This window comes from Accipiter gentilis, chromosome 2, assembly GCF_929443795.1.
Source record: "Accipiter gentilis chromosome 2, bAccGen1.1, whole genome shotgun sequence".
Classification (NCBI taxonomy): domain Eukaryota; kingdom Metazoa; phylum Chordata; class Aves; order Accipitriformes; family Accipitridae; genus Astur; species Astur gentilis.
The window spans coordinates 12,529,017-12,651,359 of NC_064881.1; the positions used below are offsets into that span (position 1 = coordinate 12,529,017).

A 122,343-nucleotide genomic window follows, 5' to 3' on the forward strand; every position below is an offset into this window, starting at 1 on the left:
TCTTCAAATGGAGCACAGAAACATTGCTCTGGCAGGCAAGGTTAAACCTATGCTATGCAATTTTTCATAGACTTTGCCTTAGTGATATACTTGGATGAAAACAAATGTGTCTTAACACCTTTGTTATGGTTTTATGCTTTTTTCATCAGGATTTTACTATTCTTGCCATTATACTAAATCGGATGTTAAGAGCCATATTTCTAAATCTGGCTTTTAATTATCAAGCCGTGAAATAGCTGCACGCAGTGTAAGACAGTGCTGCCCTATGCAAACGCTGGATACAGCATCTGGATGCAATCTGGATGGGTGGGCTCAATCTTGTACGCAACAAGCCGGGTGTGACTGTCTCAGCAGTTTTCTTATTGTTCAATAGATTTCTCCTAGCTGCTACCTGCAGAGCAGCTGAGAGCTAAAGTAACTTCTTCTAGTTCAAAGACAACTGGTGATGGGAGAGCATGATGAAAAATTGCAGAGGGGAAGCTGTACACATGAATCAAAAGCACGGTCTCACTTTGGGGCCAGTGCTGCTGATGGCTGACTAGGTAGTGCAGAACACTTGAGTGGGGTGGGTTAAAGGGAAACTTATTTGAGAAGAAGGATTTAAGAAAACAGAGATTAGCAGACCAAAGAGACTTGAAGACAGAATCACAGAATAATTTGTGTTGGAGTTCAACTTCCCACTCAAATCAGGGCTAGCTTCAAAGTTAGATCAGGTTGCTGAGGGTCCTGTCTAGAAGTTTTTAATATCTCCATGGAGAGCCTACAGGCTCTCTAGGCACCTGTTGCTGGTTTAACCGGTCTTGTGGAGAAAGTATTTTCCTTTAGATCCATCTGGAATTTTTATTGCTGTAACTTTGGCCATAGCCTCTTGTCATTTCACTCTGCACCTCCAAGAACCTGGCGCCTTCTTCTCTATAACACATCTTCAAGTAGCTGAAGACTATGATTAGACCCTCACCAAGCCATTTCTTCTCCATGATGAACACAGGTCTCAGCTTCTCCTCACATGTCATGCAATCCAGTTCTCTAATCATCTTTGTGGCCCTCTGCTGAACTTGCTCCAATTTGCAAATTGATCCCTGGTGAGGAAAGGGTAAAAGTTACTAGGAGAAAGGGTAGGAGACAAAAGAGAATGAGGAGAAAAACCTTCAAAAAAGCAAAGCCCAGAGTAATTAGGATACTGCATGCAAAAGAAAATGGAAGGTAGGAAGGCAAAAAAATAGCATGAGGGAAGTGGCCACCTAGTTCCGGCCGTGCCCTGTAGTAGCTCTGTTACTAGAGCATCTCAAGAACTCAGCCCCAAGAGTTTATATCTGAAAGCTGTTATTTCACTGATTCATTTTAAAGGTTAGTGTTAACGTGGATTTCTTTCAAGAATGGCTCTAATTAATTTTTGCAGTAGTGTGTATAAATTGTGGAGAGTATGAAATGGGAGGTTATTCACATAAAACTGTTACCCAGAAAAGTGAGTGATACTGGTTTTCGCATTAGTCTTATTCTCTCACGAACACGGATATCTAAGACAGACAACTCTAGGCACAGATGATGCGGGGGTTGCAGATAGTGATGCCCAGACTCTGATTCCTTGATTTTCTTTATTACAGCAGGCATGGTCATGAGCCTGTTGTGCAGCCACATTCCCATTTGTTTTGAAGCATACTCATCTGGAAGCCACTCTCTAGCTTAGTGGCATAAGAGTCACTTGGCAGTTTTTTTGCTCAAAATGGTCGTCCAGGCTGTAGCTGTCACTAATAGAAAATTCTTCTACTGCTTTGGGACTGCTGTGAACCATTCCTCTGATCATGAGCTTGACAGATCAACTGGCTGTTGCTCAATGACCCCATCACCATAGCTGGCAGACATTGATTTGACACATCAGGGCAGGCAGCTACTTTGGAGGCCGGGTAATGTCAGCCCCTGACAACGCACTACATTTGTGCAGAGGTGGTGGTAAAGCAGAGCAGCATTTTGAGTAACGTCAACGAGCAATGGGACAACAGCTACCATGTTGTAAAACGTGTGCACTTCTGCCTTTTTAGAGAAAACGTTTGTGTAATTATCTACAAATCTAATCCTATATCTGGTTTTAGGGATTGTCTGACAGTTTTTTCTCATTTAGTGGATTAATCGGTCAAGTAGATATTTTATATTTTCAGCTATACCTGCAAATGATGAAGCATATACCTCTCTCTGCTGTGGGTGGGCTTTTTCAACTTTTAAAATCTTTTTATGAGTAAACAATCTGCTGAATCATCTAAATAAATGTCAACAGTTATCCAAAACTGTGATCTATATTGAAATAGTAATAACGTTATCAATAAAAAGCATTAGAAATTTTACAGAAACAGCTAAAATCTTCATAGCTCTATATACTCTTATTAAGTCTAAATGCCAAATTGAAGAGGAAATCAGAAGTCAGAGAAGTAGGAGAACATGCAGAGTTATATATGGTCAGCTGTGTCCTATGTGAGCCCATTTAAGAGCCTGAAAGAGATGGAAATCAGCTGAGCTCTTTTGGTGACAATATCCAAGGTGCTGGGGGTCCCTTAGCAGCCACACTTCTGGATGGTTCTGATACCCTCCATTCTCCTTGTAGCTCCCTATTTGGTGGCCATCCTGGGAGGTGGAAGACTTGGAAAAGACGTATGATCTTTTTGATTTCTCAGGCCCCAAATAATGTTTTTTTCTATCTACTTTCACCAGCTTTATTTAGCACAAATCATGAGGTTGGAAAAACTGTTGATACAGTAATTTAGGTAGTAGATTAGAATTAGATTAGAATCCACTGTGTATCACATATTTTAGTTAAGAATGTTAAAGATTGGGCTCATTCAGTTTATGTCTGAGCTTGCACATTTCACAAGTACCCTCACAGCTGCACCTGAAGAAATGCTGATATATATACACACAAATAGCAAATTAGCCACACTTATCATTAGGCAATTTGCATTCCTAATGTAATGTATGCATTTCTACGCATTGGGAACTACACAGTGCATCTCCATGTTTCTTTTTGTGGGCAAACTGGATTTACTTCTGAGTACCAGCTCACTTACATTTAACCTTTTATGAGCAAGAGGGCTGCCTTAGCGACAGCAGTGTGTGCACATGTGTGGAACCTAGTTGCAGGTTGCACTAATAACCTCGTGTTAGTAGTGTGAACTGTTTGACTTGTTCATGGAAGCTGTTTGATGAAATTTTATGTTACAGTATGGACCACAGGAAAAAAAATGTCCATATGCTTGCCGTTTTACTTTGTATGGATGAAAATTAACTAGGTAAGAGGCATCTCTTAACATGCATGCCATCTACAAGATTAGCCTAATCCCCCAAGAGCTCAGTCTTAAATTGCTTTTGACATTTGAGTTGTATTTATAGTGCCACCCTTGCCTCTAAGGTCCAATACAACAGTAAACCACATTTTAAATACTACTGGACAAAAATTGCAGTGGCCGTCTAATACAAAGCACTGCCCTGATACATATAGTAGAAAGTTTTGATGGATTAAATTCATATCAATGAATTATAAGCTGGCTTTGCTGTAGCAAAAATTCAGTGGCTCTCTCACAGCTAGCACCATGCCAAGAGTCTGACCCAATGCCCTTTTGCCTCTGCCCTGCTCATTCTATTCAAAGATAACGATCCTTGGATGTCACCTGCAAGCTTGCAATCCTACATGTGTTGGCCATCTCTAATGGGAGTCAGGCTTCTTTGTCATAGATCTTATCCCAGATTCCTGCCTTGCATCGGATCTCTCCATCAGATCTTTTCCTTAACCATTGCCTTTGCCTCAGCGTTCGCACAACCAGTCTGCCAATACAGCACTGTCACTGACTTACTGCCAAGCTAACTAAAGTCAAGCCATAAATCTATGCAAGCCATAAATATAGCTGGTGTTCCTCAGAAACAAGCCCTTATGCTGCACCGTGCTGCAGACCTTTCTGGGTGACACCTATCCAGGTACAGTTCACCATTTCCCGCAGATGCTTCAGTGGGGACATCAAAGGGACTTGGGAAAGTTAAGGGCAAAAGACATGTCTCTGAAAAGTTCTGCAAGGTGGTTAGGGACAAGAGTGGAAAGGAAAGGATGGGTGAGATGGGTGCTGACAGGTTTACTGTCATTACGGTGGTGGACCATACCCTAAGCAGGCACATACCCATGCTTTCAGAGAAGAAAGGGGACTCCATGGCAAAGAATCTATGGTACTCCTTTGTTATACTTGAGGTCACTCACTTTAAGGTAGAGGACAAATTTGAGCACAAAAACCTGCTCACATGGAAAAGACAGCCAAGGAGAAATGAAATACTTTTGGTAGCCACAAGCCCCATCTATTCCCAAATGCTCTGAGAAGGCGCTTTTTTTTTTTTTTTTTTTTCTTTTCCTGGGTTACCTTAGCATTTTTTAGGCATTCATTCTCGTCCCAAGCAGGTTACTAATAAACTAACTAGCACGTGAGGAATGTTGCTCCGTAACTCTTGCATGCCCTTAAGTCTGTGGCAGAGGCTTCCGCCTTGGTTTGTCCCAGGACTGTGCCTCTCCATTACTACCCGGAGTGTCCCTCCAACCCCTGCACCACCATACTTTGTGTCAGGTTAAATTGCATGTCATACTCCTGCAAGCCTTCCAGGTCTGTGATCCCAGTATGTCCCAGTACTGCTCTCTTATCCCCAGCAGTCCCCTCCCTTGGAAAGAGCCACTTGCCACATTATCAAGAATTAGGCTTGTCTGTAAAGTAGCAGAGGTTTCACCAGTGGAGCAATCTGCCTTCCCTGCCCTCCACCTTGTTGCAAGTCCACTTATTTTCTGTCTCAAAGGCAGTAGATCATGCCATGCATCCTTCGGAAATGCATATGCTTCCACCTATCCTAGAGGGTCTCCTTATCCCCAAGTCTAACACCAACATAGGTTTGCCATCCATCACTGACTCCAATCCACAGCCCTTCATTGCTTAGGAGCAACCTATTGAAAGAATATGCACATGGAGGCTGCCAACAGTTGAGCTGATCCAGGAAGGGCAGAAGCTGCTGGTGTCGACCTTCAAATAACCTTTGGAAAGGTTGATGACCTGTCTAGCTAAGGAAAGAACAAGGATTACTTTTATTCACTTATTAAACTAATTCTGCTGACTGTGGAAGAAAAAGGAACAGCAAGCGCAGGGTGTGCACCATAGCCAGTAAGCTTGGCGGTTCTGTGGCAGCAAACATGTGGAGGAGGTGCTTGTGATGATGAGAAAGAACAGACCCTGTCCTGGACTAAGTAAAGTATCCTAGGACACCCAAAGAGTGGAGCCAGGTGACAAATGCAGCTGCTGTTGAGAACACAAGTGCTAGCATAGACTCGGAGTAGGTTGGTAGTGACCACAATGATCATCAGTAATTCCTACACCCTCAGAATCTCCTGCTACCTCAGACTTAGCCTTCCTGACCCCTTCATAGCCTATCCTAAGCACCTCCACACCAGATAACTTACCCAAGGCTCAGCAGCTGCTAAGGAACAACTCCGAATGTAGCAGGCATTGCCTGCGGGAGGCATTGTATGAGATTCCTTCTACAACCTGATCCCAGGCAAGAACTTGGGCAGTGCCCGTTTTCCATACTACAGTTCAAGTATGTCTGGAAATAGTTGCTGTGTCCAGTTTCGTTCAAGTTTTTATTTTCTTTTTGCCTTTGTTTTTCAGTTACTTCCTACTTTTCATTTGTTTCCAGCTGAGAGCATTATTTGGGTGCTTTCAGAGCAGGGCTGGATGGCATCGGAGATGTTAAGGGTTGAAATTTCAAACATTTCAAAGCCTGGGGCAAAGAGCTGCAGAGCTGCAATGGATGGGATGGCACAGCTGGGATTTCAAAGCCAGTAGGGCCTGGCTCCAAGACTGGGATACTAAAGGGCTTCAGGGGGAAACAGCAACTGGGAACAGGAAAGTCAGAGAAAAGTTGATTTACTGCTCATATCCGACATACGCATGATTTCAAGTTACAGCAAGCAGCTGTCAACCACTCGGCAGAAAACAATTAGTCAGGTTGTCCCTGACAATGTGACCCTCCCAGTTTTCACAGGAAACGAGCGCTGCAGCTGGTGGAGGGACTGGCTGTAGTTCCACTTGTTACACTCCTACCCCATCACCATCTGCTCTTTTGGCTCTCCAAGTTTTTGTGAAGAATACAGCACGCAAACGTGGAGCCTGGTTCAGAAGGGCAGTTCAGTAGCCCTCCCGCATCCTTTTAGAAGTATTGCACAGCCATTTTGAAGCCCTACCCTGAAGCGGTAATGCAAGAGGTTCTAGCAACAGCTAAGTCGCTGCTAAACGCAAGAGGAGGTAAGCAGGCTCATCCAGTGCGAGGGTAATTCAGCAACTCTATTGCTCCAAATGGGCTCAGCAGCAGGTTTGTACTTGGCACGGTTGCACAGCATCAGACGGGCAGGTGATAGGGAAGATGTGAGTGCCATATGCCTTGCCAGAGCAGCCAGCCAGCAGCGGACAGCAGATCCACAATGGCTCCTCTTGGCATTCCTGCTCATGGAAAATTTTGCCAGGTCAGGAGACAGGGAATAAAGAGATCACCCTACCACGTTGCCATTACAGGTAGCACAGCCTTCCAACAGGTCCTCCGTGTCCACAGAGGGCACAGGCTGAGAACTATATGGGTGGCAGTGGCAGGTGTCACCTCCCAACTCACACAGGTAGCTGTCACCTTCCCAAACCCAGGCTGACGGGTAATGCACCAGCAAAACTCAGGCGTTTCCAGGTTTCGTATAACCAAGGCAACCCTCTTCTTGAAGCTCAGTGGTACTCCGCTGACAGCTATCTTCTGTCCCAGAGAAGAGCTACTTCTCACAAACCCTGTGCAACAAGGGGAGGGGGATGATAACTTTAATTGGTACCAAATGTTTTCGTCAGTGCTACCAGCTCTGACTTCATTAACTCAACACCCACATATGTTGCCTGATGCTCCGTGCTGTCCCAGAGGAAAATGAAAGCTGCGCTTGGTACAGGGATGCCTCGAACTGCTGTATGGCTGTGACCGGGAATGGGACTGCCTTCCTACTGCTACTGCAGCTGTTCAAGAGCAACTTGAACGCTGCGCTGCTCTTGCACAGCGGCAATGCTAATGACAGTCCAGTGCCTCTCCATGCAGAAATTTTCTGTAGCAACTGGCTTATCTTGGAAAAGGAAAGCTATACTTTGACAGCAGCCCACTCTGGAAGTTGCCTCCAGAAAAACCATGTTGCTTCTGAACTAGCATGTGGCGCAGGACAGGCGAGATGCAGGCTGGACGCCCATCCCGGCTGGTGATATTAGGCATAATACCTGGAGTATGCGGCAGCAAACAAACAAAAATATCAGCACTCTGTAATGTTGCTAATTTGCAATGATCATACACCTGCTCCTGAATTAGCTTAAATCTGTTCTTCCAGGAATAAAGTATTAGTGATCACGGAACTGTGTACTACATTAAGCATAAATTAAACACATTCTTTAATAATGTGGGCAGCCTCTTCAGACCAATAAGAATATCTGCAAATGACCACAAATCTTTGAAAGCAGAGGTGTCCTGGAACCACTTGCTGTCAGCTCACCCTTATCATTGCCTACTCGAAGGAGCTGTGAAGAACCCGTCATTCCAGCTGCTTTTTTTGGCCCTGTGAGTAAGATGATATTCATGAGAACCAAGACCACCCTTAATTTGAGCTGTCACTTCTACAGAAAGGCAATTGGGATATTCTGTAGAGCGCATGTAGGTCATTTTTGGTCTCCATCAGGATACTCACCAGTGCCGTGCCACCAACACAGCCCAGCTCATTGCAACCAGTTCTCAAATTGGCTTCCAGTGTTGGACACATTTTGATTTGCTAACTAGCAGTTTTTCTGCTCACGACCATGAAAAAAGTGGAAACAAAATGGGAAAGATTCCTGTGTATAAAAAGCGGTAATGGCAGGTGAACAAAATACGTAAAATCAGCAAAGACACAGAAGAAGCAGCTTTTATTACTTTTAGAATTAGAATACCTAAAGGCAAGCACTTTTTCTACGTGCTGTATTATTATGGGTCATCCATGGGAATTAGAAGTAACAAGATGAAATAAAAAAGGGGGAATTTAGGATTTATGGCCAGAAAATATCAGTGTAATAAAATGTAAGCAGCTGTGCGTTAGGCAGACCGCTGTCTACGGGAAAGATGCCAGCTTTCCCTAATTTAACTTACTGAGTATGTGTACTGTTAGTCTGAATGACAAGTCAAATGCAGGTTGAGTCACTACAGGGATCTGTGCATTATTCCCTGAAGTGTTTTTAAATAATTTTAGCCATAAAATTGGTCAATATTGTAAATTAATGTGTGATACATTTCAAATAATCACAATGGAACTACCACTAAAAATTAAGTTGTTTGGTTTTTTTGGTTTTTTTTTTACTCTTTAGAGTTGCAAAACTTACTTTCCCAGGCTCCAGATTGGAAACAAGAACAGGAACTGATGAATATCCACATATAAGAGTGCACTAACTTGTTGCTTCATACTTGAAAGTAACGTTTATTTCCTATATTATTTTTCTTTGAACAAACAAACAAAAGCAAACCATCTTTATCACATGAAGAGCACATTCCTTAGAATAAAATTTGTAAATATTCTTCTTACGTAGGTCAATATGGATTTCTCTAAAATCATAGGTTACAATAAGAAAAGAGACAATGCAAAATGAATACCAAAACATACTGCTTTTATTTTCTGGGGTTTTGTTTTGGTTTGGCTTTTTTTTCTCCAACAACATTGTGTGAAGAACGACTGTGTGACTTGGATCTCATTTTTTACCATCCACTCTTCACTACTTGTTTAAAAATTGCTACATTATTGCAAAGCAGGTTAACAATTTGGACTTTAACTACTTAGTGATAATCCCTTGAGGAAGAAATAAAATACAGAAAACCAATGCAAGCAGTGACCATGTAAATGCTGGAGTTTCTGGAGAAAAGACATTTTACTGTGTCAACAAATTGAGAACAAGTTTCCAAAACCCTGACTCATTCAAAAAAGCCACGTTTCTTTGCTCTCTCCTTCCCTGTTCTTCTATGAAGAATTTAAATCCTTGTAAACCTATTTTTGTACAAAATGATTTTTCTCTACTTCTTTTTTTTTTTTTTTAATTGAATGAACCCAGGTGTTCCTTGGGATCTCTCTCAAATTACTGCTCTGGCTGTGCCACTTATGCTTTCATGACTAACCAGTAGTCTTCTATTTCTGCTCTGCTTTGGGGTTCAAGCATACTGTAGAAAGTGCTCAGCAACGATAAGATTAAGGAATATATAAAGACATAGAGTGAAGTTTGCTGTCTGTTTTCAGTGGCCGTGACAAAGTTTGATTTACTGCCCAGAGCCACTGTCCTCTACAGTTTGTGCCACTTCATGCTCCGGGATGCAATCGAAGCAATGGTCAGCAGCTACCTACAGGGGTGCGTAGCTGGGTTGGTTTGGAGTCTGCAGGGCTACATATAGGTCAGTAATCAATGGTGCCCAAGGAAATATTGCTGGACATTCCTCTGAGTCTACTGGCAAATTGCTGGATTGATCCCTGGCCCAGGCCACTTGCTGCTTTTAAAAAATTTCCAGAGCTGATCTGGAAGTCAGCCTGGGCCAAGGGACTATTCAACCAGCAGTTTGGTGTAGTTCCTGCGTTCTGGATGCCAAGAGCACGGACATGGGCTCTTACAGCCCTGGCTGGCTTCAGTACTGGAGCACTGTCTTGCAGCCACACTTCGTTCAGCAGTAGAGACACGGTCTGGGAGTCAAGCCGGCCCAAAGCGGAAAATCAGTCGCTGAGCGGAACACTAGCAGGCTAACGTGACTCACAGTCCTTCATACAAGGACTTCCACTTCAGTGACAGGCTTGAAGTTTTTTTCTTGCCCCATTTTACACCACCCCCAACTTTCTTGATCCATATGCAAAGACATTTCAAACATGTGACTAACAGCACATCTACAGACGTAGGGAGGCTGGAACCAGCTTTCTTTCCCTTTTGGTAAATACATAGTGAGCGAGAGAGTTCCTTTCCTGCTTACACATTCTAAGGCAGATTTTTTACATATTCTTCTTATCAGTGGGAACAAGGATGCATAAACCCATGACTTATTTCAAATGATACTAACAACCTTTCTTCGTTTTTTTCTTCTTATAAAGCACAGTGTATTTATTCTACTCCAACCCTTCTTCATATTAGTTCTTCCAGGGCAGAACTGATGAGTTTGTGCTATGCCTCCTCAATCTACTCTTGCACAGCAGCCTATTAAGGGTAATTCAGCACGTTTTAAGTTTTTCCAAATTATTCACGTTATAGGTAAGATTGTCTTTTACTATACCCCTAGACTCTATCGTGCATTTATAAAACTAAATTTTGTTTTATTTTCACTAACACTTTGATAGGAGAAGGTGGATTTTAAACCCAGTGGAACGCTTGATAATGAAAAGAAGAAATAGGGAGGAAAGGAGGGAGGCCAAGACAGATGTGGGATCTGTGCACCATTTCTCCCCTCCAAGAAGAAAGATACAAGATCAAGGTACTTAGCCTATAGAGGAAAATGGAAACATGAGGCACTAACAGTACATTCTCTTGAGCCTCCATGATAGCACTTCCAAACAGAAATAACCCATTTTACATAAACTTTTGGAATCCAAATTTCCAACCAAAAAAATTCACCAAACCCAAGACAATGTAAATTAAATCAGATCTTTCCCTCTTGTATAAACTTTTCATAGGGAAAAAGGGTGTTTTGTGGTTTGGTTTTTTGGTGGTGGTGGTGGTGGTGTTTTTTTTTTTTTTCTTTTTAAACACCTTTAAATAAGTTGGGGGAAGGGAAAAAACATTTACCAACTTTTTATTAATAGAACTTGAAGGAATTCCTTGCTGTTTCACTCTACAATATTTTGAGAGGCTGGTCTTAGACAGAGTATCTACATGTCATTATTTTAATCATTGATTATATAATTCAAAGAAGAGAAGCAACTATTGCCCGCTGCTTTTCAGAGCTCTGGAGATGTCTGGGGACATCTGGGACCAATCTAGAAACGTGACAGATTATGGTCTGACTGCTTCTACGGACCGAGTCTCCTATGGGATCAAGGTAGCGGCCAGTGTGCTGGAGTCACAGCCTCGAGACGGGACTGCAGAACACATACTTGAGTGAAGCGATGGTGTCAGTTGCACATCACGATGAGTGGCGGGCCTCCACATCAGTGCCAAAGATCTGTAAGGCCTACTGACATGATTCAGGTTCTTCTCTTAAGCCCACAGGGTGTGAGCTGCATCGAGCCATTTTCAGCTATTTGGATGCCCAGCAGGAAGTCCTCGCCAGCCCCCCAGTCTGCTCCAATTCGCAGTTAGGCCTTATCGGTGGACTTCAAGAAAGGGTACAGAGATACCTTTCAGCATTTGTGGCACCACTTTGTTCGCCAAACTTGTTCCGCTGTCTTCAACAGTTTATACGGAAAACTCAAATGCTTTTCTTTTGAAGTCCTGCCTTTGAAATCTCCATGCCCCGAACTCGTCCAGGTGGTCTGGCAGTACACATGTGACACCCTGACTCCGGTTCTTGTAGCACTGTTCAGCTGCGTCCTCTGGCCGTTACGTCCACCCGTTCGTATTTCCTGTTTTGCTGACTTATCAGATTTTATTTCACTTTTCAACAGGCTCGTAAATGATTCTTAAAAGAAAAAAAGATAAAAATTAAAAGGTAGCCTTACTTGTTCTTTGTTTTCTTCCAACCCAGCCTCCAATGGACCCTGGAAGTTGCTCGAGTTGAGCTTTGGAGAAGTTTGTGACATGTTTTTAGGCTGTTGGTGGAACAAGACGGCCTTTTCTGGCTTGCCTCTCAGGCTAGCACGGTTTTATTTGGTTCTAACTCCCAACGGAGGCGAACTCGCTCGCCTCAGGAGGTTTGCTCGGGCTCACGGCGGCGGGTGGGGGACGACGACGACGACGACACTCACTCCTTGCCTGCGGCAGCTGTGCCGGCCCCGAGGCAGCCCGGCAGCGGCATCACCCCCCACAGCCCTTCCTCGGCTCCTGCCCCACCTGGCCCCCGCCACAGCCCCGCCGCCGCTCCGCGTTCCGCGCTGCCGCCGCAGGAGCCGCGCCTCCCCGCCGGGCGCCGCCGCCGGCGGGGGCCGCCCGCCCGCTGCCCGCCCGCTGCCCGCCCGCTGCCAGCCTTTCCCTCCTCTGCTCCGCTCCGCTCTGCTCTGGCCCCTGGCAGCCCCGCATGCAAATCGAAGCCGGCACCAGGAAGTGAGCCGCAGGCTGCGAGCCAACCGCCGCCGGCCCTGCGCGGTTCCTCCGCCGGCTGCCCCCCTCTCCCGGCCGGCGGGGCACCAGCGCCGCGCCGCGCCCCGCACGCACGACCGAGGCCGGCCCGGCCCAGCCCAGCGCAGCCCAGCCCCGCCGCCCCCGGGACACCCCTCTCGGCGCCCCGGCGGTAACCGTGGAGTTCGCTCGCCGCCGCTCAACTTTCGCACCCGGGAAAGTAAGTGCCTTCGCCCGGCACCCCCCGCCCCCGCCGGGCGGCAGCGACGGGAGCGGCCGGCGGCGGCGGCGGCGGGGACGGGGGGGGGAGGCAGCCCCAGCTCTGCCGGCTTCTCCAGCTCTGCCGGCTTCTCCCGCGGGAGCGCACCGGGAGGGAGCGGGGCGGGGGGGGTGCCCGGCCGGGCTGCCTCCGCGCCCACGGCACGGCCCGGCCCGGCACGCCGCGGCTCGGCGGGTACCAGGTGCTTTCCCGGGCGGCTTGCCCTCGCCTCTGCCTCCCGGAGGAGGTGCCGCCGCTGTCGCCTGACCTTCCCGGTAGGACTGGATGGGGTCTTCAAGGAAATGCGGCGTTTGGGGGGGGGGGGCGGGGAGGGGGGAGGGAGAAAAAAAGATTCTCCAAAGCGTGATTTACCTCTTGCCGCTTTGCCCGGCTCCGGCTATGATCTCGAGGGCTCGGGTGCCGTCCGGCTGGTTTCGTGCCAGAGAGCGTGTAAAATTTGCCGATCAAAGTCTGCAGTCGGCGTTTCAAGCCAAGGCGGCAGCCTTGACTTAGGAGAGACAATGTGGCCTCTGGGTATTCCTTCTTACACTGCTTTTTTTCTAGGAGAGTAATTCCTGGGGCGTCTTCCCAGTTCAAGCTGCTTCCTCTTAACTGTATGTTCGAATGCGCTTTAGCTTAAAAGAAAGACGAGAAAATGGTACTGGGAGGTCTGGTGCGTGGTGTTTCTCACCGACCGCTGTTGTAGCGGTTCTGTGTGCCTAGGGAATGGTCTTGAGGGGTCTTCTCCTTCCAGTTTTACTTTAGGATCTGAAAGTCAAGCTAGGTCTCCCCAGTTGATGCCATACCTTCGGCTGTTGAAATCGCATCTTTTATGTGTTTGCAAAGAATGGGTTTGCAGGAACTTATCTTGCTGCTTCGCTCTCCTCTGTTGGCACTAAGGACCAAAGAGATTATCGCTTAAAACTTGTTTAGCCAGATCATATTACTGTGGACATACGCAGGGAGTACAAGGGTTGAGTTCTTATAATGTTGTTTCATCCGAAACCCCAAATCAATACCCCATCTCTTGCCTTTCATTCCCACCTTCGGAAAAAAAGAAACTGTCTGACCAATCTTAATGTATTTGAGCACATCATAATAGAAATTGGAAATTACATTTTTTAGCTTGATCCCATAAAGTCCCTGGAAGACTTTTGTAATTTAGAAATCTTAATGTTAGTAGCAAGTATCTGTAAAGAATGAGTGCCAAGTAGATAACCCTGCACTCGGCATAGTATCACTGAAGAGCTAGTAAAAAAAAAAGGGGGGAGGGGGGCAGATTTTTGTTGGGAAATTGCAAAGCTATGTTGGGAAAATGTAGCTCAGTTTTACTGAAGGGATAGTCAAACTGTGTTTGTGTGAATGTGTTGGGACTTTGTATCTTTGTAGTAGGTACCATCAACAGCCTGAAAGTATGATTGAAAAAAAAAATCAAATAGTTTTCTCTGAAAAAGTGGCAACAGCCTAGAAATCAGTTACATACTGTTAATAGGATGTTATGGAATCTTGGGTAAGGATTAAAATTAATGAACTCTCAGATGAACAGATGTCTCATTCTGTGGATCTCTTTTGAGATTTATAGCTTTTTTTCTTTCTCCATTTCAACTTTGTGAGCTACAGACTAGTTAGAAAAGAATTCTTTATTTAATAACCTAAAGATCTATTTTAATTGTGTACTGTTGAGATATTTTTCTTTTTAACCGTAATGGTGTAGAATGATCATCTTTTTTTTGTACAGTAACTGGCTGACTTGAAGTTATTCTGCTTTTCTCCTGTAGGTTTTTTGACTAAATAAGGGGGTTTTTATCCCTATAAAAATGTACAGAGGACAAGGTAAGGTAAAGAACAAGGCCTTTCCTTATAAGTTCCTTGACCGGCAGAGTTGCACGATGACTTTTTCTGACAATGCAATAAATTACGAAAGTTTCCCGTACAAAGTTAAACCCCATTGCCTTTTAACGTGTTTAAGATTCCGGTTTTTAATGTCACCTTCTCAAGAGAGTTTCCATAAATGTGAAATTCTTTCTTGCATGTATTTATAAGTATATAAGTATTTATGAATGTATAAGTAACTCTTTCATGATACCTTTCCCCCCATTTTATCTATGTAATTGAAGTGAGCTACCTTCCTATAGCCTTGTTGGCTCTTGTAAGATAAATGGCATCACAGAACAGCAAGCGTTGTGGGAAGCAATTCCTAACGCGGGCAGTGAAAAAGGTCCACGGTCCTCCTGGCTCAGCTTAGCAGCTGGTCTTCAGTGGGATGGCTCACAAGACCAGAGATGCTACATCTGGCCCTTCTTGTGCTGCACATCAGAGAGCAGCATTTGACCTCTATGTAGCTGTTCAGGAAAGTTTAAGAACTGCAGTATTTAATCTCAGATGTGATTCCATTTCTGCCACAAAAAGGAGATGTTTTCCTTTCGGTACTTTGCATGTTATTTGGAATCATCATGGGCATCTTTGAGGCTTTCGGACGGAAACATGTTGACTATGAACCAAATTTTATTTTTCTCAAAGGGCTAGGTGATCTGGGGAGGGGGTGAGATCTTTCTTCCTTTCCCTATGTGTATATTCTGAGTGACTGGGTGACTTTATTTCTTGTGTCCAGGGAACTGTAGAGCCAGTTTTACTCTTGGGGTTCAGGGAGCCCTTTGCAGAACTGCATGAATGCAGAAAACAAGCAGATGAGGAATAAATAAATAAATAAATAAATAAAGGCATGGGGTGGGCATGGGAATCCTAGCTGTAGACTAGGATTCCTAGACTAGCACTCTGCTCTAGCAGCGTGGCTGTGCAGAGGTGTATTTCTGCAGCACCAGTGATCCCTGAAGGATGTGAGCTGTCACGTGCTAATGTGAGGGATGGGAGGAGAATCCATTGGCTTGGGATCCTGAGGGTTGTATGAGCTTTGTGTGCAGGAGGTGATACTTCCTTCTCAAGCTATGGAGCTCAGTGTGTAAATAATCACACCAAACCACGTGACTCTTAAGTAGTATTAATTGTTATTTTTCCCCTATAGGATTTGTTTCTCTAGAAGAACAGCTTCATTCTGTAGAAGAACCCGTTGCCCAGCTGAGAATTATGATTTTTCTCCCGTTGATCATATTCCTACTTCCTATTTCTCCCATTTATTTGTGTCCCCTCTTTCAAGACTGTAGGAGTGCTAGAGATGGTATAGAGGGAAAGGCTTCCAGACTTGCCAGGCCATGCCACAGTAGACTATGTAGATAAGAAATGTAAAATTACGTTCATATGAAAACAGTCTTTAGTGAAGCATACAAGGAGAAGGAGACTGCCATACTGTAAACAATAACGGTACCTTCTCAAAGAAATCAGCTTCTACTAATAAAAGGCAAATACAATGTAACTGCCCTTAGTGTGACTGTTCCTAGTTTAAACTTAATTGTCTTTCAGGGAAGGATGGAAAGGTCTGTGCTTTCATATTTATTTTTGCCTGATTCAGATACATTTCCTGTTGACATTGCCATTAAATGCTGTAATTTCCGAGGCTGAATCATTCACAGTCGTGTTCGGCATCTTTCCTGAAAATGTGGATTCATGGAACAAAATGCAAAGGCAGAATTCATCTTGTGTTGGAAGCATTTCCTCCAAATATTTATGAGTTACTTGTATTTGCTGTGTGCCCTAAAGAGCTACTCATAGAGGTAAACAGATTAGTTATTTTTGTCAGCCCAATGTCAGAAGAGGGACAGTATTTTGACGGTAACACTTTGCTGGGGAGAGAAGGAGGAGGAGAACAGGGAAAGGTGAAGGGGGGAATGTGTAGATCTCATTTCTTCAGGGGAAAAAGGGGAGACTAGCACCAGTCAGGCCAGTATGCGCTACCCCTTAGGTCAGCATTGTCTATCTTTTTCAAACTGCTGGCATCTTAAGTATCTACAATTGGTTCCTGTGTTTGCGCAGCGTACTATCTTACTTCTTCAGTTCAAAGGACTCAAACGATAAACAGTCTGAACAATGTGTCCTTCTTCCTCTATGGTCTCTGCTGCGTGTAGCATGAGGCTACTTCTTCCTGTCTAAATTGTGGTTGACACGTTGTAGAATTTGCTACTTTAATCTGCAAAGGCCTGCTTTTTACTGGGCAGGGTCTTGTGGCCAAGCCATTTCTGAAAGGCAATTTTCTCTATTTTAGAGGGCTACTGGAAGTCTAGACATGATAACAGTTTGGAGGGTATGGACTCCCTCTGGGATGTGTTCTTAACTACTCTGTTGGTTTAACAGAAAGCCATCTCAAGAAGTTCGTCAACAAAAACATAGTCTGTGAAGCGGCCTTTCTGATGTAGCCTCTATAATACCTTGCTTAGCTTTTCATGTTTCCTTCATTAGTTTGTGCAGATAGCTGTATACAAACCTGTTTGATCAATTTTTTGATTAAATCTTACTCAAGCTTATTCTTGGGCATAAACGGAAACAATATGGTATTACAGGAGTTAGTGCGGAGGTATATTTGGCTGCTGAGCAGGTTTGTGCTTTCCACGTATGACTGTACCAGGGGCTTAGAACAAAGTTGATACTAAAAGGTAAAGAGTATGTTTGAATTCCTACATAATGGTAACCTTTATAAATCGGTAGGTGTGACCTATGACTAAGTTTTACTCTATTCAGACAAAGAAAGTATCTCCCAGTACTATCAACTGAATAGGAAAAGATCTGGGTGGTAGTGCATCTATTGCATTTACTGAACTTGCCTGGTTGAGTATCCCTTGCCAGCATCGTGAGACTTACATTCATTAGATCCACTGGACAGAAAATGGTTTTCTCCAGGGCAATCCCGCCCTTACCGTGAGTCTTGATGGGCTTTCTAAAACCCTTCAGTAAGTGCTGAATGCCCTGGAGTAGCTGTGATTCAGGTGTGAGCGGACGAGAGCTGGAGAACAGGGTTAAGCAGTGGCCAGAGCTGGTGTCAGTGCCATGGAGGAAGTGAAAATTTTTAGTAAACACACAGGAAGGGGATGGGCAGGAGAAAGAGGAAATCCTATGTTGGATGTTCTGGGTTCAACTTGTTCGAAGTACACTGCAAGAGTCATTTGAATGTGCCGTTACGGCATAGCAGGGCGTGCAAGTGAGATTCATAGTACATTTTTGTAACTACAGACCCACCATTGCAGAAGATCTGCTAAACTATGCAAAGTCTAGAGAGAAGCATCGCAGCCCGTGAGGGGTGTAGAAAAACTTGCCTTTTAAGCAACTCTCCTGCTGTATTGCTGGCATGGCACTTTGTCTTCCTTTTTCTGTCTTGCAAGGTCTTTGCTCTGTCACTGATTTCCAGCTGAATTGCACTGGCTGCGAGACAGATTGCAGCAGCTGTCCTGGCTCCAGTGGAGAAGCACCGGGCCATGGCCATATTGAGGTGAACACTAAGCCAGTTTCTCTTGGGATGTAGATGGCCTGGTTGACGGTTTCTGCTAGGCAGGCAGCGGACAGCAGTACTGCCGCTAGGCCTGACCAGGAGAACTTGCCTCTTCTGAAAATCTCCCACTAAATTTCCTTGGTAGGAGTTCCCATCCTGCTGCCATAACCCCTGCCAATGTGTCTGAAAAAGTCTTAGAGCTGCACTGCTTCAAACACGTTCATTAGTAATAATGTGCTGTTTGTTTGGGGCTTTTTCTCCCCAGTTTCCTGGAAAAAAGGCCACGTTTCAATCTTTATTCTGCTGTAGCAGTACTCCCTTCCTACCCCTGTTTCCTTTTTTTTTTCCCCATCGTTCTTTCATTTGCCCAACATCATTCTGTTGATTCTTTCTCTCCAGCTTTGTCTTCAGGACTGTCAGTGGTATAAGCTGTTTATTTGACCTCTTGATTTAGATCTCTGTGCAGCAACTTTTCTTTTTCCCCTTCCAGAAAATAAGTCTTGGCACCTTTCGTAATCTAATTATCATTTGTAATCTACTTTTGCTACTTTATCAGGGAATATGCATCCAGAAATACGTATCCCCCAGCCTCTTGAAGAGGTGTGAAGTCCAAAGGAGTACAAACCTGGCAGTACTGACATGGTCTTCACAGTGTTTTAAGGAGCCTGTGCCTCCTTAAAGGGCAGCTTTGTACTTCTACAGATGGCCAGCAAGACTCTTCTATCTAGAGCATGTATTAAGTGTAGGTATGATCCATCTTCAGCTGGCTTTTTAGAGCCAGCTACCACTGTTTACCACGTCGGAGTTAAAATGGTCACCTCAACCTGACTTGAAACAGATTAGCTTCTATCTTGAAGATGGTCACTGTACATCGTCTGTGACCCCTTCGTCTGCTGTTCTGTGATGTTGCTTTGACCTTCTCTGGTCAAGTTTCATTTCTGTTGTATGCAGGAGGTTTTTCTGTGCTGTGTAGTGGCACATGTAAAAGGTTTTTGAGCCAGCATTGACCCTTCTTGTAAATACACCTGGTTCAGTGAAGCGGAGCGTGGATTTATCGGCATGTGGGCTGGCCTGTGAAGAAGAAACAGAGGCTTGCTATTGTGGGCGTGTGGGGCTAAGGCAACAGCTCTTGTTCCAGGATTTCTATGCTGTGCTCCTCGGTGTCAACATGCCCTGTACGCTCTGTCCCCACAGAAAGTGAAACTTAAGAAATTTAGCTTTGGGAAGGCAGTGCAAGTTTTGAAGAACCAACTTCAGCAGAGCCGGCACCAGCAGAAAAGAGGTTTGGTTGGTGGAGTGAACAAGTGGAGAAAAAGGTGCTTCAGGTGAGATGTTTCTGCTCTGGATGGAGCATTTGAGCAAGTCTGAGGGCATTGGATACAAGTGTCAGAAAATGCAAACTTCAGCATTTGGATAGCTTATTTGAATCAGAGATCAGAACAGTATTCTCTGCTGTAATGTATTTGCCTATGTACAATGGCAGACTTCTGCTAGGTTTAAATGGGTGAAAAGTCCTTTTCCTTGCTTCTGCAATAAAAACAAAAATATCAAGATGCTTGGTATGGTGTGACACAAGAAATTAATTTCTTCTGTGGACACAGAATATAGTTTCAGTGATGTGAGTATATTATGTTTATTACATGTTCTGTATCTTGTCATACTGATTGAGATTATGTGTTTTCCTAGGGACTGTAATTGTCTCTACCCCATTAGTTATCATCCTTTGCATTCTTATTTGATGTTTTTTCTCCTTTTATCTCTCTGCTTCTGCAATCTTCCCTCTTCATTTATTTCTCAGCATCAACCCCAATTCTGACTTCTCAGGGATTTCAGCTCCTTTCCTACACCTTTTATCATATGGTTTGTGTTGTCCTGACAACGTCCCATGCATGCCTATCAATGAAGCAGTCTTACTGGTTTTTAAAGCATCTTCTTTGCACAATGATTAATTCTATGGAATTCAAGTGTAAGTTCATTGTGGACTCATTACAGTTCTCCTGAAACAAACTTGGGTAACCATCATGAACACTGATTTATTTCTACTTCTTGCTAGGAAAGTTAGCTGCATGTGCCGTGAGTGCTAAAGTCACATATAAACAATGGGGCTTGTGCACAGCCCTAAGATGTTTTTGTTAGGTACAGTGTAATCACATGGCCTGCCTATGAGCTATATATTTGATATTTGCAGTTACAAAGGTTATAAACTTGAATAAGCAGCCAGTGTGGTCGTAATAAGAGTGCTGTGAAATTCTTGCAGTCTGCAGTATGAATGTGAAAATAATTCTTGTCATGGACCTCCAGTTTACCGTGAGTCTAAATCTGCCAAAATCATCATGCATGCTGTCCTACTGATTAAGATGCGTGTACTGCACTCAGTTTAGAAAGTCCTGGCCTGAATGTCTCAAAGTCTGTAGAGCTCCTGCAAGTTGTGTGCAGTCACTTACAGGATCAGAGCCTGGTTCAGTGGAACTGGCTGTGGTTGTAACTGCTAGGTCTTCATCTGCTATCAATTGCAAGGCTCTTGACCATTAAGCAGGACTAGAAACAACAGAAACTACTAAATGCTGTGCAATCCAGTAACGACACAGTGTGAATACAGCAATGTCAGCTGGTTTTAGAGAGAAGACAAGAAATACCAAGGCAAAGTCAAAATTGTAGCAGCGAAGTATTAATCAGTTTCTGAAAATGAATTAAATTAACATATTAAGCAAATGCAGCACACTGCTTCAAGTCAGTTCTCCACTCAGAACTTCTATTTAGTGTAGAATAACTTCACTCAAATATAAAAGAACTTCAGTCAAGTTAATATTCTTGCATAGTTGCTGTCCTGGTGATTTGGGAAACTGTGTTCGTTTTTGGCCTTGAGAAAGATCATCTGTAAAGACATACATGTGTTTAAAATCCAAGGTCTCCAGTTTTTCCTTAGAATGTTTGAAGCAGGAACAATCAAGTGAACTGTCACACCAGTGATTCACAACCCTCCCTCAAGAGAGTTTCCAGATTCCCACTCTCACTCCTCTCTGAAAATGGAAAGAATGTAAAATATTTTTAATTTTGGTTAACTTTAGGGAAACTTCTTATTCATGTTCATGTGTGCAACAAATGTGAAAAGCATGCTTAGAAACTTGGATGTGAATTCTTACTCCATGTCCATTCAGTGACGTATTTCCTTTTACACTCTGTCACCCCAGTTTCACAAGACTTTCACACTTTCACAGTGTGCTTCTGCCTTTACACGCCAGGCTTTCAGACCTGAATCAGTGGCAATTTCCTGTCTGTCAGGATATGTTTGGTAGGCTTATGCAGAGTGTACTCGTATCTATTAAAAAAACCCCCCTGATCTCAAGGACTTCATCCAAAAACCTCCAAAACTGGTTCATGATATAGCTCTTTTAGTTCTATTTATCATATTTTCATCAAACTGTTGGTTCAGACAATAGCCTTTGGTGGCCCTGCATGTTTCCCAAATTGCAAGAGTTGCTTAGAACAGTTTACTAAACTGGGCAAGAAATCAACTAGAACATTCCTGGTTTAGATTCACACCCTCAAAAGAATATAATTAACACAGTTTAAAATTAAGTAAAATAAATGAGTTATAAATAGACATCTGTGAAGTGCCGGAACCTGGAGTACAGTCTTACATCCTTGAAGTTAAGGGAGGTTCTGCTGCTTACATCAAGTAAGAACAAGATGAGGTGGTGCCTCACAGGAATACTTACACAGTTAGTGCTGAATGTTCTTCTGGTATCTCTGTAAAGATTAAACAACACAAAACTTCATTTCTGCTAGTGTAACTTACTGGCACTGGATTTGACACTGTCCGACCTTTTTTTTTTTTTGAGAACTCTTGCAACTTCCTCTTGTGACTTAAGAAAACTCGTCCGAGGTTTGCAACTTCCAGGAGGAACTGGACTCTGAGTAAGAGTCCACATCAGCATGAATGATTTAACCCCAAATTTTCATCTGAGCTTCGAGTTCATTCTTAAATCTGTATTACATACCCCAGTACAATGGCCTGTGTTTCAGGAGGGTTCCTCTGTGTATATCTAATGCTGTACAGCTCATGAAACACAAAACAGTCTGCTGGAGAAGTAACTCTTTTTTTTTGCAACTGAACTATATGCTGGCGTTTGAAGAGGGTGAAAAAAACCCCAGTTTTTCTTTTACGAGTTATTTGTGAAATTCAGTGCTTTAAACAGGTGCTCAAGGCATAATAAGATGCTATTATGACAAGAATGCTACGTTTAAGTTGGTCATGAGTACGTGTCGGCATTTAAGTGTGGAGGTGACAGCAGATGAAGAAGCCCTCTGGCCAATGGAGCAGGATGGGAAATGTGGTGTGGTGCAAAGAAATATGAATTAGAGAATGACCAGGCTAATACAGAGTTAAGATCCATTGACACAGAAGTCATTCTGCACTAATTTAGTCACAACTATCTTAATCCATGTTAGAAGTGGATTGTAGAATGCATAAAGCCATGTAAGGTTTATAATAGTTGATTTATTCCATTGGGATATGGTTACCTGAATTTGAGAGAACAAAAGCTAATATGCACGAATGATCTGCTCTCCCTTTCACCCTTTTTTAAACACACTGAAAACAAAAGAAAAACCCGAAGGAGAAGTTGTATGCTTTCTATGAGGCCACGCTCAAAACCTTCCTCAGGGCTTGTTGGCTGTGAATATGCTGTCCTCCATCAAGTTTTCATTGGCATGTTGTGATAATTTCATGATCTTTGAGTTTCGTTTACAGTACAGCAATGGGTTTGGATTGCAGGCAGATCTCAAAGCAAGTGATCACATCTGCAAAAGACTCTTTATTGCCAACAACATCTTTAACTAGTTGAAGGCCGCATTCATAAATAACTATCTTCTCCCCTTAGTCATAGTAGCTATTAATGATTCTCCCTAACAAATGTCTTGTTAATACATTCGTCCGGGCATGTGGAGGTTGAACATTAGGCTGCCTTTCTTGAATGAGATGAAGGTTTCAAGCATTAGCTGGTAACCTGCAAATGTATCTTCGAGGGGCAGAAAGAGTGACAAATTTCAGTTGAAGAGCTAGTTGGGTTGCAGCCTCGTGATGTTAGAGACACCTTAATTTTCTCCAAACTCACTAAATGTTAGCAAGCTGCTCGCTCCATCCCATATTGTCTTCTGAGCCTCAATGAAACAGGGGGAAGCTAATTCTGATTTCTCTTTCACGTATCGCCTAGTAAATGCAGACATTGGGTTACTGCAAAGTAGCTCATGCAGGGCCACTTGTTGCTCATCGTAATTTGTGTGGCAGTGCCTTTGGTTTCAGGTACATTGATGGGCATGTTGAAATCAATACCTGAGTAAATCCACCGTGTGTATAAAGTAGGCATTTTGGACTGTTCTGCTAACGTAGAAACCCCTGTTGCGTGCCTCTGAAGTGCACCTTGTTTTGTGAGGCTAACTGTGTGCGAGAAGGAGAAGGGGAGAGTGAGAAGCTAGGTAAATACTGTTGGGACTGAAGAAGGATAGGTCCCGGATCTGCGTTCGCCAGAGAAACTGTGTGAAGCTTGTCCTTCTGACCTTCTGTTGCGTCACTTGTTATGAGGATGACGTCATCTGGGCTACTTGTGGACCTCACTCCAAAACCTTGTTGTTTTTATGGGTAGTTTCTCATTTTCCTATGCCACAGTGATTGCTCTAGTCCTTAAAAAGGAGGGAGAAGAATTCTTATACTACTGGTAGACATGGATGTCTATAAAGCTCAGGGCAAATATTAGACTACTGAAACTTTAGCACACTGCCATTATTGGCCAAAGTCATCAATTTAAAGCTGAAAAAATTGTGTGTGAATCATAGATACAATCAGCTTGGAATATAGACGTAGTCCTTGGGGTTTACTAGCTGGAGTGGGACACCCGATAATACTTAGGAAAAATGTCGATCCTCTTCAATGTAGTGGTTTGGCCAAATTTTCGTCTGGAAATGGAGATTGGTTATACGGAGCTGCTGTTTGTCTTTGTTGAGGTTTTTTACTAGTAAAGAAAACGACATTTTTACTTATAGTTTGCATGATGCTTCTAAGTCTGTAAAGTATTTTGGGAACTTTCCTTTTAAGTTGGTTAACATGATGGTACAGTTTTTCTCTGTTCCATTTCCTATGATCCTGTTAATGAATTTGATAGAAATATTTATTCTGCTATGACAAATTAAGATGTTATTTGACCTTTTCCCCTATCTTCAAAAGATATAGTACAGTGGAAAAAAAAATGAGGAAATGGAAGATGTGGTTGCCTGAGGGCTGGCAAAGTGAATTAATTCATTGTTGATATTGATTCAAAATTCTGGAGGATGCAGTTGAGGCAAATGATTGTAATAAAATGAAGCGAGTGTTGTAAGGTCAGAAAACAGATGTTAGCTTAATGTAAGACTCGGTTTAAAATTGGTGCCAAAAATACTGACTACAGGAATTTGGAACATTTTCATAATATATAAATTCTATTAGGCAGTGTTAACAAACTTACAATCTTGTGTGGATTAACTTTCTTGTGTTTTGGTATTTTTCTTCAATTGAATAAACAGGGGAAAGGATCAGTAGTTTGTATAAATCGTATTCTGCTTCATTGCAATGTAATGTTTTGTTTCAGAATTTTATTTTCATCCTTTTACAAGCATTATAACATTATTATACTACCACAATGACATTAGTTATTTTCAGTCTTTCTTCTTGAAATTTTTTTATTATTATTTATTTTTTTTTACCACTGCCAAAATCCCTGCATGAAACCAAGCTTTTAATAAATCTAGGCAAAACCTCTGGTGGATTTATAGAAAAACAGAAAATGCTTATTTCTTGGTCAAGACCCCCTACCCGTATTAGAGCTACTTTTCATGTCATCAACTATGATGATATTTATTATATATGTTATGCTGTCATTTATGACTTCCAACAAAGATCATGTATGATTTAGCTGAGCACTGAATAAACTTATCCTCTCCCCACAGGCTTAAAGGCAAGACAGGCAAAGGTTGGACTGTGGATTAGTATCTTTTGAATATAGAGAACTGTTTACCTGAACAGATACAGTTAGTTTTAGCAAAGCACGCCTATTTCAAAGGCTGCAGAGGGAAGTATATAATCCTCAAATCTCGGCTGACCACACCTGATTTCTATATAACTGTATTGGATCACTTCATACTTGGAAGTTTGAGTTGTGATAACTTAAGTCACATATTTTCCATGTAGTATAGCAATGTGTCAATTAATGTTGGTTATTACATAGCTAAAATGCCTGGTCTAGTAAGTAAAAAAATAAAAAATAAAAAAAAACGGAGGGGAGGTATAGGAGAAAAGGTTTTTCCTTGTACGATGTGGTTGTGCTGCTCCGAATGGGTCTGCCTTTCCCAGAAACGCATCGGTACAGCAACTCCAGGTATTTTCTCTCACCAGACGTTTCCTGTTCTTATGTCAGCTATTGGGGAATTTTTGCTGTATGATGTAATACAGTCCACTGCCACTGTAGTCGGGTGGCAGCACACCTTTTTTTCCCCTATTCTAATTTGAATTTTTATTTTAAAAATGTTTACACTGGGAGGTGGACTTGAGTTATGAATGTTGCAGAGTCCTACTCCTGATTTCAATGTGCAAGCCGATGTGGGAAAAGAAAACAGGACACCAAAGGGTGGAAGAATGGATGTTGAGAATGATAATGAGAACAGTAGTCAGTTTGGTAATGAGTTCAAGAAAGGTTTCTGCCAGCCCACATTGGTTTAGTTGGACTGAGATATTGGTGCACTAATGTCAGGAATCTGGGCTCTGAAGAGCAGAAGTACTGGTGCAGGGCTTAAAATGGAATGTTGCAGAGGAAGTAGAAACGTGAGGGATTTGTAACTGTAGTAGGAATGCAAGTGTTGGAGAGCATGAAGGTGGTAGGGTGTACTTTCTGTAACTGATATAGGAAAATCATAAAAAATAATCTGAGATGGCATGGACAAAGTAGAAGTTGTCTTGGTCACAATTGCCAAGGAAGAGATTGTGAAAGAAGCTGAACAGGGTAGTGGTGCCTGCCTGCTGCACTTCCCCAGGCTCTTGGCAAGACCACTCTGTGTTGCCTAATGTTACATTAGCATTAGATTGAAACTTTTTTGTTTAATACTTTAATTTGCAGTGAAAAAATAGGAGTCCCCTTGTGATATTAGGAGGCATTAGAAACACACAGGCAGCTGAGAATATCGTGCAGAAAGAATGGTCTGGCAAAATAATGGGGAGAAACTTAATAGCAGGGTGTTAGGTCATACCACTGGAGATATGAAAGTCTGCTGTGACAGCAGTTTGTCGTTATGAAAGATGAGACAAGGTTGGATGTCTTAACGGATCGCTAGATGATTATAAAAGGCTAGTGTGACAAAAGTGTGAAAATAATAAATTAATTTCTGGAATTTACTGGGAGACGTATTTCTGTAGGTGAAAGAAATATTAATACTGTTTGCTGCAAGGCATTGCTGAAAGTCATCTTGGAGCATCTGACCAACTCCAGCCTCCTGTCCTTAAGAAGGATGAGTTCAAACTGAAACAGATGTGGAGAAGGGCTCCTAGGATAACCAGTGGAAATGGAAAAGACTGAGAGGGCTTGGTCTTTAAAGCCTAGAAAAGAGGCTGAAAGAGATGTGACTTCTTCCTGATTGCCCGAGAGGATGAAGGGCTAAATGCCATTATTGTCCCCCAAACATGCTTAAGCGTGGGAATTATGAGACAACTTCTAAGCCAAGTGGAGTGAGGTTCTGAAACCTTTCAGCAATAATATTTTGTTCTTCCCCACCAACGCCCATTAACCTCTTTAAAAATGGAGCACGGCAAACTCATATCTGAGCTTGTACGATGTGATTGTGCTGCTCGGAATGGGTCTGCCTTTCCCAGAAAGTAATTTTTAGTCCTGTGCTCTAATCATGGGTGATAAACTAGATAGCTCTGTTATCTTGCTCTGATAGAAGCGCACCCCTGGAAAATTTCAGGGTTTGACTTAAATCAAAATAAGTTTGGGGAAATCTCACAGTGATGTGCTTGTTGCATACTTTTCCACTACAGTAATATTTGGGGTTTGATGGTTACACTGGGGCTTAACTTCTCTTCTTTTCCTGTTTAAATAACTATGTATGTCAAAATATTATTTTAACTTTGCCTCGCCTTTCCCCCAAAAAAGATTGAAACAGCTAAAGAATTCCCCAAATTTTCTCCTTTTTGAAAAAGCTGTCAGCTGGACTACTGCTTCTCACATCACAGGAACAATTGGAGTCTACACTGGGCAAGTCTGTCATAGCTGAATGCTGAGTAGATTTAGGCTATCCATGCTCCTGTTAGATGCATTGCAGGGAGCGCATAGTGTTTTGTGCCTCTCTGCGTGTGTGTATTTATATATATATATGTCCATGTATATGTGTATCGTGTAAGGGATAAATTCAGTTTGGGAGGCATAGAGTTGATGTAATCCAGACCTACTGAAATAAGCTAAATTTAAAAAGAGATTAAAATACATGAGATGGCGAGGGACTGAGATGCATGTAACCATTTCGGCAGAAAGGCAAGGGAAGAACAAACTACTTGAGTTCCCCTAGCTGGTCTCCAGTGCAAAAACAAGATGTAGGAAGTGAAACAAGCCCAAGATAAAAGCTGACCCAGGACTTCTGTGTTTGCAAGAGTCTAGTTTGATTAAAGTTACCAGGCAGTCAGGACTTACAGTAAAATTTAAATGCATGTATGTTTATAATATTATATTATATTATTAAATATATATATATATACACATATTTTATATATTTAGGGGATCAATTGCAGATTTAAGAACAAGGCTGAGCAAAACCAGAATTGATCATTTGTGAGATAGGCAAGGAATAGGAATCCACTTCTGTTCAGTTGCTCTCTAGTTTAATTCTTTCACATTACTTGCAACCACTGATAATTTATTCTTGTCACTCATTCTCACACTGGCCTGGTAGCACATCTTCACTGGCACAAATATGTGTAGAGCAGTACTGATGAGGCTTTGCTGAGCTCTACTACATCAAATTAAACTCCCCCTCTGGGTTCCTTGGAGGTTGCTTTGCCATTCTGCACCATGTGATGATGGGTCAGAAATGAACGCAGGTTTCCCAGGCCCCTCACAGATGGTCCTCCTCATAGTCCCGAGAACAGAAGATCGTTGCAACACTCAGGTACCACAGATAATGTGGAAGTAGATCAACATGAAGTGGAAGTCAGCAATAAAGGTTAAGATAAATGAATTCCTTAAATTTAAGATTTCTCCCATTTTTTTTTCATGGAATGGGAAACTTAAGCAGTTGATTGAAGTGATGTAGAAAGTTGGATGAGGTACTGAGAAAGCAGGTGTTTGTGTCCTTGGGCAGCATGGGCTTATGATTCTTCCTCCCCAGCAGTTTTATATCTAAGTTGATCACTCTGAGTTTGTTTTTTGAGACACTTCTGCCTTGACCTTGAGGGTAATGCAAGGAAATCACACACTCTCCATTATTCTGGAGATCTGATGCCTTCATTGCTGTGTCACCTCTGGCTTTATAACTTGCGAAGTAGCAGCAAACCGGCTGGCATTAAATGTCAGAAGGAAGTGTCTAAAACAGAGGAGGGAAAAGATATTATTTTCAATTTTTGAAAGAGGTGTTAAGAAAGAAAATTATTTATCCCTCTGCTCTCTAAGCTATTTTAAAGCTCCAGGTTTAAAACCAGTTGGGGTTTTTTTATATGCAGGTGTAAACAATTTCTTCCCATTCTTTGATTTAGAAGCTTAAATATAGAGCAATGTTCAAGACTCAGAATAATTTGGGCATCTTGATTTTTTTTTTCTTTATACTTCTTAATGCACTGTCTCTCTCTTATTTGTACTGCTAAGGAACATCTTTTATATATATATATGCATAAGCAATTTTGTGGTTTAAATGAAGAGTTTACTGCTTATAAACCTTGTAATTGAATAAAAATTTATTTTATTTATGTACTTGTTAAAATACATATGTATATATCTGTTAAAAGCCTAAGCCTCCCACAGAATTGGTGTTTATATACATTATTACTGAACTTTTGAACAACAGATATTTACTTGATGAAATGGAGTTGTTTGTAGCTGTAGTTCTAATTATTTTTAAAAGTTACTTTATTACTAGAAAAGCCAAAGTATAATCCATTTTAGTTGTTTTTTAAATATTAGCATTTTCCGCAAAGATTAAAATAAAGCTGCTCTAAGCCATTGAAAATTCTGTGAGGATTTGAGAATCATTTTCATGAAGATGTGACTTTGCTCAAGAAAAGCCCAGACATGCCAGATGGGTTTTTAGGAAATTGGTTCTAATGTGCACTGTAAATAGTGTATACCAGAATCACAAGGAGGGCAATAGTTGTGGCCATGAGAAAAATGAAAAATGAGATTGGCTTTGTAGATGGTGCAAAGGATAAGAGCTGGGAGGAAATGAAACCTCAGATGTTGCTAATGGTGGATGGACAGGCGGTGGTGACATGAACCTTAACTGCTTGTGGGAGGAAGTATTGTGACTTTAGACACATTACTCTGCTGGTAATATAGCCAAGGCAGACAAAGCAACAGAGTTTTGGGGGATAGACAGACGCTTTTAACTCTAGAAAAATGTTGGACTAGTCCCTCATAGTCTGTTTTGAAAATTAAGACCCAAGTGCTGCTGTAGCAAGATGAAATAGAGGATTCAGAGGGAAAATTCAAGGCAAATGTCTCTGTAGACATCAAGATCGGTGCTGTGGAACAACCTGCTGCAGAGGCTCTGTGTGATGGTTCTTATGGATACTTCTGTGGCTTTTCAAAGGGTGCCTGAGCTTAGATTTTTGTCACCATGTTGCGGATGTTAACTGAAGTACCTGTCTTCACCTTTTAGCCATGAAATACAATACGCTTTTTGTTAAAAGAGAAGCTGTTATGTTTTTAGATATCTGTTTATGAAAGTTAGCAGCTATGTTATATAGGGTTTCTTTTAAATAAATGCTTATCTCTCATGTCTAGAGGTATGGACAGGACAACAAATGAAAAGCATGGATGAAAAGTACTGTCTCCTGTATGGCAAAACGGTTGGAATGGGAAATGTCTGAGTAGGGACTGACAGCATTTTCTCTGATGTCTGATTTATTTTTATCTCTGACAAACAATAACATAGTTTTATTTGTAACGATGCTGCGCTGTCTGGATTGCTCTTTGCTTACCATATTCTCTTTTTCTTTATATCTGCACAAAATGCTTCCTTGATGCTCCTTGTGGTATGGCAACAGAGGGCTATGCAAATAAACACTTTACACTGAGTGAAATATTTTATTTATGCGTGAATGAACTTCCCCCCTTCAGATTCTCCTTATGACTATTGTATAAACTAAGAAAGATGTACACTGCATACACATTTTGTATTTCACAGCTTCTTTTTTGTATGGGTAATTTGCTAGGGTCGAACGTTTGTAAAATTAACTTTGATAATGATATAGCATTTTGTATTTTGAAATCCATTACAATGTGTGTTGATTGAAGTTCTCCCGTCAGTGCCTGCTGTTTATACTGGCCCTACAAATCCTTACTTTGATGCTGCTCTCAAAACCCTGGGAAAGACCCAGATCAGATTTCAGTAAAAATGTATAATACTATGCTGGAAACAAGTACATCTGGTATTGCAGATGAACTGAGCAGTCACTGAGCAGAAGCTTTTGAAACCAAGACAGTTACATTTGCTTTGGGCATAGGGCTGATCTTATGGAATTTTAAATGTGCAGTCCAGAATCCAGTGCACACAGCTTTACAGAGGGCTAGCACGTACAGAAATATAAGATCTTGTGGCCTTTGAAGAGTTAAAAAATCTTTCGTTTCACAGTATCAAAAGAACACGTGCTCATTGATCTAGTTTCTACTGCTTAAAAACTATTTTCCTACTCTGTTTATGTTTTGTCACCATTGCCTGCCTATACTTGTTTAGAAATAAGGTCAGAAAACTAAATATCAAATTATATATCATATACTCAGCTATATTGATATATATTAAGTGCTAAACACTCATTTTACGTTATTGCATATTTTTCATATGTTTCTTTTGCAAGATTTAAGAGGCTTGTTTTATAAAGAACCTGAAAGTCTCAGGATGGGTCTACATTAGCATTTTAGTTAGATTGGGATCCCACTCCTGAAGCAGTTGCCCCCACTTGCTAGGCTGTAGTTTGTGTTGTGGAGCAGAGTTGGAATGCAAGAATGGGACTGCTTTAGGAAGGTGCAGTGCAGGGCTTACCTTGAGGTAAACCCTTGCTATGGTCTTGCTCCTACTGAACGTTTAGTCCTTGGGGCTATGCTGGAGTGAACAGGGGGGAACCACCCTCCCCCCCTCCTCGAAGCAGGTATGGGCTTCAGCACACACTGTTGGGGCTATTTGATAATGTAGACCTAGCTAAGTCCTTTGAGGACTACGGGCTTTCATCTCCATGAGGAAAAAACCAAAAAACAGTGCTTCATGATGAGGCTCAGGATCTTCTCTTTGTTTGGTGCCATCACCCGTGTTATCTCACATACTGTGTTTGTGTGATTTCACACGACATCAAGTAGACTTCTGTGGGATTATGGGGCACCTCCACATTGGCATTACTGATCCACTGTTGTTACTGTCACGAACAAATGCTAACCTTGAGCTTGCCAGCACAACCTCACAGCAGGCTTAAGTTACAGCTGTTTCACGTGCTTTAAGCTGCAGAAAAAAACCTGAGTAAAAATGCTTTTCTCTGAGTTTACATCAGCACTGGGCAAGCTGCAGTCTCTAAAGATATCTTCAGCTTTTTTACAGCAATAGGGAAAGGGATTTTTGGCTGACAACTTTAGATCAAATTACCTTATGGCCTCACTTTAGCTGTTTGTTCTGTAGAAACACAACCATTCAAGAGCAAAAAGGTTAGCATTTAGGTGGCTAAATACCTGATCTTGCAGATACAGCAGGTAATTAAACACTGGGCTTCCTGATGTCTAGGGTGAGTGTGCAAACTCCAGCCTGCCTGTGGGTGTACAGAAATTTCCTATGAACCATTAACTACAGAACAAGTCATCTATATATCCACAGTTGTAAATGAATAAATAAGTAAAATTTTTTAAAAATTCTTCTCAGTATTTCAGAACAACTGGTACGTAACCCATGTAGAGCTGAGAATTTGGAAAAAATCTCCCAATGGGTGTTTTCACAAACTAAAATTAAAGATGTTTGCTTCTATGGGAAGATTTTGGCTGAAGGTGCCCCCCAGTGCATTTGAATGAGTATGGGAGCACTGAAATGTTGACACACAAGAAGAGGAGAATTGTATTCTCTGCCTATGTGGGACGATGATGCCTGGTCAGTGCCTATTGATTTTCTGTATGATTTCTTTTATTTTTATTTCAAGAGAAGACAAGAAGGAGAGCGATGAGTTCTTATGCTGCTTTTAAACCAGTATCACAGTTCATTGCATCACTGCTGAGGTCTTACGGACACCAAAGATTTGTTGGCAATAGGTGACAGATAATTTTCAGAAATGGTAGGATAGGAGGTATCCTCCTCTCAGGTTTAGAAGAAAACGTTCAGCCCGTGGATAGGACAGTGCATCTGTCATTCTGTGTTGCTTCCTCAATGGCACAGTGGAAGAATAAACAAAGGCGATGTGGGAAGTTGAGACCTGGGACTGCTTGTGGCCTTGGTTTATTGTTATAGTCAGTTAGGATTATGATTACCATCAGTATTATTATGAAAGTATAAGCCTTAATACGAACCCAGGCCAACATGGCTAATTTTCCTACCTACAGGGGTAGGGTGTGTAAGGTACCATCCCATGGAAACCGTTGTGTCTGCAAGTGGATACCTCTACTACTTTAACTGTTTACTACGATGACCTTTTCTATCCTAGAGCTGAAGGTAAAAGTGAGATGTAGTAAAGGGTGTTTCAATCTACTTTAGCTTCTCCAGATGTGGTTTAGTCAGTGCTGGTTAACTTGAGCCCATATATGGACTGAGCTCTTATTTTAGGTTTTACATTGTTCTTCAAAGAACTGGCTTTAAAGATTAATTAGGGCAGGAGGGGAGTGAGAGTGTGTGCCTGCAAGGGAAAATGTGACTGTGAACCTAGCATTAGAGCACTGACCTGAAAGGAGGGAGAGAGGAAGGAAGGAGAGGTTTGAAAAGCATTCATAGTGGATTCTTTGAAGAGTAAGTATAATTACTCTCCTCTGAGGGAGGAATGTAGAGATAGTGTGGTATATACGCTTGCTGAAGTACTATGTAATTACATCATGGGATTAGCAGCCAGGTTCCAGTCATGTAGATGCTAACAGCTGTATCTCATCTGATTTAGCATGGATGCACATCCTTAGAGAAAGATTATCCCTCTGAATTGTATTGAAGAAGAAATACTTGTGTGGTGATTTGCCATCACTGATACATGTGTTGGCTATTTTAGACTGCTGTAATAGGCCTGTTTGAACAAGCAGATTTATTACTGAAGGTCACTGTAGCAGCGTATCTGCCATGGAGCTGGGACTGCACAAGCCATCAGCCTCATGTGAGATGAGGATTTGAATCAAACAGAGCTCCCTGCTAGACTGGCATATGCAAAACAAAGTGGGGACATACAGGCATTGCTAACTCCAGCTGCAGTTCTCATCATTTGGATTGGAATTTTTTCCTACATCTTCCAAAGCAGCCTTTTCTCTAAAACATGCAGAAATAAGTTGTCACTACACTTGTTATATTTTTCTTATATCTATTCTGCAGCTCACAGAAGTATCAAAAAGATGTAAGGGGTTTTGGGAGTGGCGGGCAGATTAGGAAGAAAAGATGATAAATCTGAAAATGTTGAAATGGTAAATAATACTGAAATATTTACTTCATCTCTGGATTGAGACAAGAAGTCATTTCTTTACTTTGCAGCAGAAAAGAGCTTTCAGCTTGTGTTCCTAACCTTCAGTTGTTCTACCCATGAACTATTGTGTGTATGAAAAGGAAGCACTTTTTTTTGCTGCGTAGCCCAGATGATTGCATGGGAAACAGCTTGGTTTATGGCATAATGTTTTTGTTTAATACCTTTTTTATTCCAACAGGAAATATGGGATGTATAAAATCAAAAAGGAAAGAGAATCTGCATGGAGATGGGCTAGATTTGAAGAATCAACCAGTACGTAAAACTGAACGAACTATTTATGTGAGGGATCCAACGTCCAATAAACAGCAAAGGCCAGTAAGTAGATAGTCTCAGGGGAGAATTCCAGTAGCAAGATCAAAGCATGACTGGCATAACTCAAATTTCAATCCAAAGCACATGCATGGAGAAATTCAAATGATCATTAGTCCACAATTAGGCTTTTAGTGTTGTACAGTTCGCCCTCAACGAATAAGTACTTAAAGAAAGAAAAAATAAAAATTGGCAGTTTGTTACTTTATTACTTTATGTCTGTCGTAGTTTTCTGCATGAAAGCAGTAATCCTTGGCAATGCTTGATCTAGATACAGCTACGTCTGTAGAAGAATGCTAGGTGACTTTAGAAAACCTGAAGTAGTTTAGAACCGTTTTTAAAAGTATCAGCATTGGATTTTTAATAGCTGTGGGATCCAGCTGTTGATTATTCTATTTAAAAGGGCTGAAGTAATCACAGGCAGTTCTTTACCAGCTCTAGCCAACTTGCCTTTTACTGACTGAAGGCCACTACTCGACCTTGCACGAGATGCGTAGGTAAGGACGAGAGGGGAGCAGAGGGTGCAGTGGTGAAGGGAGCAGCGCTGTGTTGCAGGAGGAACAAGCTAATGGCAGTTCCACGTGTGCTGCCTGGCACTGGACAGGAAGGGTGCTGGGAAGGGGAATCCCGTCGGGTACCAAGTGGATTTGCTGTTTTGCAGATTGACGGGTGCTTTTTGTCCCATCCCCACCCTCTCTACTGTGCTGAGGAAACCCGTATTTCCTGACTGCCCTTATTCAGGGGCCGTGCTCTCTGCAGGTGTGAATGACACCCTTCTCTCCCCTCTCACCAGCTGACACAGTGGACTCGGCACGCTCTCAGTCAACGTACACACATCACAAACTACCTTTTTTTTTTTTTTTAATTTTTTTTTTTTTCCCCACAATGTTAGCAACGTAACCTGCTTGTAGTTCTTTAGCGCGATAGCTACCTGTTGATAACAGTCCTTTTAAAGTGCCCTGCCTAAAACCTTTTCAGCAGAAGTCACAAAGCTGTGAACTGCCTCCCAGCAGTTTGTGTCGCACCTTCCCAAGGTCTGAGCTGCGCAGTTCAAAATCTAGTGGGGGCTTGATATATTTTTATGTTGTAATTTGCTTTTGAAGAATCGTGGGAAAAGATTGGAGCTTTTCCTTTTAATTTAAGATGTACAAGATGATACCAAAGCAACTGAATAATATGTGATTGTAATGTAAGATTGTCACGAAGATCTAAAACTGCTTAATTAAAGACGTATTTTATTGTAGGCAAATCCAGAAGCACAGCTCTTACCAGGACAGAGGTTTGCCAGTGAAGGTACGTTTTCATAGGAATCTTACTGCTGTGTGCTATGCCCACATCAGTCTGGAAAATAATGTGAACGTGCTTTTTTGGCTTTCTACCTTTGTAGAAACAGAGGAGCATGGAGTTATTGTGGTAGCTTTGTATCCCTATGATGGCATTCATGAAGATGACTTGTCCTTCAAAAAAGGAGAAAAATTGAAAGTTATTGAGGAGTAAGTATGACCGTACTGATTGTGTTGTAGTTTTTCTTTGGGCTCATCTAATTCCTTTTATAAGGTTTTGACATCCTACTCATAACATGAGTGTATGAATGGTAGGAGAGCTCCCTTACATGTGAAAATACAAATGCGCGTGGAGCTGCTGGTAGGACTTGGCAGCTGCCCTCGGTAACAGCGACCAAACACTGATCCAACGGAGCCAATGGCTTCTCGGGGGGCTTGAGTTCAAAGGAAAGGTGCTACTTCTCTCTCCAGCGCGGGCAAAGCTCTCAGCACAGTAGAACCCAAATAACACTTTATCATTTTCCTTTCCTGTGAATACTACTGTTGTTGCTGTTTTTCAGGCTGGGAGAATGGTGGAGAGCAAAATCTCTCACGACAAGGAAGGAAGGCTTCATTCCCAGCAACTACGTAGCAAAAGTAAACACCCTGGAAACAGAAGAGTAAGTTTTCCCAGGCTCTAAATACTGGCAAACTACTTCTTCACCCTGGTGGGGTATCCTTTGTGGGTGGGGGAGAGAAATGGTTCTAACTCTTTGAAATGCTTTTCAGATGGTTCTTCAAAGACATAACCCGAAAAGATGCCGAAAGACAACTCCTGGCTCCTGGAAATAGTCCTGGAGCTTTCCTTATCAGAGAAAGTGAAACATTAAAAGGTAGGCTTTGGGGTGGGTTACTTTGGAATTGATAGTAGAGTTAAAAACATACAGTCTGTCTTCACAAAAATTGGCATCAGGTGGCACTGGGTGTGGAGTAGTTCCAGAGTGTCCTATTGTGTGAATTTTCTGCAGTTCTGTAGGTGTGAGAAGGATGAGAAAATCACCGGGAAAAGAGAGAAGAGAGTTACAGGTTAACACCCAAAGTTGAGATAAGGGGGGGAAAAAAGTGTGTGTGTGATTACACTGACAAGAAGCAGGAATGAATGAAGTGAGAGATCTTTTCTCTTGAATATTTTTACTTATGATTCCTTTATTGAAGGACACTTTTCACTGTAAAGAGTAGATGCTGCATTTTATAGTCTTCCATTATTGGGTCTTTACCCATTACTACAAGTTTTAAAATGTAGTTGATGCATAATGAGGGTTTACACTTCTGCACTGTAGTGTGATTTTTTTCAAAAAGCTTTTTACTAAAGGTTTGTGCTGTAGACAGAGCTCTTTGTACTGAAAAGCTTAGTGAAGTCTCCAGATTCTTTGGCTGGGACTTTGAGAAGGGCATAGGAGGTTCTGCCCCAGCATATGGACTCTGACAGCAGCCTGACTGGATACTCCAGCTGGGTATTCTAACACTGCATCCTCCAGAGGAAGACACATGAATCCCTTCAGCAGATCATATGTCTGTCCTCTCCGCAGGGTAGCTTTTCTGGCCCTAACAGTGCAGATTCTTAATTAGGTAGTTTTATGTAAAGGGCCCATATAATTGTTTCTGTGGTCTCAAGTGAAGACTCCTAAAAGAAGTTCTCAAAGGAAGACTCCTAAATTCAACATAGGCTGCTGAGAGTAAGGCAAAGTACCCCCAAAATATTTCTTTTTATCCCCTCTGTCACTGGAGCTGTGTGTGGGGAGAGAGGAACGGGTGAAGTGGTTTCTTATCCTTTGAAAACAGACAACAAGAATTGTACTAGTAGAAGAACTGGGGAAGATTATGGAACAGTTTGGCTTGAGAGCGCTCACATGGCAAGCCCAGGAGGAGCAGGGGATCAGGCCCAGTCAGCATGGGTTTATGAAAGGCAGGTCCTGCTTGACCAACCTGATCTCCTTCTATGACCAGGTGACCCGCCTAGTGGATGAGGGGAAGGCTGTGGATGTTATCTACCTTGACTTCAGCAAGGCCTTTGACACTGTCTCTCATGGCATACGCCTTGAGAAACTGGCATGTCGTGGCCTGGACAAGTGTACTCTTCACTGGGTGAAAAACTGGCTGCATGGACGAGCCCAGAGGGTTGTGGTGACTGGGGTGAAATCCAGTTGGCAGCGGGTCACAAGTGGTGTTCCCCAGGGCTCGGTGTTGCGCCCCATTCTGTTTAATATCTTTATCAGTGATCTGGACGAGGGGATCGAGCGCACCCTCTGCACTCAGCAAGTTTGCAGATGACACCAAGTTCGGAGGCAGGGTCGATCTGCTTGAGGGTAGGGAGGCTCCACAGAGGGATCTGGACAGGCTGGATCGATGGGCTGAGGCCAGTCATATGAAGTTCAACAAGGCCAAGTGCCGGGTCCTGCACTTGGGTCACAACAACCCCATGCAGCGCCACAGGCTTGGGGAAGAGGGGCTGGAAAGCTGCCCTGTGGAAAAGGACCTGGGTGTGCTGGTTGACAGCCAGCTGAATATGAGCCAGCAGTGTGCCCAGGTGGCCAAGAAGGCCAACGGCATCCTGGCCTGTATCAGAAATAGTGTGGCCAGCAGGAGCAGGGAGGTGATCGTCCCCCTGTATTGGCACTGGTGAGGCCGCACCTCGAGTCCTGTGTTCGGTTTTGGGCCCCTCACTACAGGGAAGACATTGAGGTGCTGGAGCATGTTCAGAGAAGGGCAACCAAGTTGGTGAGGGGCCTGGAGCACAAGTCCTATGAGGAGCGGCTGAGGGAGCTGGGGTTGTTTAGTCTGGAGAAAAGGAGGCTGAGGGGAGACCTTATTGCTCTCTACAACTACCTGAAGTGGGGTTGTAGTGAGGTGGGTGCTGGTCTCTTCTGTCAGGTGGCTGGAGATAGGACGAGAGGAAATGGCCTCAAGTTGCAGCAAGGGAGATTTAGGTTAGATATTAGGAAAAAAATTTTTACTGAGAGGGTTGTCAGACATTGGAATAGGCTGCCCAGGGAAGTGGTTGAGTCACCATCCCTGGAGATATTCAAAAAGCGCGTGGACAGGGTACTTCAGGACGTGGTTTAGTGGGCATGGTTAATGGTTGACTTGATCTTGAAGGTCTTTTCCAACCTAAATGATTCTATGATTCTAAGAAGCGAAGAGCTCTGTAGTTACGGGCAGATGCTCTACTGCTCCATCTTAAATTCCAGCTGAGGTTAGGCTCCCTAGGACTAACAGATCTGCTCTCCCTCCTGTATGCCTCAAGCCATCTCCAAACTATCCTTTTGCTAGCTGGCCCATGACATCCAGCGTGTTCCTTTTCCAAAATGCTGATCTCCAAATTTCAGCTTCTGCCTGAGGAATGTGACAGCCCTGGCCTGGCTTTCCCAGCCAGTTCCACTCAAGCTGGGGGGACTTTCTGCAGAAGTGGGCATTGGACGTGGAGCTGCCTGGATTATGGAACTGCTGAGTTTGTTGAATAAGATTGAAAAAGAAAGTGTGACTGTAAGCATCTTGGTGACCAGTTCAGGGCTGGCTATTGGTTAACTTCCTCCTGCTGATTGCAAAATGCTTTTTGAGGAAATAAGGGAGTAAAAAGAAAAACAGACAAAAAGGTAATTTTGTTAGGCTCAACTGTATATGCATGCTATATGTATATGCTGTAGGCTTTTGCTAGCTGATAATGATCATTCTTTCTTTATCCACAGGCAGCTATTCCCTCTCCATAAGAGACTATGATCCACAGCATGGCGATGTTATTAAGCACTACAAAATTAGGAGTCTAGACAATGGAGGATTTTACATCTCTCCAAGAATAACTTTTCCCAACATCAATGATATGATCAAACATTATCAAAGTAAGTTAAATCAGTTAGTGAATTACTTAGTAGAATACAGCCATTATTTCCTGGGAAGGAAAAGAAATGCTTTTTTTGTTTTGTTTCAAACCTTTTCATCTCTTTTTTTTTTTTTCTAAATAACCCAGGCATGCATGCTATCAAAGATAAAGTAAAACTGGTTGGAACCCAAGTAACATTGTTATCATAATCAGACCTAATGCTGCTTGCTCTGTGGCATACCATTGTGAAATAAATAATAGCTTTATAAAACAAGTCATCAAAGTTACAATGATGTGACGCTTTAATAAGAATTGCCTGCATCGTAAATAAATTAATTCTGTATTTGAGAGTACATTTGTATTCACAATTAGCAGAAATATGTGCAGGCTTGTGAATGTTGTCTTGTATCTGGTGTTGAGTGTGGAATCATTTTTATTTTTCCTATAAATTTATTTATTTATTTATTAGTTGTCAATGGTGTTTTGAAGGAAGTAAAATTCTATTGACTTCAAAGAAAGAAAGCTGCACCCACATAGAATGTATACATTTATTACTAAAAAAAGGGGGGGGGGGGGGGGGCTGGGGGGGTAAGGTCAAGTTTCTACCTATGTTTTAGCTACAAAAGTGACTTCATTCTGCATAATCTCCTGGTGGATATCTCAAAATTATGGATTTTTTTAGTCTTGTAAGTGGGAAGACAGAGAAGATGAAAAATGTAGAACAGAAAATCACATAGTGATTTTTCAAAGCCACGCTGAGGATTTGGCCATGAGATGTACTCTGAGTTGTTAGACGTGTGTGGTAATTCTTTGGCACAGCTGGAAAACCTGAGAATTATTCGACTTCTGTATTAAAATTATAGCTGGTCAGTGTCTGGAGGAAAAATAATGGTGACCTTCTTATGCTTGCATGCACATGTGTCTGAAACCATGCTACAAGAAAATTTAATGAGAAATTCAGAATACAGGTCCCCAGCCTGACTCCAGTGTGTACCTTCATCAACGTACTGTCAGTAATCAGATCTTCTATTGCATTATTTGATACAAATTGTACTAAAACCCCTTAATAATCTGATGATAACCAGAAGCATGTGACACTTTATTAGATTTGTCTCTTAATACCAAATTTTAGTTCAGAGGCTCTTAAAGTTATGTGAAAGCACCAGAAAGGTTACATTTTCATCAAAGCATCTGATTATTTTGGACATTATTTTGAGTTGGTTACTGCTAATTTGCAGTTAAGTAATGTTTGTCTCAAGTCATGAGGCACAGAAGTGTAACGGATTTTGTTTTTCCTTTAAAACCCAGAGCAATCAGATGGCTTATGCAGAAGGTTGGAAAAAGCGTGTATTAGTCCCAAGCCTCAAAAACCATGGGATAAAGATGCATGGGAAATTCCACGGGAATCGATTAAATTAGTAAAGAAACTTGGAGCTGGTCAGTTTGGAGAAGTCTGGATGGGTAAGTTTATTCCTTTGAAACAAATATTTACATCTGCTGAAAGAAGTCATTTCAGAGTCATGCAGAAAAACAGTGGACATGAGCCTGGTCCAATATACTTGTAAAACAGCAAAATCAGGCCCAGCAATATAACTTCTTGTGAGGAGAGAGGGTTTGTGAGGGGGAAGATACCTGACAGAGATGTGGAACAAATCCTTTGGTGTCTTTTAAAAGAAAAAAATAGTGAGTAAGCACTGTAATTTAGAAGGGCAAAGACAGTAAGGGGTTTTTTGGTTGTGTTTTGTGAGGGAAGTAGAAGGTTATAGTAAGATGTGACTCCCGATTCTCAAAATTGGTGGGCCTCTCAGAACTTTGTTTCAAGTTCGAAAGTGGTAAAGAGCATGATATGAAAAAACATGTATTTTAGTGAATTATTTATAGGGTTTTCATTGTCTCTTGGTAAAGAAGACGCTACAATGTAATGCATGGGACTGCCGCACTGGGTGAAAAAAGGGGACACTTAATCCAAGATTATTGTCTGCCAGCTTGCTGCTTAGAAAGTGCATGACTTATGTGGTAAGAAAATTAGAGATTGATCACACCCTACCTTGAATTATCATGAAAGTCCCCAATAATGAAAGTGTCATAAGACTTACAAGTTGTAAAAGTTAATATATACCTGGCAAAAAATGATAGCATTAATTATTGTAACCATAATTAGCTTTGTTTGCTTATAAACAATATTTTCCCAGCCTCAGTGACTTCCTGTGGCGAGGGGCTACGACCAGTATCTAATCACGGTCTATAAAAATTACTTAATCTTCTTGCTTTTGAAATGTTGCTTATTCAGACATCTGAGTATTCTTTTGTGTTCCATATTGCATGTTCTGCCTACTATTCATTACTTACACATTTGTTACCAGTTACCTTCTTATTTGAGGTGAGATATACCTTCTTCCCCAAGTCTTCATTAGGATGCTTTTTCAGGCCAAATCATTCTCTTAGCTCTTCCCAGAGTCTCCTTTTTGGACGTTATATTTAAATAGTAATAGAATTGTTACGGTTATAATAATAATAGATCAGATGATGATTAAGCAAGATTCTATAAGCAGGGCATTTCTGAGCAACTTAAAAGTGCATCCTAAAGCTTACTAGAAGCCACTAAGCTATGAAGGGAGCTTGGATGACCCACGGGAGTGTGGCAGTATGACAGGAATGTCATTGCTTTGAAGAGATGCTTTCATTTAGAAAAGTAAAGCAGAGAGTGGTTCTTTTTGAGTGGCAAATTCCACACACACTACAGTGTCAATCAGAAAGCTCTAATCCAGTCATAGGTGCAATCTTTTGATATAAATCATGTAAAAATTGTAAGCCACACATGTGTATAATATAATACAGCCAAATTCAGCCTTATATCTGTCTTCACGAGAAAAGGCTTAGGAAACCTTCTAGCTATGATATACGTGAGTGACAATTTACATACTAGTTAAGACAAGTGTCAGCCATTGTGGAGTTTTTTCTAATAAAGCAGGGCAAGAAATGTTTAACTGACACTGAAACGCTACAAAAGACTTTGCGGCAGAAGGTAATCACCTGCTTGAAAATGTAGATCATTTTGGGAAGTAATTACTGCTGCACACGCGCACACAAAGGCATAAAACTTTAAAAGGGTGTTTCTGGGTCAAGATGTTTCCTCTTGTTTGTGTCATTATTTTAACATCTAAATTGGGCCTAACCTCTGCATCTGAATTGCTGCACTGTGAGAAAAATTAATCTACTGTGAAAGCGATGGCTGTTTCCTCTTCTCTGCTTCCTTTCTGAAGTGAGAGAAGTTGATTTGCATGGCTCAGGTCCTCTCAGATCAGGAGCGTGGTTAATCTTAGAACCAAGGAAGTTCAAGCTGGAAAAGATGTATTAGGTCACCTGTGTGGCGCAGGGTATCAACAAACACTGTGTATCGTAATGACCAACCAGGGACATCAGGAGTTATGTCGAGGTTCTGAGAAATAACCTAGTTGTTATGCTCTCCTGTTAGAGAGCTAGTTGTTACGCTTTCTCCTCATGAAACAACATTCTTTTTCAGCCATGGTGTGAATTAGAGAGAAATATTGTCCCATGGTTTAATTACTAAATACATTTCTTCTTGATAAAGGGTACTTAGAATTGTGATTTCCAAGGGAACAGTGTCCTATTCAGAGGAACTGGGCTCCACAGTAAAGAGAGATACAGAGCTATGGGAGAGAGGTCAGCGTAGGCCCACGGAGAGACTGGAGCATCTCTCCTATGAGGAAAGACTGAGAGAGCTGGGACCATTCAGCCTGGAGAAGAGCAGGCTCAGGGGGATCTCATCAATGTAAGTAAATACCTGAAGGGAGGGCACAAAGAGGATGGAGCCAGGCTCTTCTCAGTGGTGCCCAGTGACAGGACCAGAGGCAACGGGCACAAACTGAAACCTGGGAGGTTCCCTCTGGACATCAGGAAACCGAGCACCGGCACAGGTTGCCCACAGAGGCTGTGGAGGCTCCATCCTTGGAGATATTCTTTTGAATTCTTTTGTCTGGACATGGTCCTGGGCAGCTGGCTCTCGGTGGCTCAGCTTGAGCAGAGGGGTTGGACCAGATGTCCTGCAGAGGTCCCTTCCAACCTCAGCCGTTCTGTGATTCTGTGATATATGGGAAGATAGAGATAACACTGTTACTGCAATGTGAATATATGCCAGCATATCTGTTATAGTCTTTTCTTTTTAGTTTGGGCCTAAGGACTCTTTGGGCTTCCAAGTTGACATCTTCCTCTTGCACATTTTGGAGGGAGTTAGCTTATGTTACGGGAGGACTAAGAAAACCCTAGGGACAAAAAGCAGATCCCAGTATCCCCCAAGCACTCAGCTGTGCTCCTGTGTGACCAGTGCAGAGAATCTTTGTCACTTACGAAGTGGGCAGGTGAATCTCCTCCAACTCTGAAGGGTTTCTTTTACACAGAGAAAACTTGCTATAAAGGACCATCAATTTCCCAGTTTTGTCTATCACTGCAAGTGCATTTAATTTCTTTCTTTGTTACAGCTATGTGTTTTATACATTTTACAAAGACTTTCTGGGTTTTGGCTACAAAGTTAGTGTTTCTGTGTGTGTTTCGGGCACCAGCTGTGTGGACATGATAGATGAAAACAGCATGGCAGAGTTGTGTTCACATTTTATGCACTGCATTGTGGAAGCGGTTAGAAAGCTGCAGCCTGTGCTTTCTGCCTTCATGTTTAATGGGCTGTATGGAGATGAGCTAGAGATGGAGCTACTGTTGCATTCCTCTGTTCTTCAGCTGAGAGATGGCTGTAGTTGCTGAAGGACGAGTGATGTGCTGACATGCAATAGGATGAGAGAAGCCGCTGTTCCTCAGTTTCTTCCCCAGTACCTCCTGCAGTTGTAATGGCCTGAGACATTATCTGGCTTCTAACAGTGTCATACCTGTGTAGCTCAAAGAAGTTGTTCCCAGTATAAGCTTGCAGGGAATTACTGTGAAAGCAGAGGAAGGAGAAAGCTGGATCTTGCAGGCTTGTTCACAAAGTTGTTCATCTTCAGTCCTGGAGATCTGGTCAGAAACAGTAGGCTCAACCTCATTATTGTCTGTTATAAATTCGTATCACAGCTTGGCCTGGTTAAGCCCATGCAAGAATCTGGGGGCAACCTGGCTGTCCAAGATACTACTCTGTCAAAATAATCATAATCAACTCCAAAATAAATACCTGAAACACTAACCATTTTGGGGGGAATCTATTCTAACACGTAGGGAACATCATGGCGCTCTCTGTAAGACATCCTCACATTCCTCAGACTTGCATACTGTTGCTTGTATCACATTTAATTTTTAACAGACGTCTAAACTGTGGAGAGACTTGCTTCCTGCCATGAGATGACAGGGGTTCTGACCATGAAGTTCAGTGCATCTGAGCAGCTGCTTTAGTGATGTTGATGAACCAGAGTAGCACTGCAAAAATAGGGTCTATGTTTTATGCATTTTTGTTCGTAGTGTGCACTGATATGATGTGAACCATAATGCTCTGTGGTATTAATAATCCATGAAGAGAATTCTCAAGTAGGGCTAAGAAAAAAGTTAACAAGCCAAATGGAGCCATTATAGTGTATTTTATTAATGAGACAAGCATTAATTTTGCTTGCATCTCATGTGTAAAAGATTCTCTCATTTGGTAACCCCCAAATTAGAGTATAAGTAATATGCGTTTTGGATGTGTATTTTCTTATGCAGCTGTTAGAAAAATCAGAGTAAATCATACCACAGAAATACTGTTATTAAAATAAAAGGCATCTAAAATGAACCGAGAAAACTTGCTGGTATCAGTATCAGAAATGGATTTTTACAGTACATACATGAGCTGAATGTTAGTTACAAAGAATCCAAATTTTATGTCAGGTGTTCTAGATGTAAGCAAGAGTTTCATTGCTTACCTATCTTTTTGAATTCATGTTCAGGCAGCAAACTGACCATATGTTCATGCATATCATATGGCAAGTGTATTGGTTTTGTGTGGCAAGGTTTTGGTAGCGGGGGGGGGGGGTTACAGGGGTGGCTTCTGTAAGAAGCTGCTGGAAGCTTCCCCTGTGTTCGAGAGAGGGCGAGCCCATACCAGCCGGCTCTAAGACGGACCCGCCGCTGGCCAAGGCCGAGCCAATCAGCCATAGTGGTAACACCTCTGGGATAACATTTTTAAGAAGGAAAAAAAACCCTTGGGGTAGGGAGAAACAGCCACTGGAGAGAGGAGTGAGAACATGTGAGAGAAACAACCCTGCAGACCCCCAGGTCAGTGAAGAAGGAGGGGGAGGAGATGCTCCAGGCGCCGGAGCAGAGATTCCCCTGCAGCCCGTGGGGAAGACCATGGTGAGGCAGGCTGTCCCCCTGCAGCCCAGGGAGGTCCACGGTGGAGCAGATCTCCACCTGCAGCCCGTGGAGGACCCCATGCCAGAACAGGTGGATGCCCCAAGGAGGCTGTGATCCCATGGGAACCCTGTGCTGGAGCAGGTTCCTGGCAGGACCTGTGGATCTGTGGAGAGAGGAGCCCATGGAGCAGGTTTTCTGGCAGGACTTGTGACCCCGTGGGGGACCCACGCTGGAGCAGTGTGCTCCTGAAGGACTGCACACCGTGGAAGGGACCCATGCTGGAGCAGTTTGTGAAGAACTGCAGCCCATGGGAATGGCCCACGTTGGAGAAGTTCATGGAGGACTGTCTCCCGTGGGTGGGACCCCACGCTGGAGCAGGGGAAGACTGTGATGAGCCCTCGCCCTGAGGAGGTGAAGCGGCAGAAAATAACGTAAACCCCATCTCTGTGCCGCTGGGGGGGCTTGTTGGTGAAATCCAGGAGTGAAGTTTTGCCTGGGAAGAAGGGAGGGGTGGTGGGAAGGTGTTCTGAGATTTCATTTTATTTCTCATTACCTTACTGTGGTTGATTTGTAATAAATTGAGCTAATTTTCCCCAAGCTGAGTCTGTTTTGCCTGTGACGGTAATTAGTGAGTGGTCTCTCCTGTCCTTATCTCGACCTGCAAGCTTTTTGTCATATTTTTCTCTCCCCTGTCCAGCTGAGGATGGGGGAGTGATAGAACGGCTTTGGTGGGCACCTGGTGTTCAGCCACGGTCAACCCGTCACAGCAAGGAATACCATGACACAGCAAGCGCTGGGTTTACACCTGGAGCCAGGTTCAGTTCAGCCAAGGCAGATGTTAGCCAAGGCTTCTGAGCCCCAGGTACTGTACAAAGCGGGGGTGATGCAGTGCTGTAGCCACCCCTTCCCACAGTTCCCTGTGCATCACTGGAATGCTTCTGTGATGCAGATTGAGCATTAAATTTGCTGTCACTATATGAAGTGCTTTGAGGTCACTAATTTTCCCTCCACCTGCACAAAGGCTGCATTTCCTTACCTGTACAGTGAAAATGTGCCTACAAAGCAGACAATCTTTATGGAAACTACCACAGAGTTTCTCACAGTAATGATAAATCACCTGGCATGAGGACTAGGACTTTGTTAAACTGGGTTGGTACAGACACATACTAAAAAGGTGCTCTAGATCTGATGTGGTCCTCAGCCCAAATCAAACTAACGCTGGTTTTGGTGGTAATGGGCGGGCAAGAGAGGTGACAAATTCCAGTTTTGCCAAACTATCAAGGGTCCATATTTTACAGATGGCGTTGTGTATTATCATAGAGTTCACGACCACCTTTCCTCTGTTTTGGTGTCCCATCCTTCCCGATACCTGATGAAATATATGAACGTGAGAGAGATCAGGATCAATTATCTCTAGCGCTCTCATCAGCTACTTTGCTTTGTGTGTTACCACCAGAGGGTCAGGGTAGACTGTTTTCCTGCAGAAAACCTCAGTATGGGTGAGGTGTTGTTAGTAACACAAACTTTCTGTAAGGAGAAATGTAGTTTGGTTGATCTCTTTAGTGAATGTAAAATACTGTTACAGAGTTAAAATGTTAAGTGTGTTGGTCACAATTGCTTCACAGAAATAATGATAATTAGTATGTTCAGTAGAGTAGTCAACAAGTTGGGAATGATACTAGTGCTCTGCTAGTGGCGGAATAGTAGAAACAGTACAAATAAGCTTTCTTCTTCTTAAGCAGAGAGAGAGGTATTTAACATCCATTTTTCTGATGGATATAAATTGTATACCTGAGCTTTAACAGCAGAATTTGACCTGTAGTTGTCATTTCTTACTATTAGACCATCCAGAGGCATATCGTTGTTATGCTTTGACCTGACCGTGGTTGGAAAAATATATTTAATAATCACGGAGGTGAATAATTTGTAATAGACATAGTGGCTTTCCTCAGGTGATGATCCTTCTTTAAGAAAGGTGATGGAAGACCCAGTGGTTAGAGCAATCACTTAAGATCTGGAAATTAGTTCCTTGCTTTGCCACTGATTTCCTATGTTAAGATGATAAATAGTATAAGGAAATTGTGGACTCCAGTTTAGAAGTGTATCCATTGTGGTAATACTTGCTGGATTGTTGCTGAATAAGGAAATGAGGCTATTTCATTGAGTCATGAAAGTTTACCTCTTCTGAGAAATTTTGCGATGTTGAAATGGGTATGGTGGGGGACGAAAGGCTGGGGTTTGATATTACGGAAGCATTCTGTAAATGTGAAATGTTAGGGAGAGGTTGTATTTATATCCCTCTCTCTCTCTCTCTCTGTGCCTTCTTTTCTTTTTCAAATTAGATGACTTCACAAGATAACTTTAGGAGCAGTACTTGCTGCTCTATTGTTTTTTTAATGCTATTTTAACATTTATTTAAAGTTTGGAAAACATTAAAGCAGAAAATAATTCAGTGCTTTTCTCTTTACTTTGCTTTTGATACAATTAGAATATTACATTAGAAGGTTTGATAAACAGAGAAATGAAACAACCACAGTCTATTCCACTCTTGGCATGGGCTACGTGATAAGAAGTTATCACGTTTGAAATCTTGTTCTGAACACTGCAGGATTGCAGTCCTGGCAGCATATCTTTGTTGGTCATGAGAACGCTCATTCGACTGCACTTTCCCGTAATGCTCTGTTTTGAGGAAACTGAGGGTTACAGAAGGGATTAGAAGCATGAGACTAGCAGGCATAAAATGGCTATAATCATGGCATTTAAAAATGCTCCAGAATCTTGCAAGCAATCCATGGACTCTATTAGATTCTGAGACAGTTTACATAAACATTTATTAAAACATTTCTTGACTGTTTGAACATTTTATGGGCTACTTGTAAATGAAAACCTGGTATGAAGATAATTTGCTTTCTTTAAATTTTTTTTCAGATAAATTATTTCTAAAAATAGGGAATGGATTATTTTTCACTGCAATGTTGTATCAGTTGCAAAATAAAAAAGAATTCTAGCATAAATATTTGTGCTACATCTGGCATGTGCTCTCAGGCTCTTAGCTATTACTGGAATCCAACCTCACCTGCTTTACAAATTCCTACTAGTCAGGGTCCTGTGCAGCGCAGAGTGACTTCAAGTGCACTGATTGTATTCCCACCTTTTAGGTTACTATCATAACAGTACGAAAGTGGCTGTGAAGACTCTGAAGCCTGGAACGATGTCTGTGCAAGCCTTTCTGGAGGAAGCCAACCTCATGAAAACACTTCAGCATGATAAGCTCGTTAGGCTTTATGCTGTAGTGACCAAAGAAGAACCTATTTATATTATAACAGAATTCATGGCAAAAGGTGAGAACACCATTGGATCTGCAAAGCAATGTTTTAGGAAACTCTTCTGCTTCTCCTAAATTAGTGACCTTTCTTTATAAAGGAAAAAATGAAAGCTTGGGATTTTAGCGTTAGTCTTTTGAATGCTCTGATATAAAGTGAAGGAGCACCTATCCTAGAGGAGGGCTGGGGTTTTAATTTTATGATTCTTTGCTTCATTTGTGAAATAAACTTTTTACAGTTCTCTTAAATATAGCATCTTTAATTTTCAGATGTAGAACATAACCCCCAAATAGCTCTGGTTCCTTTGGGCTCCCTGCCTAACTTTTGTGTCTGGTGTCATAGCAAGGCAATTAAAACAAACCTTAGAATTTGCCTTATGTGGCCCTTGAATTGATAAATATGTGTGTAACAATGTGAGTGATGAGTGGTCCTGCAAGGATCACTGCACTACTAGAAAAGGACAACCTTTATTAGAGCATTACTATACAAAGTAAGTGAGGTGTCTTTCTCAGATTGTCTCGGGTGGTATTTTTTCTTAGTTTGTTCCATTTTCAAGGAATTCTGCTGGTAACTTCATAAACAAGTGTTGAGTCACTTATTCTTTATGACTTGGAAACGATTAATATGTGTGATTCTCCTAGACAGCTAGGGTACTTAACCAAACTCAGCACCACTGAACTGGTGTGATGGGAGTTTTCTACACCCATGAAAATTGCAAAGCTTTGATACCTGACATATTGTTCATGTAAAGAGACCAGCTTACTGTAGTCAACTTGATAATACATCAAAGCACTTCACTGCAAAAATTTTGTGATCCAGAAAATTGAGGACTTGGTGTGACCTTTATTTTGGTAATAAGCTGCACTGACTTAATCTTTCTTTGTTATCACAGGAAGCTTGTTGGATTTTCTGAAGAGTGATGAAGGAAGTAAATTGTTGCTTCCAAAGCTAATTGACTTCTCTGCTCAGGTAAATTTTAAGAAATATGCTCAAAATTAAGGGGATTTATTTCTCTCCGAGTCCAAAACTCATGCTGGGCAACTTTATCCTTTTTTTTTTTTTTTTTTTTCTTTTTTCATTAAAAAGGAATTTAATTTTCAAATAAGTTTTGGTCTGAGTAAGTAAGGTTACTTGAAAGGAGGGAATAGGTAAAAGATGTTTCAAAGGGAATATGTGAAGTTAGGCTTAGCTTTTAGATGCTGCTGGTACCCTGCTTGGATGGCAGTGGTACGCAGCTGCTTACCTTCATGGAAAAGCTGTTTTCACTTTGAGCAGCTGTGAGTTGAAAGTGTAAGTACAAGTTTGTGCTTATGAGATTCCTTCAGTGTTAATAAACATCTCATTTTTACTTCTTAAGTTAGGTCCATTTGTCAAACTTCTCTGTTAACCTCAACAGACTACTGTCAGTTTCAAATTCTTATGTAAATTACAGTGAAATAAATGAAATCCAATCAAATGATGTTTCAGGTACTAGTATCTGATTGATGAACCGTGATGATTGTTTCAAAAGTATTATACAAGCTATGCCATGTCATAAACAAAAGCTGTACAGAGACACCCCAGGGTGATCCGTGTGTCAAAGCCTGAATCAAAGGTGCCTGGACCCCAGTGTTTCGCCTCGAACAGTTACCAGCATTAGATGTCCAGGGAGGAATGTAAGAAAATAGAGTAAGAACAGCACTTTTGCAAGTTGTAGTTCATGTTACTACTAGGTAATGAAGTCATTTCTGGTAGGTTATTGTTTCACCAACCTTTTGGTCTTTTTATTCTGCATTAGAGTTTACAGACTGTTGTACCCTATTACACTGACTTATTACAATTCATGAGGAAAGATGAGAAAACTTTAAAAAGAAGTAATAAAACATTAGGGATTTATAAAAAAAAAATAAATCACTATTATTATATAACTGTTTTATATAAGTATTGCTATATAAATAAATATAAGATTAGGTATTAGGGAACATTTCTTTACCGAGAGGGTGGTTAAACACTGGAACAGGCTTCCTAGAGAGGTGGTAGATGCCCCAAGCCTGGCAGTGTTCAAGAGGCATTTGGACAATACCCTTAATAACATGATTTAGCTTCTGGTTAGAGTGGCCTGAAGCAGTCAAGCAGTTCAACTAGGTGGTCGTTGGAGGTCCTTTCCAACTGCAACTATTCTATTCAATGGTATATTATATATCACATATTGTTACATAGATGTTCAACATATTAAATACAGATTTTTATTTAACATAGATTCAATGCAGGAGCTGGTTTTGCTATAATTGTTGGTTCAGTGTAGCTATAGGCTTTCTAAGTTTTCTGAACTCTTTGGGTAACTTGTCCCTGAGAATTTAGTGGGGCAAAAGCTTTATAGATGTGGAAAACCTACTGGATCCAAGGTCATGGTCTGGAGAGGTCAATAACAGTGGGCAGAAAAAAAAATGTAGCTTCGAAAATAGTGTGTAAAATTCAAGGGAGAGAAGAACATCTGTGAGCAGTGATATGAAAGGAGACCCAGGATGTGGAGAGGAAAGCACATGTCATTTTATAGCAGGCCTTTTTATTGGAGTTAGGGATGTTGTGTTCATTTTAAATGAATAAAGTGTTTTCAGAAATTTAAGGCTTAAAAAGCTTAATGAACTAGAGAGCAACTCTAACTGTGTACAACTTGGGTAAAACACTTCCAAGATGTCAGGGCTCAGCAATTGTCATTTACAAAGCTTGAAGGTTGAGTCACTTGAAATGGAAATCACTTGTCACCCCAATCTGACAGCAGCCTCTCAGAGCCAGTTCCTGTCCTTGGCCTCAGAGGCCAAGACCTTGTGCAGCACAGGTGGTACGAGAAGTCCCTCTCGTCACATAGGATGTAGACTACCGACAGAAATTCCTGAGAGCGGGATGTGCATTGGGTTGCAGTGATCTTAAAGGGGTGTTCGGGAAGACCTACCTCTCTGAGGATTTCTAACTGCAGCTCAAACAAAACTTTGGAACAGAGACACCGGGATTTTTCTTACAGAAAGAGTTTGTGGGGTTTTTGACCACATTTGTAAAGAGCCCTTAATGCCACTGGGTAATAACAAGACTGTGTGGTATAGACTTGCAGGCTGTGTGTGGTTCTCAGACCAGAGATTTCCCTCTGACCACCACAGATGTTCCACTGGTCTTCTCTAACTATGACAGTCTGAATGTTAACTGATGGGTCCTCAGGGCAAAAGACAGACAAAAAATATTTTCAAACTCTGTTAGCTTACTGCTAAGGTAATGGTAATTTTACTGCAGACCTGTGGATCACACTTTTCCAAAATGTAGGCTGTATACAAAAGGAGAACATAAAATGTGTCTAGTATTTTTTGGTATGACTCTGGTTTGTACAAATGGAACCCTAATTTATTCTTACAGCAGTGATGTTAACTTCTCTGTACAGCCTAAGGGGAATGAAATTTGGAGAGCTATGTTAAGAAAGAAAAAAAAAAATGGTTAAAGAAAAAAAAAAAGCATGGAAGGGAGTTCATGGTGAACTACTTAAATAAGTTCAAGCATATTTTTTTTGCCTTGGTGGACACACATTTGAGCACTTCATGGCTGTCTAATCACACCACTCTGGCAAGGCAGTTTACCAGGCTATCCCAGCTTCTCAGAAAGACTGAAAAGGCAAGAAATGAGGATTGGCTTACTTTTCCTCTCATACATCTGTGATGTTGCACAAGGCTGACCTGCTCCCAACCATGCTATACAGCTGCCTTGCTCACATCCACATGTCTGCACACAAGATATCTGTTGCAACAAAAATTGCTGAAAGAACCCAACCCACTGCCGAAGGGTACGTTACCGATGGACTTGCGTTGCAGCAGGAGGAAAATGGGCAAGAAGTGGTCCCACTTAGTATGTTGTCTTTTTATCCAGAGGAATGGCCTTGGCCACCTTACAATGGCCTTGTCAGATAAGGAGGGACTGGGAATGGGAGAAAGGGAGGGGGGGGATATAGTCTCTGTAATTATCAGATAGCTGAAGAATGTGGTGCAGGTAGTTGAACATAAACCCCCAGCTGAAGCCAATTTTCCAAGTGGTGTTGAAGAGCACTGCACGCTGGTGTTTCCATTGCCAGACTGCTGTCAGTGCTCCACTCCCTGACTTCATAACACCTTTGGCTTGAATAGTCTTGAAAGAAATCTGCATTTACAAGGGGTGAAACATTCTGATTTTGCAAAAAGAAAAGTAAGGACTGCTTCCCCAGGTGAAATAAACACCTTTTAAAAAGATAGCATTTTTCGAGCAAGTAATGAAATATACTCCTACTCTGCTATACTGATTTTGATGCTTTGTTAGCTTAACATCCACACTCACCGATTGCCATTTTTGACAGCAATAGCTGAGTACTGGGGATAAGCTTTTTCGTAGGGCCTGTAGTGATAGGACAAGGGGTAATAGTTTTAAACTAAAAGAGGGTAGATTCAGGCTAGATATAAGGAAGAAATGTTTTACGATGAGGGTGATGAAGCATTGGAACAGGTTGCCCAGAGAGGTGGTAGATGCCCCATCCCTGGGAACATTCAAGGCCAGGTCGGATGGGCCTCTGAGATACCTAATCTAGTTGAAGACCTTCCTGCTCATTGCAGGGGAGTTGGACTAGATGACCTTGAAAGGTCCCTCCCAACCCAAACCATTCTATGATTTTGTGATTCTACACTTACATCTCGTGACTACTTTAGTGGACAGCTGTGGATTCAAGATTTTTATAGGATTTTTTTTTTGCTGTACTAACAATCACAGTTTACAAAGTTAGGCTTGTGGAAAACACGGCAAGAAAATGCTTGCCTAGGAAGGTGGTCCAGCTCGGTTTCTAAAGCAATCTGCCCTCTGAAAGAGCTAAAGTTTCTCTTTTGTGTTTTAATTAATGTGTATGAGTAGGGGCTGGAGAAATCTAGTGTCAGCTGTGCCCTGGCAAAGTTGATTTTGGCCACAGGAGATGAATGCTAGAAGTCTCTGAAAGGAGCGTTTTAAAGGGAGCTGAGTTTTGCAAATGTCTCTTCAAGCACATACTACCTGCTTTAGTAGAGAGCAGAGCTGTGGCATGTCCCGTAGCAGTCTGCAGAATTGTCAGTATGTCGGACGTGCCAGAAACAGCCAGGAACACAGAGAAGGCAAAATCTGATCCCACTTCCCTGCCTGCGTGGCTACTGCTGGTGCGTGCGTCAGCAGCACAGCAACCTCGTCGGCCGGTCTCGCAGCTGCTGTGCGTCTGGCAGGCGTTAGCTGAGACAATTGACAAGCGGTTCCCCTTCCTGGGGCTTCTGCTTGTCCACCCAGGGAACCCAAAGGTTCTCTTAGCTGTTGGTTCCCAGTTATGAGTTGGAGTGTAAACGAATTTCATCGTTTTATCCACGAGCTACGCTGCCAAATCTTGCTAATGCCAAAACTGTCCACGCGCAGACTGCCTGCCTTTCCCTTGGTCACCCACACGCGACAGCCTGGCTCCTTCGGCACTAAAGCGAGCAGCAAACTGGGTTTTACTAGTTGGTTTTTGTCTTGTCCCAGAGGTGATTTACCCAAAGAGCTCCCGATTCTTTCTTCCACTGTTCTTGAAACCGTAGTTGCTTCTGTTTGATGAGATCTGCTGAAAATGTACGACGCAAATTCGGTGAACTTTTTGCATGTCTAAACTCTTCCTGCTTCTTATGCAAATCCATTATCTACCATGTAGCACACACAGGCATGGCAGCTGTGGTTAGGAAAATTATATCAGTTGTTACTGAACATACTCGCGTCGTGCCTTTTAAACTGGTCAAAGCTTTGTCACAAACCAGTCTTCCTTCTTTCCCATGCAGCACTGATACTTTCACTAATTCTTCTATGATCTACACCTTCATTGGCAACTCTTATCATCTTCTTTCTGCCTTCTAAGGCTACAATGCCATTAAAATAACAATAAACGTAGAATAAAATTGCTAGACATTTTTGATACAGTGTTTTAATCCCTCTCTCCCATCCGTTTTAAGAGGAGAGGGGAAAGTCCTAAGTCAGAATTAATTTTAACTCTTATTTAGCATTGGGAGGTTTCCACTGCAGTCTTGCCATACTCCTTTCCAGGTTTCTTTCATTTTTAATGATACCTTCTAACATTCCAGTGCATAATTACATACGTTACTTTAATAATCCTTTTTTTTTGCCCTGTGGGTCTGCTTTGATTACATAGCTGTTTGACTGGAGCAAGAGGAATAGGTTTTTGCAGCCTTTCCTGACTTCACCTTTAGGATAAGCACTGCTGCAAACTGAAAATTGATGTTACACTAATATATCACTTGAAGATTAAAATGTGACTTTTTCTCCACAGTTTTCAGTTGCGTGATATAAAGGGTCTACACCCTCTTCATAAGACAAATAGTCATGTGAAGATGAACTCTCTTTTTGAAAGCTCTGTGATCAAGGAGTGTATTTTATTTTATTATGCATTTGGACATTATTGAAAGGAACCTGGTTTTGGTTAATCCCAGACCAAAGACAGCCCTGTCCAGATCAGTTAGATGTGTCTGCTTCAAACTTTTCAAAACTGCAGACTGTTTTTAGTGAGGCTGTTCCCTAGGAACTAAGAATTGCCAAATTTAAGGCAGTGTGAACCTCAGGAGGTGTTCCATTATTTCCTTTGCTTAAAATTCAGCAGCAGGATGCTCCCTCCCACCGTTAAGTGCTTTGCACTCATCTCCAGTCTGGTTTTTGGGGCTGCTTTACCTGCTTTGGCAGGAGCATCCCGCTGAGCCGTGGGCCTGAGCACCCCGGGTGGGCAGCTGAGGGCAGCTGTGAGGCCGCTGTCCCCCACCCGCCGAGCAAAGGACGAGGGATGCGGCCGGGATGTCCCGTGCACAGCTGGACTCAGGGCCAGCATCCCAGCCCCAGCGTGGCCGGCGCAGTGGTTCAGCTTCGCTTGCCTCACAGGCAGCAGCCATACAGAGGGGAATTTTGAAGCTGCTTTTATTCACGAATCCCTGCCTTCAGATGTAGTTTTATAGTACGGATCGGGTCCTGAAAAGAGTAAAAAGCCCCATCTGCCAACATAAAGGGAAATCTTTTAAAAGTATACCTAAACCATCTCTAAGTAATTGTTTCTACATGATTTTGGTTTAAAATAGGGCAGGAGAGGATTGGAGAGGTTCTTAGACTAGTTGGTTTTCAGTATTTTGGAAATAGTAGGTCATGTCCTTCTGTTTTATTCTCAGAGTTGACTTCATTTGTAACCAAAAAAAACTAGGCTCAGCTTTAAATACTGACTCATCACTTACATTTTTTCCCCAGTTTTGCTTGCCTGCTTTGCAGGTAAGTGAGGATGTGTGAGTTTGGATTTCCTGACGGTTTTCACATGTCTCATAAACCACTCCTATCCGCTTAAACTGTCCTAACCCAGTTCTTTCCCTTTTCCATCCTGTGTTCTTACCCCTTTGTAATTCATGTGTGCATCCTTGGCCTTTCAGTAGAGACTGAAGCAAAGGCAGGTATTTAAAAACTTCTCTGTAGCATTTGTATGTAGTCTTCTCCATCTGTTTGATGTGAATATTTTCCTTGGTCTTATCCTGTTACTAATGCACCCCTGCTTATACTTACTATTTGTAGCACTTTTTGTGGGTGGGCTCTCTGAATTCTGTCATATTGGGGTATTTTTTTATATGTTGTAATTTCTGACCGTGTATGATTTGGCCAAATTTTCCTCATCAGGCACTGTCTCTACAACAAGTATGATTTGCCCTTGCACTTAGAATTGTTTTCTTGATGGTGTGGTTGTTCCTGAGATGTTTTTTTCCCCATGAGGTTGCACCTGTCAGCTCTCCAGGTTGTTTAAAACTTGCTTTCCTGATTAAAAAAACCAACCTTCGTATTTTGCCATTCTTTCATTCCCTTTCATTTTCATTCTACTCTGTTTCATGATCCCTGCCATTTGGTTTTCTTTCTCAACATGATATAACACATTATCGATATGATGTAAAAACAGCCTATCAGGTTGACCTTAAGCAAACCCACCTGGCCTCTTTAGTATTCCAATTCTACATTATTACATACAGCCTAGAAATGTGCAAGCAGAATCCATTACACTGTTGCCATAACCCACTCTCTGCATGAAGAAACAGCATTGCAAACTATGTGTAAAACATGGCGTGTTTGAAATAACTCTTGCAAAAGAGGATCAGACCTTGGAATGGAAGTTGAAATCAAACACGCCTTTGAGTTGAAAAACGGAGCTATGAAGGAATCTAGAAGTTCTCTGGTTTTGTAGCAAAAAAAACCAAAACAAAAGCTGAATTTCACCTTCTGAAAAAAGGAAAAGCAGAGAACTGCCCATCCTTTGATGTGCTGTTTAACGTCAGCTGTGAGGTTTCACCGAGGAAATCTGTGAGTTGTGACCAAGAGCTTTTGCTTTTCAGAATGTGAGAGTAGAGTGTCCTCTCCTGAAACTCTGGTTTATTAGGTTCTCCCCTCCCTGCTTCATAGTCCTCTGCTGCTTTTGCTGCTTTCTCCAAACACCTTCAGAAGCTACAAAAAATGGGTCAGAAACTAGGGAATGCGTGTTTTCAAAGCAACGCTGTTTCTCCATGCTTTTGTTACTATTTTCTTTCAGGATTTTGAAAGAGTTTTATACCTATTTGTGAAATGACCCACAGGTGTTCTGGAAACTCAAGTAATTACCCTGTTTTACAGTTAGAAAGAGCAGAAACAGGAGAAAGAGCACTGTCAGCTGAAATGATGCCCCAAATGGGTGACAGAGCTGTCTGCAGAACTGCGGCTCCAAAGTCATTCCTTTCTCGCGTGACTTAGCTGAAGCTTTACAGGACAGAGGCTTTTCTTCCATTCTTACCCTGTGTTCCTAGTATTTAGAGATTTGTTGGTTGGTTGTTTTTAAAAGGATTTAACTTGGGTATTTCTAGAAGCGTGTCAGTAGTTCATTAAAGGTAAAGGGGAAACTGCTCCCTTCTTGGTAGTAATGCTTGTGTAGTATAGGCAGAATCCTCTCTTAAAGGCCACGAAACATATTCCAGAAGCCCAAATTAGCTTTCCCATCCTACTCCTGAGTAGTAGTTACATGTAGCTGAACAGTCTTGACAGGTACCAATGATCATTGAAAGAGGGGGGGGAAAGGCTTTAATTTTCTTTTGTTCCCATGAATTTCTCTACCTTTAACATATCATTTGGCAATGAAAACCCAGCAATTTATGATAAAGAGTTATCACATGGGCTCTGGCACCCATTCCCTTGATCAAAAAATCCTCTTTTTTTTTTTCTTTTCCCACAAGCAAATGTTTAACGTGACCAGATGTGTGAATTCAGTTGTCCAGTTGCTGTATTTCCCCTCCTTCTCCCATTCAAAATTCTTTGCCCATTATTCTTTTCCTACTCGGGAATTTTTTGCATGCCCAAATGCTTGCACATATGTGGCTTCTTTGACTTTCTCTGATTCATTGCAGTCAAAACCATTGTCCTGGAATTTCATGGTAATGTAGTTTGTATTTGCTGAAAGCATAATGAATCGTTTGATGTCACGTTCTTCATCTGTGACTAATCAGATGATGGCTTCAGTGAGTCTGGCACAAATAAGGGCAAATAAAATGGTCTTTCCAATGGCTTTGCTTGGCTGGCCTTGGAAACTAAATATTGTCATCACAGAAGTCTTTTTTGTGAAGTGGTTCTTCATTCCCCTTCAGCAGTTCACCCAAATGTTAAATCTGTGCAGGGAAGTAGGAGGAAAGTTGATTCCTTTGTGGATGGTTGATGTATTTTTGGTGACATTAGTGGGCCTGTCTGCATTTTGGTTGTATCTGCCTAGCTGGGCAGTCCAGTCTCAGCAGTGATCTTACAGCAAAACCTTCCGTTTTATCTCTCACTTCTCCCCAAACCCAAGTAATGGCATGGGAGGAGAGAGAGGCAGAGTGGGCTCTGAATCAAGTACGACTCTTCTATTTTGTCTGTAAGTCTCTAGTAAGACTCTCTTGTAAGAGGGAATAAGGCAATTATTCACTAGTAGCTGCTTCCTTCATTATAAAACGTCTTACTTATTTCTAGAAAATGTGAAATGCAGGTGTTCTTCATTCTCTTCATCATCGGAGTTTCCTTCTGGTTTAGTGTGAGAACCCCCCTGCGTTGTACAAGGGCAGCGTAATGCCCTGCTCTGAAGAATATATCGGTTTGTAAGAAGAGGTTTGCAGTGGAGGGAGGTGGGAGGGCAAGTGGCTCTATTTTTCCATTGCCTAAACCGAAAAAGAGGAACGAAGACCATGTGGTTTTGTGTTGTAAGTGGTGGCAGCGTGTGCCTTTGCAGTTCCCCTTGGGGACGTTTTAAAAATGGATAAGCAGAAGCGATGTTAATGTTTTCTTAAAGTTTGGTCAGGTGCTCCTGCCTGCTTTACTGCACGGCTGAAAGGAGCATCTCCGGCACTGAGAAGGGATCCGTGCACTTGTCTTCTCCTGAGGTGGGGACGAAAGAGCCCGTGTAAGAGTATGCTGGGGACTGGCACTGGAGAAGGACCCTTACTGCTTTACTGCTGCTTCATTAACAAATCTGAGAGCTTGCGCATTCTCTAGACCCTATGGCCGAGCATGAGCTGTCCATCACCCACCCACAGACACCCTGGAGAGGTACCTGCGGCACAGGTTGGACCGCAGGCCTTGCCTGGGAATGACCCATCACCACAGTCTCACAAGGAAGAGAAAAACTGACAGCTCACCAGCACTGGGTTTATTTTTCTGTTTTCCTAGCTCCTCTTAAACTTCTGGACAGAATATAATCCACATATCAGTTTTATTGCTCTGAGTTTAGAAACTATTATTTCAGTTTCTTTTTTTCTGTCTGAAAAGTAAAATGTTTTTCTTCGGGGACGGGGGGGAAGGTAGTCTGGGCAAATACTGAAAAAATCATCCCCAGTGCATATTTTGAGGACGTTAGTCATCTTTAATTTGGTTTGGAAATTAATTTGGGCTGCTGAAATACAAATTAAATTTACGTATGATAGTATCTGAGAGCTGGCTGTTGCCAAACACTCTTCATGTATGAACAGGTACATGTTGTTGTAGAAGCAAATAAAGTTGTTTGCCCTACCTTAGTAATTGTTTCCTGATTGTCCAGGCCTATACTGGGTAAATAGAAAGTTGTTGTTGTTTTTGTAACTCTCTCTGCACTGTTGCTTCATCAGTCCTTAAAAGAACATCTGTATCTTGTTTAACTTAATTAATTTCTTCCATTTTCTTAGTATTTGGAAAATAAACTGGTTAAAAATTTGGGGAAGAGAATATCTTAGTAGAAATCTTAGGAACATTTTAAGATTTTGTTTCAGGAAGTGTCTCTAATACATATCTCTAATCCTGCCAGCTGTTATTCACCCAAACAATTCTTTTGAAGCTGCTACTGTAAGTATAGTTTTGCAGGACTGGATTACACATAGGTTTTCCGTGGCAGTCACCATTTCCTTCTTTCCATCTAAAAAATGCTCCAAAGATACTGGCAATGAATAAATGGATGCGGCTTTGCTGATACCTTGAAAGAACAGACAGGTCGGACCTGCTGCTAATGTTGTGTGGCGTTGAAATATCAAAACAGTTGTTTCTTTGGTTACAGATTGCAGAAGGGATGGCATACATAGAAAGAAAAAATTATATCCACCGAGATTTGAGAGCAGCCAATGTTCTGGTTTCGGACTTACTGATGTGCAAAATTGCTGATTTTGGACTAGCGAGAGTCATCGAAGACAACGAATATACAGCAAGGGAAGGTATGTATTTTTATTTTGGTCTTTAAAACTTCTGCCTCTGGGAGGCAGTGAGGCTATATCTAACAATAATATGGTCACCAAGGACAGAAAATGCCATGATAACTTCCTAGAGGCAGCGTTCTAATACCAACAACTTTAAAATACAATAAGGAAACAAATAACCTTTCTGTGTTCCCCAGGCTTTTTGAAAAGTTTATTTTAAATAAATTTGAAGAACGAAGACAATTGAGACTACTTAACTGCACGCAAGTTTTTCTGAAGTGAACAAATTAATTGCACAGGCACAGCTTCCATCTCACTGAATTAAATGCCAAGAAAATATGGTATTTTCTCTTCACATCCTTCAATGCCATAGGCACCTCCTTTCACTTAGGGAAAGGAAGGAGCCCTAGGGGTTGTAGTTGCTGGTAACAAGAAAACCTTTAGCAGAACCGCTCATCTTTTGAAGCTGCTTTGGAAACTGCAGCATTGATCTGCATGTTCAGCAGCATTGCTGCTACGTGTAGGGACACTGGAGGGCTGGGTCATGTCCCTGTTCAGCACACGGATGGGAGGTAACATCGCAGCAGGGTCAGGACTGGCAAGAGGGGAAATCATACGCTATTAAAGATATTCGTCTGGGGTCTGCCATGTGTGTTTTGCTAATGTTGTCAAGGATCCTTTCAAGAAGCGCGTAGTCAGTTTGCTGCAGTGACAAGTTTTTATTTATGGCTCTGTGCACAGATTGCATTAGGGTAACTTTTCGGAGCAGGTTTGTTGGCTGGCTTTCCCCCCTCTCATTTTAAAGACAGTACATCATATTTTCACACAGTCTGGATGGAAACTGTGATAATGTAGGACAGGAGCGGAAGAACTAAAGTATGAGGAAGGAAGAGAAGAATGCACTACGGTTGAGATTAAAGGAAGATGAGCTATTCAGCAGTCACTGGGTAACAGTAGTTCATTCAGTAGATCACAGGGAAGGGTCTGATTAACCAGTTTTCAGAGCTACAGGATGCATATCTGTGGTTTTTAGCTAGCTCTGGACATTGTATATTGATTAAATGAACTTTTCAGGTTAAAAATTCTTTATGCCGAGTTTCTTTGATGTGTTTTCTGCCATTCAGAAAAGTTTCCTAGCTTACCTGGTATTTTGTGCCAGAATGATAGAGCAGGCTAAAAAGGGCATACTCTTCGTTGTCTGAAGAGCTAATGTCATATTCCCCAACAAAGGCTGCTTGAACTTTTCTTATTTAAGTGCAAGGAGTTTGCTTTTATATGGGATTTTCTGGAATCAGATAATTAGATGCGAAAGACAGTATTTTAGGATGTGACTTTTTAAGATGTGACTTGCTACTGCTTTTGCATCTATGGCTGAATGTGAAATGCGTTAAAGCGTATGTTGAAGCTAGACTGACTTGCTTTAAAATAGGAAAACTTAAAGTCTTGCAAAGTTCCAGGTGATGGGAATTGTAAGATTGTTGCCTCACCACTGGGCAGAAGGGAAATTGGTGACTATAATTTTAGCAAAAATTCACCATACCTAAGAGTCAAAAGGTGCGATCTACCTTTCGCCATCTTATTTGCACCTCTGACACAGGACACGCAGTGTGGCAACATGGAACTTGCAGCACATCTCTGCTGATAACTCTTGGACAGAAGGAGTTGCTGCTAACTTTGCTAATTTAGGGGTATCACAGGCAGGTTGTTTAAGACCTTTTAGTGACTTGAGTGTTTAAATTTGCCTTTGACTGATTGAGACTACTTTTTTTTAGGTGCAAAATTCCCTATTAAATGGACAGCACCAGAGGCAATTAACTATGGATCTTTCACTATTAAATCTGATGTGTGGTCATTTGGGATTCTCCTGTATGAAATCGTTACATATGGAAAGATTCCTTATCCAGGTATGGGCATGTGTTTATACCATTACTCTGGTTTCGGTGTTAAAAAGCAAAGAAAATACGCAGGGAAAGAGCTGGCATCTGACAGTAGTGACAGCAGTGATTTGGAAAATGTCTTGCAGGTAATGTTATTGCTTTGAAAACGTATAGTCACCGTATGTGTCAATCATGTGCCTCTCTGGGGTAAATTTTAGCAAACAGACTAATGGCACCATGAACTCATAGTCTTTTTTATATATTGGAAAGGTGTTACAACTGCAGCAAATGCTGCATTGTCACAGATCCCAGCTTTACAGTCAGCAACACAGTCCCATAGCGAGGATGCGGTGCTACAAGTTCTAATGGTGCTGGGTAAGCTGCTGGAGTTTTTAATATTGTAACATGTGAAAGTACTAAGAAAGCATGTTTTCACAAGCAAATAGGCTGTAATAATTTGTCAGTGTTAGCTAATCTAAACAAATATGAAAGCAGACCCTAAAGCAGTGCTGTCATACCGCTAGGAATATTTATTCGTCGTTGTTCCATTTGGTTCAGGTATGAGACCATAGAGGAGTAAATCAATTATGGCTGCATTAGGTAGCTGTGGTTATGTGCTTCATGTTTCCTTTTTCTTTCTGTTAAACAAAATACATATTAATGTTTCTAGCACACAGAGATGAAGGGTATTTTTATGCACGCAAAATTGTCACATCTCAGGCATAGCTGATTAACTCCGGGCAGCAGACTGCATTCATTTAAGCTTACTGAGGTTATGGAAAATTGACCTAAATTCTCTTATCTGGTGGGCAAATGGGGAAAGTACAGCCACGTTCACCTGTACTGCACATCTCATAGATGGAATAACTTCTAAGAAGAACCCTTAGGCTCCTGCAGTTTACAGGCAGTAAAGGGAGAGCAGATTATTTCATCAAAGCAAAGCTTTCCCAGTGCTTCCAGTGCAGCAGCTCTTGCTGTTTAAACAGTGAAAACGTTTTCACCACCACTTACTGAGCAGCTGGAATTCTGCATCCCGAACTGCCAGAGACGGCAAAGGGGCAGACCCGAGTCCCTGAAATGACAGTAGGCTCAACGCCTCCGGGCACAGGGAGACCGGACCTCCCACGAGACTCGGGCAGCAGGGAAGGGGTGATGGCAGCCAACTTTACACTATGTTATGGAAGAACATATCAACTTTCCATATAAGAGGTGGAGCCAAACCAGACATTCTCATTGCTCGGTAAGGCTCCGGTCCAGGAAAGCACTTAAGCTAAAGAGTAGCCCCCTTAAACTTCAAGAAGTGATAGGGCTGCTTGCACAGCTAAGTGTTTAAACATATGCTCTGGGTTGGTTTTTTAGGTAAGGGCTCTAAAATATGTGACCGAGTAGCACGTCCTCCCAAAGCTATTCTAACCACTGCTCATGTCCCCAGGAAGGATCGGATGGGAGTTGTGTGTAGCCAAGTAATGCACAGTCCTTCTCACGGTCAGGACACTTTTTTTTCCCCTGTTAGCATGTGCTTATGTATCCTGATGCTGAGCTGGGCTCACAAGGTTATTTCTGGATGCCTTGAAAATTGTCCTTTCCTGAGCAAACCTATGAGCTCACCTGGAAACCAGCACTACAAAAAATACAAAACCCAATCCAATACTTCATTCTGCAGCTAAGTCTGCTCTCTCTTTACCTCCATAAAACATATCATATTTTTATTTTAAGAACAAAATCAATCTGTACAGCAGACACAGTGCTGCTATACTACTGTGGGAAAATGTCTCTTCAAGGGAAGTCTGGGCAATATTTTTTTTAAAATATGGGAGTATTTTTATGAGCACCATAAATAGGCCATACACTGTGCATTCATTTGTCAACCAGCAATTAGAGGCGGAAGCCTCTTGGCTGCATATGGGAAGATTTTAATAGTTTGCAGGCATTGCTTGCATTAAATTGGAAGAGGGATATATGTCTATTTTAAATAGAAGTATAAATTGAAATAGCCTGTTATATTGGAAGTTGATACTGAAGAATCAGAAGGGCAGCAAAATAAATGGGTGACCAATTCACTTTACCTGAAGAGATGTGACAGGTTTGGGCAAATTACCCCAGCATGACAAGAGGAACCTGGTGATAGGTTGCAACCAGCAGCCACTGGAGAGAAACGGTAAATTGATTTTTCAGTTCTAATGGGAATACTTCAAAACATTATTTTCAATTATTAACCAGCTCCAGCAACTAGGGAGTATTCAGCGTAAAGCTGCATATGAAATAGTTTGAGTTGAAACTGGAAAGTAGTTAATACCTGTAAAGAAAATCTAGGTGGGCAACTTGATAAGAAGCATTTCCAGCCAAGAAATTTGGAGCTATTCTGATCTTTGTTCTTAAATTCCAACAGCTGTTTCTCTTCCTAAGAAACTCAAAGCAATTAGTGGGACTATAGTTTCAGGAACTACCTCTGAAATAAAAAAAAGTATCTGAATCTCTGGTCAAATGAGTTGAAATCGTTGTTAAAACTAATTTCCAGGTGATTATATAGTATGTCAAACACTGGCAACATCCATACATGCATTCCAATTATGTCTGCTGGTCTTTACAAGATAGGCCACTTTCTGTACAGTAGGATTCTTCCTCCATACCACTGTGTTCACATAATTTCCTGGGCTCTAACGCAAGGAAATATGTCTTTATCTGTGAAACTTCACAGGTACCACAGCACAAATTAACAGACATGTACCAAACCTTTAGAGCTAATGTCCTTTGCTAGCATTTAAGAGGGTGTAACAAACATGCACGTGGGATATATTTCTTTTATTGATTAGGATGTAGCTATGGTGAGACAGGCAATTCTCTAGCCACGAAAAAATAAAAACAAAAAATTTTAAAAAAGGGAAATGTTAAACAAGTAGCTATTTTGAGAATACTGCTTAGACTGTGGGGTAGACAGGTAAGCCTTTTTGTTTTAAATAAAACCCCAAACACGTGCAAGTATGTTCATGATGTATTTATTAGGGAATACTGATAAAGGTATTTTCCTTTTTGTCTTGTGAACTTAGAGGGTTATTTAACAGATAGTTTTCCTGCAGGTTAGCTGAAACACAGGCTTTGTCCTTGGCATTCAGAATGTAACCATCAGTCCTGCAGACACTAGATCTAAGCACTGCCTGTACTCCACAGTACTTAAACTCACAGAATCAGCCCTGTTCTGCACAAAAGCCCAGTAGCAGCAGTCTCGTGTAGCAAGCACACAGTTAACTAAGACTTTGCATAGCGTGAATAACTATTTTACTGCATGCATTGTACAAAATCCATTTCTTTAAGCTCAAGCAGTCAGATCACTGTTCTTTATAAAATGCTTTATTGACTTTCTTCCTATATTTATTTTGTCTTTATATAGCAGTGATTCCTTATTCTGTGACAACATGCCATTCCACTGCTGCCTTCAAAATACTTTTTTTTTTTCTACACACATGTGCAGTATTGGCTCAGGGAAACTTCACTCCTTCTTCCAAAGAGGAACTAAAAATACAAAAGATGTTCCCAAAGTAAGCACTCTGATCCAGACTCAGATTACATGGCTGATGGTATTTCTAGAATAGGTTAAAGCCAAAAGGCTTGAACTGAAGTCAGCTATATGAACGATAATCATCTTGAATAATCAAAGTAATTATAACAGATAAAGTTGTCATTTGGTTGTAATTCACGTGTTCTTACCTGCCAAGTGGCTTAAATCATAGCTTTAGTAGTCAAGATAACACGTACCAAGATCTTCACAGTCTGCCGCAACAGAGCTCCACAGTCACCAAGTCCTTTGGGGAGCACCACGTCTGCATCTCCACTGCCGACCTTGCTCGGAGCAGGACCCGTCCTGCCTCCTCTCAGCAGAGTGTAGCTGCTCTCCCCACACCGCTGGGGAACTGGTGTACGCAGGAGCAGTGAATGTCACGCGTGCATCTGACCAGAGGCCGAGTTGCCTGAGAAAACCATGAGAAACTGTAGTCTTAGGCAGAACTGCGCCACGTGTGGAGCACTGAGCCTGAGGAGCAGCCAGCGGCTGTGGGGTCTGGAGTAGCCTTCTCAAAAAGGAAAGTCTTCACTGGTGGTACCAAATATCTAGGCTGAAGCACAGGTGCTTCCTGCATGCCCAGTCATCAGAAGAAACAGCATTCATTGGGGTACAGAAAGCTCAGAGTCTGTGTCCTGGAGAAGGTAATCCTGGCACAATTACTCCACTGGGCTGTGTAAGATTTGCAGAGGAAGGGACAAGATGAAAGGCAGGTTTCTGGGTAGGAAGTGGTGAGCCTTTTTTGTTGGCCCTGGCATAGCTGACCTTCTGAGAGTAGGTGTCGAAATAGTTCTGTGAACCAATCTCTCAAGGATTTAAAAAAGGGGGATGGGGGGGGGAAAGAGAGGAGGAGGATGGTGTCCAGGACAGGCCTTTCTCACATGATGTTAGTTGCCATGTGAGGCTCAGGATGCAGTTCTAGTAGTTACAGTTCTTATCCTCTGAAAGAAAACTGTATCAGGGAAACAAAGCAAAGCTCAGCACAGCTGGCAAGATGGTTTTGCACAACAGGAACAGGATGAGGAAGAAGGGAAGGGAAATTGCCTGTTATAAGTAACGATCTCATGAGTGTCTACGTCCAGTACCTTGCAATAGGCAGCACTTGCACAAAAGCTGATGTATAAGAAAATCTGAAACTGTATTGCTACACTGGGCAGGGTGACTGAGAGCGTGGTCAAACAGGTAGGCTGCTCTCTGTCTCAGCATGGATGGGGTCTACAGCAAGCAGGCTAGAAGCCCTGCAGCTAGAGACAAAGGCTGATGCCAGGGTGGGCTTTGGCTGTGAATCTCAACACTGCTGGAAGCAGAACAAATGGTGGCAGGACTGGTCAGAGGAACAGAATTGAGCTGGTTCTGGAGACAAGAATTATGATCTCTCCCACAGTCTTGTTAGACTTGGCACTAAAGAGGTCACTATGCTCAACTGGGGAAACGGTAATCCTCCCCCCAGGATTTCCAGAACAAGACCCTCGGTGCTGGTGTACACTTGTTTATTGAACTCATAGTAGTAGCTACCTTTAATAAGTAGCAATAATCTTGTATGCTTTGGTGAAGATCTTTAGAGTGAAGTACATAAAAAAGAAAAAATAGTTCTTTAGAAATTGAGATGATTTCATCAAAACTTTCTTTTTTTGTTGAAGGTATGAGCAATTCAGATGTGATGGTTGCTCTTCAGCGTGGGTACCGAATGCCACGCATGGATAACTGTCCAGCTGAGCTTTACGATATCATGAAAACATGCTGGAAAGACAAAGCTGAAGAGAGGCCAACATTTGATTATCTACAGAGTGTGCTTGATGACTTCTACACAGCAACAGAAGGGCAGTATCAACAACAGCCATAGAACAAAGAACACTTTCTATTGACATGGATCATTGGGACAGACTATTATTTGGAAAGACTGCTCAAACTAATTACTTCATGAATTTGGATTTCTTAACTGAGTGTGGAAGCTGAAATGCTGAAGGAAAGAGTAATTCTGCAGAGAAATAATGTTTTTATTTGGTTAAAACAGTTCTTCTAATGCTTGAAGTTCTCCTTAAATGCCTTATGTTTTGCATCTGCAGAAACATCCCAAAGCAAGCAGGCTTTTTGAGGTGGGGAGGGAGAAGAAAGGAAAGCAATTGTGCATGGGCACAGTTTGACAACACCTTCTTAGGATCTAAATCATGCAATACATTACAAGGAGACCTTTATAAAAGGGGCGAGAAGATGCATGAACAGCTGTTTTCAAAAGAAAAAGTCATGAAGGAAAACTTACATATTTAAGACATGGTGATGTTCTTAAATCATCTTTTGTGAAAATTATTTTTATATCCTTGTTATTTCACATTAGTATCTGGAGTACTGTCACCTCTTGTAAGACTTTCTAAACGGTGTCATGGTTTCCTATAAGGAAGGGTTATGTATGTAATTCTTTACACTGAAGATGATTCTGTTTGTTTTACTGCTGTATTACTCATACTAAATTTAAAATCATTTTCAAAGCATCACACAGCCATCACTGATGCAGAAGTGCAATATCAACACACATGACGGCAGAAGTGGCAGTATACCTAGCTCTGTGTTCAACCTTCAGTTTCCCACGAGGCCAAAGTCATCACCTGAAGTCCACGGGAAAGCACAGGATTTTGAAGGAAGTTAATGCGTTCATCGCAGTCACTAAGACTCTTACCAGTGAAAGTATTTTAATCTTAATTTTTAATCCTCTGTGATTATTCAAGAAAATTCCTTATATTTTTGCTGCTTTAATCAACTAACCTCCAATCTGTTTTACAGCTAAAACTAGCTCTAGCTATCAAAAACAATTTGTGGAAATATGCAATAGGATACCAAGTTACATTGCAATGACACTATAGGTTTGTTGATCAGTATATAAATCTAATCCATAAAAGTTAATGCAGTTTGCTAAACTCTACATATTGAATTGTTCTATCAAATTACTTAACAAACCAGCTGAGCTAGTGCAATTGCAATGTAACTAGAGCATAGATTCCCCCCCAAAGTGATAGTGGTTCTTACATCTGAAACCCAGTCCACCTTCGCCACCCCCTCAGCCCAATTTTTTAGGCAAATGGTACTTTGCAGAAGCTTAAAACCCTTTTGATAAAGCTTCAGTGTGCCTGCAGTTGAAGTTCAGCAGCATAAATATTCATTGCTTTTCTTTTCCATTGGCTTCCTTCAGTCAAACTGTGCAGTTTAAGCAGACTATCAGATAAATATGTAAATAGTTTCTACTGTATGGTGATTTTTAATTTTAATAAACACTTAATCTGAAGAAAGTTTTATGGTAGTAATTTGAGGTAAAACAAATGACTGATGTTCTATCCAGAGTGGTAGATTCATGTGGAACAGGAGAACATCTGTTCATTACCACAAACAAGATAAATGGATTCTGCTTTACTTCTACCCATTCAGCTTTGATAAGCTGAAAAGGACCAAACCAGCCACTCCTGCATCCTTATTAGGGTTTCTTTTTGGTCTGGAGAGCAGGAAAAAAATGTCATCAGTCCTCCACTGTCCTTTAAAACAGCTTCTCAAAAGTCATTAATGTAATAACAACACAGTCCATTGCAACTCTTTGGAAAACATTACAGTTAAGAATTTGTCAGTACTTCACTATAAGCTTCATGTTATTTTAAGAAAAAAAAAAAAAACAAACAAAAAGCTTAAGATAATGTAACCTTGTCTTTCAAACTATTTCCCATAGCCAACCAAATAGCTCTGGGCAGCAGGAGGGAACAGGGAAACAGCAGTTACTCAGGGAATAAGAGGTTATAGTTAAGTGTCACAAACTTGATAACATATGCTCTCAGACAAGTGATAGACTGTCAAGGTGTAGCACTAGATCATTTGAAATGGTATTATAGAAAGTTTCCAGCATTAGCCCGTTCTGATGATTTTTTTTAAAACTGTTTGAATATTGCTGCTGTTAAAGCAATTTGTATGTAACAGCTTTCTTATTCAAGGGATCAACACACAGTGTATTGTATCACTACACCAAAATATTTTTTAGTAGCTGGAATAGTTTTCATGGGAGTAGAACAGCATTTTAGAAATTCTACCCTGGAGATATTATAGGCCTTTAGGACTTCTGGAGCCAGATGATAACCTATATTTAACAGAAACAGTTCAAGACATAACAGCTCTGGCTCAAGTCCTACATCTCCAGCCTGGTTAAAGACATGGCAGAGTTATTACTTGTCACTGCATTTGCACAGATCAACCCCAAACTCAGAAGACAAGGCAAGAACAGTCACACCAGAGAAGGGCTGCTCTCAGTGTCACACAGGAAGGCTGCACCACCTAGTGTCGCCACAGGGAGGGTAAGGTTCTTGCTCTGAGCTGGGTCCCCTTCCACTATTGAGAAACAGCATTATAGGGACTGATCAATCCAATTTACTTCTGGATTCTGCCTTGTTCTAAAGCAATCCTCCAGCACTTACAGGCATGGTACTTTCACAGTAGTTAGGAAAAAACTCACCCTCACTGACAGAAATGGCTTTAAGAAAGCTATTATTTCAAACTTTATCATGCTCCAGTCTTCCTTCCTTAAGCTACTAGATAAAGGTAATGTAATCACGGCTATGATTCTTTCAACTCGAGATCTTCATATGTCAATCACTATGATCATCTAGCCTTTAAGTTTATGATCTTGCCTTATGTTGACTTCACCGATTTTCTCACCTTTATAAAATGAACAGTCAGAACTTAACTTAGCAATGGAAAATTTTATTATAAATAGACTTTTCAAAGTTTAATGCATATTCTTAGTGGAAATTCAAATGATATTAAAACAAGTTCCTTCTTTTAAAAGCCAGGTTACCTGAAAAATAGCAAGGAGCCAGATAAGACCTCAGTTTGTTGCCTCTTTTAGCAATTTGCTCAGTTCAGTCCCAAAATGGCAGTCTCCAGGTCAAAGCCAGAATATTAACTTAAGAACCAAGCTATTTTAACTATTTGAGATTAAGTTTACAAGCCATCTGATTTCTAGGAATCAACAATGAAATGAAATACTTAATTTTAAAAGGTACTAAGCAGCAGATGAGAAACATCCCACTTACTTAGCATGAATCACACATTTATCATGATAGCAGTTACTCAAGAATTAAAATTATATTTCTCAAATCACATAAAAGCAGAAGTTTAGACCTAAACTTACATAGCTCTAAATTCAACCCTGATTCAATTAAGAAGTTGTGTATTAAATATTTTCATGTCAGTTAAAATGACAGTTGAAGATGGCATCTAAGAGTGAGAAAAAGCTATCAACAGTTGAAGATTGATAAAGAAGCCCAGTAATTGCTCACTTTGATTAATCAAATGTTATTCCTTTGCTTTTTGAGCAAACAGTACTTGTTTTCTTGAAAAGCATGAAGCACCTTCATAGTTCCCCCAGCCTTCACCAAGAGGTGTACCAGCAGTGGCTGCTACTGTGGATTTCAGGTTAGCCAACCAGCCTCTCCTGGGTTTTTGTTGTTTTGGCTCCTCTATAGAGAAATGCTTTTTCTGTTCGTCAAGTTCTTTCTGCAGGGAAGACACTGTTTCTTCAAGCTCAAGAACACGTTTAGCCCAGTTCTGAAGACTATTCATTTCTTGATCCTATGAGGATAAGGCTGTCTTAGGTATGTGAACACTTCAAGGTCTTTTTCATGTAGTTAATTTTCTGTTCTGGATTATTTTACTATACCAGTGAACACCCTTGTTATTACTATGCCAAATGACTATTCAGTAGCCATTCTTCTGAATTACTTCTATGTAATTTAGAGAACAGCAAAGTACAGGGCCATCAGATCTAGTTAGAGACCAAGTCTAAGAAGCTGATGCTAAAACGCTTAGTCACACTATGCAAAGAGTTGCCGTTGTTCTAGGAACCAAATAAAGGCAGCTTTCCTGTCTTAACCTGCAATTACTGAAAGCAAAACTGGTCAAATCAAAACTCCTATAGTTGTAAGTCTGCTAACCAGGACTGAATAAGTGCTTTAAGTAGGCAGAATACAGCGTCTTAAAGATGCTCTCTAATCCTTGTGGTTAACAAAAAGTCACCTTCCTTGTCTCAGAACCAATTAAGAAACAAAGTTCAAGATGAATAATTTTTAGTGTCAAACTTAGACTGAAAAGCATGCAGAAGGTAATTTAATGTCAAAGAAAAACATCACTAAGTAGTCTTATACCTGCCTTGCTTCATTTGCAGATTACAAATGAGACATAGATGCAAAGTGTCAAGAGTTCAAAATTTTCATTTGTTTTTAATTTAGGAATCTAGTTGATATCTGAGGTCAGGTGCTGTCAACTTTATGAAGTCCCTACTTTTGAAGGAAAGATTTCTTCTATTTCAGTATTAATTAGTTTACCTGCCCATATCTCTTATCAAGCTTGGCCACCTCTGCAAAGAGTGTCAGTATAGCTTTAAAGCCACAGATCCTTAGGTCTTGTTGCACTAACATTTGTACACTGACACCTTGCTTGCCCTCAGCAAAACACTTCACGATTATGGAGTTCCGAGTAGTATTTTCTTTGCTTGACAATAATCTGTGGCACCTTTAGATTAGCAAGAGTTGTCAGCACGGAGTTACCCTATTGACCGAGTCTATCACATAGACTGAAAAATGAATCTTGTCTTACAAGATACAAAGTCAAGGAGTGAAACACAAGGGTTCTGAGCTTATAATTCAGGAAGTTAGGGATGGAAAAAATGCTAACATCAAAATAAATTAATAAGACTGAACAGTGTTTTTACACATACAAAGATGCAGAAACATCCAGTACAGCTATGGATACAAGCCATATTAAAGTTGCTTTTAAATTGTTGACAAACCTTGAGCATGATTGTATGCTTCAGTTGACTGTTCTCTTCTGCCATTTTTCTGTAGCCTTCATTAGCTTCTAGCAGGCTTTCATTTAATTTCTGTATTTTAAACTTCAGAGATTTTATAAGCTGAAAATAAAACCCATACACATTGAAGTTCTAAACAGCATGTTTTACATTAATTCTGTTTATGACCAGAACTCATACAGACACTGTAAGCATTTCTGATTAATACTGAACAGTGCAAACTGCAAGATCAAAGCAACGAACGTGAAGTCTGTTTCTCTCAACCTCCTGTCGCAACCCATCATTTCTGGTGATAAAATACAGCTGGAGCATTCAAGAGCTATTGTGCTGAAGCTACTAGATTTACACACACCTGTCAGTCCAAGAACAGCAGCACAGACTAAGCTACTTCTGGAACAGTCCAGTCCTTTCAGTAAAGGTAGTTAAAAGAACACTCTCCTCTCATTAACACTACTCATATAATGAATTGGAGCACAGTTACAGCAGAAGACCTCACCTTTCTAGTGAGAATATTGATGGATTAAGTCCTGAGAGGGAAAAGAAACTCTGAACCAGCAAAATGAATGTTACATCATTAGTTTACTTCTACAAGGTTGGAGAGAAAATAGCTAGATTGCTAAAAAAAAAAAACTCACCACCTTTTGCCCATGTTTAATGGCTGAATGGGAGGAAAAATAAGTAGTGAATTACTCATCAAGCATGTACAGATATGTGAGGCAAAGCAGCAGAAGGGCACGGATGGAATCAAATGCTTTAAATTGCTCTCACTTCAGTAATTGCCAGGCAGCATTCCCATCATTCTAACACTTTCTAGCCACACAAAACAACCAATACTGTATCCCCATATAAGCATAAAAGCCAAACTTTCACAATTTTAAACTGACATAGGAAATGGAAAAATGATGTAGAGCTCTAAAGAACAGGAGTGAAAAACAAATGCTAGGGCCATAACATGAGACATTAAACTTGGTAAGGAAAAAGTTATTTTTGGAGTACACTTTCTCAATAGAAAGAGATTTAAGTTCACTTTCCATTTACATGGTTTATTAGAACCAGCTGGAAATATTTCTCCAACCCCTATTCCTATTTGTTGTTAGTGAAAGGAGCAAGGCTTGTCTCTTCCCCACTCCTCATCATCTTTAAACATGGGAAACTAACTGTAGCCTTACAAGACGTTCATTCAAGTTATAGACTAAAAATGTATACCTCAAAATAATTAGTATTTGTTTTCCACTACACAGCCTGAAGCTCCTAATTTCTACCTCTATATGCTAATCGGAACACGGGGATCTTGTTTGTTTGAAGAACAGACACACTACCCTTTACTTAAGTTTAAGGGGATAGTGGAGTTCAGTACTTACAGAAACAACTAGTTTGAGGCACTATTTTGGCTCTAGATCTAAACTGTTACCAGATTCTGTAACTGTTCCCCTGCACAAGAGCAGGCAGCATTTCAGGAAGGAAAGTGCTGAGGCTGTAACAGTAATCTTTACAACAAATTCCAATACAAGGCTATATACTTCCCTACTTCCAACTTGCATCATGTTAACCATTGGACTTGTTACAGTAGTAGATGCCTTTACAAACTAGAGTAAAGCCAGAACACAGCCAATCTCTGGCAAAAGTCATCCACAATTGGTCAAGGGCTTTTTTGTAAATTTGACACCCATTTGCAGGAATCTTCATGCTTGCGTCTACAGTGCAGATCTTTAGGCATTGAACTATGCCAGAGTTTAGGACCGTTATCCCCAGATTTGTTAAATACTAAGCAAGAGCTACCTCTTCTTTCTCTTTGCATTGTTTCTGCAATCCTTCATTGGTTCTCTTCATCATCTTGTTCATAAGATCTATAGGCAAAAGAAAAGTTTGCTTTTTTACACACAATACCAAAAGTAAATTGAAATTTGAATATCCAGATTAGATTCCTACCTAGTTCCATGTTATTTTCAGTAGTCAGTATATCTGAATTCGGACCTCCCAGAGCCAACAGCCTCCCTGACTGTTCATCAAGTTGCCTTTCCAATTGCAGTATTTTACTCTCTCTATCCTGAAGAAAAAAAAAAAAAGGGCACATGGTAGAATTTGTTTAAATTTCTGCTTAACCTGATGCACTACTGCACATCCTTCAATTATACTACACATGTATATGCAGTTTTACAATCATTTCACAGGTGGAAGTTGTGATGGTTATGGTTGAGAAATCACAGTAAGGAATAACACTCAGATCATGAGACCTTCTAGGAGGAAGTTACTTTATACAGGAGTCAACTCTTACAGTCTGAATATTTCCAAACTGTATTAAAAGTAGCTATATGGCAGAAACTTCAGTGCATCTATGTTAAACACTGTTGTCAATTAGCTTGCTAAATAAGGAAAAACATATTTCATAGAACTAAATTTTAATCTCAATCTCTTTTTCAGTACCTGTCAGATTGCTAGGGTGGTATTTCAGAGTGAGAAAACAAACAAGTGTCAACCATCAAGAAAACTCATTCATCTAATTCTGGTTCTCTGAAGCTGCCCACTCAGATTTCATGTTGTGCTTTCCTTTGTCAATTAAGAATTTTACATCTTAGGCATTTCATCAGTCTTTTATCTGACTTGCTACCAAGACCATCTTGTTCTTTGAATCTTCCCTTATGCAGCCTTGTGGCCAGTGTAAAAGGCAGCTATAAATACAGAGAGCACTATTAAAACTCATTTTCCTCCACCCCAACACAGTGTATAGCTAGGGCTTAAGTGAACATAAAACCAGAGTCTAAGGTGGGAAAAAAGACAAGAGTGAAGGAGCTGGAAAAAGAGGCCATTACACAATACAGTGTTGCTTGTCAGCACCTGAATGGAGAGCTGTAAAAGCAGAAATGTTTATGTATCACAACCTAACACAGGAACCCACTTCCCTCATGTCTTGAAAGGAACCCGCCTACCAGTGGAGTGAGATGTCTTATCAGTTCCTGGACAGGAGAGTGCAGTGAGAACACCTTTGGTGTACACCATAGTTGTTCTATTCTTCCACTACAGACCTTCTGAAAAGGCTTAGACCCACACGTCTCATCTGTTGCCTGGATACACTTAGCCATCTATGCAGAGGCTAGAAGTAAAGACTGGTAGAGTTGCACACGGCTAACAGGGCTAAGTTGCAAAAGGAATAGCAACTTACCAATGCCAACTCTGAGCAGTTCTAGGTATAAGTACATTCAGGAGATTAAGTTCTCTCCTGCATAAAGTTTGATTTCTCATCACAGTTTCTTATGCCACAATCCTCCCTCTAGATCTTCAGAGCAGAAATCCATTACAGTTAAAATAGCTACCCTGTACTAAATTCCCCACTGCTCTTTCAGACCAGTTTTTTACTCCATACCCTACAATGCCAAGGATCTCCACAAAGCCAGACTGCTGCATACACCATCCCTCTAAGTGCTCCAATCATTGCACTACAGAGATAAAGATGACTTGGATTTGACTGAACTGTGCCCTCAAAGACGAGGAAGTTTAGGTATACGCTACAGGTAGTGTTAGACAGAAGGCATCTCTATCCTTGTGGTTAGCACTGGACAACAGAACAGCTAGGCTGAACTGCTAGTTATTTTGACTGTTCAGTGTCACATTTAGGATTCCCAAATGATTCCGTTGTGGAAAAGCAAAATTTACGGCTAAGAGGCTAGCATGCATTTTTTAGCAGCAGTGAAGTCATACCTCAACTTTCTCTTGTTCAGCTAGAAATTCTTCTATGGGAACATAATGGTCTTCAATTTGTTCCATCGCACACACATATGCATGTTTCTTTATTGCCTCTTTATACATTTCAAATTTGCTCTCCAGTTTTTCTTCATAACTGTCCTTCATATCTTCCAAGCGGTTGCTGAGAACATGTTAGTTTTATTTAATATATTAGCATTCCAGCTATTACAATTTGACTACATGTGTTCAACTGGCAATATCAAAATTATTCATCTAATCATAAATAGTGAAGTTAAGAGACCAAGAAGTACTTTTTTCCCTTTTCTCCTTTTCATTCTCAATGATCCTACAGACCTGCACAAAGGCATAACTTCTACTTGGCATATACCAAGAAAAACGCTATAGAAGAACACATACTTAAGATCTGTCAAACAAAAGTATTATAAAAAAAAAATCCACCAACATGTAGTTGAAGCATATTTCCGGGGGGGGGTGGGGGGTGGGTGTTTCACATTGGGTTTGGTTTTTATATTTCCCTTAAAGATAAATGCCAAAATAATTTTGCCTTATTATTTCAATATATCACGTTACTCCTGTCACAATTTAAAAAAATGCCCCAGCAGTGACACAGACCATTACCTCGACAGAGAAAAAGCATCACTGCTGGTTTATGTGTTCGGGCAAAAGCACCCAAACAATTTTAAAGTCAGTGCAGGTGTTAAACCATAGTGTGTTCAGCTGGCAACTTAACTTGGGTTTAGTCTCTATTAGCAATTCAAACAGCAGGAAACCAATTTCAAGAAGAAAGAGTTAAGAGGAAGTGAATTCAGCTTGAGGAATCTAGACACTTGAAAAAAAATCCCCAAATTAGTAACATCAGTGCAGGCAGCAACAGTAATTTGTAAGATAGTAAGCTAACAATGGTTCATAAGTCATCCAGGAGCAAGAATCCAGAAGAGCTCAGAGACATGCAATTCAAACTGCCTTAAGCACAGGCACACATATTAACATGGCCAAGCGTAAGTTTTGGAACAATCACAAGACTTAGTGGGGTACCTGTAACAATCTTCCGCATCCACTAAATATTAATAATGAGTCAGGACAATCTCCAGTAATTATAAATCAAACAGAGAAAAGTTCAACAGAAAGCAGCATTACTTTTTCATTGTACATGGGAAGAGGCTGATCTATACAAGTTTAATGTTCCTTCTTCCATTTTCATGAGAAGCTTTGAATCTGTCCAGCCCTAACTTCTCTAAATAACATGAGTATGCATGTCTTGCATATACATATATATGTGTGTATATAAACGTATGCATTTATACATGTGGAATCCTTCAAGTCTCAAAGAGGACTGCAAGATGACTTGCCTCCAGGCTTCCTCTGTTTCTAACAGCTGTTGGAACATTGCTTCTGCCATCTCTCTACGTATCTTCACCTCCAGAAGGAGTTTACTTTGTTTTTCTGCAACTAGCTTCTCCTTTAGGTTCTCTGTAGCTTTCAAGAGATCCTAAATTTAACATATTTCAGTTCAGAAAACAAACTAGAAACACATATTGATATGCATGTCAAATGAAACATTCATACAGAGCCATCCACAGAGGGCATTTCTACAAACCTTTATTTTCAGGCAGGCTGCACCAGAGGTTAAATATTTTCGAATGTGAATTTCTACTGCAAAGACAACCTTTCTCCATCTTGATGGTTTCTGCTATCAAGAAGTTTACTACTATTTTGGCATTTAAATATTAATTTGTACAACCGTTTAACATAAAGCCTACTTGATCTTTACAGTTTATTGCTATTAGATCGTATAGCTTTGTTTTTAAAATGCTGCACCTGAACTTGTTCCTGCTGTTCCCAAAAGAGCACAAATGACTAAATAATGTTGTTTTAAACACACGTACTGCTTCCGTACTCTTCTCCTTGAGCAATCAGTTGAATTCCAAATTTAGCACTTGATCTAACTAGAAAGCTACAGGCAGCCTTCCACAACTACACTTGTTCCCTCGGAACTAGACCACTCTAAATCTAGGTCTGCCTGACACTGAACAGAAGCTTACAGTTCTAATTTGATAGAGCTTCCAGCACATCTCTTGTATTAAAGATTCTAATATTAGCACTAATAGCAATGGCTTTCATGGGTACAGTTTTGAGTAGATGTGTATCTACCTCATGACTCAGAATGGTGATGTCCACTTCCTCTTCTGCAGAGGTTTCAGTACTGTCAGGAAAGCCATCTACAGATGTGTTAGCATCAAAGTGCACAATAGGTTTGCTGTTGCCTCCAACTAGCTTGGGTGGAAAATAACCAAAACTTTTCGGTAGGATTGTCTGGATTACCTGGAAAATCCGGGGTTGAACGCACTGATTTATCAATGCTGTCAATATTGCAGATATCAGAATACTAGGAAGAAGTGGCATGAATGCATTGTTTTATTTACACTATATTTAATATACAAGAACATTAATAAAATTTTACTTATCTTTTAGTAAACAAAAACATCTATCAATAGGAATATAAGAATTTGGTACTCTAACAAAGTGAAAATGGGAAAGATTATCAACTAACAAACTTAGTATGCTTGTCTAGAAAGGTGTTTTCTCTCCCCCTAAAATATGAGGTTTTAGCATAGCTTCCGGGGAAGTTAATGAAAAGCAGCAAATCCCTAAAACATCTGCTCCTTCCTGAAACACTGTGACCAGGACTCAGCAATTCTTGCTAGTTACGTAAATATTTTAAGTATGTATGTCATAGAACAACACAGAGAAGCTTGTCTCATCAGTGCACACTCTTACCTTATTATGAAAGTTGCAGCTGAAAAGAATTAGAAAAAAACTTTCTCTCAGAGCATATTAGACATGTCATTACATACTTGGAACATGTCAGAACTAATCCATGGTTCCAGACTAGAAAAGGACTTTATTTCTGCCATGAAACACAGCATAGCACACCATCCCACTCTGCAAGCAGCAGCTTCCAGGGAAGCTGAATGAACTTAAGACCATGCATCAATCCCAAGTCCTGAATTTAATGGGAAGCTGACAAGCAGAGCTAGCAGAAAAAGCATGAAAGCATGTCGACTTAACAGAGGGGGTTTTCCCTTCAAAGGAGAGGAGCACACTACCTTCAAGCATTAACTTATCAATGAAAAGTCTTCACTTTTGTTTGTAATTAGTTACTTGCACTTAACCAAGCAGGAGCAATGCAGACACAAGAGATCTCATTTAGGCTACAAAATGAGAAAGAAGCTACTTCTTTTACTACCACCACTAGCTGTCCAACAAGTTTTGAAGAATTGTCATCTTGTGCAACAGATGCTTAACTGCACACAGGTTAAACAATTCATCAAAAGCTTGAATTGAAATCTTGCATTTGCTCAGATATATGGTATAACCAGTCATATCTGAAAGTCCTCTGACTAATTTTTACACAGAACTGAACAAGCCAGACAGCTGCAGCTATCTTAACTTCTTACTGCAAATAGGTTTGAGGATGTGCGAGACTATTAGAAGCCATTTAGAGGGAGACCACATACAGAAGAATTCATATAATGCATCAAAAGTCCGAATCACACAAGTCCATACAACCTGATCATTTCACAAACCAACAGTAACAAAGAATGCAGAATAGCAGAGAAAGTAGATGCACTCTTACCTGTTTGGCTATAGCTGAAAATTTCATTACATGTAGTGTTTCATCATATGTGGAAGCATGCTGATTAATGTTTACAATCATACAAACTTTGCCTTTTCCACAAAAGAATGGCTGAAACAGACGAGTCAATTTGCTCTCTCTGAATGGAATATAGCTTGGCTTCATCCTCATGGAGAAAAGAATAATAAAATTGTGAAACAAAAAAAATTGTAAAATTATGTGATACTGTAACTTAGCTTAATTCTGTTTCTCTTTCAGGAAACAGATTCAGTAGGATGCTCATACTTAAACCTGAGCTATTTCACATCAAAGAGCAAGGTCTTTCCTGGATCTCATAAGCTCTCCAACAAGCTGAATTATTTAAAAGTAAAAGTAGTATAGTGTCTGCATCGCAGTTTCCTAGTTTTACAAAGCAGATACTGGAACAAGCCAAAAGCTAAGTACAGGACATCTGTCAGCTGTCTGATGAATCTACCTGTATAATTTGGAGGTGGAAGGGAAGAGGACAAAATAGGAGCTCTGTACACAAAGTGTATTGCTCATACACACACACATAAAAAAAAAGCTTGGTAGCTTGCTGCCAATTGCCCTTTTTTATTCTCCACAAAAAACAGTTTTAGAAACAAAAAAAGTTCATTTCAGGTATTCCAGTGACACCTATAATAAAGAAAGCTTACAAGATTTTGTAGATTTCAATTTTCCTGTGACTACGCAAACCTCACAGAAACGTAAAGGGATGCTTAGGGTTTCAACCTAAAACTTGGCATGTTGTTTACAACTTGTCACTTACTTTGGATTTTGATTTTGTTTCAATGCTGCAATGCATTTTCCAAGGATATGAAGAGAATTATTAATATTTCCTGCTTCTTTTAGTCTATCTCCAAAGGCTTGTGTTTTATTACACCTCTCTGATCCAGCCAAGTCACAGAAAGATAACCTGCATGAAAGAATTATCCAGAACACACATATAAACTTGTTTCTAAACAGTATGAAAATAGAACTGCATGGTTTTTTATTTCTTTATGTGTCTAAAGTGTAAATGAGTGGCTCATTTCAGCCTACCTAGATCACAGAATAAGTTGTATTTTAATGTTGACATCTTGTCCAGGAGGCATTATGCAAGGTATTTAGGATAACAGCAATAACCTATCTTCCCATTGTATATAAAGACACTTAAACAAGATTGCTGCTCCTAAGACAGTCTATTCAGCATATTCAAAGATGTCTGCCTGCAGCATTCATCTAAAACTTTGTAGGCATTCTTATATAAAGAATTCAGTTTGGGAACCCAAATTGTGTGGCAATCCTAAAGTACTTCTGGACAAGATAAGAGGGATTTCTGAAACAATTTTGCATAGCAGGGCTATACTACAGAAGCAATTTGACCATCACCTTCACCAGTTCCAGCACTGAAAGGATTGCAGGATAGTAGTATGCTTTTGGCTACAGAACCATTTGTTCACTATTGCAAATAAAAGGCCAGAAGTCCTTCCCAGATCACCTTAGAGCTCTTTGTTTGGCTACAGCAACTACATGCTACTGAACTTAGGCTACTGAGTTGTCCCTCATGGTACAATAGGTTACAGTCAGAAGCAATTATCCTGGATAATCAAGGAATTTCATCACTTTTTCTTTATATTAATAAAGCCCTTGAAATACAGGCATCTCTGGAAGTTCAATAGTTTATGTAAGTCAACTATTAGTCATTTATACATAAATTTATTTACATAAAATAACACCTTTGTAAGATCATAGCCTTTCACACAGCTGAAGTACATATTAATACTATACATATTAATAAGGCACAGATTTCAAGAGTGTGAAAGGCTATGATCTTATGATCTTTATCCTTTTCAGTACACAATTAAGAGCTTTTTTCTTCCTTAAGCAACACACAGACTCTGTCATTCATCTAACAGCTGCTGCAAGCTCTGCCAGGGGAATACACCAAGACAGGGAACGGCAAGGAATAAAGATGCAGTCATTTCCTCAAGTTGTCTTTCCTTAGAGTATTTATCACTGTAATGTCTGACATTAAAAGCTGTTATCTCACAGTGGGGTATATTTATTACCCTCTGCTCAACAGAGACAAGAGAGAAATAAGTAGGAGCTAGGACTGAACTAAACCACTCTGTTACAAGGCTGTCCTCATTTTTCCATATCAAGTTAAATGGACAATTAATCAGGAAAAAAACCACAACCAAAAAAATCTATCTAAATGGCTTCAAATCAAAAGATTAGGCCACTTTCTCTAAGCCACTAAAGAACAGAGGGCTGTAGGGACTTAGCACTGCTCTCACAGGGTGCACCTACATCAGCACTTCAGATAAGGGGAACAGTTCTTAAGCAAATCACTTGATGGTTCCCTCTTACTGTAGATTGTACCATGGAGCAGTCCCAGAGCATGTCACTTGCATTCTTTTTGGATGATAGACTTAAATTTGCATTCCAGGAGCACATCAGATATGCTGCCACAAACATTCAACCCATAAACTCTAGTCTGGTCCCAAAGTAGAAAGATACACTGGCATAGCTCGCATCTTGGGTCTTCAGCACTAACTGCTGCACTCCAACTTTAGAGATTGGCGTCTATCAGCCAGCCATTTGAATTCTGCTTACTGGACTATATAGTGGGGTACTACTTAGTACTACTCTGTCCGCACCTCCCCATTATGTAAGACTAATATATATATATATATATATATATATATATATTTCCCTCAATTTACATACTACTGACAGAGTTTTAATAGGTTTCTTCAGTCAAACCTTAACAGAATAAGAGAGACAACAAAACACTTCTACATCTGTCCCTACCCGGTTTCCAGTCAGTTTTATGCAGCCAGTGGAGTTCTGATTTCCTTCTCAGCTCTCAGAGGATTTGTTTTTTAAAAGAAAGTTCACCAGTTTAGCATGCTTACACCTTATCAACTTTTCTAAAATATTTACATTCTGGTAATCAGCTGAAGCAATCACTTACTCTGAAACTCCAAGAACACGCGGCTGATGCTCGTCAGTCAGCTTTAGTAGCCTGATTGAAAATATACTGTGACTGGAATGGAAAGAAGTCCTTTTTAATAACCACAATTATGAAAATTAAGTAGTCACTGAAGCAAAATAAAAATCGTTTGCTACAGAAAGTTCAGTGATGAAGAAAGAACAAGAATTAATTCACTAATTTACATTAGTTACCTTCACAATGCATTCATTCAGCAGCAAAAAAGAGGCAATAAAAGTTGTATTTTGTGACTTTCTATTCCTTTCGATGCAGGAAAGGGAAAAGTATCACATGAAGCCTACAAGCTGTCTTAGAGAAAAAACAAGCTGGTTCACTTAAGTCTACTGATCAGAAGATGAGTACTCCGGTAGCCACTTTGTATGCAAACTTTAGGCAGTATCTGAACTCAGTAAATCTGAAGAATTAACTTAGAAATAAATAGGTTGCAGACAGAAGGGAATAAGTTAAGGTTCAACAGTCCTGTAATCTTGCCTACTTCAACATACACAGTTGTTTGTTCTGTTGTGAAATTACTCTGTTTTCTAGAAAGGTTACATTTGTAACACTTGAAAACCCAGTTATTCTGTTCTAAACATCAACCCACAAAGACAGTGGACATGGTGTCTGAAACCAAAGAGAAAATACCAGAACCAGAAGTGCCCTGTACCCAGCTTATCCGGTAAATCAGGAACAACAGAAGACAAACTTCTCTAGTACATTTAAAGCACTGCTTTACTTCTCAGGACCAACCCACAATTTAAGAAGGAAGTTTCTAACAAAAAAACCCCAACCAAACAAAAAAAAACGCCAAAACAAAAAACAAACCCCAAAATTTAGAAACAAGCTAAGTGGAAATCGGCATATTCTCTGGAGCAAAAAAAGTACATTCTAGGTACAAAACTTTGCCAGAAAAGCACACAATTCTTTTCCATACTACTTGAGGCTTGAGTGAAATTCAGGTGGAATTAGCACGAAATTTAATGGCAGCTGACTTTAGCTAATACAGAACAGCGTAAGTCTTGCTTTTTAGAGAAAAAGCAGACTTAGTAACACTATGAATATATTATCTAAATATACAACATGGCCCTTAAACACTTAAAGGACAAATTAGTAAAAGGACATTAAAATCAGGTAAGAAGGCATTTTCAACAGAACATATACCACCTTCTCTATTTCCTCCAACTCCATCAAGCCAGATTCTCCCTGATCCTCCTCCAGAGCTGGGCAAGAGCTAGGAGCTTAATTCTTAAGATACCAAGTAAGCTCAGCTAGAACACAGCAATCTAAAAGCATCTAGATAATCTAGCAGCACTGCAAGGTACTGCATGACTCGGTCCTTCCTACATACCCTACTGACAGGCTCCAGGTTTCCAAGAACTATACTGCCAGTGATGAAGAATTATCCAGCTTTTCCTTCAACATCCTCACACAGCCATTCCCACTCAGCACCATTAGCATTTGCCAAGATGTATAGCCCTGTTGGCACTCAAAAATGAATGTGATTTGATCTTTTTGGTTGTCCAAAGCCATGAATAGCAATCCAAGTCCAGCTACTATTAAAGTCATAGGGCCTCTCCTAGCTTTCTTCCAGAAAGAATTTCATAATAAAACCTGAATAATCAAGAAAAGTCTTAAACTATTATTGAAGAGTGGTTCATTTTAAACATATTCTAAAGTCTTCTTCTCCCTTCCCCACCTCCCTCCCCTTAAAAGAAAAGGGACAGAGTATGCTTATAATTAGAGGAACAAACCTCCTACTTGATTGCTCATTCATTCTAGTACAAGCAAAGCTTCGGTTCTTGTTTCCTATTTTTAGTATTTTGCAGGCTTCTTCAGTGGTCTGAATGTTAATCCACTTTAAATCTGTGAAAAGAAACCTTTTACATACACTTCTGATCATCAAACAAATTCTGTGAAATTGCTGAGGTCATAAACCAGTATTACCTTTAACATAAGAATTTCCTCCTTGATCCTCACAAATTCTTAGGACTCTGCGCTTCTGAGTTTTTGATGTAGATAATACATTTAATAGGTCATATACATATTCATTATAAATTTCACAAAAGGAAATCCACACAGATGCCTGTGTTCTTTGGTGTATATTAGTTCTATATACATCAAGTGAAACAAAGTTCTTCTCTGCTAACCCAAAACAGAGAAAGAGTTCAATGACCAAACAACTCATTTGATAAATTTTAAGCACAGTGTATAGAACCTTCTAAAAGGAGGAGGCTTGTATATATCTGTCTTGTACAATTAGATACACAGTATTGCATAACTCTGAATTTACCCGAGAACATTAAAACTTCTCAGCAGTCACCTGGAACCAGAATATGCCCAAGTTCTAACCTATTGCCCCCCTCTACCACAAACTTCCAGAAGTTTATACATTAGCTTTGCAGAACTCCCCCAAAAGGATCAAAGCTATCAAAGTATTTTTACATAGTTACTCTTTCTCCAGAGTTGAGCCATTAAAACTTGGTTAAAAACTGCATATATTTACTTTGTAGTTTACTATAGAGATTTTTTTAATCCACCAGTAGTTACCCACTTATATTCCTAAATCTCTATTATTTGTTTTTCCACAAAGTTTTTCCACTTTATTTTACCTAGGGAATCAGAAGGAAGATTTTTTGAAGTACAGCTGGAAGAATCCGACTCCACATCACACATATGTGTTATAGTATTTGAGATGCTTTCTGTCTCCTTGAGAAAATAAGAGACCATTACATCCACATGAACAGACTATGAGAATAGCAGAAATTAAAAATTACAGTAATTCCAGTATTTAAGATTTAAATATTGAGGTAGTATTAGGTGTTAAGCCACTCTTACTCTGGCTGCAAATGAAATTTTTTTAACAGTACTAAACTTAAGTCAATAAAGGCTTTTTCCCTCACAAGAATTATTGTTCTCTACTACTCCCAGCAACCTGTTTTGGAGGCCAATTGCTGCTAACATAGGTGACTTACTTTACAGTTCTGGGAGAAACAAGATCCTCTGTCAGACTGTGACAGCCCAGAATGCCTTTACGAACTACTGGACAAATCTGAACAGCACTTCAGTCAACCAAAAGAACTGGAGAAGTTTCTTTCAGGGGTAGACGGCAGGTGGTAGGTAGTAGAGAGACTAGAGCAGCAGAGATTCCTAATTTGCTTGCTTGTTGCAAATCACTTTTGCAAATCACAGGCTTGTGCCAGGTCTGTGAGAGCATGAGTCGAACTTACTTTAAGACCTCAGAGTGAAATGACAGCTTCATAAAGGACTTAAAAGATCTGATAAACCAACAGTGTGTGTTGGTTTAATTCAGACTGAATTAAAAGGCCATTAAAAATCCTATATGGATACAACAGTTTCTTTAAGTACACACATTTACTAAATTTCTTTACATCAACAGACTTATTTAAAAATCTGCCAAGACTTGACAAAGCATAGGCTTCAAATTACCCCTAGGAAAACTAGTGTAACGAAGTAGCAACTCCCACTATGTAGATATTCCAACATCTCCACATACTACTTCCCTCTCCATATTTTATACACCAATATAAATTTTCATTAGGACATTCACCCTGATTTCCCAAAACCCAATCCTGACAGAGGGCCATCCTACAAGAGAAGAGGGGAACAGATTCAAAGAAGTAAACCATAACATCTTAGCTATTCAAATGCAGTCCAAAGTTCATTATGGAGTGTCTACTGATGCCTGTGTTACTCACTTGGTATGTCCAAAATGGAATTTTTAGAAGAGAAAAGTATGAAGCCATACTTTCAGATCTTATATTTTAAAGATGAATAGCATATGATTTTGTTGTCAGTTATTTTACAAGTGACCATTTTGCAAAGACTGCACTGTCTATATGTTTATGGGTTTTGAGTAGTTACAAGCATAACCACAAGCAAGGATTCTATTCATTCTGTTTGTGAAGGACAAAGCAGAATTCTAAAGCAGGGTATGAGACTGACGGGCATGGCACATCTACATGTGTCAAAAATGTAATGGAATGTAAAAAACCCAGTACCACAGTACTTGTGCATGTGATAAGTTTTTGTAAAGGTATTTCAAGAAAACTGAGTGAATTAGCTATTTTGCTATACTGTTCTTCAAATCATAAGACCAAATACAGAAAAAGAGCATGAAGATGACTGCCTGAAAACAAGTAGGAACAGGAACTGACATTGTTTCCCAGCGACAGAAGCTGACATTTAAAAGCAAATACAAGGACAGGTGGGAATAGGAATGCAAGTAAAGCAGCTTTTAATCCAGTAAAAACCAGTATTTAATCCCATGAATAGAACAAGTAAAAGAAGGAAAAAGAGGGTGTGAACTATGCCAAGCAAGAGTTTTTGCAGCAGTACTATATAGAGAACATAAACAGTAGAACATTAAATACAAGGGTATTGCAGTAACTCAGAGCAGTTTAAACAGAGAATGAAAGGAACAGCAAGCTCTTTCTGCATAACATGCAAACTGAGCCTGGGAAAAGGGCCTACAGAAATCCATGTAAACCAAAACCAAGCCCACCAAACCATATCTGCTCTCAGATTACAAGCCTGAGTGAGCATCGGAACAGTGATGCTATTCATTCACAAGCTATCAAGAAGCATGGCTTCAGTACTGGGGATAGCTGAGCTATCACTATGGCAGCATTGTAACACACAAGCGAGGTCTTGTCTTGTATTATATTCTGGATGCATTTTTACCTTTCCTTCCTGACGGTGGAGTCTTGCTCGCTTTTCACTGTAGCGCATCAGCATCTAGATCACCTACTGTAACATTCAGTAACTAAACTATTAATAAAGTCAGACTGTGATTTAACAGAAAGGAATATTTGTAAAGTATAGAGTTATCTTCCAGAAAGGAATATTTGTACAGTTATCTTCAAAGATATTTGACCTCCTGTTCTAGACCTTGAGCTCCTGCTTGTTCCTTCTTGCAAGCTTGTTGGTTCCATGAATTTTTTAAAAATATTTACCTACTATCCTCCTGACCATCTCAATTTTTCTTTAACACCCCCACCCCCTGCACACACACATACACAGTGCAAGTGAGCTTTTAAGACACTCTCAAAATACAGAGTCTTTAGCATCTTTTAGATTTTTCATCTGAGATTTTTCCTCAAAAGTTAACCAGACCCAGACTAAACAAAGTTTGGTTTGCAGAGTTTAAATTAAGCAGTAGAATTTAGAGTGGAACTTTACATATGAATTTGATTCATAGAAGGATATTCTTTCAGAGCTAAATGGAGTACTTTAACACTAATGTTGTTAAAGACCACAGAAAAAAAAGAAAACCCAACAATTATTACTTCTATACTTCCCAGAATTCATTCAGAGCTGCTTTGAAGGATAATCAGATAAGCCTACTGCGTTTTGGGATTAAACGCACAGAATCACGGTTCAGGTTAAAAATGTTTTGAACAACAGGAAAAAAAGGCAGACATCTTGTGACAATTTGCAGCTGGGCTTAGAACAATCACACACAGAAGGGTGCCCATTTTCTGGTGAGACCCGTTTCTTACACTGAAAACAGAAATGACTAGATAAGGAGAACAGGAAGCTGCCACAGTAAAAACTCCTCTATTCTACCTACAATCTTCAGAGACCAGAATTAAAGATACATACAATCCTCTAAAGCAGGCTGTAATCCTTTTAGGAAATTATTTTTGTGGCATCTCACTTCACTTGCTGTATCAGGAAAGTTTCTTTATGAATTTATATAATCACAGGTTTATAAACTTTTTAATCTGCCTTAAGACTGTCTTCCACCAAAAGGGACTCCTGTCCTGAGGTAGTGCTGGAATTTGAGCAACTGCCCTGAGATGCAGCCTGGGAACCTGGCCCAAAAGAAGATTCACTTAAGAAGCAGGTTTTAGGTCAGCTCTCAGACTTTTCAAGAGCTAGTGTCACCACAGTGTCAGAACTGCTCCTCTATAGAAATCCAGGCTTTGGCTTTGCAATGGTTTTTGGTTTGAACTGTGCACTGCCTGCTGCATAAAGTTCTTCCAGTTTACCCTGAGCTCCAAAACCAGCCAGTTGCCTTATTATTCCAAGGTTCACCAAGTATCCATACTGTAGATTTAGATAAATCTAAAGAACCAATAGTGAAACAGAGATTTTATTAAAGATAATCTGTTAGGAAGCTTTTAAGAAGCTTCATTCAGTAGCAAGGAAGTATTTGGCCACTGACCTCTTTCAGTGATGCAAGAATAGCAGTTTTTATGGCTTCTTCTTGCTTAACTTGTGCATCTTCCAGTTTCTTAACACTGCTGCTCAAATATGGTTTGAAGTTCATCTTCAGGTAATGTCTTCCCCTTATGTGGTTAAAAACCACATCAAGTGAGCGAGGTAAAATACCAAAATCTTTTGAAGTCCCTTAAAAATAACAAAAGACAAAACGTAGACAGACATTCATATAAACTTCTCATTAGATTTTTGACTTGGTTGTTATATATGCTTTTTGGCAAACATTTTATACCTTGAATGGTGAATGTCTTTCCTGCATTTGTAACCCCATAAGTAAACACCAGTCCATTCACTCCATTAACATATGCTTTTACTACCTCTTTCATTGAGCCTTCAAAAAATTCATGCTGAGTAGTTTCTGGTCCAAAGACCTTGGAGAAGTGAAAAAAAAAAGATAAAAAAAGGAGTGATAAATGGCACAAAGAAGTTTAATATATCAAAATACTAAGCACTGATTAATAGTGACTAGCTTTTCAGAGCAAGCCGAGTAGGAGATATCAGCTTAGTTTTCTGTCTTGCCTGAACCCTTTCTGATTCAGCATTTTCTCTTGGGTTCTCATAGGATGCCTGCTTAATTCTGAGAGGCGCACTGGCTTGCACTTATTTTTTAATATTTTCCTACACGTAAAATAAACTGCTCAGAATGCTACTGAGCACATACTGTTTAGCAGATACTTTCAAGAGCTCTCCTGGTGATGCAGAACTCCCTCCTCACTCTGCACCAGACCCACCGTTGATGAGATCAGCATTACAATGGTCTAAATGACTCAACGCCTGGAGTTGTTTTTCTTTTCATACTGTAAGAACATAAGTTCTTGCAGTAGGTAACATAGTTAAGAAACTTACTTCCAGTATAGAAAGTTTAAGCAGTTAGGCTACTATTCTTTCAAAAGTAAGTCCCTAAACACATGATTACATATGTCCCTTTAAACATGTGATTTCCTGTAATGCTTCCCAGATGAGGGCATCTGCAGGACCAGCAGAACCACAGTAAGTTTGTGCCTACAAGAAGCTTCAATGGCATCTAATCAAAGAAAACAACAGAGCTGCCAGAGAAGCTTGCTTGTCTCATCTAATATGCAACTCCACTGTAATACAGCTTTCTTGACAGCCTAACAGCAAATAATAAGCAGTCTAGTTTTTTTACTGCAAGTACCACCACATGTAATTAAAAAAAAATTGCACTGTATGATATAGTAGAAAATTCAATTTTTAACATCACAGTGGAAACAAAAAAAACCCCAAACTATAACTAAAAATTAGGAAAAAGTTTGCCTACCTGAGAAAAGGTGAACCTGTGCACAGAATGACCAATCCCTCTTTCACTGTTTTTTGTTGCAGAAGACTCTTTGGGTGCATTAAGAATAACTGTCTGGGGATCTTCAATAGTTACACAACCCTTAAAAACCACAACAAGGTAAGCCAAAACACCATGCAAAATTATTTAGGAAGCTAGCTATCTGAAAAAACCAAACCAACTCAAAACAAACTAGTGTTTCCATCTATTTACCAGAGCTACAAACAGTTGCAGAATTTACATAGCATCTCTCAAGGCATGTAACAACTAGAGAGATGGCCACTTCACATGAAAGCCAGAGCATAGGCAAAGTTAAGGCAATTACCTGGAGTTTTCCAAGAGGTTTAAAAATTTTCCAGGATTCCTTCCAGCAACTTTTTTTTTTTTTTAACTTTCTAAACCCTGGTATTTTGTGATTGTGGCTCGCAGTACCCCACGCAGCTATGAAAACAAAGCTATACAGAAATTTACTGGTTTTGCACTTCAATCATTTTCAGTGTGAAACAAGCTATGACCAGCATAAATAAAGTAAAAAAAAGTTTGAAGCATTAGCCTTTGATTGATAGATGGTATTATCAGCAATGAAGGAAACTGAATTAGTTTCAAGACTAATTTGATTGCCTTTTCTCAATTAAGTAAAGGCAAAATACAATTACCTAGCATTCACTAACTAGATACATATAGAATGCAGTATAACAGGAAAATTTATTTTACACTAAACAGGACACCAAAATTACAAACCAAAGTACCAGTATAGCTTAACAGTGTCTTGAAGTACCAGCTGCAAGTATTGATTGTAACTAAATCTGACATTTATGTTCAGAGGCTGGCTAGAGTTGGTAAGACTAATAATCTATGTGTAGCACGTACATAGGAAGTACTGCTCTTCCTAGGATACTCAATTTAAAAGTCTGTCTATAAACTGGTATGGAAGCTCTAAGAAGCTGGGTACTGAATTTACACCAATCAATTGCTCACTGTGGAAGGCTCTAAATGCATATACTCTTTAACATTCCTCCACATTGCCAGGAACAGGCATGCTGGTCAGATGTACTAAATCCTAGAGAGCTACAGAAGAATCCAACTTCAGCAGCAAGTGCCATCAGCTGCCATGGGCCTCACAGAAGCTTCTGAGTAGAGGCCCTGAAGTAGTCAGATCTGCAGAGCTGGGATCCAGCTGGTAACGTCACTCTTGTTGCCTCTCCTAGCTAACCCCACAGGTAAGCTGGCAGGAGTTGGACCATTTCTGGCACCGTACACATCGTTTGTATCCAAAGAACACAACTTCCTGCTCTCCAGCCAGTGACTCTGGAGAATCACTGGTAGTTGTATCAAGAGTACAGAATTTCACCCAGAGCTCTTCAGCTTTACTTGCATAAATCATTATCTCTGTAAGCAACAACAGATCAGTTACCCTGTTGATATTCTCTGTTTAAAGTGTCAGTCTACAGCTAGAAGAAAAAGGGCTTGGGTTCTACTTTCCTCTTTTCTTGTTACACATTTGGATTAAAAATGCTTTCCTGAAAATTATGCATGGCAGGGAGGAAAAAAAGACCTAAAAATTAAGTTGATCTCTCACTGATTATAGAGATGGGAAGGATTTTTTTTCTTCATGTGTTACCAAGCATCTTCCTCATGGATTCAGGTGATAGTTAAGAGAGTAGAAAACATCGAAGACTTTGAAGATCTTTCAAGCATTCATAGTTTTCAGAGGCTGAGGAAAAAGCCTTCATACCATGCAAAACAGGTTATACAGCTATAAGTTGGAAGACCAACTACTTAATCATGAAATACTTGAAGACGAGCTTTAAAAAAATCTAGTAAAAACTTCAACCTTACTTTTTTCCTCCCTCCCTGCTTTTAAGAACAAGTAGTTTCACTAATGATCAGGTAGTCAGAAATTTCCCATTCAAAAGAGGAATGAGATAAACAACTCATAAAACAATTTGATTTTGTAAATCAATTTACCCTTACAGCCAGCTCAGATTGCTGAATGATACTAAACTGGAAGCACTGTGACAGTGCATACTACTCAACAAGAACTGCCTAAGGAAAGGTGAACAGAAGTTGAAGGGGCAAAAAAAAAAAAAATCCAAATGAAAAAAAATACAAAGGTTCCAACTCTGGTAGATTAAATGCAAGAATACATTTTAAAAAAGAAAAGTCGCAAGAAGCAAATCAGAACTAATATTAAATCCTTGTCCAAACAGGTCAGGAACAAGAGCTCTATCAGAGACCCTGTGAGGCCCTGCAAAGATGAAGGTTGAGAGATACACTGCAGACTTTGTCCTCCAAGCACAGCTAAATTAATTCTTTGCATCAGTGTTCACAATGGATTGACGGGGGGAGAGTATTTCTGTGTGTTTGCATGTGCACACGTATGTGTGTGTAAAACCCTGAAGCATCTGAATCTGACAGTATAAACAGCAAGTCACCAGGACAAGGTAGTAGACTATACAGGCATTGCAAAAAAACTCAAGGGCAGATACCCAAATTACTCCTAGAATTGCATAATCTCTTCCATGAAATTCCTTCAATTCTTGAGCACTGTACAGAGTCAAGAGCGACACCAACTTTTAAATAATATACCCAGTGGAATTTTGCACAGCTACAGGTGTGCATGTCTGTACCACGCAAATTAGTAAAAATTGTGATTTAAAAAGTTAAGTTTATCCAGGTGTCCACTAATTCTATTTGGAAGTAGTACATAGGTTTTATAAAAGAAAGTCCCAGCTTACAATACTAGGTGTTCTTTGGGAGAGAAGAAAAACTTATTTCTTAATTCTACCACTAACCTGAGATTCACGGGTTTCCAGCTCTGCTATAGAAAAGGGCCTCACCCTCAAAAAGACTTTCAAAGGTTGATATGCCTATTCATTAAAAAAAATAAATAAATACAGAGTTATAATGGTCACTTTTTAAGCAGAGCACCCCCAAATCATATCAGCACACACCTCTGATGCAGCATGTCGTGTTTTATCTTACTGCCTCACTTTCTCCTTCCTTGTGCAGTTCAGACCTTAAGCTTTTATTTGCTTCTTTACCTCCTCATGTCCTTAAGGAACCCCTTTTTTTGTCGTCGTCGTCCCCCCGTCCCCCCCCCCCCCCCCAATTAGTGTTCTTTCATGACAAAGCCAGTATCTTGATTTAAAAAGAACACGCTACTGGAGGCATAAACTGCACTGCTTCCACCTTCTGGTCTCCCTCTGTACTGAATGCAAGCTGTATTTTTTAACAGCTGCTCCATAGTACTGCACTTCCATTTTGTATGGAGCATATTCAGTTAATAGACTGACACATTCTTAGCCTCAGGAGACTGCTTCATTACCACCATCCAGGCACTAGCCCCTCATCTTCCTCACAGTAACAACCATGAAACAGTTCTCAGTTGCTAAGTGGGCTTTTCCATCCTGTATCATTACACCAAAGTCTGCCCATCCAGGTGAAGTGGTAATAGCAGGGAGATTTTTAGAGGGATCCCAGCATTCCTTCCTTTCTCACAGAGCTTCAAAGTCCCTACTTTGGTAAATCCGTCTGCTGAATGAACAAGTTGGCTGCCAAAGTTCTCCACAGACCTCCTGTGACCAGCACTCCACTAGTCATACAAAATTAAGTCACCTGAGGGAAGATGATCAGGAAACCTACCATGCTAACAGAGCAGAGATGACTATACTATCTTTGAAAGCATACTGCAGCACAGCATTACAGATTTTTATTTCCAAGCACCTAACAACCTTTCAACAAGGATCTATATCCTTTTTTAGCTTACTAAATAGAACGGCACAGTCACATTACATTCAAAGAGCAGTTACTGAAGTCCTTTACTCCCTTCTCGAAAGCTTAGTCCAATGCATCACATAGCATTGACCATCTGCATTTGCTACTGGCTATGATCTATTTGCAAACAATGAGAAGTAAGCAAAAGAGTTAAATGCATCTTGGGGGCAGGGGAATAGAGCAGTTCTTACCAAATATTTGCCAGAATTAAAGCTTAAAACCCCCATAATCAGAAGATGTATTACAAAACCAATCCACACCTCCTGTTCCTCTGTATTAGGCAATACCGTTGACTCCATGGGTGAGGGTTTACCCTCTATGTTCAGAAAAGAAACCGATTCCAGTGTATCAGATACTTCTGCAGAAACATAGTCTTGCCCCTCATTATCCATTGTTCTGCACAAAGGAACTTGTAAGGAAAAAAAAAAAAAATCCATCATTTTCTCACAGAACAGGCAAAAATACACAGGGAGCAACACAGAGATCAGGGTAGCTTGTGTATAAACAAGCACTTCTGAAGAAAGTCAGGTCCTCTAAAGAAGCTTGGGGGGCTGAAGGAATCTTAACAACTGACCCCTGGGTTACACCCAGAAACACGCGAGTGGAAGCACACTAACGGCCCCTCTTGGGCATTGCTCTCATCCACCTGGGAGCGCTAGCCCACGGCCTGTGACCCCCCCACCCCCGAAAGCCTCAACACTTCCCAGGGGCTCGGCCATCAGGCCCGGGCCCGCACTCCCCGCCCTCAGCCCCGAGGCCACCGGGCCTCGCACCGCCGGGCCACCGGCGAAAAGGGAGGCAGCAGCCCGCCTGGGCCCGGCGCCGAGCCCCGCGGCGGCCGCGCCGGGGAGCGGGACCGGGAGGCAGGGCGCGAGGCTTCCGCCCGGCCAGGGCAGGCGCGAGAGCGAGCGCCGCGGCACCCACCGCCGCTACCTTGCTGCGCGCGGGAACCCGCGAAACACCCGCCCCCCGCGCGGGCGGCGGAGGGAGCATTTGGGCGGGAGAAGGCGGGCGCTGATTGGCCGAACGGGAGGGAGCGGGGCGGGGGGGGGGGGGGGGGGGGGGGGAAGAGCGGCGGTGAGTGGACAGGCGCGGCTCCCTCCGCCCGGCAGGGGGCGCCGCTGCACAGCGCAAGGCAGCCGCGCCGCCGCCGGCCCCCGACGCCGCCGCCGCCGCCGGCCCCCGAGCCGCCGCCGCCGCCACCGCGGGGGGGGGGGGGGGGGGGGGGGGGGAGCGTGTGCAGCGTGCGCTGGTGACGCAGGATGTATTGATCGTTTTTAATAAGGCGCGGGGGAAGGAAGAGGTTGGAACGGTGGAGTAAGGCGGCAGCTCCGCGGCCAGACCGGGGGGGGGTGGGGGGGGGGGAGGGGGTGTGTCCTGCGTGACCGAGAGCTTGCTGGGGGGGTGGGTGGTTGGGAGGGGGAGACGCGGATACCTAAGTATTGCCATCAAAACAGTTATATAAAGTCGTTACGGGTGTTATGTAACCGTTTCGACACTACGCGGTGTTGTCGTAAACTGAGCAGAAAACAAATAAACCACAACACGCTCAGGTTACACCAGGCCAGAAGCGTGACAGGTCGAGGGAACGGCGTACCCGGGTGTTGGGGGGGGGGGGGGGGAACACCCCGCTGAGAGGCGGGAGCCGTCCCCCCCGTGGAGGGAACGGCACGGCAGCCTGCGGCCCACCGAAACGTTCCGATCTTCCGCTGCAGGGTGGGAAACCTTCACGCGTGAGCCCGTCCCCGCAGAGAGGAGCATTCAGTTTCCGTGTAGCGCAAGACCCAGCCGCAAAGGTAAAGTTGCACTTGTCCTTCAGAGCGAGTCGGGGGCGGGTGAAAAGAAAGCAGCACACCAAAAAGACCACAGAAGACGTGTTTTTAAAGAGCCACAGCTGGTCGAAGAACATAGGTGGGACTTCAGGTCATTTAGGTGTGTTTAAGAGGCACTGTGTTAAGTCTGAGGTATGGCCAGCTGTAAGGCAATAAAAAGCCATTTCATCGCAATAGGTTTTGACTAACAGGAGAGCCCAAAGACAGAAATGACGTTAAAGCTAGCCAGCCCTCCCTAGATCCCTCCAAGTGCTTTCAGTCAGAAGGCTATCGGGTTAAGCAGAGGGAAGACTACCTGGGTGAAAGGTACTAGCTAATCACACATAAAAGTCAGCCAGCCTCTGCTAGTAACAGTTCTAGTCTGTTACCTGTTCGCCTGTTCATCCCCTGCTAACCTGCCTGCTGTCGCAAAGCCAAGTTCTTACCATGCTTTTCAGAGCACCCCATAAAATACAAATAATTTTAAAACTAAGGCCAGAAGTATTTGTCAGGCAGCTAGTGTTTGTAACATATTAGCAGAAACTGACCTTTACGAAGACACATTTTTTCTTCTCTGCTCACACAATTCTCAGAGATGTTTCCCAAGGAAGCAGGCTTCGCATGATCTGTTGTGTGTAAATGCAACTAAGTTTGTCACCTCTCCCTTCTACCAAAGCTCTTGAGAGCCTGCTAACTAGAGGAATAGAATCCTTCTAAGGCTTTACATTTAATGAAATTAAGACAAGTGGGCAGGTGAGGGACTCTTGAATCCCTTGAGCAAGAAAGCTCAAGCTTTGGCAACTGCTTTAGGTCTTAGCAAATACAAATGGGACCTCAAGGTCCACACAACCACATTTCCTCAATTCTGCTTGTTTAATTAGAATTCAAGTTCTCTGCTATGCTTGAAGCAGAAGCAGCAACCTGATCTTAAATGGATGAAACGGTGTTCTTTCATTTAACTCAGGGCTTTGTGTCTTGTGGGTTTAAGCACTCATCATGGTTCCTTTAAGGATTAGTTTGCAGAAGACAAAAAATGCACCACCAAACTTAAGAAGCCTAAGTAGCAACCATGAAAATGGCTGCTTTATTGCTTTACATGTGAAGCTTACCTTTAACATTACCTTTAATACTCAAATCTATGGAAATCTAAACCTAGAAAGACAACTAGAGTTTCACAGCTTAGTTTTGTGACTCTACATGCAACTCTAAAGAAAGAGCATGCTAAATTCAACATATTCACCACAAATTATACAGTTTTATAACTAACTCAGGATCCACTGCCTGTGAAAAGCATGGTGAAAAAAAAAAAGCCATGTACACTAAAGTGTTAAGTTCAGCCTTGCATAGCAAACCCTAAGAATTGAAAACTTGGTAATTTACCTAAACATCAATTTTAATGCTACTGCTTGTCTGGGTATAGACTAAGATTTCAGCCAAAGTTAAATCCTTTATCGAAAATATATTTTTTAATAATTTAAGTGCTGCAAGTCCATACAGTCACCGACCTCCAGTGTAATTATGATGCCCAAGTTTCATCTTCCTGACGTTTACAACTGACATATTCTTCCTTAAGTATCATACAATCCTCTCACACAACATTTTGTTTATCATCTCTGTTGCCCTTCTTCATAGAAATTATCATAGGGCCACCCAAGACTCTTGGCACGCATATGAAAACAAACAGTGATGAAAATCTGTAAATCAACTTTATTCAACGATGACCATCGTTTAGGCATCAGCAATAGTAACTTCGACTTCTACACCTGGTTCAATGCTGATGGAAGTGATCTGCTTCACAATCTCAGAAGGGCTGTGTAAGTCAATGAGCCGCTTATGGATACGCATTTGGAAACGATCCCAGGTCTTGGAACCTTCACCACAAGGCGTCTTCCTGGTAGTGATTCGCAGAGTCTGAAGAAAAATCATAAACACGGGTTATTTAGTTGATGCATACAGAAGACTAATCTACAATCAAATCAACCCACCTAAAAATGCTGTATGGTATCTACGTCATTGGAAAGTTACTCAAGTTATATTCTACTGATGTTAACAGTCCTTCCCCATATTCAATTTAATTAAAAAAAAAATAATAATCCATGATTAAAATAAATTGAAGAGAAAAAAAAACCCCTTCCATGTTGAAGATGTTTTGCACTAAACCGTTGCCCCAAGTGTCAAAGCAACTTGTGAAGTCATTATCTGTTTACGCTGGGTCAGCCTCAATTTAGTAGTACTGCTTTTCATCTCAACTTTTTTTTTTTTTAAAAAAAAGATGTTTTAAGTACACATTTGCAGAAAAAAACAAACTTTTAAGACAGGAAAACAGTGTTTTAAGTACCTTGGTGGGCATGCGAACAGGTCCTTTCACCTTTAGGTTTTTTTCCTTAGCACCTCTGATCAAGTCAGCACAGACTGAAAAAAAAACCCACAAAATAGCTCAGGTTGGTGAGTATTTTTTTTCTTGCTTTCTTAAATGAAGATTTCAAACAAGAAGTTGGCTCAGAATAGCGTATGAAGTGATCATTGCCATTCATTTTAAGGGTTATCCTCATAGCCAACAAGTGGAAGCGTTATGCCGCGGTGAGCAAAATCATATTACAACAGTAGACAAAAGCCATTACTACAAGTTTAAGCTGTATTTAAGCCATTATCAGCTGGAAGATCCTGCATCAAACAGTGACTCTACAACATTTACATCATACGATTAAAACACCGGCAAAGCCAGTTTCTAAGCAACATTAAATAATTTCTTAAAGAACGTTAAGCTTCTAAACTAAACTGATAACAAGAGTGACAAAATATCAATCACAAAACCAGTGCCTTTCAGTTCTTATACATTCAAATAGTGACGAACTAAAACCCCCCACAAGAACTAAAAGGAGGAAGCTGCACTCTCTTACGTTAGTCAGTCATTATGACGTGAAGTTTTCAGCATGGTGAAAAACCCCAAACACTAGCTTCCGTTAAAATGAAATTAGAACCTATTTGTCAGTGTATGAAGCGCTTTGGGTTGACTTTGTTAGCCAAGTCACACACAAACAGGCAAACGCTAATGTCTTTAATGACAGCTGGTTTCAATGCGTTCTGTTTTGCGATATGTTGTATCTTATATATCATTCATTACTTAACAAGCTACTCCAGTTAAAAAAAGAAAAAGCATCACTCACCCTTCTCAAGTGATTTTACATTGCGACTTGTCAAAGTAATTCTAATGCGATGAATTGCTACCTCTTGTTCCACAGGTGCTTTGCCAGTATCTTTAAACGCCTAAAATGTTGAAGTTACAAATATTAGGCACTACAGTCAACACCAACTAACGCTATCCGCAGCCTCTTAAAAACAGACTTCTAGAGCGTAAAGAACAATTTGGCTATGGGACTATTTTATTCTACTGCCTAGATGACATACCCAAAGGGTACGGTGGGATGGAAGAAATGGCGGAAACAGAAAGGAAGGGCAAAGCCCTCCCGAACTGCTTTGTGGAAGGGCAATTTTTTAAGTGTCTGATTGCACCTCACGGTGGGAAGCTGCAAGAACATCCCTCCCTGGCTTGCCTGCAGGTTTGCCAACAGGCCGCCTAGCCACTAATACTCCTCGTCCTCAAAAATAAATACATTTCAAATTCCACATATCTTACAGCTTAACCTCACCACGAATTAAGTAACGAAGGCGTGGACAGAACAGCCACAACTTAAAAGCAGTGAGGACGAAAAGGGGCGTCTGGCCAGAAAGACTAATTTGGCCACTCGGGAAACTGATGTGCAGGGCTTATGCAACGAAGCGCTGGCAAATAATTGGGCATCAACGTGGACCAAGTGAATGGGTTAAAGAAAACAAAAGGGAAAATCCGGAGGAAGAAAGGCCTTATGAAAACCGTGGATGAACCACGGTATTTCTCACGTTGATGAGATGCTACCTGTCGCGTTAGCCCACGCGCACTCCTCCAGTAAAAGCCCGTTTTAAGGGCAAACGCACGAGGCCTCGCCAGCACCACTCACGCCGGGCTGAGGCGGCCTCCTCTCCGCCCGCGCTCCCCCGCGGACGGCCCCGGCCCCGGCCCCACCAGACGCCGCTCCCGAAGGGCAGCTCAGCCAGGAAGAAGCGCTACGGCCGCCGCGGCCTGCTGCGTCCGGGGCTCACGGACCGCCCTCCCCGCAGGCCGGCTTTCGCGGGGGCGCGGACAGGACACACACACACACGACCCGGCGCACGGCCCCGGCCCGCCGCGCCCCCGACTGTCAAGCCGCCTCGGCAGCCGGGGATCCTCCGCGCCCCCCCCCCCCCCCCACCCAACGCCAGGGCCGAGGGCCAGCACCGGCGGGGCGCACGCGGCCGCCCGGGCCCGCCGGCCACGCGGCGCTGCCGGCCGCCGCAGGAGGAGGCGGCGGCGGCGGCGGCGGCCCCGCTCCCGCCTCTCCCCCCCCTTCGCTGCCCGCCTCACCATGGCGGCGGCGGAGCCTTCCTGACCGACTTATTCCCGGGCGAGGGGCGGCGCGGGGCCCAGCGAACAGCGGTGAGCCAGGAGGCGGCGGCGGCGGGCGGCGCGGGGGAGAGGAGGGCGCGGCGGACGCGGGGCGCTTATATACCGAGCGGCGCCGCCTCCATCCGGGCGCTGCGGGACCTTTCACCCGCCGAGCCGGGGCCCGGAAGCGCCGGGGAGGGGAAGCCGGGTCGGCCCGGCCTCCTGCTCGGCGAGCGCTCGGCCGCGGCGGGCCCGTAGGTGCCGGTGGCGGGGCTGAGGGCGAGTAACGGGGCGGGGAGAAGGGGGCCGCGAGCGGCTCCGGCCGGGCTCGGCGGCGGTGAGGGGCAGGCGCGGCTGCCGCCGCGCAGCTGGCAGGGCTGAGCGCCGGGGCCCGCCGCCGCGGCGAGGGCGGTTCGTGGGGCTGCTGTGCCCCCTGCGCCCTGCCCCGGGCCCGGTGGGCGCCCTGTGGGGCACGGCGCCGTTCCCCCTCGGGCCCCGCGGGCAGCTTTGCGCTCCCGGTTGCCGCCGCCGGTAGGCTTCGGCGTTCTGTTGGGGGAGGTACCGGGATTTGCTACACAAGCGAGTCTCGATCGCTTCCAGTGATAGCGAGCCTGTTCCCATCCAAGCCTTTTTTTTTTTTTTTGTCATTACTGAAAGCGGAGGTGCAAGAGCCGAAGCTTTAAGTAAAAATGCTAGTTTCATTCAATCTCAAAACTACGAGCTTTATATTCACTGTACTTATCAAAGTCCCTTTATTTATTCAGACTGGGCATTGGAGGGGTGTTTTTTAATGAGAACAGTCATTGATTTGGCCTGGAGACTGATAACTGTCAGTCCTCAAACAAGCATTTTGCTGAGAGCGTGCCTGTTTCTAGTTGCATCACTATTTGACAGGTTTATTGAACTGGAGAAACGGATGTTACGTATTAGGAAATGATGGCCTATAGTAAAGTCACTGTGACTATCTCTTAAAAAGAATGTTTTAATTCTAGTTTGGAGTTTTGTCCAGTAATCAGACACGTATAAGGCTAGCAAAACTACTGTCACCTCTAGAAGCTTAGTAATTACTACAGTTATTCAGAAAAAGCCTGCTTGGTGTTTTAATATGAACTTACTTTCAGCTATCATACTGCACTTAATATAGTTTGGGAGTTTTTTTCCCCTACCAAATGCTTTATAGTTCTCCGTATGGTCCTTAAGCCTCACGTGATGGAGTTAACTTCTGTATGCTAATTATTCCATTGTGATGCTCAAATTTAGACTTGCTTTGCACTTGAGCCATTTGTTCTTGCTCTTTGAAATCTCTGGTTTACTAATAACTTCTTAGGACTAGATGCTATAATCTGATAAAGCAGTTCCAATAAACATGGATACAGAAGTTGTCATCCTGTTGCTGCTTCCTGAAATGCAGCAATGTCTTCTGCCAGTGAAGATCTACTTGAAAAATCTGCTTTGATAGTCCTGTTTCTCTGGCCTCTTCCTCCTGCATTTGGTTCTGGTGGTTTGTTTTCTGAGCCATTTAACAATTATATTAACAATTTTGAACTCATTTATGCATAAGGAACCCACGTTTACTCTCTTATCAGCTATTCCAACTACTTCCTGAGGAAGTTTCCCATCTATAAGTGTTTTATATTAATTACTCTTAAATATTGTGACCTCACACTGATCATGCTGAAACACTTGATTTTCCAGTAATCCAGATGGTTCCCAATCAAGCAATCTTGCTACATTATTTATTGTAGCTTTTATGAATGTTCTTAGTAAACTTTATTTCCAGATAAAAAACTTAGTAGCTTGCTGCCATGAACTAATTCCTGTGGGATTCAATTAGAAATACGTCTGACTGATTCCTCATTGATGACACAGACCTGTAACCTTAAATTTACTTACTATGAACTATATGCGCAGAGCTATGCCAGTTTCTGTGTCCTACTGAACAAGTCAATGTACAAATGTGTTCTATCAACACTGTTCCTATTGTCTACCAAACACTATGTTATAATTGCATGAGAAAAAAAGTCAATCTGAAAAGATACATTTTCCATACATTTAAGCTGTGTAATTTAAGTAAAATTTTCTATTTATTTCTTGTTCCTATATCAAGAAGTCAGTTGTTTGTGGTTGTTTTTTTGGTTTTGGCGGGGGGGGGGTTCCCCCGGGATTGATGCAAGGTTGACATTAAGTTCCTGAATTTGTTGCTTTCTTACTTTTTTTTTCTAGTATTGGCAACACCTCAGCTTTCTTTGAGATTATTTTTTTCTGAGCTTCCCCAGATTTCTCAAAGCTTATGGAAAATCCACATTAACAGCACACAAGTCTCCTTTGCCAGCTCTTAAAATTCTTGGATGCAAGCTATCTGGAGCTGCTGATTTAAAAACCGCCTTACTTCTGTTCCTATGTTTAAGGCTTTTCTTAGCTATTGTTAGAATTTTCTGATACATGTTGCTTTTCTCCACATATGTAGAACAGAAATTTATCTGAAGTTCCTGCTTTCTCTGAAATGCGCTATGGAAAAAGAAGCCCAAACCTCTCCTTCATGCTATGCCCATGAGTAAATATCCATTGTAAATACAACTTTTTGCTTACCTTCTGAATATTTTTGTCATTCTTACCTTCTAATTCATATTTTGTATTATGCCTGGTTTTCCTTTGGTTACATATTGGTTTTAATGTAGGTTTTTCTCCCCAGCTAATGCTAACTTTAGTTACAAGATTGTGAGTTTGGACTTAAAATACACTGTTGGCATATGCTTTTTAGGTGAAGCTTCCAGGAGTGTTTTCCGCATATCGCGTAACTAAGAAGATAAACAATTAAGCAGCAAGGCATGCTTTTAACATGACTCAGTAGTCTGTAGCAGACACAATTTAATACCAAATTTCATGATGTATCACACAGAAAGTTGTTCCATGTGCATTCATGACTTTATTCTGTTTCTTTATAGTTACTGGGGTTTTCTTCTCCCTTCCTTTGACTAGTTTGTCCTTCAGAAACGGTCCTGAGTAATGAACCAAATAGTTTGTTATCCATATATTTTCTACTAGCTTATAATAAAATCAATTAGATTCAATTTATGCTTGCAAATCAGTAATTCAGTTCCTATCAATTAAATACATATGTGTAGGGAGTTAGGTTCTTGTCAGGTTTGTGGTCATTTGCTTAATTTTAGCCTGATCATCTTTACTTTGTGCTAGATGAATGATCACCTGATTCTTTAGCTACTTAATGCCATCGCATTTAACCTTGATAAGTTTTGCCTGTGAAGGTTGGGGGTTTTTCTTCCCTCTTTGACAGGCTAAATTATACAGCTTTTTATCCAGAAAAGTTGTCCCATGTGCTACAAATGTAAATCCATTTAGTCCAGATGTCAATTAACCTTCTTTCTTCCTTTGTTCATGTGACAAAAACGATTTTTGAGGAGATCTAGATGTTCTTGTAGTGCTAGAGTGGTCATAATTCAAGAGTAGATCCTGGTATGAGTCTGCCTATGTTACTGAAGAGTTAACTGAACAAGCATGTACCTGCTGTCGCTCAGCATCTGAAGTATTGTAATAAATTCTCGAAATGAAGGCTTGTGCTGTCTTCTGGTGAATGCTGAGCTCTGATGCACCTTTTGGTGGTTCAAAAGACAGACGTATTCCCCAGGCTTTGCAAATTGGCTTGTGAACACCATTTATTCTTTTGAGTAGATTCATTCTACTTATTTCACACAGGTGACCTGTGGATAGTTTTGGCAGGCCTCACAGTAGGTTCCTTAAATCTGCTTTGTCATTTTTCATAGCGATTATTTGATGTGGGCAGCTCCCTGCAAGCTACCTGGGTTATGCCAGCCTAATGCCTCTAGTCTTTGCTTTCAGTGGTGATTAACATATTGCCAAAATATATTCCTATTTAATTTTCCCAGGTCTTGGAGATCTGAACACACTTTAAAAGATTTTGTTTGAACTTCTGGTCATAAAATACCTGTGAAGCAGGATCATACTTGAGGCTTCTCAGGCAATCGTCAGTAAGTGGTGGAGTATCTAAACCAGTCAGCAGCAATCCGATGAAAGCTATTTTCAAGCCTCTTAAGAAAGGCTTCAGCATCTGCTCGGTCTTAATTGTAGGTATCTGCCAATCCTCTCGTGTTAACTTGATGTTACTCAGTTGTTACTTGGAACTCTCCTCCAAGTTCTCTGCTCAGCAGTTAGGTATTACCTGTTGAATATACCTTTGTCTTAGGTTTTGAACATCTGTATTTACTGTGTTTACAGGTGCCTCAGCTATTGAAACTTCCAGAAAATCCACTGGAACTGAAAATATCCCCTTTTTAAAGACCAATTTGTGTAGCTGGGTAGTTGCTAACTGGCAACTAATGTCCTCTGCAGGTAGCAGATGGACAGAAACACACAGTGCATGAGCACCAGTCTGCAGCTGGAGTTCTCATATTGCACCTAGCCTGTCCGTTTTAAATTTTCTAAATTTCCACGCCAATTCTGGCATAAAGCTCACCATATAAAAATGCACCCCACCTCAAAATACTAGGCTCTCTTTACCTTAAAAATTTTTCATGTAACCATGGAAAACATGAACTAGATCCATGACTCGGAAAAAGAGCAATTATGCTTTGATGGAGTCTTTTACTGTTGACGAATGTTGCTGCAAATATTGATCGTTAAAGGACTTTTTCAGCTGGGCAGGATGAACTTCATATTTATCATCACAAGCTCTTTCCTTCTAAATATGCACTTTATGCCTGACAGATAATACACTTGGCTTCTAATATCGTTGACCTGGTTAGAGCAAAACTTCTTTGTCAGCCTGTTTTGCCTTGTTCTTTTGACACAAATCACAGGGACACAAAATACAGAGCTGCTAATTCACTAGAGCATTTCTAGTGACACTGAGTCTGCGATACATCACTGCAATACGTCTTTGAACACTCAGGATTGAAACAGGATTGTACATCTGGGCTGCTTTCAGGAGGATATTATTTTAATTTGTCCTGCCCTAGTTCAGTCTTAAGATTTTTTTTTTTTTCAGATTGATGAATTAGGTCTGCTCTTCTTTTCTGGAAGAATATTTATTGCCTCTCCACTCCTGGCTCTGTAGATGTGATGGCTTTTGTCAAATTTGTAATAATGAAACAGCAACTTTTTGCAGAGAATAAGTGTGCAGCTCATGTCATCTTGACAGCACCAAGGCAGTTTATTGATTAGCAACATGTCATTTGCCAGTAATCAGTGAACTATATATTGTGGATCAGTATCAGCAATACAACAGAAATCACAATACTAGATGCTTACAAAGTGTTAATTAGCACCTACAAATTTCTTGCGTACCTTTCTACAACTGATCCCACCTAGGTATTCACACAGTTCTATATGCACATCCCTTCTCTTGTGAGAAGTGCAGGTTACAAATGCACACTCCGGCTTTTGGGAGTGCAGATTCCCCTGTTTCTAAATCCTTGTTGGAGATGTGGGGATGTGTACCTGCGCAGCTAATCCATGTGCCGGTGAAAGCATGCCCTGTGAGTTCCCATACGCGCTCTTGAGAGGTGGTTCCCTGCCGCTATGCCTCATCCTGTCAGTCCCCTGGCCCATACAGGGAGTAGCGTGGCAGCTACTTACTGTGTCCGATGGGGAGGATGCTCTCTGGCCTTGGAAGTAATAACACCTGCTGCTGTGGTACTGCTTTCCCACTCCAAGGTTTCTTCCAACAATGACAAATTCTCATGCTGCTTTTCAAGCTTTTTTTTCTCAAAAGGCTCTTTGTAATCTAATCCCCTGGTTACTGTTTAATCTGGGTGGTCATTGTTTTAAGCAAGCTTTGTTATTGTTAATTTCCTCTTAGCGTTATCAGGTTTGGGGCAAACATCCTCTCAGAACATGCCAATTTGGGTATTCTGTTCCCACACACTATTTACACTTGCATTCCTACCGTATCATCTGTTGTTATCCAGGCCACGTTACCAAGAGGGGGGCATGCAATTCCTGTACAAAAGATCCCCAGCATCAGTCCAGTGAAAGCAAGACTAGTGGGCACAGAAGCAAAACTGGGTTTGCATCCAGTTTTCATTTTGGAAATCACCTTGGAAGACTTCATATGTGGAAAAGTTAATCAAGTATAAAATATGTATTCCAAACTACACAAATCTTTTCAATCCAGATTTGGCCACTTGAGGCAGCACCGCTTGGCACTGTTGGTCATGATCTGTTTTACTTTGAAAAAGTAGACAGTTCAGGAAGACTGCAATAGTTCATAGCACGTGTTGAAAAGTTGCATCTACTCAAATAATATCCATGGGACTCTTTGAACATAGCAAGCTGTTTTAACAACTGAATTGGAAATGGCTTTCAGGAGGCAGGTTGCTTTGCTACACTTACCTCGCTGGCTTCTCTACAGATGCTTTGTACTCGGTGTGTTTAGGAGCTAGCAGTACATGCTGGTGCGTACAAACTCTTGCAATACTGTGCTAACAAAGACTTTGGAAATGCCTTTCCTCCTTATGTCTCCCTCCTGCAAAGACTCTGTGGGAAGCTACCAGCAGCAGAGTATTTGCATGGTTGGATGTCTGTCCTTGAGGAAGAAAACGTTGATTAATTTTACAGCAATTAAGTTTACCAGCGTATGTAGTCCACATATATTTTTGCCCATGACCCTCTGTCTACTGTTTTAGAGCCCAGTTATGAAGTCACTGATGACATTTTTTTCTTCCAAAGATCAGTTTAATCTAATGTAATTCTTTGGCGAGACAGAGTAGGAGGGAATTGTTTCACGGTCTTGTGCTGCCTCTCTATCATGGAGCAGGGATAATTTAAGGAATGATCCTGACCTCACACTGCCTTACGACTAGGGGAAAAACTTCTCTTGATATTGAATGCATCGCTGCATCATGTTTTGTTTTCTTTTTCCTGAGAAGTTTTTCCTCATCCCTTTGAGATTAGTTTCCTCTTTGCGATATTCTTGATCCAACTGGTTTCCAGGTGATGAACACTTGTAAGCACAAAATTACAAAATGTAGCAAATGCTTGCCATAGAAGATGAGGAGATTTAAAGCAAGGGGGAATCAGCATCCTGATGGCACAGGACTGTTAGAGCAGGATATTATTTGCATCTCACAATTTTATCTATATTACATCCAGGTGTCAGACTGACTTCTGTGGGACTTGCAAAGAGATGCCCTTTCCAACCCTGGCATTTGTAAAGACAGACTAAAGCCAATTCAGTAATGCTTCTCCTGTTGTGACCTGACCCTCTGTGAACAGCCAAGTTAAATTACTCAAAACCTGACAAAAAGAGGAATAATAGCATAGAACTTAGGATCTGGAACTAAAGGAGATACTGTGGTGTTAAAGATGTGCTGTAGAAACAGGAATTATTAGCCACTGAGGAAATCATTACACTCTGATTGTTCAGAACAGCTGGTCAGATCCACGACGTAACATGAAAGTGATCCAAGAGGCATCAAATATTAAGAAGTTTTGGTTTCAAAGGGCTTGCTAACTTCTCTAAAAAGCTAATGTGGCAAAGCGGCAGCTGCAGCTTACTACGTAGAAATTATGAGGTTGCAGTAGGGGGGCGGGAACAACAACCGTAGAGTCTGTAATGTCATTTCATAGAAGACCCAGCAGTTCTGTTTAAGAGACCAACTTACAGGAGAGTACAGCAAGTCTATTCAACTTGTCTTTCACCTAAATATACAGCAGAAGTTCCTACTTTACTTGTAATGAAAACAGGGCTTGTACATGTCCTTTCACACCAGTTTATAAAATCTCGTTATTATAAATATGGAATATGGTTTGGTTAGTGTCCCAGGAAATAATATAAAATAGAAAAGTCTTTTTCCCCTGCAACAATCACTTAAATGTTTTAAGAGCAACTGTATGTAGCTGCACATGATTGCACTTCCAACATTCCTACCTCCGTGCGCATTGAAAACTCTAGCAACAGGCTTTCCAGACGCAGATCAAGGGGAGCAGTATTGTCTACTGGTTTAAAACTGAGGAAAAGACAGTGTTAGCACTTAAGAGGGTTGTGGTCAAGCATTCAATTTTTAGGCAAATAAAATTAATTATTGTGGTATACATAGAAAGTGATTTTGAGTATGGTAGCCCTGTCCTCTGAAAAAATTTCAAGAAACATTAATACTTGTAATTTTTTCAGCAGTGTGTGATCTCTTGTTTTTAAGTACAAAATATACTTATTACAATATAATCTTTCAATAATTGTGACTGCTGGAAAATATTTCTGAGAGCACCCAGCAGGTACTTTGTTCCATCAATGGCCCCCTTCCCACACCCTTGCAGCAGGTATATTTCCTTTTTGAGAGTCCCTTACATGTTCCGAGGAAGAACTGCTTGTCATACACTCTTGTGAAATGTTCCTGGTGTGAGGTAGAGCCAATCACTTTGTTCTGGCAGGCACAAATGCTTATGCTAATACCTAGGGATTGATTCTCCTCTTTCCTGAAAAAAAAAACAATACACCTTTGGCACAGAAAACTGAGCTTTTTACTCTTAAAATGTTGTGTATATAAAAGAAGTTTCTTTTCCAATGAAGAATCCACCATTACTTGTGTACTAGTATACATTGCTAAATCATTTGTGTTATTGAAGTATGGTACTAATTGTCATAACTAGCATGTAGTGCAATCATCAAGAAAAGAAAGAAGAAAACCTCACAGACACTTTGGGGGCTGTTAATGGTTCACAGAGCATTTAAAATTAGCCAGTTTTCCATTTTGATGGGTTGGGTTTTTGGGGGGATGGGGATGGGAGTGAGGGGAAGGCTAGGCTTCTTTCAACTAAACGAGACTGCTATGACCTGGTGGTAGTGGGTGATGTCTCTGAACTGAGTCAGTGGCCTTGTCTGATTTTAAGCACTAGTTCAAGACCTTAGTTTAAGTCATATGAGGGTCCTGACAGTCCAGTGGGCAGGTAGCTCTAGAATACAACACAGAAATTCACGTATCAGCATGAACTTATTTTTCAATGAGAGCTTCACTGATTGAAAGGCTTGTAGCAAGTAGGTTCATTTTTGGGGGTGTCTCCCCTCTCCCTGATTCTGGCTTGTCTCGTTGCCTCCTCCAGCCACCTCCCTTGTCTCCCTGTGCAAATGGCTCTTTCGTACTACCCTTGCTATGATTTGTCAGGTAGTGCTCATTTTTATGGTTAGGACACTTTTCAAAATGCTCTTTGCAATTCAATACACAAATTTTAAAATGAACTATGGAAGCATGAAAACATTCTAAAAAAAAATTAAATGAATTTATTTCCTCTGAAAGTCAGCTGTTGACAGGAATGATTAATTAAATTTTAAGAATATCGTTTTTCTCCCCTTTAAATTAGAGAATATCTAATAGCAATCATTTCATTCCCAAAAGCTATACAAGGATTGACAACTTTAAGGGAGGTCTGGAGAAGTTCTGTCACTTTCTATACAAAGAGAAATTCGGGTGACATTCATCTACTGGCATGTCGGTGCAATGATACGTTCCTTCAAAAGCTTTTTGTGTGGCCTTTGTGTTATCTGCAGACCATTTTAATGGAACTGTTAGATAACAGAGAAACAAGGACGTGGCCAAAGGATATGGTATCTCTCTAAATGTACTGTATTATATAATATGTACTATTAACTATCATTAAAAAAAAAAAAAAAAAATCCAGCCTCCCCAGCCTATCAGTTCCCTTATTTACAGTCAACTTATTTACTATCTCTGTTCAGGTGCAACTTTCTATACTTGTCTCTGGGGCCAGCTTCACTTGTGCCATATCTGAATCAAAACTCTTTTACCATTTTTGAAGTAAGTGGTTGAGAAAAATACATGGCTTGAAAATAAAACTGGTTTTCCTTCCGCCCTTCTGGGGGGAGTAACTTAAAAAGAGCTGGACATTTACGTTTCCAATTTGCAGCCTACTTTGCTCTTTGTAGCCTGGCACATGTGCAGTAGAATATTTATTAAGTTATGAATTACCCTATTATCCCAGGTGCCCTGCAAAGGCAAATGCAATCACCTCCCTGCTCTGCTGAACACTCAGGCTATTGAACTTCAGGCTGGGTAGGGAGCGAAACTCAGCCTCGTGCTCAGAGAAGTCCAGGGGCGGATGGTGCCTCTACTGTCAAATTGTCCCATGGCATCCTTAGCTGAGGGCAGACTGGGATAGATGCCAATATGCTTTTTTTGTTCCATTTTCCTTCTTTAACTGGTTTTAAGGCTTTTCATTTGACAGACAGACAAATATTTGGCAGCTGGGTTAACTGAAGCATAGAAAGAGGCTCTTTGAGCACTGCATTAAGGTATTTGCAGCAGATAAATGCCTAAAATGAAGTATAAGTAAAATGTTCAAAGTACAGTTAATTTTAAAAATAACCATTCATTTTCTACCCCTGTTTTCATCTTTGTTCTAGTGGGTGAATTTATAAACACAGATGCTAATGCTGCAAAAATTGATACACAAGTCTAATACTAAGCATCCACTTAAGTCCGATTGAATTTACAAATATTTTTGGTATATTCTGTAGAACATTTTTTTTCTTTTGTATTCTTTGCTGCAGATATATCTTACCACAGAATACAGAAGCAACCCATGCATCTTCCCACTTACATCTTCATGCTTCCTATGCTACCTTCTGTATTAAGGATGTGACCACCTCCAAGTTATATAGTATTTTTATCATTTGAAGATAGTGTTGTTGCATCTTTCTTTCTGGGTTGAGATAAAGCATGATACCAAAAAAAAAAAAAAAAAAAGGAAGAAAAAAAGAAAAGTAATATGAAGTAAGTGAGCACACAGAAGAAGCCTCCAGGGAAGGAGAAGCAAACAACAGAACAAGCCCAGAGCATCATTACAGAAGCTCCTGGCTGATGGGAAGCCAGAAGCTATGTCAAAGAGAAACAGATAACTGTTCCCTGCTAATTATAAAATATGTTTAACTGTAATATTCCCACTCACCCCACCCCCGAATAAAGTAGCACCAGAATTGTAACTTATGTTTACATTTTTTTAAAAACTGATTATGAAATGTCTGATGATACTTCTATTTGGGAACCAAAGACACTAAACCTTCAGTAATAGCTATACTTAAGTGAAGAGTAATACAGAATGATAAAATTACATTTCCATGCTTTTTCTTTTCCTTCTTTCTTATTTTTCCTAGAACTGTTTATTACAATTGCATACTTCCCATGCTTCTAGCCATCTTTTCTTGTCTTTCTTATAATCACTTGACTGCTAAAGTAATTGTTGCACTTTACAGAACTCAAGAGAGCACGTGGAAATTGCCTTTCATCGTGAAGAAAAGCAGGAAAAAATTTAATTTTGACCTAAAACTATTTCAGTGCTAACTAGTATTGGCTCTTGTTTGGAAATTCAGTTTGAATTAGATAAAATTACATAAAATCTCTTTCTTAACTGCATCCTGTCAAGTTTTGACCATGTGCCCATTTGAGGGAAGAGACATGAGTGGGAGGTTGGGGGTGGTGGATGCCATTAGTTACAAAAAAAAGAAAAAAAGGCCAAAATTAGAACTTTTAATTCATGCTTTCCCTTAGTAGACAATGCTATCTGTATAACCAAGAAAGCACAAAATATAACACTCCCATATGGTTAATATGTCCAGAGCTACTGCTATTGATGACTAGCCATGAGAATGCAAGCGCTTTACAGTATCTTCTTTACATGTACTTTCTGAAATTAGTAAATGCAGCCAGATTCAGAAATTAGGTACTGGGAGATTGATGAGAACTAGCTGAAGTTTCCATGCAGGCTGTGGTTACCCCAGACTGCTATGAGGAAGGAGCTAACCCACCCAGTTTTGAATAGTTAGCTCTCAGTGCTGTTGAGATGGAAGTTTGAAAGGCAGCTTGTGCTACTTATGAACAGAGAACAAAAAACCAGCTCACCCTGAGAAAATGGCCACTGTGACATGGGATCCCAGGGTCCCAGAAATGTCACTTAAGTTGCTGCTATAAAAAAAACCAAACCTAAATACAAGAATAGTTTAGTTTCCAAGGAAAATAATTCTATCAAGCTGTGGAACTTGGAACTTGTTGATGGTAAGACATAAGAGATCTGACATTTGCCAGATGGGACAAATGAGGCTTTATTGCCTCCTAAGAGCACAGTCAAGATGCATGGTCACTCTTACTTGAGGAGGTCCAGCCTGTTCTGAGGATCAGGTAACGCATGTCCTGAATAGAGCATACCTGCTGGCAGAGGGCTGGAGGGCACAGCCCAAAGACATATTACAATACCACTGTGCCCAGACTTACACTGATGCTGCATCATCTGCATCTGTGCAATACTGGATCCCATACTTCCAAATTTGCTAGACCCTACAGAGCCAACCAGGACATGAAAGCCTTTCAAACTCATCATGCTTTTATATATATCCTGCCAAGGCATTTAGTCCACAAAAAGAAAAAGGGATGTCCCTTTTTATATTTGGTTGGATGGATGATTGGGGCAGCCATACAAAGGATCCTCAGCACTGGCTTCACAAGTGTTTCCTGTTTAGAAAGCATAGCAAGATATTGATAAACTACAATTACCTGGTTGTAGCACTTTCTCCAGGCCTTCAATAAATCTTCTGTTTAGGCTGATCAAGCTGCTGGTGATCAGTTCCAGGAATGAAGAGAATAAATAAACTAGGTACGAGTAGCCCTTCAGGTTTATTCTGACTTATAACCATATCTTGCTAACCATCTGGAACTGTGCTGCATACATATGTATGGGGAGAGAGAGATAAGGAACAAAACCAGCTTCTAGAAAGACTTAAGAGAAAAAATTGGATGAACAGAATCCCATAAGAGTTATAACACAATTGTCTGCAACTGCTCTGCTAGCATCATGTGTCTTCTGCTAACATTTTATATGGAGGTATGCAAGTGTGACAAAGTTAAAGAGCCATGTGCAGCTACACTCATTAGCTTTTATGCCAGCTCTAGAAGCAAGAAGGCATCTTTTAAAAACCTGAAGCTGTGTCCAGATGAAGAAAACAGAAAGTATAAAACTCTGGTGGATTAAATATAAAAATAGATGGAAAAAAGGAACTAACAAGGAACTAACATAAACCCCATAATTTATAATTTTCAGAATATCAAGAACAAGAAATCTCTCAAGCTTCTCTGGTAGATCTACTGATGTCAGGTTCTTAAAAGAAAGAAACAAAAACCCCAAACCAAACACCCCACCCCCCCCCCCACCCCCCAATCATTGAAACCTGATTCCCCCCAAGACAACAAAGCCATTGCAAAGAATCAAAGTGTGTTCCCACGTGTGTTGTCCCTGGAGGAAACTCAAAATAGGCTGATGCTAGAAACATTTTTGTAGGAAAACTTAGGAGCTGTCTGAAATTCAAGCATCTATAAATGTTATTATAATCACAGAACTTTTGTGGTTGAAAGGGACCCCTGGAGGTTGTCTAGTCGAACTCCCTGTTCAGAGCAGGGTCAACTAGAGCAGCTTGTTCAGTACCTTGTCCAGTTGGGTTCCGAATATCTCCAAGGATGAAGACTCCCCAACCTCTCTGGGCAACCTATTCGAGTGTTTGACCATCCTCACAGTAAAAATGTTTTCTCTTGCATTTAAATGGAGTTTCCTGTCCTTGAGTTTGTCCATTGCATCTTGTCCTGTCACTAGGCACCACTGAGAAGAGACTGGCTCCATCTTTACTGCCTCCCGTCAGTATTTATACAAACCAGTAAGATCCCCCTGAGCCTTCTCTTTCCAGGCTGAACAGTCCCATCCATCTCTCAGCCTCTCCTCACATGCAGAGGTTCCAATGCCCTGATCAGCTTAGTGGCCTTTCACTGCACTCCTGGTCCAGTACATCCATGACTTTCTTGTTCAGGCAGAGTCCTGAGCTGGCCACAGCACTCCAGATGTGTTTCACCAGGGCTGAGTGAGAAGAGGGGAATCGTCTCTTCTGGCAATGCTCTGGAAGGGCTGGCAACACCCTTTGTAGCGCACTCCTGGATGCCGTTGGCTGCCTTTGCCGCACAGACACATTGCTGGCTCATGTTCAACTTGGTGGCTGCCAGGAGCTGCAGGTCTTCTCCTGCCAAGCTGCTTTCCAGCTGGTCAGCCCCCTACCTGTACTGGTGCACGGGGTTATCCTCCACCTGGTGCCGGACTTTGCAGTTCCCTGCATTGATTCCCATCGGCAGATTTCTCCAGCTTGGTAAACTCTGGAATACCAGCACAAGCATCTGATGTATTGACCACTCCGTCCAATTCTGTATCAACTGCAGACTTGCCAAGGGTGCACTCTGTCCCATCATCCAGGCCATTAATGGAGATGTTAACCTGTACTGGTCCCACTATTGATCTCTGGGGTACACCACTAGTGACTGGTCTCCCACTGGACTTCATGCCACTGATCACAACCCTTTGAGCCCAGCAGCTGAGCTAGTTTTCAGTTTTCACTATCTAGCCTGTACTTCATCAGTTTCTCTATAAGGATGTAATGGGAAACAGTGCTAAAAGCCTCACTAAGGTCGAGATAAGCAACAGCCACTGCTCTCCCTTCATCCAGCAGCCAGTAATCTCATTGCAGAAGGCTCCCAGGTTGGTCAAGCATGATTTCCCCTTCATAAATCCATGCTGACTACTCCCAATCACCTTTTTGTCCTTCATATGTTTGGCAGTGGTTTCCAGAATTATTTGTTCCACCACTTTCCCAGGGATTTAGGTGAGGTTGACTGGCTTGTAGTTTTCCAGATCCTTCTTTTTGGCCATCTTGCAGATAGGAGTTAAGATTTACTTTCTGCCAGTCCTCAGGAATCGCTCCTGGCCACCAAGACCTTCCAAAGATAATCAAGAGTGGCCTCACAATGACATCAGCGAGCTCGGTCAGCATTTGTGAGTGCATCCCATCAGGTCCCATGAACTTGTGTGTGTCATGCTTGTTTGAATGTTCCCTAACCTGAGCCTTCTCTACCAATGGTAAGTGTTCCTTGCTCCAGACTTCTCATTGGTCTCTCAACTCTCGCATGTTTATTTTTTGTGTTTGAGTTTAATCAGGAGCTCCTTGTTTATTCTGGGAGACATCCTGCCACCTTTGCTTGATTTCCTCCTCATTGGGATGGACCAATCTTGAGCCTGGAGAGGGCAATCCTTGAAAATCAACCAGGTGTCCCGGGCCTCTTCTCTCTCCAGCACCATATCCCATGGAAGTCTTTAAGAAATAACTTTCCTAATTACATGATTGACATCTGTACAAGATACATTAGCAGATACTGTATTAAAGGAATTAACAAACACATAGATGATTTTTTTAGAATAAGCCCATATTGCTTTGGTTGGAAGGATTGCATCGGAATTCTTTAGGAGCACCGGCAGCATGCAGATAAGGAGCTGGTCAATATGTTCCCTTTGGGTTTCCAAAGGTGTTTGAAAAATCCTTCACTGCAAACTTTTGAAAGGTACTAAGCAACCGTGTTTAGGAGAGAAAATCCTGGGCTGGATAAGTCAAAAGATAGGAGCAGAGGGTAAAAGTAAAGTGTCAGTTCTCTCAACTACAGAAAGCACCCACCGGTGTTTCACAGGGTCCTGTGCTGCTCAGCACATCCATAAGTGAAGTGCAAGAGGGTGAGCCATAAGATAAACACATTTGCTGATGGTGGAGCTATTTAGGACGTTGAGTGCAAGGGCCAGCTAGAAACTGGCAGAAGGAAATTCAAGGTAGATTGATGTAGTGCGGCAAACAGGCAAAATAATCCTCATCACATAGAACCATGGATTCTGAGCTATCAGGCCTGAGATGTTTCTTGATTAGTATTAACTCAAAGCTCATTAGCAATCAAAAAGCAGCAAATCAAATCTTAGAAGTTACTAAAAAAATAGAGAACATCATTATGACAGCAGATTATGATGTGCCTACATCTTGAGTGCTGTGCAGAGTTCTCACTCCCTCTCAAGAGAATCCAGTAAAATTGACAGAGACATCTGCAGAGCTGATTATGCTTCAAGAGTAGGTCTTGGCCATCCAGTATTCTTCTGTCAAGTATAACAGAGAATTTGAAGGGTGCTTGATTTTTCACAGAGACTCAAGTAGCACTTATTGATGCTAAAGTATCATTAAGCACAAAATATCAAGTTTCTAGCAGTTTAAGCAACGAGCTACCTAGATTGGCAAAACAAATACAACACATAAGCATCTAGGAACTACTAAAAAACTTTAATTCCATTTTTTATTATATTCTTTTGAAGACTGGAGAAACATTTTTATGTAACCTTGATGTCAAGGTGAGGCATGCCAATGGCTTTATCCGACATTTTATCTTATGTGCCCTTAGCCAATCATTTTAAAAGGTAACTGGCTTATGATAACTTTTCTAAGATATTTCTTGTTTACTAAAAGAAGTTATGCAACATGAAAAAAACGTAAGTTCTGGTCTTATAGCATAATTATTTTGACAGAGAGAACACAGGAAATCTATTCCAGAATTTACCTCCGTTTTTTTGATTCCAGCCAGCATTTTACAGTTCCACTTAAGGGGCAAGAAATAGTTAAGCTTAGATATGCTTTATAAACCATTAATTTCAATGACCAACCCAAATACCATAAAGACCTACAGAATCATCTCAAATTCACATAGTTGCTCATTTCCAGGATTTCACGGGGCTAAGAACAGATGTGTGTCAGAAATCAGGAAACTGGCTCAATTCCTTTGGGATTTTTCTTCCAGAATGGAAGCAAGGGGGAGGAAGGGGAAAGAAGAAAAACAATTTGACTGAAACATCACTCTTTCTCCTGTCTGAAAAAGAAACTGAGTCTTTGAGCAGAATGGCACTATCAATTACAGTAGTCAGATCTTCATAGCTCCAGATAAGGGTTGAGATCTCGACAGATCTATAATTACCAGTTCTGATAAATCAGGGATCAGAGCTCTCTGTCTTCAGCATTGCCTACAGCACTTCCTTTCCCAGACGCATTACAACTAGATAGGAAAGACAGTAGATAAGACATAAGTAGCCCAGCGGATAGTCAAACAGTGTATGCTTTGAGCACCAGCAGAGTATCATTATTACTGCTTTAAGCGATCTTCCTTTTCAGTACTTCCAGTATCTTGTCTAATACTGACCCATGCATTGCAAATGGTGAGTAATCCCCCCCTTACCTTGGTTTATGAGGGTTTTGTATCTACATCTCCCATCACATTTTTCCCTATTATTTTTTTTTTTTTAAACTCCCCCTGTACCTCCAAAACCTGGGATCTTTCTATTCCACACAAGATACTCTTATAATACTTCATATACTAAAGTTTACAGTATACCAATTAGCAAGTTGCAACTAACACACCTGGTAGCATGGAGATCTTATAAAAGCACAGGTTGTTAACGTATCTTCTTAATAGCCTTACACTGACAAAAAGGTTCCTTATTTCAATGGTGACATTTGGTAGTTCACATTTTCCATTTCAGAAACAGCATACTTACTGAAATTAAGTACATCTAAGAACAACCCCTCCTCCCCCCCCCGCCCAACACTCTCTATTTATTTTTCTACATTCATTGATTTGTGATGCGTACTCATTCCTTGGTAAATGAAGAGGAAAAGCTCAAATGCACAAACCTAGCTAGTGTAAAAAAACTACTCACATCTGACATTTTGGAAATACCAAAAGGTATTATGTACAAAGAACCCTCCAAAAGCAGCCCCTTTTTTTGTACTTCACTTACTTGAAAACAAGTATTTTTCTCCACATCACATTCCCCAGTTTCTCCCTGAGCAAGGCAGCACACAACCAGAAAAAGTCGTATTTGCCAACGTCTTGATCCTTGCCTCTATCCCCTCCCATGGTAAAAACCCAGAGTTTTGTTAAATCTCTTTATTTACAATCTTTTTATAACAAAGCAGGTTTTTGGTTGTTTTTTGGTTTTTTTTTTAAGTATAAAAAACAGCAACAACGCCTTTAGATTACACAGGGGCTAAATACATTATTTTGAGAGGAAAGGCGGAGGGGAAGAAAAGTTGACAGTAAAAGAGATGGTGAGAGTCCTGACTTTTCCTAGAGGCTCGCCCTGAGGGCCCTGAGGCTGGGAAGCAGCTGGGCTGCGCTCAGGCGCTCCTCTACGTTAGCCTTCCAGCAGCAGCTAATAATGCTCTGGAGCCTCCGGCCCACCGGTGACTCGTGGAAAACGGCAGCATCCAGCGAAGGGCGTAAGTTATAGGCTACCACGGCGTAAAGCACGTACTGCCGCTCACCCAGGTAGGGCTGCTCTCGCATGACGATTTGCCAGAGGGTGACAGCAAAGGAGTAGATGTCTGCTTTGGCAGTGACCCTCTCCCCCTTGAGGAGCTCGGGGGCACGGTGCGTGTACGTGCCCCCTTGCTGGCAAACATGGGGGCTCTGGGACAAACCCTCCTCCAGTTTGTGAGAGCACCCGAAGTCCCCGATCTTGCACACTCCCTGCTCGGTGATGAAGATGTTTGCAGGCTTCAGGTCCAAGTGCACGATGCCCTGCGAGTGAAGAAAGGCTAAGCCGGTCACAATGTCACAAGAATAGCACACGGTCTCTTCCATGCTCAGGGCCTTCCTTCCACATCCTCCTTCGTCATCCTCGCCCTGTCTCCACACATCGCCAGTGCCATAAATCACATGGTGCAGGGTGATGTGGCCCACGTACTCCATAATGATGGTGCCCAGGCTGTTCTGGCTGGCCGGGGCACACGTGCTGGCAGCCACCACACGTACCACGTTATCGTGCTGTAGCCGGGCAACGTTCAGCTCGGCCCAGAAGCTCTGTCGTGACGCCAGCCGGTTTTTGCTGCTCTTCTTCACCTGCTTCACAGCCACAGTGGTACCATGGTAGGTGGCTTTGTAGACCGAACCGAAGCCCCCGGAGCCTAGGGGCTGCAGGAGGCAGAGCTGATCCCAGTCGATGCAGCACCAGGCCAGGCGTGGAGGCAAGCGGCGGGTCCTGACTGAAGGAGCTCCCCCCAAGAAGTTTTTGCTGTCTTTGCCAGGGATAACTAAAGGGCTGCTGCAGGGTCGCAAATCTGCAGAGGGGGAAAACTCCAAAGGAAGAAAACAATTAAGAGGAATGGGTGATGGCATAATAAGAGGGAGAAAACAGGCAGTTACTAAGACAGAAGACTGGAAAGTTTCCCTGACAGAAAGGACTCTACAGTGGCTTCCAAAGCCTTTTATCCTCTCTTCACCATTCTCCCTTCCGCCCCCAAATGAACTGCATCTGTCACAACTAGCTGAGCCCAATCAGGCTCACCTGGAAACATTCTGCTCCAACCCTGCAGTAAATCTTTAGAAAGGCAAGGCAAATGGCTTTAAAGCTAAAAAGATATTAGCTCATGTATTCCACATCATTTCTAATCTCAAGAGAAAAGAGAGATGTTCTGCCCATTGAATGCCTCTAGCAAAATACCTCAGGACTAGATAAAGCAGTGATTGGTAAATGCATTTCACCATGGCTCTAGGCAGGAATGATCCTCATCAGGTGCATTAAACAGCTTAAAGTCATTGTCAGAGGAAGCAGCTGAAATGGTGAGTGGCTAGCATTTGATGAGGCTACAGCAGGCATAACTAAATATAAAAGTGTGTTTGTAGAAACCTGCCACTTAAACATGACTGGGGCAAGGGGACTGGTTTGGCTGCTCAACTCTGTCCATGCAGGACAGCAACCTTAATAGCAGCATAAAGACAACTGATTGCTCTGTATCATCCACTGGATATAGTAACTAGAATTATACATAAGTATTTGGTCATCTTCCCATCACACCCCATGCAGTTACCGCAGGTGTGTGTTTCATTTCTGGATCGTCCTTAGTAAACTTATTGCTAAATTTACAGAGCTGTTTTGGCAGAAGTCAAACGTAATTTTGCCTTGCTGGTCCCAGTGGTTTTTTTTCAGAAAGGCTTCTGCTCTTTTGAACCTTCTTTCGCATATTCACAGCGCTCATGCTAACTGCCTTAGTGTTTGGTACCTGCTGTACTGCCCATGCATCAAAGCACCCTTACAGGACCTATACAGCCAAGTGTTTTTTAATATTCCAGTAAGTATCTTTCTGTACATGTTGACAAATATCTTGGAAAGCTTGATGCCCATTTCCCACCTCCTCGCCCTTCAGAACCTTCCTCTGGATGTCAGCTTTGCCAATACAGATCCTGCCATGGGACTTCAAAGATTGGTGGTGCCCGTTTCTCCAGAGTTTACTTCTGGGCAGCATTGGCTCCGCAGGCAGTTCCTGAAGAGTTTTCCTGGTGTTTTATGTTGTTTTTGTTTTGCTTCTCTGGATGAGTAAGATGCAGCACAGATGCACTGAGGGAGGTTTCAGGGGTGCTCAGAACACGTGCTAGCAGAACTGGAGTGTTTTCCACCCTGAGACCGATTCGGTCGTTCACCTCAACAGACATATCCGATGTCCCAAAGATATCTCCTGACCCTGCTCGATCTCTAGATCAGTTCAAAGGCATCACTCTGTAGCAAATCAGTGATGGAGAAGTTCCCTGGTACTGAGACTTAGGACTACCAGGAGAAATTTGTCATCACAATTCACAGGGAAGCAAACTTGGACCAGAGGTGAATGAGAATGGGGAATTCGGGTTATCACCTGCCAGTGTGGAACAGATAGGCTGGGGAAGAACTAGATAAATAGGTGCTAGTATGCATTATAGGAGTTGTTAACAAGTGAGAGTGCAAAGAGTTAGGGATGCCAGAGGGCCTCTCAATGGCCCTGGGTGGGATAGTCCCTGCAGATGGGACTGCCTGACACCAGCCTCCTCTTTCCTTGCCCCATCCCAGAAGGCACTGGAATAGTAGAAGAGGCCCCTGGACTCCTCCGGTGCTATCACCCCCTGTGAGCTTTCTGTTTTGAAGCACAAGCCAGCCAGGTACCACCCTGCTGCTGCCCCCTCCTTGGGGCAGCTCTCCAGCTTGAGGCACTGATCAACATCAGTTATGCAGGGATGCTTTGGCAGGGGGTGGGGGAAGCCCAAAGGAGCTTTAAGGTAGTTTTTAATATGCAGTGAGGTAAGTCATGGAGACAACAGGTGTTTTACACTCCTCTTCTGAGCAGCACTGTGATTTTATGCTTGTATGCAAAAGTCTTCACTTCCGATTTTGGCAGAGAGTGCTTTCTAGGCAGGCAAGTTGTGATGGAAAGGAAAAGCTGCAGTAAGCAGATGAAACTGTACTGGAGAGAGAAAGGATTTTTTTATGCCTATTTTCTGAGTGCTATTAGGCCTCCAATTCTTGTGTGGATTTCTGCGCCATATAGTATACAAAAGCAGCAGGGAGATGTCTCTGCTATGAATCGTCCTACAACTTCAGCCTCCTCGTGCGAGAAGTGCACTTGTTACAACTTGTTTTCACCAGGTTAAGGTGGCAGAGAAGGTTCAAAAGGAAAGTTGGTTGAGGGACAAGAGTAGGTAGAAGGATGCGTGAATGAAGGACCTGAGAGTGGACCTGTTAAGCTGACAGCTACAGGAGCATAGCTGGAGATTGTGAATGCTGCAGAACACAGCAGTAAAATCTGTGTTCGTAAACCAGAGGGTTAGGATTGG

At 41.5% G+C, this 122,343-nt stretch overlaps 3 protein-coding genes, 1 long non-coding RNA gene and 1 other non-coding gene across 11 annotated transcripts; 1 reads left to right on the forward strand and 4 right to left on the reverse strand.

Annotated features, from left to right (window-relative positions):
- Positions 1-8,693: 8,693 nt before the first annotated feature.
- LOC126049438 (uncharacterized) lies at positions 8,694-14,362 on the reverse strand. Its single transcript, XR_007509194.1, has 2 exons — positions 12,916-14,362; positions 8,694-11,688 (listed from the first exon to the last, which is right to left on the reverse strand). It is a non-coding gene; the product is annotated as an uncharacterized LOC126049438 (long non-coding RNA).
- LYN (LYN proto-oncogene, Src family tyrosine kinase) lies at positions 12,343-71,543 on the forward strand. Of its 7 annotated transcripts, none has more exons than XM_049825694.1 (14): positions 12,343-12,504; positions 34,006-34,142; positions 35,381-35,429; positions 35,524-35,629; positions 35,980-36,078; positions 36,188-36,291; positions 39,145-39,294; positions 40,584-40,736; positions 48,761-48,943; positions 49,818-49,894; positions 60,501-60,654; positions 62,409-62,540; positions 65,902-66,049; positions 67,710-67,916. In XM_049825694.1, exons 2-14 carry the CDS (start codon positions 34,011-34,013, stop codon positions 67,771-67,773), a joined length of 1,551 nt encoding a protein of 516 aa, XP_049681651.1. In that variant the 5' UTR covers positions 12,343-12,504; positions 34,006-34,010; the 3' UTR covers positions 67,774-67,916. The 7 variants fall into 7 exon arrangements, with proteins under 7 accessions (XP_049681651.1, XP_049681691.1, XP_049681662.1 ...); XM_049825734.1 differs by having other exon boundaries at positions 34,006-34,079; XM_049825705.1 differs by lacking the exon at positions 12,343-12,504 and adding an exon at positions 12,727-12,818.
- Positions 71,544-98,056: 26,513 nt separating this feature from the next.
- On the reverse strand, positions 98,057-100,942 carry RPS20 (ribosomal protein S20). Its single transcript, XM_049825809.1, has 4 exons — positions 100,811-100,942; positions 99,537-99,636; positions 98,708-98,781; positions 98,057-98,280 (listed from the first exon to the last, which is right to left on the reverse strand). The coding sequence occupies exons 1-4, from the start codon at positions 100,811-100,813 to the stop codon at positions 98,098-98,100; spliced, it is 360 nt and encodes a 119-aa protein (XP_049681766.1). The 5' UTR covers positions 100,814-100,942; the 3' UTR covers positions 98,057-98,097.
- LOC126051284 (small nucleolar RNA U54) lies at positions 98,862-98,926 on the reverse strand. The gene has a single exon (XR_007509773.1). It is a non-coding gene; the product is annotated as a small nucleolar RNA U54 (small nucleolar RNA).
- Positions 100,943-118,830: 17,888 nt separating the features above from the next.
- On the reverse strand, positions 118,831-119,880 carry MOS (MOS proto-oncogene, serine/threonine kinase). The gene has a single exon (XM_049825770.1). The coding sequence runs from the start codon at positions 119,878-119,880 to the stop codon at positions 118,831-118,833; it is 1,050 nt and encodes a 349-aa protein (XP_049681727.1).
- Between the last annotated feature and the right edge of the window lie 2,463 nt (positions 119,881-122,343).

Bases quoted from the DNA above. Each gene is read 5' to 3' on its own strand.
- RPS20 (XM_049825809.1), bottom strand. The intron at 98,782-99,536 runs GTGAGTGATGCT...TTTTTTTTTCAG, and splicing joins TGTAAAATCACTTGAGAAGG to TCTGTGCTGACTTGATCAGA. The intron at 98,281-98,707 runs GTACTTAAAACA...ATTTTTCTTCAG, and splicing joins CTGTTCGCATGCCCACCAAG to ACTCTGCGAATCACTACCAG.
- MOS (XM_049825770.1), bottom strand. From the start codon at position 119,880: ATGCCATCACCCATTCCTCTTAATTGTTTTCTTCCTTTGGAGTTTTCC.
- LYN (XM_049825675.1), top strand. The intron at 36,292-39,144 runs GTAGGCTTTGGG...CTTTATCCACAG, and splicing joins AGAAAGTGAAACATTAAAAG to GCAGCTATTCCCTCTCCATA. The intron at 40,737-48,760 runs GTAAGTTTATTC...CCCACCTTTTAG, and splicing joins GTTTGGAGAAGTCTGGATGG to GTTACTATCATAACAGTACG.